Source organism: Ursus maritimus, unplaced genomic scaffold (genome assembly GCF_017311325.1).
Source record: "Ursus maritimus isolate PB19 unplaced genomic scaffold, ASM1731132v1 scaffold_5, whole genome shotgun sequence".
Lineage (NCBI taxonomy): Eukaryota > Metazoa > Chordata > Mammalia > Carnivora > Ursidae > Ursus > Ursus maritimus.
In genome coordinates this window covers 55307663-55449965 of record NW_024426663.1, presented here as the reverse complement: position 1 = coordinate 55449965, position 142303 = coordinate 55307663, and the positions used below count along the sequence as shown (strand labels likewise).

The window sequence follows — 142303 nt, the reverse complement described above, 5'->3', positions numbered from 1 at the left end:
ACAGAAAGCTCTGGATTCAATTTTTTGTCTGTGCAAACATAAAACTATTTCCTGGCTGAGTATTAATCCTCCCCTGCTTTTGCACACTCCTCTGGAAGACATCCCACAGCCTTCTTCTGTAGAAGCCAAGAGCTGAAAGCACTCAGTCAGGAATGGATGGCAGGGTTGGGATGATGACATGTACTGGGTGCCAGGCGGCCCTGCCCCTGGGATCTTTATGCAGGATCTGGAGCTGGGGAGTGATGGATGCTTGACTGCACAACCCAGACCCCCCTTCAGGAATGCATGACTTATCTCCCCTAGCTTCTGGGAATGCTGCCATGACCCTCAGCTGCCAGTCCTCTTTGGAGAATGCTCTGGAGGAAGAAAACCTCCAGGACAGCCTGTCCGCATAAGTGACAACATGGGAGCATGAAAGGCCCAGCTCCCTCACCTCAGCTGGCAACAGTTCTGAAACCTCCTCCCAGCTCTACAGCTCCCCATGGGAGATCAGCTGAGGTCTTCCCTGGGCCTACGCCACAACCCACTTCTTCCTCTGCCCAGTCTTGTTTCCTTCTCCTTCCTTTCACATGTGTTGACCCCAAGAGCATGCGCTCATAAACGCCCTGCCTGCTACTCTCCATCTCAAGAGTTTGCTTCCCGGACAACCCAACCTGAAACTACAACATGCTTTGCTTTGGGTCTTTTTGCATTCATCACGTTGAACAATCAGTTGGCCCCGTATTATTAGCTAATGTTGACCTTTACTGGGAGGATGATGGCAATGTGCCCACCTTAGAGATGCACAAACTCAAGCTGTGGAAGCACAAAAACTTGTCCAACAAGGTCACACAGGTATAAGTAGCAGAAATGGGATCTGAAACCAGGTCAGCCTCAGTGCAAAATCAGTGCAGTGTTGATTTCCGGGGTGGCTGTGGGAGTTGTGACTATGCACACAGGGTCCCAGGCTTTCTGAGGAAGGAAAGAGGAGCAGGCCTCAGACTGAGTAGAAACGCAGGAGTCAAGGACACAGCACGAACACAGTGACCTATCTTCTTTCAGGGCAAGGCATTTTGTTCGTGTGGGAGAACATGGACTCTGCCTGCTACAGTGGATGTTATGCTATCAGGGAGGGTGGCATTCACTCAAATGAAAGCTGAATGCTTCTATGTGAGAAGTGCTGATAAATACTAGACTGGTAAAAAAGAAACATAAAGTGGGGAAACAGAGGTTCCATCTAGTGCTTTTCCCGTCTGACAGAGATTTGATATTTAATTTTACTGCCAGTCAAGTTCATGTGACATGGGAAAGATTCTTTCCGGACCTCAATTTTTCTTTTATGAAAATTAAAAGGTGAAGGGGTGCCTGGGTGGCTCAGTCAGTTAAGTGTCTGCCTTTGGCTCAGGTCATGATCCCAGGGTCCTGGGATCTAGTCCCGTGTTGGGCTCCCTGCTCAGTGGGGAGTTAGCTTCTCCCTCTCCCTCCCGCCTGCCCCTCCCCCTGCTTGTGCACTCTCTCCCTCTCAAATAAATATATAGAATCTTTTTTAAAAATTAAAATTAAAAAAAATTAAAGGTGAAAATAGATAAATCCCATGGGCTGTAAAAACTTCAAGAATAACAACATATTACATTGAACATCTATTCCCAAACCTTAGACCGTCATTCAACAAATATTTACTGAATGCCTGCTATGAGCTGGCAAAGTTCTAGGCACTGGGGATATGTAAGTGAACAAAATAAATGAAAATGCCCATGCTGAAGGGCAAGCAGAGGTCTGAACACTTCAGACATGACAACTTTGGGGTGCCAGGCTGGTTTAGTTCATAGAGCATGTGACTTAATCTCAGGGTCATGAGTTCAAGCCCCATGTTGGGTATGGAGCAATATTTAAAAAAAAATTAATTTTCATGATGTCTCTATGAGGTAGATACTATTAACATCATCCCCATTTTACAGATAAAAACAGAGGTACAGAAACATCAAGCTATACTAATCAGTTACAGAGCTGAGATGTGAACCCAGGAAGGAGGGCTTCAGGGTCTAGGCTCTTATGTTATATGACTACTAACTCTGGAAAAGTCCAGTGGAACAACTTAAAAAATTCACTGGTTTTCAAATTCCTGCCAGAAAATGATGACCTGGTAAAGGGGGCATAAAAGGCCACTTTTGGAACAGTAAGTACTTAAAAGACTTTTAAGAGAAAGAAAAATTTTCTACTTATGTTAATAGAAATTGAGAGACAGAAATCATTATTTTACTAGCCACGTAAAATTCTATATAGTAGGAATACCACACATCATTCCAATACAACTGTATAGGCTATAATTTAATGAATATAGTGCCTGCGGGAAGCTCTGAGAAATTTATTTTTCCTGCTCTATTTCTTCTTTCTGGTTTATATATTCCTTGAAACCATCTGACAACTGGGAATAATCATCCCCACTTATGTTTTGAGGTGACAACTAATAATTACAATATACTGTTGGCTGATACTGACTAACGTCCCTCAGAAGGTTCCATGTGGAGGAAAGGAGGGTCTTTGGAAGAACTGGCCGGATCGCTAGCCCTCTGGTGCGCCCTCTGGTGGTGACATTGGTTCTGCCCAAGCTCAGGGCAAGCTCTGAGAGAAAGTGGGTATCAGGGCAGCTTGGGCAAATTTCCAGATTGTTCCATTAGTGCTGGAAGGGCTCTTTGATATCACCTTGTTCAGGTACCATACTTTACCAAATAAGGGGGAAACTCGGGCTCAAGGGAAGGGAGGTAAAGGCAGATGCAGAGATAGAGCCCAGGCCTCCTAATGGGATGATAAACTATATCAGTTTTCTCAGAATGGAATTTTAGGTGTCAAACTTGGGCAAGTTCAGGGAAAAACAGGATGAGCTGGTCACTCTGCCTCTTGGTTCTGCTTGTCCAGTGCTTTTTATAAATATCTTCAGGAAGCGGCATCATTCCCTGCTGATCCCAAGCTCAAGAAGAAATTTTGTCTGTTTCCTTTGACTTCCTTTTCAAGTTTTACACACAGTTTCTGACTGTATGCTCCTACCTATTGCCTATTTCTCCTCATTTCCTTTCCCTTGCTTTCTCTAGGAAAGTTGAGTCTGCAGGGCAAGCAGGGCGACAATCATTTAGGAATTAGAAGGGAATGATTTCATCTCTAGAAAACCAAGAAGTTCTACATCTGCTTCTGAATGGTCAAAATGACGTCCAGAGAATGAAGCAGTGTCCCACGGAAGGTAAGAGCTGGCCTCTGAGTGGGCAGACAGCTCCTGAAAGGTGGTATTTCAGAGCCAGGAGTGGTTCTGACTGCCCTCTCTCCAACAAATACCTCTTCTTCCTACTGACTCAAGCCAATAATTCCATCATCAGAGTTTAATTCCTGCAATTTAAGCCAAACAAAGGCTTTACTCTTATTAAATGCAAATTTCCCTTGCAAAGGTTAATGAACCAGCCATCAGTCTCTCCAAAGAAAAGACTTTCTCAGAAATTCCAACCACTTCCCTTCCTTTCCAGTGCACCCGTCGTAGTCTATGTGTACACAGTTCAGGTTCACACGCTCCCGTAGACTCTTCACCATCCTGCATTCCCTCTGCCTACACTCCCTTCCATGTCCCCCACAGGCTGGGGACATCCCTCCCCCCAGCTCCCATTATAGGGTCACATGAGAGCAGCAGCTCATAGAATAAAGTCTAAACTCCTCGGCTTGCTTGTGGAGACCTGTCTGATTCACTAACTGGTATGCTCTGAGGTACAGGGCCTCAGTCTCTTGGTTCACAGATACATTCCCAGAACCTAACCTGGTGCACGGTATGCAGGGGTGCTCAAAAAATACACATGTTGATCAGCTAACTGATTCAGCTCTTTCTTTTTTTTTTTTTTTAAAGATTTTATTTATTTATTTGACAGAGATAGAGACAGCCAGCGAGAGAGGGAACACAAGCAGGGGGAGTGGGAGAGGAAGAAGCAGGCTCCCAGCGGGGGAGCCTGATGTGGGGCTCGATCCCATAATGCCGGGATCACGCCCTGAGCTGAAGGCAGACGCCCAACCGCTGTGCCACCCAGGCGCCCCTGATTCAGCTCTTTCTATACACATTTATCACCCAAGATTTCCTGACTAAAGCCTCCTCTCACAAACTCCCAACAACTCCCTGACCTTGCACACACACTTGATGGTCAGAATTTTCTCGTATACCTTGGTTCTTGGGTTTTTTGGTCTGGAAATCCCTGCTTTCATCTCCATCAATCTAGTCTACTTGTCCTTCAAGGTCCATTCAAGTCCTGTTTCTGCCACAAGACTTCCTAGTACTCCAACCTGCCGTAACTCTAGCTTTGCCATATAGTTGCTGTGTTCGCCGCTCTGCTGGCAGACCAGCTTAAACTGTCCAGGGTTTCTGCGCTGCCCTGGTGCTGCCACCTTACACTATTTGTGCCCCTGCTTCCTTTGCTGGTGTTGCCTCGCTGAGGATATGTCTCTGGCCCTCTGCTCTTTTCTCTGAATTACCCCTCTCAGATGCCTCATACAATCTCACAGCTTCAACTATCTCCTCTCCATAGTAGCTCTGAAATCTAGACATTCAAAATTCTGTCCTTTCTCTCCAGCTCCTGAACCAAATTTCCAACTACCCACCAAACATTTATTGGACTTTGCTGCCATCACCTTTCTCACCCCATGAAGCCCTGATTTCTCAGGGAATACCATCACCCTTCTTCCCAGTCACACAGGCTGGAAAAATGCTAGGACTGAGGAGGGATCAGGAATGAGGGAGAAAGGTAAATTAAGTACCAAAACCTGGTCAGTTCTTCTTAAGAGAGATCTGTCAATGTCTTCAGCACTCTCACCCCAACACACACCAATTCACTGTCCACACAGGAGCCAGAGTGATCTTTTAAAAATGTGGGTCAGGTGGGGCACCTGCATGGCTCAGTTGGTTAAACATCCAACACTTAGGGGCGCCTGGGTGGCACAGCGGTTAAGCGTCTGCCTTCGGCTCAGGGCGTGATCCTGGCATTCCGGGATCGAGTCCCACATCAGGCTCCTCCACTGGGAGCCTGCTTCTTCCTCTCCCACTCCCCCTGCTTGTGTTCCCTCTCTCGCTGGCTGTCTCTGTCTCTGTCTAATAAATAAATAAAATCTTTTAAAAAAAAAATCCAACACTTGATTTCTGCTCCAATAGTGATCTCACTTACCAACTGAGCCACCCAGGCACCTCAGAATACCATTTTTTAGAGGATTAGTCAGAGAATAAGAGAAAACTCTAAGATATTAAAGATTTGATACAGAAATAAAAAGAATTTAATCTAAAGGTTCGAAGATAGGGGTTCCCCAGGTGGCTCAGTCAGTTAAACATCCAGCTCTTGATTTTGGCTCAGGTCATGATCTCAGGGTGGAGAGATCGAGTCCCATGTCAGGCTCTACACTGGGCATGGAGCCTGCCTAAGATTCACTCTCTCCCTCTCCCTCTGCTCCTCCCCCCACCTCCACCCCCAGCACACATACACACACTCTNTCTTTCTCTCTCTAAAAATAAATAAATATTCTAAAATAAAAATAAATGAAGGTTGGAAGATAGAATTGAGGAGTTATCCTAGATAATAAAACAATAAAACAAAACCAAAAAAAAGATGGAAAAAAGAGGTAAAATGAGAAAATGAGAGGATTAGTCAAGAAGTTCTGATATCCTCCACACAAATACACACAAATAATTGTAGAAAAAGAGAACACAGAAAATAAAGGGAAAGTATCAGAGAAATAATACAAGAAAGTTTACCAAGACAAAAAGACATGTGTTTACAGACTGAAAGAATCCATGAGTACTAAATACAAGAAATGAAAAAGCTGTAAACCAAATCCACGTCATTGTGGAATTTCAGTATGCTGAGGATAAAGAAAAGCTTCTACAAGCTTCCAAGGGGAGTGGCAGAAAGAACCACAGGTAACCTACAAAAGACTAACATTCAAATGGCATAAATTTCTCAACAGCAATACTAGAAACTGGAAGATATTGGAACAATGACCTCAACATTCTGTGGAAAAATTATTTCCAACCTACAATTCTATACCTGATCAAAAAATTAATCTAATAAAAATTTTAAATATCAACCAAGTGAGAGTAGAATAAAGATTTTCACACATGTGAGGTCTTAAAAAATGTGCTTCCTATCTACCCATTCTCAGGAAGCTACTGAAATATGTTACCCACCAAAATGAGAGGAGTAAACAGAGATAAAAAGATATAATATGTAAGAAACAGGATGTACAACAAAGTGGAGAAGCAAAGTGAACCCTATCCTGATGGTGAAAAAGATACTAAAATGACAGCTGTACAGAATGCAGAGAAATACCTGAGCCAGATAGAATGAGTCTGAGAAGTCAGTGCCCTGAGAGGTATTTTAGATGAGTGGCACAGTTAGGGTTTGAAGTGGTGGTAACTACATAGAAAAGAAGCAAACAACAAAAGAAAGGAAATTATTCATCCCTGGGAAAACAGAAAGACTTATAGGGANAGAAAAGTAAGGCTGGTTTACCACATGTATAATCAGATTGTAAACGCTGAACACCATCCTGAGTAAAACTATAATTTAATTATCTTGGAAGATGGGAAAATGAGAAAGATGGATTTGCGTGTGGTAGGTGGGGAGAGAAAAGAGAGCCAAATTCTCATCCTCCATGGTGGGAAGTAAACAGACAATACCTAAAACTGAAAATTATTACATAGGATTCAAATAGGTTTTTTTTTTTTTTTAGAAATACAGAAGTAGGGGCACCTGGCTGGCTCAGTCGGTGAAGGGTGTGACTCTTGATCTCGGGGCTGTGAGTTCAAGCCCCATGATGGGTGTAGAGATTACTTGAAAACAAATCTTAAAAAGTAAATAAAATAAAATCTTAAAAAAAGAAATATGGTAGTAATCCTAACAGCATCAAATAAAAGAACTGAAAGTTGTTGCTTCTTGAGAGGAAAAAAGGGGCATAGTTGAAGAAGGCTGCAGTTTTTCTTAACAAATCCTATTGAACTTTTAACTTTAAGGAGTATGTTTTTGATTTAATATAAAAATTAAGAAAAAACAAGGTAGATTGTTCTGTAGTATCACAGAAAGGAGTCCCTGAGGTAAAAATTTAAACTGAGTTGAGGAAAAAAAAAAAAATTAAAATAAAATAAAACAAAATAAAATAAAATAAAATCAAGATGAGGAATAATAGCACAGTTCTATTTTTAAAATTACATATGTATAAGGGCACCTGTCTGGCTCAGTTGGTAGAGCATATGACTCTTGGTCTCAGGGTTGAGAGTTCAAGCCCCATGTTGGGAGTGGAGCCTACTTAAATAAATTAAATTAAAATAACATGGATATATGGACATTTGTATATGTAGAGAAAAGAATCCACATTAAACTGTTCATAATGGTTGCCTACAGGGAGTGGATGGGAGAGACTCAATTTTTACATTGTGTATTTCCATTTTATTTAATTTTTTTGGTAATGAGCATGCATCACATATACAAAATTTTTTAAAGCTTTATTTATTTGTTCATGCATGCACATCAAATATTTGGCTGATAATTTGATTATGCTTTATATTCACAAGCACACTACAAGTTTTTCAAAGACAGAGATTATGTTAGAAGCTTTATACGCACCACAGTGCCAACCAATGGGCTGGCTACCCATTAGGCAGGTGCTCGCACAGGCTGAAATTGCAGGGCTTCCATCAGGGCAACAAGGAGCCTGTTGTACCACCTACTGCCACCAGACGGCAGGTCTCTATCAGAAGTCCCATGCTATGGAATTTTTTTTTTCCCCCTCATTATTCTCATTTCCAGCTCCAAAAGAATACTTTATCTCATTGTATTATTATAAATTGTTTACATTTCTCTCTCAAACCAGACTGAGAGCTTGTCCAGGATAAAAATATCAACTAAGGGTAATTCATATTAGACTCGTAAGTGTTGAGTACTGAGTACTCAGTAGATAAATATTTTTTAGAATGAATAAATGGATAGACAGATGAATATTTCTCTGAAAACTAATAAATCCCACAATCATCTCCATACTTTCTTCCCCAACAATCAAGAAACATTAATTGGGAATTTCTGTGTCCTATCCAGGGCCTAGAGATTGGAGTTTAGAACGGTGAGAGAATACAAAACAGAAAAAAGGAGTTTAAACTACCTGAAATCTCTCCTTGGAGGAGCTCCTCCAACTCCAAACATTCCCAGGCTAATAGTGAAGATGTAGCTTCTGCTGTCTGGGCACCTCATTCCAATGGGAGAAAGATGCTGCTATCCTATGAGAGGTCCTCCTGTGGATGGGATTGAGGAGGCCAAGCCCCAAGGAGCTTCCAGAATGATGAAAGAAGCATCTCCAAACATGAAACAGATCTAGTCATGGCTTGCAGATTTATCCCCTCTAATGGACCCCAGCCCTCACAGGCCCATGTGTTCAACAGACAACCAACTGCTCCCATTTTCCAAACAGGAGGGCCTCTTTTTTTTCTCCCCTACGCCTGGAACTCTGGATCTGAAAGGGAGAACTTAAAGTATTCTCCTCTTCCTTCCTTGGACATATTGTTGAGGAGTTTTGCAAGTCACTGAAGCTAAACTGAGGGGCCAAAGGGAGGGCCAGGACCTCAAGCAGCTGTGGCATTTGGACTGGGAGTCAAGGATCCCCAGGGGGCGGGAAGAGACCAGTTTCCAAGGAGAAGGGGTGGAGACCAGAGACTGAAAATCCCTGAGCTCTGCTCAGTGTCACAGTTTAGAAGAATATGCATTGAGCCTCATTCTCCCCCCTGGCCCACCCCCCCTTATCTAATTAGCAGAGGAGTGTAAAAAGTCAGAAATCCTATCTCTTTCTCTTCTGGCATTTTCAGCTACCTCCACCCTCTCTCCACCCTCTCACTCCACTGCCCCCACCCCAACTTGCTCCACAGTCTAAGAAGTGGCTAGTAGGGTCAGAGCGCTGGAAGGAGCCTGGAAAAGAAATGCGAGGGAACCAGGGACAAGGGAGTTCAGTGAAAGTGCACATTTGGAAAGAAACATTGGCCTATGATGCATGCCATCATCACCGTAGGGTGACTAACCACCTGGTTTGCCCAACACTGTCCCACTTTAAGCACTGAAAGTCCCACTCCACGGGAAATCCCTCAATCCAGAGCAAACCAGGATGGTAGGATCCAAGTTTTCTTGGCCTCAACTCACTGTGTGACCCTGAGTTAAGTACCCTGTCTCTGAGCCCCATGTACCTCATAAAATGAGACCCTCTAGTTCAGACAGTCTTGGTTCAATGAATGGCCTCTAGATTTTCTGAAGTTGGGCACAACAAGGGTGACTCTGGCTTGTTCCTCCTTGATTCTAGTCCCCAGAGCTTCCCCTAGGACTCTTGAAACTTCAACATCCCTAAACAGTAAGGGTAGAAGGGGCCTTCAGGATTATATGATCCTACCTCCTTTCTAGCTCTATGAATACCTTTCCAGAGGTACATGCATTTATTCACTGTACTCTTCTTTCTGCCCTACATAATAGTTAAACACACACCTTAGCCTCTATTTACCAGATACTAAGCCCCCTAAGGGCAGGTAGCAAGACTGTGGTTCAGCAAGAGTTAAAGCCTTGCACATAACTGGAACTGACAAACAGTTGGTGTTCAATTCCACATAGAAATCTGTTGCACTGTATCTCCCAGTGGCCTACAGGGAGGACACAGGGCTCCAATGGTATGCTGGGGGGCCGTCTGTCCCAGCTCAGAAAGCTGATTGGTAAATTTTCAACAATTTTGCAAACTGGTTGTTAAACACAGCCATTATTAAAAATTAAATTACATAGGGGCACCTGGCTGGCTCAATTGGTAGAGTGTGTGACTCTTGATCTCGGGGTCATGAGTTCAAACCCCATGTTGGGGGTAGAGATTACATAAAAATAAAATCTTTAAAAAATTTAAATTGCATAACCAATTAAATTATATTAAAAACAAAGGTAACAAGTACTCAAAATTCATCTTTTCCTAATTATTTTCTGACATTTTACTAATATCTACATTCTTAAGGTTATTGACATCTATTATATCTATATGAAAGAATATTATATAATGATGTGGTACTGTTCATTTCTTCCCAAGTCCATTTGGTAGTTTGAAAAAGGCCCTGGTGGGAATATTTGTACCATGATATCAGCAAACACTACCAATCATGGCTCCTGTCACACCACTGGTTGTTAAACACCTATTTACCAGTATACCACTAATTCAGAGACACTATTGCCTTGTGATGGGCCCACTCTATCTCCATCATCATCTGCTCCGGTCTTCAGATCCAGATTTCCCTCCCTGGAAAAGAAAAACCAAGAGTTGGATCACACACTTAATAACTAAAGAGATAGGGCGCATGGCTAACTTAGTCCATAGAGCACACAACTCTTAATCTTAGGGTTGTGAGTTCAAGCTCCATGTTGGGTGTGGAGCCTATTTTTAAAAAAGGAGGGGAGCATCTGAGTGGCTCAGTCGGTTAAGCATTCGATTCTTGGTTTCTGCTTAGGGTTATGAGATCAAGCCCCACATCCGGCTCCTCACTGGGAGCCTGCTTAAGATTCTCCCCCTCTGTTTGCCCCTCCCCCCTTCTAAAAAAAAAAAATTAGTGAGATAATGGAGCTGGTGTTAAGGAAAGGGATGCACAATGACTGTAAATGACTTTTAAACTCCAACGTGGAGTGCCTGTCTCTGGTTCATCTCCCCTTCCAGGGGCCCATCTGTCCACATGAAGGACTTTGGTCAGTCTAGCAGAGGGGTCTTATGTAGACATAGCCCCAAAGCACTCCAAAGAAAGCACTGGTGGTCTATCTTACAGGTCTATCCTTACAGGCAACTGAAGGATTCAAAGACAAAAAGATGATTCCATGCAAACAGCTGGGGAAAACAAGACGTCCCCATTTCTGATCTATAATTACCTCTGGGATTAATAAATTCTGTAAACCTTAAAAGTAGGATTACAGGGGTGCCTGGGTGGCGCAGTCGTTAAGCGTCTGCCTCTGGCTCAGGGCGTGATCCCAGCGTTATGGGATCGAGCCCCACATCAGGCTCCTCCGCTGGGAGCCTGCTTCTTCCTCTCCCACTCCCTCTGCTTGTGTTCCCTCTCTCGCTGTCTCTCTCTCTCTGTCAAATAAATAAATAAAATCTTAAAAAAAAAAAAAAGTAGGATTACAGCATGTAGAAAACTGGGAAGGTCTTTAGAGGTCATTCAATGTTCAACATTTCCCCCATTCCTTCATTTTACAGATGAAAAAACTGAGTCCATGCGATAGTAAATAGCTTACCCAAGGTCACACAACAAATTAGTGGCCAAAGCCCAGGCCTCCTAATACCTGGGAGTAAAGTCATTTCCTCAACATCCTAAATCCTTTTTAGAGAAATTATGAGAACTTTAGAGAATCTGAGCAGAAGCATGCACAAAGTTTCTACCTTTCCCTCTGCTTCCTAGGAGGAAAAAAGAATATTTTTATAAAGTACCAACTTAAATGCCAGGTGTGTGGGGGACATAGAATAGTAAGATCCAGTTGCTCTATCCCACGAAGTGAATGTGGGGTCATTCCTAAAACACTTTCAAGGGGCATGGGGGGACTACCTCAAAGCTAATGCTAACCCTCTGACCTGACAGTGAGTGGCATGGAAGTCAACCCAGCTGTCTTAAGAAGGAAAAGTTGAGTCCACAATAGCCAAACTGTGGAAGGAGCCGAGATGCCCTTCAACAGATGCATGGATAAAGAAAATGTGGTTCATATATACAATGGAATATTACCCAGCCATCAGGAAGCATGATACCCACCATTTGCCTCAACATGGATGGAACTGAAGGGGATTATGCTCAGTGAAATAAGTCCAAGCAGAGAAAGACAATGGTCATATGGTTTCACTCATATGTGGAACATAAGGAATAGAATGGAGGACAACAGGGAAAGGAAGGGAAAACCGAAGGGGAAGAAACCAGAGAGGGAGACAAACCATGAGAGACTATGGACTCCAGGAAACAAACTGAGGGTTTCAGAGGGGAGTGCGGCTGGGGAGATGGGATAGCCCAGTGATGGATGTTAAGGAGGGCACGTGTTGTGATGAGCACTGGGTGTTATATGCAACTGAGATGCTTTGAACACTACATCAAAAACTAATGATGTACTGTATGGTGACTAACTTAACATAATAAAAAATAATTAATTATTTAATTAATTAATTTTTTAAAAAAGAAAGAAAAGTTAAACATTAGATTCTTGACCAGGGAAAATAGGAAGCAAACTCAGTGGGCTTTTCCTAAGTGACTGAAGTCTCAGATACTTCTTTTCCCCAAGGAGAGAACCCCACAAGCAAGCAGAGGAAGACAGCTTTCAGACGGCTGACAGGCAGAGCTTTAGTCCATTAAAGACATTTTGCATTTGTGATGTTCAAACCAATCCTCTTAGAAAAATGAAACAGAAAAAATATATACAAAACAGGAGCCCCCTGGGATGCCTGGGTGGCTCAGTCAGTTAAGCATCTGTCTTCAGCTCAGGTCATGATCCCAGGGTCCTGAAATCGAGCCTCGCATCAGGTTCCCTGCTCAGAGGGAAGCCTGCTTCTCCCTCTCCCTCTGCCTGCCACTCCCTCTGCTTGTGCACTCTCTCTCTCTCTCTCTGACAAATAAATAAATAAATAAAATCTTTAAAACACACACACACACACACACACACATACACACACACACACACAAAAAAAAAAAAAAAACAGGAGCCCAAATGTCTTATTATCAGATCCAACAAAGCTAAAATTACTGCATCAGAGTGCCTGGGTAGCTCAGTCGGTTAAATGTCTGACTCTTGATCTCAGCTCAGGTCTTGATCTCAGGGTCCTGAGTTCAAGCCCTGTGTTGGGCTCCATGGTGTGTATTAAAAAAATAAACAAACAAATAAACAAAACAGCACTTAAAAATTAATAAAATTATTACATCAAATTGCTATAAAAATTTCTAAACACTTTCATTTCTGTACTTAGGTAACAGGTAACAGTTTATAGACTGATACCAATCCTAGCCCAAACTTTGAGTACACTGTCCTTAAAAGTAAAAAAGCCTGAGGACAGGGGCCTGCAACTTCTTCGGTGGGGAGATGTCTGAGCTCGCTTTCTCACCCAAATCAGGCCCTGGGGGGCTGGGATGTGATATGGATATCTGTGGTCACAGGGTAATGAGTCAGGATAGTGATCTTCTGTTTGTAGGTTCCTCTGAGTCTCTCTGGGCTGCCTTCCCCCATCCAAGAAAAGAGCTCCATCAACCAAGGAAGATCTCCACCCCTTCACTGCAGTCCCAAAACCTACCTAAATGGTGTCTCGGGTCCCTACTAGGGGTCACAATTTTTTTATTCATTTGTTTGTTTATCCAGGCATCATCTCAAGCACTTAAGTGAACCTAAAAGAGAGATTCCTGGGATGCTGTCTGGCTCCGTTGATAGAACATGAGACTCTTGATCTCCACTGGGGTCGTGAGTTCGAGCCCCAAGTTGGGTGTAGAGATTACTTAGAAATAATAATAATAACAAAAAAATAAAGGAAAAGAAAGATTCCTGCCTAAGGAGCTGACCTCCTAGCAACAAAGCAGTGTGAGAAAGGCGTTAGTTTTCTCAAATACAGCCCTGGGTGACCCAAAGGTTGATTCTCATATATAAAATGACAGACCTGGGGCGCCTGGGTGGTGCAGTCGTTAAGTGTCTGCCTTCAGCTCAGGGCGTGGTCCCGGCGTCCTGGGATGGAGCCCCACATCAGGCTCCTCCGCTGGGAGCCTGCTTCTTCCTCTCCCACTCCCCCTGCTTGTACTCCCTCTCTCTGTCAAATAAATAAATAAAATCTTTTTAAAAATAAAAATAAATTTTAAAAAAACGACAGATCTACTAGGAATGAAGGAAATTTACCAGAGCTTACTTTGGTGGAATGTTGATAGAAGGCCTCCTATTACAGAGATGGCCTCTGAAGTGTTTCTGTTCCATGGTCCCATGATTCCATGACTTTACAGTCACCAAGGAAGGAGGCAGGAAAGGTGTATTCACTTACTTTCGTAAAATGAGTAGGAGGGTGCCCCAAACAGGGTTCCTCTATTATTAACACCTTGGGGAAGAAGGCAGGACAAAGAGTGAGGTCTCAGGGATAGATGAGGACACTGTAACTCTGAGAAATTGGTAACCTACCTTCAGGGTTGGGAACCTCATCTGCTCCAAGCTACAAGATTCTGAGAAATGAGCCATGAAGCAGGAAGAGATAAGTCTGATTTATAGAGGAAAGAAACCTCAAGGGTAGGGAAAGCCTTCAGCCCCTCTGTCAGCCTGGGAGGGAAGAAGGGCTGGTGGGGCGGGGTGGGGCGGGGCTTTCCTTTGGAGGCTTTGGGCTGCGTCCTTCCTTCCTGGTCCCCCATTGGGTCAGTGGCTCCTGCAGCCCTGCCAGTGAGGGACAAATGAGAAGAGCTGTTGATTTTTCCCCCTTGGCCATTCAGAATTTCCCCACATAAATACTGAGAAAGACCCTGCCCTCTCCTCACTTCTCTGGAGTTGGCCCTGGCCTGGACCTGGTCCCCTGGGGGTGAGCAAGGCCATGGGGGACTTGTTTATGCTCAGGGTAGCTGTGGGCATATGCTATGCCACCTTCAGTGCCTTGGCCTGGTAAGTCCTTCCCCCGCCCTACCTTCCCCACTCTCCACGAAGGAAACCCCATTTCTCATCCCCATTCACCACTGCCTCACTTTTTCTCTTTTCAATAGGTCAGTGAACAATTTCCTGATAACAGGTCCCAAGGTAGGATGGTCCTCTGGCTCTTCTGGGGAAAGAAAAGAGGGGAGGGGAGACAGTGCCAGAAGTCCCTCACCCAGAGGAGCCCATAATTGTTCCTTCCTGGGGAGCTAACCTATTTGAGTCCTGTCTGCTTCCCGCAACCCCAGATGACCCGAGCAGAGCCAGGGCTGAACTTCATAGCCCTTTTCCCTTTGCCAGGCCTATCTGACCTACACGACCAGCGTGGCCCTGGGTGCCCAGAGTGGCATTGAGGAGTGTAAGTTCCAATTTGCTTGGGAACGCTGGAACTGCCCAGAAAATGCTCTCCAGCTTTCCACTCACAACAGGCTGAGAAGTGGTAAGTTTGTGCACCTGCATGAAGGGGTATGTGTGCATGGAGGTGGACTTGCAGTTATGTGTATGTGTTGTATGTATGACATCTCTATGCACAGTGAAATGAAAAAGGGATCAGTGATCTGCTCATCTGCCACTTCCTTGCTGTGAAACCCCGAGTCAGTTACATCCTCTCTCAACCCCAGTTTTGTCATTGGGTCAATAAGGCCAGCTCTGTTTAGCTCCCCATTACTGTAAGGGTTGAATGAGGTGAATACAAAGGTATTTCCATACGACTGTAACCATTTCTCTATTTTTTAAAAGCATGCCTGTATTTGTGTGTTTGTATACACTTACCTTGCACTGAATTGTATGAAATAAAAACAGGGAAATGGCCCTGTGTTTGTAGCCCCTGAGGAGTTTCCCACCTGCCCAGCTGTCATAAAATCCAAAGAGAGAAGTTGAAAAATCGCATTGAGCTGTGTCTTGTGTGTGTGTGTGTGTGTGCGCATGTGTGTATGCACCTGTGCACCTCTTTATAACTGTATGTAGTTTACATAAAGCTTGTTTATATACAAACAATAGAGAGTTGCCTGAGAAGAGGTAGGGGGAAGGGAGTAAAGAAGATGTGCATGAAGAGAAGTATCTTCCCATGGGGTATACAGACAGAATCGGGAGTGTGTGGAAATGAAACAGGACAATGTTTTTTAAAGAGTTTAGTAAGATAAGAGCTCAGTAAATGGTAGCCACAATCATTATGATTATTATGTAGTTCCTGCTTCATGTCAGAAGGAAGAAAAGGCCCTTCTCTCTTTCCTAAGACAGCTCCATGGCCCTAAGTCCCCCATTGCCCAAGGACCAGAAGCAGTGGCTAATGAACAGAAGCCCAGGCTGGATTTCAGAAGAGCAGGGTCTTGGTCCCAATACAAATGGTGAGGAGAGTGGCCTTGGTCACATCACTCTCTGAGTTTTACTGTCCCCAGCCCCGTGGGAATACTCACGTCTGCCTGAAAGAAGTAAGGATGCTGGAAAGACATGCACTGTTCTCTCAAGGAGAAGAGCACCCTCTTAAACCCAAAGGGGCCGGGGCCAGGGGAGAGAAACAATTGCTTTTCCAAAGCCTCTGCTTTGAGTCATCAGAGTCCAAGTTTCCAGTCCCCTCTTTCTCTCCAAAGCCACCAGGGAGACCTCCTTCATTCATGCCATCAGCTCTGCTGGGGTCATGTACACCATCACCAAGAACTGTAGCATGGGCGACTTTGAAAACTGTGGCTGTGATGAGTCGAAAAATGGTAAAACAGGTAAGTTGTGCGCTCTGATGTGGGTGGGAAGAAGTGAGGGAGGCAGAGCTACGTGCAGGCTAAGGTCTTCCAGGGAAAGGCTAGGGGACACAGGTCCTTCAACCCCCTAGATGCTAGCAGCAACTTCTTACCGGGAGCTCCTGGACCCTTCCACAAGTTGAACCTGGGTCCATGATTCTAGGATCACCAAGTAGCACTGAGCTCTAAAACCAACAAGACATCTAGGAATGAGAAGATCAAAGAGAGCTTAAAGCTGACCCTCCAGTTTCAGGCTGAGAACAGCTTGGCCATAATCCAGAGCTACTCAGTTATTTGTAGACCATCTAAGAGACTCAGATTTGTCATTAAAGGTGGAGGAGGTGGCTCTAACAAGACTACTGTAGGGTAATGGTGCAGAATTTGAGAATGTTTGAGCTGCAATGAACCTCTAAGATCATGTAGGCCAGGCTCAGTAGGCCTATCTTTACTGAGGGTATATAGACTAATTGCCTAGAGATGGAAAGTACCCGAATGGTGAGCAGCTGGCTTTGTGAAAAGGACCTCACCCACCCACCCTGCACACCTCCAGTTCCTGGTCTCACCAGCAGCATTATATGCTTCTAGAGCTCTTGGGGGGATGGTTTGGCTATGTTAGCCAAAGTGACCTTGACTCTTCTCCTGAAACTTAGCAGGGAAATGTGTGCAGAACTTATTCTTTCCTTATGTGCAGGAGGTCATGGCTGGATCTGGGGAGGCTGCAGTGACAATGTGGAATTTGGGGAAAGGATCTCCAAACTCTTTGTGGACAGCCTGGAAAAGGGAAAGGATGCCAGAGCCCTGATGAATCTTCACAACAACAGGGCAGGCAGGCTGGTAGGTATAGGAGTCCACAAGTGAACCATCAGGAACAGTACTGGCAAGAGCCTCACATCTGTACAGCCCTTCACAACTTACCAAGAGCTGTCTCATACCCATGTGTCATCCTTACACCACCGATCAGGACTGGGATGGCTACCCCCATTCTTTGGATGACAAAGCCAGTTCAGGGCAAGCCAAGTAGCTTGGCCAACATAATACAACCAATAAGCATCAGAACCAGGCAATAAACTCAGATCTTCTACTTTAATGTTATTACTAATCCTTATGGTCTAGCCCCTTCCACAGGCAGGTTTCTGAGAACACAGAACAATACAGTACCAAAGCCTTGCTTTCATGACTTCAAATTTTAACCATTTCAATGTGTGTGTTCTAGGAAATTAATGGGGGGTTATCATCCAACCTGTATCCTAAGATCTGTCAGGACTTCGAGGAATTGGGACTGATCTAGGCTTCTCTGGAGGGTCTGTTCTCCCCCAAAACTTCTGGAGTGTTCTGAACTCAAATCTGAAAGCAATTTGGATTTAAAGCTAAGAGCATAAAAATTTCCTTTGAACCTATATCTGGATGACCTGGTTGCCCAGAGCAAGGGGAAGAGGTTTCAAGGCATTTACACACACGAGTAATTGACTGCATGAGCTCCCTTGCCTCTGGGAGAGGACAAATCCAAACTCTCACCAATAATCCAGCCCCTACCTTGGAGACAATAATAGTGCCAATGATCCTATTTTCTTCTTTAATTCACACAGTACTCTCTTGATCATTCTTATTCCAATGAGAGAGAAAAACAAGCTCAGCAAGTGATGGAGCTGGGCCTAGAGCCTAGGTTTCCCGATTCCTGCAACTTCCTCAACACTTGCCTGTTTTTCCCAAAGAACACCGAAGGGTGCTTTAAAATCACCCTTACCAAGGCCTTTACACCCCGAACACTCCAGCTGAGAAGATCTGAGGTAGGGCCCAGGAATAGCATTTTTCACGGGCCTCCCCAGTAACTCTGATGCTCCTCCAAAGTTAAGCAGCACAACTCTAAAATAAAATATCCCATTTAATTGCTGGCCTTCGGTCCTCCCTCCCCAGAGTCATTCTCTCTCCCTTTCTCTCTGAAGGCCGTGAGAGCCATCATGAAGAGGACCTGCAAATGTCATGGCATCTCCGGGAGCTGCAGCATCCAGACATGCTGGCTGCAGCTGGCTGACTTCCGGGAGATGGGCGACTACCTGAAGGCCAAGTATGACCGGGCCCTGAAAATTGAGATGGATAAGCGGCAGTTGCGGGCTGGCAACAGCGCTGAGGGCCGCTGGGCACCCACTGAGGCCTTCCTTCCTAGTGCCGAGGCTGAACTGATCTTTTTAGAGGAATCTCCAGATTACTGTACCCGCAATTCCAGCCTGGGCGTCCATGGCACAGAAGGTCGGGAGTGTCTGCAGAACAGCCACAACACATCCAGGTGGGAGCAGCGCAGCTGCGGGCGCTTGTGCACGGAGTGCGGCCTGCAGGTGGAAGAGAGAAGAACTGAGGCTATCAGCAGCTGTAACTGCAAATTCCAGTGGTGCTGTACAGTCCGGTGTGACCAGTGTAGGCAGGTGGTGAACAAGTACTACTGCTCAAGCTCCCCAGGCAGTGCCTGGTCCCGAGGCAAGGCCAGTGCCTGACAGCAGCCCACACAGAGTCGCTGCTTGGTTGTATGACAATGGAGGGGGACACAGTTTCTTTCTCAGAGAGAATGAATTCAAAACAACTGGAAAATCACAGGGTTGATCTGTAGCCCTCTTCATATCTGCAATTCACGGGGAAATGGAGGCCCAAGGTGATCCAGCATATTCTTGACAGTGTTGAAATTGGAGCCTGGCATTCTAATGTGGGCAGACCCCATTTCACCTCTCCTGCAAGTTATTTCCCGGTCTTTGTGCCTGTCCTTTTGCAGCTTGCTAGAGAGTTGTTTGGTTTGGGGCTCTTATCCAGAGGGACTGTCAAAGTACTTGTCACTGTAGTTTCAGAGGGAATGGAAGCAAAAAACAAAGAGTTCCGTCCAGACTTCTGAAGGAGCAACCTTCCCCGATGCTGGCTAGCTCCAGAAAGACCAAGTACATGTTCACGCAGATAAGGGGGGCAGAGACCATAGACCTGCCTAGTGGGAGGTTTTTAGGGTGTTAGAGTTTTCGTCTGAGTATGCACTTTTAAAAAGTTCTCAGGGCGCCTGATTGGCTCAGTTGGTAGAGCATGTGACTCTTGATCTTGGGGTTTTGAGTTAAAGCCCCACATTGGGCACAGAGCTTACTTAAAAAAAAAAAAAAAGTTCTCCCCACAAAACCCTGGGGGAACTAGGACCAAACATAAGCTGAGGACTTTTCCCAGCTCAGAAACCACCTCTGTAGCCATGGAAAAAGAATGGTCATAGGAAGTGGGCAGGTGACCCCAACTTATCTAGATAAGTCTCCCCTCCACCACCCCACCCAAAGAGGGATTTTTTTTTTTCCCCAAAGAGCTGTAAAATGACTGTTTGGTTATTTTCCCAGATTGGGAACTCAACTTCATTTTGCAATAAACACAAGACTATCTATCCACCTGAGACTTTTATTTCTCCCTTTAGAAACCATAGTTTAAGAAAAGGAATGGGAAACCCTGCTTGTATATTCCAATTATGCAAAAGGCTAAGGGAACTGGAAATATCCAACCCCCTAGATATCAGTGTTTGAGAGATAATATAATTGAGAACCAGGAACTGGCCAATAGGAAAACAATCCAGACTCCCAGATTTAGAAGATGTTATTTTAATGCAACCTAAGAAACTTGAGGGACAAGGAAGCCCTTTGAACTTGAACCATATTCAAAGTGTGTTTGCTCTCTTAACTTGGGCTTCCTGGGGTGTCTGTATGCTTTGGGGAGAACCTGGACAAGAGACTAGGAAAGTTGTGGATTCTACCTTCCTCATTTGCACTCCTGCATCTTCCATGGCAATCTTGGGGCAGGGAGCCCCTGGGGGCTCCACAACTGGTCTCCTAAATCTGAGCATCTCAGCCTTGGGAGTCTCCCCTCTGTGCAAAGGCCAAGCTCCCTGCAGGGAGGAGGTATTTCAGATATGTTGAATAAACAAATAAAATGACTGATCACCAAGAGTGGGGAAACACTCTCAGCTGAACGTTTTAAATTAGAAAACAATTTAAATGTTCAACAGTAGGGCAAACTAGTTAAATCATGGCCCCACAATGGAATATGAACCATTAAAATAATATTCTGGAGAAACGCTTAGCAACATGAAAAACATACATGATATATTAAGTGAATAAAATTAATTACAAAACAGCATGTTCAGGATAACCCAATTTTGTTTTTAAAAACAGGAAAATACTGGGGCACCTGGCTGGCTCAGTTAAGTCATGCTACTCTTGATCTCAGGGTGGTGAGCTCAAGCCTTGGGCACAGAGCTTACTTAAGAAAACATGAAAACATTTGCTATCGTGTAATACCAAATAGAGTAATTTGTTTTCCTTTTTGTATTTTTCTGTATTTTTACATTTCTCTACAATAAACAAAATTTTTTTTTTATCAAAAAGAATGAGTTACTGGGGTATCTGGTGGGCTCAGTCAGTAGAGCATGTGATTCTTCATCTCAGAGTTGGGAGTTCAAGCCCCCTTAAAAATAAATAAATAGGGGTGCCTGGGTGGCTCAGTCATTAAGCGTCTGCCTTTGGCTCAGGTCATGATCCCAGGATCCTGGAATTGAGCCCCCGCATCTGATCCCTGCTCAGCGGGGAGCCTGCTTCTCCCTCTCCCTCTGCCCCTCCCCCACCCCATGCTCTTGCTTGCTCTCTGTCTCATGGATAAATAAAATCTTTAAAATAAACAAATAAAGATTTTAAAAAATACTGGTCATAAAACACTTTCAGAAAAAAGAATGAGTTATTTTTAAAAATGCCAACAGGAAATAACCCCTCTTTTTTTTTTAATGAAAAGGAAGGTGAAATATTAAGGAAGATGGCATCTCAAGAGAAACTATAAGCAGGTACCTTGAAAACTCACTGTGGTCTCTATTGCTTCTGCATTTAAAACTCCCATAGATGCCGGAGACAAGGAGAAATCCATTAAAATGCAGCCTATGTTAAGGAAGTGGAAGATTTCCTCCACCTCTCTCCTAAGGAAGTTTACAGCAAGACCCCACAGTTAGTGACAGAGAAAGTGTCTGTGTGTGGTGGTAGTGGAAAGGGGAACGAGGCAGTACCTAAGCACAAAAATTATGGTGAAGAAATACGCAACCAAAAGAAAAGATTATTAACCTGGGGCTCAGAGAAAAACAAAAATCATAAAATTATGCAGTCTTGAGGTCAGTCCTCCAGTACACAAAGGTGCCAAAGTGCCCATCATGAAACCTGACTTGTGACACTGTGCTAGGGAAATGAACAAACTAGATTTTCTCCCTTCATTCCTAAATGAATCTCCATCCAAAGAACCCAGGTACTTGACGCTTTGACATCTCCCCTCTACCACCCCCCCACCTTGCTGACATTCCCAAACAATCCTCGGGGGGATTTTCTGAAACTATTCCCGCTGCCCTGTACAAACATGATCATTCAAGAAAAGCATGCCTTATGTCTTCTGTGGGTTTACATCTGAAGTTTTCAACTAATAAAACCCAGAGCAACTGGGAATTCCGTGAAAAGAATTCCTACTTCCCCAGAAAAGCTCATAGTCCCACTTCTTCCAAGTCTCTTCCATCATCCTTCATTTTACCTTCATGGCAATCAATCACACCAACCAATCTTCTTACGTAGACCCCTAGCCAGAAACTAAAGGAATTTTGATTTCTCTACATCCATCACCTTCCTGTCAGGGATTCATTCCAAGGCATTACACTGTTATTCAAATTCATTAGTTACAACTCTACCCTCCTTCCCTTTTGGCTCATCCTTAACAAACTGGCTATCATTAAGGTGACAAAACAGTAAAACTCCTATATTCAATAGGTTCAAGGCCCAAGACAGGCAGATTGGCCACAATCTATGGTGGATCTTGAAAACCTGTTGGAAAAAAAGATCAACTCAATGAGGGGAAACCTGTCCATGAGCCTATTCACATATTTCAAATGCAGGCACCGCTTCATATGACCTGGAGAATAGAAGCCTGTATTTTCTCAGTCTAGATTAAAAGGAAAATATGCCTCTGCTTGCCAGGTCCCTCCAAAGCTTTTTCTCCTCTCCTTCCCACGTCCTATTCCTCCTTTACCTCCTCCTCCTCTCCCTCCTCCTCCTTCCCATCTGACCTTTGCCATGAGTAGAATTAGGGACTCCCAAGAAAACTGTGAGGTCTGTTCCTGGAGCTCCTATGGCCCCTGCCAATCTCCCCAGGGTTTGCCAGTGGGCAGTTGTAACAGTAACGGTGAAAAGGAGGTAATGGAGCAGGTACTATGTTTCAAGTGCTTAATATATATTATATGCTTCAATCCTGGGAACAATCCAGTTAAAGAGTTACAATTATTCCCCTCTTATTACTGAGGAAACTGTGGCTCAGATAAGTTAAGCACCCAACCTAAAATTAAACACAAGGAGGTGGATTTGAATTCAGAACGCTATCACCCAAATCCATACTCTTTCTTTTCACCACTTAAGCTCTGGGAGCCCTGGGAATCTCTGGTGACATTCTTAACTGTCATGACAGCTTTGCAGGATGACTACCATTCATATGCAGTGAAAGGTGTCCTCTTCCTCTCTCTTCTGCAAGCGGCAGAGTTAAATTTCTCAGCCCTTCTCCAGAATGGAGAAACCTAACTTTTGACTTGCAAAGGCCTTCCTTAGAATGATAAAGCAAGATCGCCTGACTCCTGCTGACTTGGGAGGGCAGAATCCTGGTTCGCTAGGGGGTACTCAAAGAAAAAGGCTAACAATTACGGTCTATATTAAAGGTCAAAGTTTCAAAGGAATGTCAAAGCAGGAGTGTTTATTTTAGAGGGTAGAGGAAGGAAAAGCAGGATCCAGAGAAAGACAAATTTCTAGCCCCAGATCACAAACTACTTATAATAATTGATCACAAAAGACAGAGACTCAGGGCCCAGATACAGATGTTCGGGCTGGGGGGAAGTGAAATGAAAGCAAGAACCAGACCAAAGACTTCAGGAGAAGTTAAAGACCTTTGAGTAGGACTACAGCCCTAAACCAGCTAATCCTGCTACATTCCCTAACAAAAGGGGGGAAAGCTGGTTTTAGAGGAGCAAAGTGTCCTGCCCGATGTCACCAAAGGAGATAACTGAAGAGATAACACTAGACTCCAACGCTAGACTCTCCATGGCTGATGTTCTGCCCACCCTGCCAGACTGCCCTTTTCATCACAAAAGCAATATTGGATGACCCATGCAAGTATTGAGGAAATTAGGCCAAGGCTCCAGGAAGCCTCAAACTGCATTTGGTCAGTGAGGGAGTAGGGAGACTAGGGGTATGGGAACTAGGCATGTGGGTAAGGGAAAAGGCCTGCTGGTGCACCAGGAGCCCAAATTCATTCCCACATCCCCAGATTCTCAAGTACCTGCGCAGACCTATGTTGAGGTACTAAGATCCCTTATCATTTCTTCACCAGGACCTTCTTGCTGTCCATAAGAGATCACTTGATTCAGCCACGTGCTTCTTAATACAAGAGCTCCTAATCAAAAGCCTAAGGAAGAGGTGAAGACTGTACGCTCTGTTTTGAAAGACCATCAAGAGGGGCGCCTGGGTGGCTCAGTCCGTTAAGTATCTGCCTTGGGCTCAGGTCATGATCCCAGAGTCCTGAGATGGAGCCCGGAGTCCAACTCCCTGCTCGGCAGGGAGCCTGCCTCTCCTCCCTCTGCCCCTCCACCCCTGCTCCTGCGCCCTCTCTCTTCCTCTCCCTCTCTCGTTCTGTTCTCTCTCTCAAATAAACTCAAGAAAGAAAGAAAGAAAGAAAGAAAGAAAGAAAGAGGGGCGCCTGGGTGGCACAGCGGTTAAGCGTCTGCCTTCGGCTCAGGGCGTGATCCCGGCGTTCTGGAATCGAGCCCCACATCAGGCTCCTCCGCTAGGAGCCTGCTTCTTCCTCTCCCACTCCCCCTGCTTGTCTTCCCTCTCTCACTGGCTGTCTCTATCTCTGTTGAATAAATAAATAAAATCTTAAAAAAAAACCAAAAAAACAAACCTTCCAGTGGCTTCTCATCTTCTTAAAAAAAAAAAAAAAAAAAAAAAAAAAAAAAGAAAGAAAGAAAGAAAGAAAGAAAGACCATCAAGGGAGGAGTTCCTGGGTGGCTCAGTCAGTTAAGCCTCTGCCTCTGGCTCAGGTCATGATCCTAGAGTCCTGGGACCAAGCCCAGCATAGGGTTCCCTGCTCAGCGGGGAGTCTGCTTCTCCTTCTCCTGCTCCCCCTGCTTGTGCTCTCTCTGTCAAATAAATAAATGAAATCTTTAAAAAACATAAAATAAAAAATAAACAAATCAAATCGTTTAAAAAAAAAAAAGAGGGATGCCTGGGTGGCTCAGTAGGTTAAGCATCCGCCTTCGGCTCAGGTCCTCATCCCAGCGTTCTGGGGTTGAGCCCGGCATCCAGCTCTCTCCTCAGTGGGGAGCCTGCTTCTCCTTCTGCCTGCCGCCCCCCTACTTGTGCTTTCTCTCTCTCTCTGTGTGACAAATAAATAAAATCTCTGGAAGGAAGGAAGGAAGGAAGGAAGGAAGGAAGGAAGGAAGGGAGGGAGGGAGGGAGGAAGGGAAAAAAGGAAAGACCATCAAGGAAGAGGGGGGAGGCAGTCCTTCCTTACTTGTGATAAAGTGCTTATCAGGACATTTGCTGCATGTCTAACCTGAATCACCACAGCTATATTTTAAGCCTACCAAATCCTCTAGGACCTCTCAGTATGGATTCAGGCCTTCAAACTCTCCTTTTCTCCAAGCTAAATAATCCTGATTACTCCAGTTTCTCACTAGTTCTCTCTCACACTCTTTTTTACTATTCTCCACTGTCACAGAGCTTTGATTGCCTCATCAGGCCCTACTTGCATTTCTCCACGGCCTGAGCTCATTTGTTAACTCCCATCATTTCATCAAGGTAGCCTTGATTCCCACCTCCATCAGCTGGAACCACAACTGTCAAAGCTGGCAGTGGTACAAGGGCAAGAACATGAAACTGACAACCAGGACACAGTTGCTTCTCTGCTCTCACCCTTGGAGATATTTTTTCTTTTTTTTAAGATTTTATTTATTTGTCAGAGAGAGAGAGCACAAGCAGGGGGAGCAGCAGAGGCAGAGGGAGAAGCAGACTTCCCGCTGAGCAGAGAGCCCCATTGGGGACTTGATTCCAGGACCCTGAGATCATGGCCTGAGCTGAAGGCAGATGCTTAACTGCCTGAGCCACCCAGGCACCCCATCCTTGGAGATCTTATCTACTTCAAAATTCCAGATTTATTTCTCTGCTGATGACTGCTATATCCCCATCTCTGTGCAAATTCTAGGCACCACAGCTCTAATGCTTCACCAACCATTTCTCCTGGGTGACAACACTGATTTTCTCTTTCAACTTCTGTTTCCAGCAGTGGTCTAATTTTGAGTGACTGAGGCTTACTCCTGAATCTTCCCTGACTCCTCCCTCTGCTCAACTTTTCATATTTAGTCATCTTCCTTTAGATTTGGCCTCCAAATCTATACCCTCCTCTTCATTACCTTTGCCTCCAGTCTTGACTAACGCTGTTATACCTTGTACCTGAATTTTGCACTAAATTTTGCACTCAATAATTGATATTTTGCCTCTTGACTCTCCACTTAACACATTGTTACCATATTTATCTTACTAATATATCACATTCAATTCATCACCATTTGATTTAAAAACAAACAAACAAACAAGGGCACCTGGCTGACTCGGTTGGTAGAACTTGTGACTCTTGACGTTGGGTCGGGAGTTTGAGTCCCACCTTGAGGGGCAGATTGTACTTAAAATTTTAAAAATCCTTAAAACAACAACAACAACAACAACAACCACCCTGCAATGTCCTAGAGAATAAAATCTCAATTCTTTGGCCTGACATTTCAAGTCTTCTAAACTTAACAGTATCCTACAGTAAACATTAAAATATTTTTTCTATAAATATATTTTCATAAAAATTCAAACAATTTAGAAGTCAATAGACCAAAAGTGATTAATCAATTTTATTCCCTTCTTCCTCCAGCCCACTGCCCTTCCCACAGTAACTGCTCCTAACTCGCTTTTCCAAGTTCATCCTTTGTTTCCTCAGCCCCAGCTAGACCAAATTATGATAGTTCCTCACATATAGTATTCCCATGCAACTTCTGTGTCCCAGTGGAGACCATCCTCCCTGAAATACTTTTGCCCTAATTACTGACTATCCAACTCCAAACATTCTGTCCTTAAGGTTTATTACCTGCTCCTTGAAATTGCCTGCCTTTTATTTGATAGAATCTAAATATCACTGCCTATGATATCTAGTCATTATGTATTTTTCTCTGTTTCAACAATAGAGCTGACAAGTCTCCCCTTGAGCGTAGGACCATGTTACCTTTCCGTGCTTCCATAAGCCTCTCACAACACTCTGCATGTGGTGGGTGATGGGTGCTCTTCTGACATTAGACAGCTCATGGATCTCAGAGATGGAGAAGATAGTCATCTCCTACAATCCTCTCACTTTGCAGAAGAGGAAAGCTATTTGCCCAAGGTTATTTGGCTACAGGTAAAGGTCAAAACTGAAGATCTCAGGTCTCCCAATTCCAAGTTCAAGCAACTCCTTGGTCCTTTGCTCTGGAAAGGATCCATACTATTCTCTCGAGCAACCAGCTGGGTAATAACTCAGATAGGTAACTGATAGGGGAGGGCTTGGATGTGTCATGTGAAATTTTTAAAAATTATATATATATAGTTTGTTTGTTTTTTGTTTTTTGTTTTTAAGTAGGCTCCATGCCCAGCATGGAGCCCAGTGTGGGCCTTGAACTCACGAGATCAAGACCTGAGCCAAGCTCAGAGTCAGATGCTTAACCAACTGAGCCACCCAGGTGCCCCCCCACCCAAATTTTTCAAATAAAAAGAAGGAAGGAGGGGCGTCTGGGTGGCTCAGTTAGTTAAGCTTCTGCCTTTGGCTTGGGTGATGATCCCAGGGTCCTGGGATTGAGCCCAGCATCGGGCTCCCTTCCCTGCTCAGTGGGGAGTCTGCTTCTCACTCCCCCCCCAACTCATGCTCTCTCTCTCTCTCAGTCTCTCTATCAAATAAATAAATAAAATCTTAAAAAAAAAAAAAAAAGTAGGAAGGAGAAGAACATATGTGGTTTCCCAAACATACCGTTATCACTTACACCCAAGCGTAAGGAAAAGTTCATCCCGTTCTCCTTCTACACTACTCTTCATTGCATGTCCCTTTCTCTAGTAGTCACCTTAACTTGGCTTCCCTGAATAAACCTGCTATAGGGCACAGGGGTGCCTGGCTGACTCAGTCAGAAGAGCACGCCACTCTTGATCTCAGGGTCATGAGTTTGAGCCCCATGTTGGGTGTAGAGATTATTTAAAAATAAATAAATAAACTTAAAAAAAACTGTTGTAGGGCACAAAGTCAGAGTCACTTTGGATTTCTGGTATTTCTGGAAACCCAGTGCTCTTTCTTTTTTTTTCCTTTTCTTTAAGATTTTATTTATTTATTGGACAGAGAGAGAGGCAGCAAGAGAGGGAACACAAGCAGGGGGAGTGGGAGAGAGAGAAGCAGGCTCCCCTCTGAGCAGGGAGCCTGATGCAGGGTTCGATCCCAGGACCCTGGGATCATGACCTGAGCCGAAGGCAGACACTTAATGACTGAGCCACCCAGGTGCCTCCCCAGTGCTCTTTCTATTATTTCATGGTTTGTGTCTATTGTCCCAAGTATAATTGTGTCTCCTTTCACACCGAAAAGTACCCTGGCTTGATGATAGTTATATGGTGCTCCTATTTATAACCTATTTCATTCATTCATTCACTTAAATAATATTCACAGAATACCCACTCTGTTATAGGCATAGCACAAATGCAGGGGATACAGGAGTTCATGACATTGACAGGTCTCTGCCCTCATGGAACTGGCATTCTAGTGGAGGACACAAACAACGAGCAAATTAAAAAAAATAATTATTATACATTGAGATAACTGTCATGATAGAAATAAGTACAGTTGTCATAATAAGGCAGCAACATCTTTAGAAAAGGTGGCCAGAAGGGCACCTGGGTGGCTCAGTTGGTTAAGCAAGTGATCTCGCTCAGATGATCTTGTTGGATTGAGCCCCATGTTAGGCTTTGCACTCAGCCCCGAGTCGGCTTCAGATTCTCTCTCCCTGCCTCTCTCTCTCTCAAATAAATTAATAAAATCTTAAAAAAAAAAAAAAAAAAACGTGGTCAGAGAAGGCTCTCTGTGAAGTTGACATATAAGCTGATATTGAAAGTATGTACCAAATCCAATTATAAGAACTTCAGGAAACCATAATCCAGAAAGAAGCATCATAAGCAATCAAGCCCAAAGCAGAAAAGAACTTGAAAAATTCCAAGAGCTGATCAAAATTTGATGTGACTGGAGCATGGTTTGCATGTGGTGGCATGAGGAGAAATTAGAGAAGTAGGCAGAGGTCAGATCATCTAAGATCCAGGGGGTCCCAGTAAAAAATCTGAATTTTGCTCAGAGGAACGGGAAGCCACTAAAAGATTTTAAGTGAAGTGGTGATAATATCCTAATTACTTTGCAAGAAAACTCGTACAGGCTGCTATAAGGAAAATGGACTGGAGAGAGGCAAGCATGGAAGCCTGGAGACAAAAAGGCAATTATATCAGGCTAGCAAGAGCTGATGATGGCTGGGACAAAGGTAGGGACCGAGTGAATAGAAAGAACAGGGAAGATGAGAAGTATGTATAAATGAAGCAGAACCAATAAAATTTGCTGATGGACTGAATGTGGTATGTGAGAGAGAGGAAGGATCTAGGATAACTCTGGTTTTCTAGCTTTAGTTAGTGAGTGGCAGATGATGCCACTTACAGACAGAGGCAAAATGAGAGAGAACCAGGTTAGGGGTAATGGGAAGATGGGAATCAAGAGTTCTTTTAAATTTTATTTTATTTTATTTTATTTTATTTTATTTTATTTTTATTTAAAGTAGGCTCCACGGGGCACTGGGTGGCTCAGTCGGTTAAATGTCTGCTTTCGGCTCAGGTCATGATCCCAGGGTTCTGGAATACAGCCCAGTATTGGGCTCCCTGCTCAGTGGGGAGCCTGCTTCTCCCTCTCCCTCTGCTGCTCCCCCTGCCTGCACTCTCTCTCTCTGTGTCAAATAAATAAATAATTAAACAAACACACAAATAAATAAATCTTAAAAAAATAATAATAAAGTAGGCTCCACACCCAATGTGGGGCTTGAACTCACAACCCTGGGATCAAGAGTCTCATGCTATACCAACTGAGCCAGCCAGCCACCCCAAGAGTTCCATTTTAATTCAGTCAATACAGCATGGAACTCTTGATCTCAGAGTTGTGAGTTCAAGCCCCAGTATGGGCGTAGAGCTTACATAAAGAAATAAAAATATTTCAGAGGCAAGGGGGTTGGGGGGAGGGGGTAACAGGGTGATGAGTATTAAGGAGGGCACGTGCTGTGATGAGCACTGGGTGTTTTACGTGTAACTAAAGAATCTTTGAACACTACATCAAAAACTAATGATGTATTATACAGTGGCTAACTGAACATAATAAAAAAATTAAAATAAATAAATAAAAATAAATTGCAAAGAGTTCCATTTTAAGCACGTTAACTTGAAATTTTTCTGAGACATTCAAGTAGAGACATCAAGCAGGCAATTGACTCTTAAATCTGGGAAAGCTAATTAAATAAATTAGAGAAGAAATTTAAGACGGAGATGCAATTTTAGGAGACATGAATATAGAGATGGTTTTTGAAGCCATGGAAGGAAATGAGACTTCCTAAGAAGAGGAGGAGGTGAAGGGAAGAAGGTACAGGTTCAAGTCCAAAGAAACACCACACCTCTCCCACTGATGTCCACAAGCGCCCAGTGAGGAAGGTGAGCAACTGAACCTCTTTTGGAATCTGGGAAGAGATAGGTACAAATTTGCTGGCAGGTAGGGAAATAGATGAGCTGAACTGTGTGGGTGGCCTCTTTCAATCTATTCATTCGAGGAACGCCTTCTGTGGGTCAGGGACATAAAAATGAACGGACATAATCCTTCCCAATTGGGAAGGAAAGCACTCTTATGCTGATAAAAATGTGTTATGGTAAGCATTCTAGAGGAGGTGTGTATGGGGGCAGTGTGAATACAGGGAAGACAGCACACAATGTCTGCCTGGTCCAGAGCTGGAGCAAAGCTCATCCAAGCAGTAAGAGGAGCTGAACATTACAAAGGAGCTCTGAAGTCAGAATGGCTTTTTCTCCACCACCACTTGGTTGTTTGTTTCTGTTTTAAAGCAAATCTTGTGCTTCCTAGAATAAAGGTAAAATCCTGACAGGTTGGTGGGGGTAAAAAAAACAAGGCTTTGGTTCTCTGACCATTGACAATAGAAAACAGTCCTTTCGGGGGAGCCTTAATCAGGTGTGGGGTGGGGGTGGGAGTTAGAGGAAAAAGTGGAAGATGAGAGTGGTTTATTGCTGTTCACAAAAAAAGCAATAAAATACTTTGCCCTGAGCTCCATAAGGGTCATAATCCGTATGATAAGCTATCATTTAACATGAGGAGGAAATTGAAGTTTCATTTCCTTGCTTTTGTGGCACCCCTTGAATTGAGTTGATGACACCATTCAGTCAGTCAGCATGAGGCCTGCCTTACCAATTTTGTTTTGCAAAACAAAGCCAGTCACGGTCAAACTCAGTTGGTCAATTCCATAGATTAACATGAGAGGCCCCAGGAAAGCAAGACAGCTGGGATAGCTCCGGCTGGGAAACGATGGGTTAATCCTAGGCCAGCTTGGCCAGAAACTTCATAAGATCTTTCAGGTCCCTGGCACCCTTCCACTCCTCACCCCTCCAAGAGGTTCCCACACTCACCATTGTCCTGGGGTTGACTCTGAATCATCTCTGGAGTTTGAAGGACAGGGCTGGGTTGAGGGTATGGATGCAGTTCCCCACTGGGTCATAATCCTCCTTCTCAGGTCTGATTTCTTTAGAGGCAGGCAGGGTAGGACAGTAGGACCGAAAAAGTCTGACCTGAATGTATATGAGTGCAAACTGGGAAGAATGGAAATTTCTTGAAAAATGGACAATACAAAATTTCTCCCAAAACCTGGGCTCTAATAGGTGTAGCAACACAACCCACAACCTAAAGAAAACAGTGAAGATAAAGATATTGTTAAAGCCACACTGAACATCCAGATATTTTTGTTGCCTCTATGGCTAAAACGTTAGACAAGAATTGTTGATTATCCTAGAGGATGACCCAAACCCATCCTGATTCCTCTCCATGCCCAGAAGTTGTTAAAAACTGAGGCCACTTCAGAATAGATCACAATCTGGAGCTTTTCAAAGTTCCCATTTAGCTGAGATAATTCCATTTTTCTCTCTTTCTGAATTCTGATGTTTCTGCCAGTAACACATAAGGACTATCAAAAAGCCAGGAAAATCTGTACATGCAGTGAAGTTCCCTGAATAATATGGGGGTTCATGTTCCAAGGGAGATTAAGGTCATATTTGATTTTATTTCCTTGGCTATCTTCTATTTTCCCAAAAGGATTTATTCCTGCTATCTCTGTGACTATCAACACAATTTAGTTTTAATTTTCAAGTAATCAAGGGAGGCAATTTGATATTATGGAAAAAGCACTGCTGATTTTGCCACAGATTTTACTACAACATCATGCAAATCACTTTCTGAGCTTCAAAATCGTTACTATAAAAAGAAGGGGATGGGATTCAAATGCATTAGATATGCGCGAAACTTTTTTGAAATTCTAAAATTCTATTCTGAGCCCCTAAGTTTCTCTATCCTGACAGTTCTGCCTTCATATGAAGTCCCATGCCAATAGCCATACAGAATAAATTAGAACTAGTTTTGGTTTCTAGAAACTTATAGCCTGTAAAACAGCAATGGTAAGATGTTCTTCAGATACATAGTCTTACAATTAGATTTCAATAATCTGAATTTTGTGCTGAAGGAAGCGTATTTGTATATTATATTTTAAAAGGGGTTACTATTAAATTAACACCACAAAAAGGCTGCAGGTGGAAGTTGTTAACAGCTTCTAATAACAATCTTTTCAGGGGCTTCTTCTCAAGGGGCTCCTTGCATAATAAATAGCGCCCTGGATGTGAGCCAGGAGCCTGGATCATCAGTCTTTAGCTAGATTTGTGACCTTGGGCATGTCTCTTAGCTATCCCAAGTCTCATTTGCTTCAACTATAAATGAAGGGGTTATATTAGGTGTTTAATATTCATTGGCAAAGCTGAGTAAGAATGAGTCGTGGTTAAATGTAAATAAAGACATTAATGCCTTTGGTAATATGGAAAATGAAAAGGGATTTGGAGATACTTTTTAAGTAATAAAAGAAAAAAACAGTGTAATTGTAGGCCCCCAAAAGCAGCAGCATAAACGTAGTACAGCTCCAAGTTCCACTTACTGATTTATTCAGAATAAATCCATTAAATGGTTGAACTTGGTCGGTACACAACAGACTGGCCCTATGAGAAAAACAAGGTTTTCCATGTCTGTGAAAAAGCACCAGGAAGTAATGGAAAGGCTTTAGGGCCAAATATAATTAAGTTCAAAACCCTGGCTCTAAAAATTCCTAGACTTTGCCTCTAGATCAAATCATTTTAACCTCAAGATTGTTGTGAGAATTAAATGATAACAAAAGAAAGTGCTTAGCGTACTGATTGGCACATGAGAGGTCACAATAGATAGTTCTTTCATTAATGATGGGAACTTAAGGGCTCCTGGCTGACTCAGTCCATAGAGCATGTGACCCTTTATCTCAGGTTCGTGAGTTCGAGCTCAACCTTAGGGGTAGAGAGTACTTTAAAAAAAATTTTTTTAATTAAAAAAAAATACCTGGGTAAGTAATGATAGTCAACACTGACTGTGCTTACTCTGTGCCTCCAAGGTACTGTTGGGTGCTTTTCCATATCACATGTAATCCTTACAATAAACCTGTGAGGTCAGTACTATCATTATCCCCAGTTTACAGATGAGGAAACAGACTCAGAGGTTAAGCAACTTCTCCCATGGTCACAGAACTAGGAAGTCAAGGAGTTATGTTACAAAACTGCTTTGCTTTTTCCAAAAACCAAATGTTAAACCATTTCACCATATTATCCACTACATTATATCAAAGGAGTACATTACTAAGTGCCAGAAAAGTCAGAAATTAAGCATGAGTATTTCACAGACACAAGAAACAAGCACTTTTTAGAACAAAATCATAGGACACTGCCTCCTAGGCTAGGAACTGTGTAACCATAAAAGGGTAGGAGAGTCATCCGGTATTTGTGAGGTGGGGGAGCAGGAGTAAAGGAAGAGATTGGCTTCAGCAAATGTAGAGAATTAGGAACGAACTAGGTGAGCCAATAGACCACTCTAAATAGAGCAACGTTCATAAAGGCACGTTCTGGAATAAAGTGGGAAAGATAAGCACTGGCCAGACTGTGGGAGCCGTAATACCAGACTAACAAATAAGATTTTTTTTTTTTTACCGTATTAGGTATACACGAGATAATAAATATTTGTTGGTTGTCACAAAATCAAGAGAATGAATTTCAAACCTAGTTCCCCAGTGGAAGTAAGAAACTCATTTTTAGTATGGGCAGTGTCTATTCAACCTGAGTCCCCTGGCCAGCTGCAACAGTAAGAAAGCGTGTGAGCCCACTGTTTTTAACTCCTTCAGTCTGTGACGTCCTTCCAAAATTTCAAACTCTTTGAGTTTTATTGAGATATAATTGACATACCCAAATCTTTATAGCAGCTTATGTTGAGGTCAGGAATACCAAACTCACTGATAAAAATAAAGGGAAATGATGAAGATGAGGGCAAGAAAAAGATAAACAGACTTTGAAAATAATGGAGCTGTGAGAGGAAGGAAAGTCTAAGAAGATGCAAGGGCACAGAGTCCAGTGGGAAGGCCAGCCAGATGGCTTCGGAGAGCCCGAGGCCAAGCCCTCAGAGTCCAGTAGGTAACTCCTGGAGAGTGGAGAGGACAGAGAGCAGGCCTGTGGGAAGCTACACAAAAGGTCTGGCTTTCTACATACAACAGTGGATTCGGGTTGGGACCTACCATATTAGCAATAGAAAGGGGGATGTAACAATGTGAATTTACCCATGATAATATGGTATTTTTACTTCGAGTATACTGGATTTCTGAGCACAAAGATAACAATGGTTTCAAATACTACATTTCTTTACATCCCTGAGAGGCATGAAGGATGCTCATAATGGTTTGCCATTTGTGTACTGAACTTGCATCTCTGGAAGGTGCAAACAAGTTAAACTACACTAGAACTTGGGGGTCCTGTTAAATATAGGATTTTATTTTAATTGAACTTTGAATTGAAAGACCGAAACTTTAAGGCCTAAAAATTTTCAAATGGGATGTTTAGTCTGAGCCAGTCATCGGATGGTTAGAAGTTTGGCATGACTAATTCTTCACAGTCCATTTGCTAAATGACACATTATAAAAGCAAGCACCACTGAAAAGGATGTGATTGTTTCCAAAGCTTCAGTTTCATTGTAGACTGACTGTTTTATATTGGTCCTTGTCTAACCATTTTATGGTGCAAGAGGCTCTAACCACATGTATACGTTAAAGACTCCTCGAAATGTTCTCACATTGACAAGAACCAGAAACACTAGATAAAGTCCAGAGAGGTTGTCATTCAGGCCTCAACATAAAGGCCACCTAGAAGGATCAGGATTTTATAATCCTGACATAAGATAAGTGATTAACCCCTGAGATGCTTATTCTTGTAAAATAGCTTAACCCTCTCTATCCCAGAATTACAAAACTTGTGCTGAAAAGTAACCAGATCCTCGTAGAACAGCTAAGAATGCTAATTGAGTAAGCTCCGCATGGTAGCTTCATAATAAAAAGCTGACCACAGAGAGAGTAATAATAGAAAGTTTAAAGAGGGATCTAGAAATTGTAGTTGAGATCGACACATTATTGGTAATCTGTTTTTTTCAAGGGCCTTGTCTATTTCATCTAGTTTGTAAAATTTATTGGCATGAAATTATTCATTATAGTCTCTCTGTTGCTTTTTTTTTTAAAAAAGATTTTATTTATTTGAGAGAGAGCACGAGAGAGCACAAGCAGAGGGAGAAGCAGAAAGAGAGGGAGAAGCAGAAAGAGAGGGAGAAGCAGACTCCCCGCTGAGCAGGGAGCCTGACATGGGACTTGATCCCAGAACCCAGAGATCATGACCTCAGCCTAAATCAGACACTTAACTGAGCCACCCAGGCGCCCCTGCCCTTTTAATATCTGTAAGGTCTGTAGTGATCTGACAATATTGGGCCAAATAAGCAGAACTGGTTTAAGAAGCAAAAAAAGGTTAAAAAAAAATTTTTTTTAGTCTTATTTGATAGACCATATTGAAGCCATAATTCTTCCAAGGAACATTCCACCCACCTCAGCTAAGAAATGCAGATGAGGCAAGTGGGTGGGAAAAAAAGGAAGTTTTTTATGGTTCTAGTGATGGGGCTGTTGGTCAGATTAGCTGCCCATTTGTCTGCAAACTGCTTTCTCCTCCCATTCCCTGCTCCTTGCCACCACACTGCAGCTGCTCACCAGGAAGCCTGAGGAAGGGGCTCCCTCTGCAGCTGATGGCAGTGGCACTTTGGAAAGTGCTGGCAGGGGGTGGGCTATAAAAAACAATTTGGTTTGGGAACAAAAGGCATCAATCAAAGCAGTGTCATCAACCCTTGATTTGGATGGGAGAGAACTTTTTGGGTCACCTTGGAAGCAGGAAAGGAACAGACAATATCGTTTTATTTAGTCATCTTAGTCCAATGGACTTAAGGGTCTAATTTAATAGGAAAGCTATACATGACTGCTCTACAGAGATCTTTTCCTTTAGTCATGTCCTTTGGTGAGGTGGGAGAAAGCTATCTCACTTGCACTTTCTACCTGAAATTGCCAGAAATCACTGTGTTCTGCCTTTAGAAGTAAACTCTGTTAAAGGCTCTCTTAAGTCCAAGAGTTTGAGATTTTTTTTTTTTAAAGATTTTATTTATTTGACAGAGATAGAGACAGCCAGCAAGAGAGGGAACACAAGCAGGGGAGTGGGAGAGGAAGAAGCAGGCTCCCAGTGGAGGAGCCCGATGCGGGGCTCGATCCCAGAACCCTGAGATCACGCCCTGAACCGAAGGCAGACGCTTAATGACTGAGCCACCCAGGCGCCCCTTGAGATTTTCTTTTAAATTTTATTTATTTATTTGAGAGAGAGAGAGCAGAGTGGGAGGGAGGGGGAGAGGGAGAAGCAGACTCCCCACTAAGCAGGGAGCCTGATGCTGGACAGATCCCAGGAACACCCCCCCACCCCCACCCCGAGATCATGACCTGAGCCCAAGGAAGCCACTTAACTGACTGAGTCACCCAGGTGCCCCAGTCTCTGGGATTTAATTACCTTTTGGAAAGCAATTAGGGATCTAAAATGAAAGGCATCAGGTCAGGATAGGGACTATTGTTAGGCGACTAACAAAAATAATGCAGGAAAAGCATCTGAAGTCAGAGAAAGAGCAACAAAGAATGGAGCCATCTCTGAATCAAAAGTCAAAGCTTAATGTAAAGAGTTCTTATAGTTAACTGCATAAAAGAAGTGGCAGTATTTCTGAGCTAGTTAAGTACTTGTCAAAAGTATCTGCGACACTTTCAAATCAAGCTAATCTGTGGCACCCTTCTGCCACAGCCAATACACGACTGCCCTGAACTCTCTTCTTCAAGCAATATTCTACTCTTCAAAATCCCCCAAACAGAGGCTGAGATCCGTATGCCCAGGTGAGACATAATGTACCATGTTTTCTGGCTAAGTATAAGAAGAATGGTAACTTCTAGATGCCATCCCAGATCTAAACTTGTACAAAAGTAAAGAAACATCTTAACTGTTTAGTTCAAAGTCGTTAACAGAGTTGGGTGCTTGCTTGTTTTCTTCTTTGGTCTCTTTGAGTCCTGGAGAAAGGAAATAAATGAAGTGATACATCTTGGTTAATAAGGATACCACACTATCGTTCAGTGGGAGAGAAATGCATGAAATCACCAGCGCTTAACGATGACAAATGTGTGCATAGTAGTACTTTGGTACTACCTAAAAGGTGACGTCAGAAGGTGGTCTTCTCCCCTCTCCAGTTACCTAGGAAGTAAACAAGAAGGCAGTCTTCCCGTTCTCCTATTCACCCTATGCTACACATTGCAGTTGTGGCCCATGAAATAATTACCTCAAATAGAAAAAGATTCCCCTCCGAGCGGGGAGCCCAATGTGGGGGCCACCCCACCCCTCCATTTTTAAAAAACAAATGGTAGGTTTGGAGACTGGAGCTGACTTCCAGTGTGGAATTTTTCTGCCATAATACAATGCTGCCTCTATCTTGGGCAAGAGTCACCTCTTGTGGTGGAAATGACCTCCTGAAGCTATCACACTGAAATCTCATTGTAAAAACTATTTGCTTTTTCCAATGTGCTCTTGGCCATTGCTCAAAATACAACAATCTATCACTTATCGTTGTTATTAAGATTTTGGTTTGGGGGCGCCTGGGTGGCGCAGTCGCTAAGCGTCTGCCTTCGGCTCAGGGTGTGATCCCGGCGTTATGGGATCGAGCCCCACATCAGGCTCCTCCGCTAGGAGCCTGCTTCTTCCTCTCCCACTCCCCCTGCTTGTGTTCCCTCTCTCGCTGGCTGTCTCTCTCTCTCTCTCTCTCAAATGAATAAATAAAATTAAAAAAAAAAAAAGATTTTGGTTTGTCTTCCCAACACCGATGCCAAAGGTGTTTTGAAATACAGCAGGCATATCAGTCTCAGGAGGAATACGTCCAAAAATTCATATATACGCCAGCACTAAGAACTTATAAAACATCTTGGCGATAGATAGCCTATTAAAGAAATGTTGCCAACCCTTTTAAGTTGACATCCATTAAGATGTTTATCTTTTTAGGGGTGCCTGGGTGGCTCAGTTGGTTAAGCACTCGACTTTTTTGGGGGGAGGGGTTACTTTTAGATTTATTTATCAGAGAGAGAGAGAGTGAACAGGGCAGAGGGAAAGGGAGAGAAATCCTCAAGCAGACTTCCCAGTGAGCAGGGAGCCCAACACCAGGCTTGATCCCAAGAACCTCAGATCATAACCTGAGCTGAAATCAACAGCTTGGATGCTTGGGTGGACCTTTTTAAACCTTAGAAAGAATTACAAAAGCAGTAACATGAACACTGTAGAAAAATTTAAAATACAGCTAAGTAAAAATTTACTTTTTTAAAGGCTTTTTTATTTGAGAAAGAGCGCTAGGAAGAGAGCACAAGCAGGGGGAGCAGCAGAGGGAGAGGGAGAAGCAGACTGCCTGCTTAGCAGGGAGCCCGACAACAAGACGACGACGACCTGGGGCTTTATCCCAGAACCCTGGGATGAGGACCTGAGCCGAAGGCAGCCGCTTAACCAACTGAGCCACCCAGGTGCCCCACTAAGTAAAAATTTAAAAAAAAAATTTTTTAAAAAGAGCATAGTCTCATCTTCCAGAGATTATATAATTATGTATTATATAATACATATATATAAAATATATTATAAGGAAGGTGGGTATCCTTCCACATCATATTCTACATATATACATATACATATTTTTTTTCATCAAAGTGAGATCACACTGTGTATATTGCTTTATAACATGTTTTTTCCAGTTAACGATCTTTACCTTCCAAGACGATATATTTGCATCTCATCTAATACTCAGTCTCGATTCAAATCTTCCCATTTGTCTCAAAAATGTTCTCTGCAGCTTCTCCATTGAAACCAGCATCCAATCTAGAAACAAGTATTGATTCTGATGATGTAGCTTAAGTCTCTTTAAATCTAAAGTAATCCCTTTTTGGGACACCTGGGTGGCTCAGTCAGTTGAGTGTCTACCTGGGGCTCAGGTCGTGATCCCAGGGTCCTGAGATTGAGTCTGGCATCAGGCTCCTTGCTCTGCAGGGAGACAGCTTCTCCCTCTGCCTCTGCCTGCTGCTCCCCCTGCTGTGCTCTCTCTCTCTTTCTCTCTTTGACAAAGAAGTAAATAAAATCTTTTTAAAAATAAATAATAAAAATAAAAAATAATCAAGGCTACATCTTAAAAAAAGAAGTAATCCCCTTTTTTTATGACACCAATGTGTTGAGAAGATGGGGGCATCTGTCCTGGAGATCATCCCATCTTCTAAATTTTTCTAGTTGCTTAAACATTTTTGTTTAAGATTTAAACATTTTTTGTTAAGATTTTATTTTTAAGCACTCTATACACCCAACATGTGGCTCGAGCTCATAACTCCAAGATCAAGAGTCGCATGCTCCACCAACTGAGCCAGCCGGGTGCCTCTCTAGTTGCTTTTTTTATGGTGTCCTTTAGATGACCATTTTGTCTCCTATCTTACTATGTTTGGCTAGATGACTAGCATATTTCATCCTGTACAATCAAGAGGTATATAACATCTGAATGTCTCCCTATCAATCATGTGAAAAATTGACCACTGGATTATGATGAGGACAGTCAGATCTTTTCTCCTTTTTTCTTCAACCTCATTTGTGAGTAGTTTTAAAATACAGAAAAGTTTAAAGAACAGTACAATAAACACTAGGGTGTTTACCACCTAGACTTAATTATTGTTATTTTAGTAATTTTGCTTTATCTATACCTGTATAAAAATATTTCTTTCTTGCCAAACTGTTTGAAAATAAGTTGCAAACATCAAAAACTTTATCCTAAATATTTCAGACTGCGTCATCTAAAAAGAAATACATTCTCCTCTTATGGTCATATCATTTTGACCCTATGATTTAGCACTTATTTCTTAATACCATCTAATATTTAATCCATATCAAAATGTCCTTAATTATCCTCCAAAGATCATACACACACACACACACACACACACACACACACACAGGCATATTTAACCAGGATCAAATGAAGATCTCATTAGATTTGGTTAGGATGTGTTTAGTTACTTTTGGTTGAGATACTTTAGTTTTATTTTTTCTCTTTTTAAAAAATCTTTTTTTTTTAAAAAAAGATTTCACTTATTTAAGATAGAGAGAGAGAGCACAGTGGGAGAGTGAGAGACAGAAGCAGGCTCCCCACTGAGCAAGGAGCCTAACACAAGGCTCAATCCCAGAACGCTGGGATCATGACCTGAGCTAAAAGGCAGACGCTTAACCAACTTAGCCACCTAGGTGCCCCAAGATGCTTTAGTTTTAGATGTCTCTTTAGTCTCTTTTAATCTAGAACCGTTCCTCTGCATTTCTACTTTTTGTTTTACAATGACATTGACTTTTTGAAGAGATCAGGCCGGTTTAAATATCTACTGTTAATAAAAGTGCTTTACAATCTGTTTTTTTTTTTTTTTTTTTTTGAGTACATTAAAATTTAAGAACTGAGGGGTGCCTGGCTGGCTCAGTCAGTAGAGGGGGAGGCTCTTGATCTTGGGATTGTGAGTTCGAGCCCCACATTGGGTGTAGAGATTACTTAAATAAATATTTAAGAACTGAGAATTTCACTTTTTTTTTTTAAACTAGTACTTTATCCCAAAAACATAATTGGGAAATGCTAACCTAAGGACTATTTTGTAGAGTGACCAAGCATTCTATTTTGCTCAGGACTAAAGAAACTCCAGGATGCAGACTTTTAGTTACACAACCAGGAAAGAAGTCGTAGGCAAACCAGGATGAACTGTTACCTTACTGTCTGGTCACACTTGGAGGGCACTTGTTGAGGAAATAGTTATATATAAAGGATTAGTTAAAACCATAACATGGTTCTGACCACTTTATTTATACAAAATAATTATTTATATACTTAAACTTTTTAAACTGAACTGTGTTAATCTATGCATCTAGATATAGAATATACGCTTAGGAAAATATCGTAACTAAAATTCTGTGTTTTGGAGCACCTGGCTGGCTCATTTGGTAGAACACATGACTCGGGGTCATGAGTTCAAGCCCCATGTAGAATTTACTAAAAAAAAAAGTTCCGTGTCTTACTTCCCTAACTTAAAAAAAAATACAGCAACACCTTATATCAGTCTTCTAGTACTTAATGTTACATCATTGTTAAAATCATCCCCTAAGCTGACAGCCATTGCAGTATACTGAGCTCCAAAGAGACAGGGCCAGGGCAAGTGAGAGTCACATGGGCACCGGGTGATTCTGCATCACACTGAAAAAAAATGACTATACACGGGCAAAGAAGATCCTGAGACCAAGAAGCAAAATGTATCATAGGCGCCCTTTGTGCAAACATTCCAGGAGGAGCACAAGAAGCAACCAGATGCTTCAGTCACCTTCTCAGAGTTTTACTAAAAGAGCTCAGAGAGGTAGAAGACAATGTCTGATGAAGAGAAAGGTAACTTTGAAGACGTGGCAAATGCAGACAAGGCAGTTCTAAAAGAAATGGAAACCTACATTCTTCCTAAAGGGGAAACAAAAACACAAAGTTCAAGGATCCTGATGCACCAAAAAGGCTGCCTTGAGTCTTTTTCTTGTTGAGTATTACCCCCGGATCCAAGGAGAACATCCTGGCCTGTGCACTGGTGATGCTACAAAGAGACAGGGAGCCATGTGAAGTTAACACTGCTGCAGACAACAAGCAGCCTTAGGAAAAGAAGGCTGCTAAGCCGAGGAAAAATAGGTAAAATAGATAAATTGCTGAAAAATCAAAATATGAAAATAAGCCTATGTGGCAAAAAAAAAAAAAAAAAAAAAGAAAAGTCCTCAAAGCTGAAAACAAGAAAAAGGAGGATGAGAAGATGGAGAGGTAGTGGAGGACAATGTAGATGAAGATGATGATGATGATAAATAAGTGCATTCTCCTTTTTTTCTCATCTCTAAAGTATTTAACCTCCCTGCACACAACTCACCTCTTTTGAAGAAAAAAAACTAAAATATAATGCTGCGTGAGACTTGTTTTTGAACTGTACACTGTCTTTCTTTGTATAGTTAACATACTATTAACTGTGTCTTCAGCCACCGCATCCTGGTGGCATTTTCAGTGGCCACTACCCTTGCCTGGCACAGTAGGGGAGTGTCAAGACGCACATAAGTCTCAGGGAGCCTGGGTGGCACAGTCGTTAAGCGTCTGCCTTCGGCTCAGGGTGTGATCCCGGTGTTATGGGATCGAGCCCCACATCAGGCTCCTCTGCTATGAGCCTGCTTCTTCCTCTCCCACTCCCCCTGCCTGTGTTCCCTCTCTCGCTGGCTGTCTCGGTCAAATAAATAAATAAAATCTTAAAAGAAAAAAAAAAAAAAGATGCACATAAGTCTTTTCATCTTCAGTTGTTTCTAGCGTGTCTTATATAAATTAATTGTTCTTCTCCTAACTGGATACCACTTTACAATCACAAAATACTTCCATTTGTTTCGTTAACATTCTAAATACTTCTAGATAAAATCAATTTTCTTATTAGAAAAAAAAATCATACCCTAAAGCATATTTTACCTTAGATAATGCTATCTTATGCACAAAACATAGTCATTCTTTTAAAACTTATATTTTTGAAAACAATTTATTTCACACATAGTTACTTAAACCCTTAGGAAGGTTTGTTTGTTTTAAAGTAGAAGCATGTCTTTCACAATAAGATCGTGATTTGTTCTTTGAGGAACTTTATTTTAAGGTTCTTCTGCAGCCGGATTGTGACATAGCTTTGGCTTGTTGGGATTATTTTTCAGTAGCCAATCAGCTAGCCAAATCTATGGAAAAAAGGAAAAAAACTCATAATAGACATTTAAGTATATATACTATAAATTATAAATATATTCTATATATACATATCAATTTAAAACTTAGCTTGCAAATTTACTCTGAGAATGAGAAAATGACCATTAAAAAACTGAAACACTAAGTTTTACATTATGCAAGACTGTCAAGTATAGATCCAAATTGGAAAAGAAGTAAAACTATCCCCTTTTACGGATGACATGATCCTATATATATAGAAAATCCCAAAGAATCCACAAGAAAGCTACTACAACTAATAAATGAATTCGGCAAAGTTGTAGGTTAAAAGACCAACACAAAAATCATTTGTGTTTCTATATATCAGCAATAAACAACCCAAAAAGGAAAATAAGAAATCACTTCCATTTCAGTAGCATTAAAAAAACATCTAGGAGTACATTTAACCAACATATATGCTGAAAACTATAAAGTGTTGCTAAAAGAAATTTAAAGATCTGAGTAAACGTAAAGATAACCTGTGTTCATGGATAGAAAGACTTAATACTATTTTTTTCTTTTTTAAAAAATTTTATTTTTTAAGTAATCTCTACACCCAACATGGGGCTCAAACCCACAACCCTGAGATCAAACATCCCATGCTCCACCAAGCAAGCCAGTCAGGAGCCCTAAAGACTTAATACTGTTAAGATGTCATTACTACCTAAAGTGGGCTACAGATACAATCCAATCCTTATGAAATTCCCAAAAAAGTTTTTGCAGAAATATTGAAGTCGATCCTCATATTCATGTGATTTCAAGAGGCTCTGAATACACAAAACAATCATGAAAAGGAAAAATAAATTTGGAGAATTTTCTAACTTTTTCTTTTTTTTTCTTCAGTTTTTCATTTATTTACGTAATCTCTATACCCAACGTGGGGCTCACACTCGATCCCAAGATCAAGAGCCGCGTGCTCTTCTGACTGAGCCAGCCAGGCACCCATTTTTTTTTTTTTTTTTTTTTAAGTAAACTTTACACCCAATGTAGGGTTTGAAGTTAGGACCCTGAGCTCAAGAGTCACGTGTTCCACAAACTAAGCCATCCAGGAGCCCCCTCTCATCCACTTTCAATCAGAGTATAAAATGGTATAACCACTACAAAACTTGGCCATACTTATCCAAATTAAAATGCACATATCAAACACATCAAAACAACATTCTTTTTTAAAAAATAACATTATTTTTGACTCAGTATTTCCATTTGCAGGAATTTGTTCTATAGATACATGGTACACAGACATATGAATGAAGATCTTCACTGTTGGCAGTTCATAGTAACAAAAGAGTAGAAACAACCTAAACTACTATCTATATGTGACTAATTAATAAACTGTAGAACATCAATTCAAGAAAATGCCATGAGCTCTTCTTTTAAAACAGGGCAATTTTGTTTGTGGTGTTATTTAATAACTTATAATATATATTGAGTAAATAAGGTAAAAAGTATCAAATGGCATAATTAGTGGCTACCATTTGTAAATGCTTCTAAGTAAAAGCATGTTTTTAAGAAAAAATATATATGCTTATAAATGTATAGATTTTCTCTGCTGAAAGGATATATAGAGGCTCCTAAGAGTGAATGACTCCAGGAAGTGTAAATGAATGACTGAAGAACAGAAATGGGAATGAGAGTTACTTTTCATGATATATCCTTTTGTAATTTTTGAATTTTACCATATTAAAACATTGCTTGCTACAAAAAAAACTGTTCTAAATATTACTTATTCAAAAATTTAATTAGAAAAGGGCAAAAATTTTTTAGATCTGCATATGTTTTGAATTATAATTCTACCTTTTACATTTTTTTATTTTTTAAGTGGGCTCCCTACCCAATGTGGGGCTTGAACTCACAACCTTGAGATCAAGAGTCATGTGCTCTAGCCGTGAGCCAGTTAGGCAACCCCTCTACTTTCTGACCTCTTTCCAAATGATATAATCTCAATGTGTAAAAAGCCTTATACTCAAAGATGTTTACTGTTACACTATTTATAATAGCAAACAACTAAAACAGCAAAAGTATGGTAAGGGTAATAAAAGAAATCACTCAACTATTAAAATAACCTCTATAAAATATATATTTAAATATAGTAATATTTATGGGATATATGTTTATAGATAGTAATAGAAATAAAAAATAAAACCTGAGCAAAGAAAAAACAGGACTGGAAAAAACAACAAAAGCAGTTAACATTTGAGCACATATGCACCAGACACTCCAAGAATTTTACATGCATTCATACTTCTTGGTGTTTTTTTTTGTTTTTTTTTTTTAAAGAGGCGTGGGGCCCAATGAGGGGCTTGAACTCACAACCCTGAGATGAAGAGCTGAGCTGATATCAAGAGTCAGAGGCCTAACTGACTAAGTCATCCAGGTACCCTCACATACATTTATACATTTAATCCTAACAATATCCCTACTACGTAGGCAGGTACTAACCTATTTGCATTTTACTGATGAGAAGAGAAAAACTCAGAGGTTAGATGTCTGGAGTCAGTTGAATCTAGGCAAGATGACTTCAAAGACGATGTTTAGGAAATGGAACCAGGGGTATCTTTTTTTTTCTTTACATTTTTCAGTAGTATCAGGGTTCTTACTAAGTAAACATATGTTGTTGTCATAATGAAAAGGAGTTATTAAAGAAATAACCTGCCTAGGGGCACATAGCTGGCTCAGGCAGCATTGTGTGTGACTCTTAATCTCGGGGGTCATGAGTTCAAGCCTCACATTGGGTATAGAGATTACTTAAAAAGAAAAAGAAAAAAAGAGAGAGAGAGGGAGAGAGAAATAACCTGCCTATCTTTTATTTTTGGTAAAAGTGACAGTTAGTAGGAGAGATTAAATCTTTAGTCTTCCAAAGGGGATTCCCTTTCAGAATGGTAACCTCCAACAGAGGCTGGAGACACTATTCTGTCAGGGCTGATATTAAAATAACCTTCCCTGAGGTAACTAATTGGCTCAGTGGGAAGACCATGCCACTCTTGACCTTGGGGTTGTGAGTTCAAGCCCCATGTTGGGCATAAAGCTTACTTAAAATAAATAAATAAATAAATAAATAAATAAAATAAACAAACAAACAAATAAACAAACAAACAAATAAATAAATAAATAAATGAAATAACCTTCCAAATTATCTCTGAGTCTTCAAATGAGTGGGAGTACCTGTAAGGAAGGAACAAGGAAGACATCTGACCCTGGACACTATCCTAGTTTCTCCTATCCAACTATTCTTCCACCTGAGTAAGCAAGTTGAAGTATCTAGGGATGTGAATAAATATGTTTTCTATGAAAAAAAAATTTAGATATCATTAAAAATAAAAATATCAAAAATTCAAATATGTACCTAATTTTATCATTTGATTATATAAATTATACCCAAAAACAATGCTCTGTATTTGAAGGGCACAGTAACTGAAAATGTATTTAGAAATAATATTGTTTTTGTTTTGTAGGAACAGTGTTCTTTAAGAGTTAAAATACAGCAGGGCAACTGTGTGGTTCAGTTGGTTAGGTGTCTGCTTTCAGCTCAGGTCATGATCTCAGGGTCCTGGGATCCAGCTCTGCCTCTGACTCTGCACTCAGCAGAGAGCCTGCCTGGGGATTCTCTCTCTCCCTCTGCTCCTTTCCCAGCTCATGTGTTCTCTCTCTCTTAAATAAAATCTTTTTTTTTTTAATAAGGCGTGTGGGTTTTTTTAGAGTATTTATTTATTTATTTGTCAGAGAGAGAGAGAGAGAGAGAGAGCACAAGCAGGGGGCGTGGCAGGCAGAGGGAGAAGCAGGCTCCCTGCTGAGCAAGAAGCCTGATGCAGGACTTGATCCCAGGACCCCGTGATCATGACCTGAGCCTAAGGCAGTCACTTAACAGACTGAGCCACCCAGGCATCCCCAAACAAAATCTTAAAAAAAAAAAAAAAAAAGAGTTAAAATACAGCAAGAGAATAAGTAATCAAAAGTTATATATAAGTATCTAAAATGAATATGAAATAGTTTTTAAAATGCTCTCGATATTTTCACTGTTTCAAAAAACACGATGTTTTAAATATGAAAACTATAGACAATTTCTTTAGTGTGAATAAAAAGATTTCTTACAAGAGGATCTGCTGGTTTCTCCTTACAAAGTGCTGTGAGTCCTTCAAGCAGAATTGGTGTTACATATAAATTTAAATAATCCTTAGCAGCTTGTCCAACTGGAATGGGCTCAATAATCACTGCAAATACAAATGTATTCCCATTGAAACTAACACAAATGATGAAACATTATATAATCATTACAAAGAAAAAATTTTAGTGGCATGATACTTATAAAGTATTTTTTTTTTATAAAAAGGAAACAGGACTAGATACATAGCATACGTAGTTTGTTCAAAAACACACAAGCACACACAGAGAAATAATAAGACCATGTAAGACTGGCAAAAAAATGTATCAAAGTGCTAAGACTGATCATGTATGAGATTCTGATTATGTTTTCTACTACATCCTTGTCTGCATTTCCATTTCCATATTTTTTACAGTAAATATTACAATGGACAATATTATGAAAAGGAAAAAATATGAAGAACATGTAAAATCTAGGAAATTCATTTCAAAAATTAATGCCTGCCACCAAAATAGCAGGCACTTTACAAAGTGGTATAGATACAACAGTGAAAAATACATAGTTTTCGCTCTCTTATAAACTACTGAATATACACATAAAACCTATTTCTGTGTGCATAGTGTATATTAACATTCCTGCTCTTATTTTTCAGGTTTTTTAATTAAATAAATTATGTAAGATCTAGGAAAATTTTAGTCTTCTTAGTCTTGTTTGAACACTATGTAGGTCAACCAGACTTGCAGTTTAATAAAGAATCTCTAAGAGAAAGAATGTATTTTATAAGTCTTAGTAAGTATTTGAGGTTTACCTCAATCAATGAGCAACTTTTGATAAAGATGAGAATGTGAAGCTACTGATCTCGTGTGTTCAGATTTATCATCACTGGCCCAAGGAAAAACAGGGTGGGAAGACAGATTTCTATATGACTAGTGTATGGGCTCAGCCTCAATGAGACAACTAACAATGGGACAGTCCTTTGCAAGGATGCCAGGAAAAGCTAGGAGATATCTCAAAGGAGTTGAGTAAAAGGTTCCTTCCCTATTAGTCTCATTATAGCACTCTTTTTTGTACTGATCACTGTAATAATTTTGTTTTATTTGGTTACACAAGTATTTGTCATCTGTCTCTTCTACTCTGTAAGTTCCATGAAAGTTAGGACCACATTTATCATGTTCACTGTAACCTGTTGGGTTCCCCACTCAGCAGGGAGTCTGCTTCTCTCTCTCCCTCTGCCCCTCCCCTCACTTGTGCTCTCTCCATCTCTCAAATAAATACAATCTTTAAAAAAATAAAAATAAAAATTGATTATTGCCATTCCCAGCCTTAAAAAGCTTCATTCATTCCTCATTGCATTCACAGTCAAGATAGAACTCCATACCACGGCCCACAGGACTCTATACCATGTATTTTCTACTTACTTCTCCAACTTCATATTTATCTTCCTCTGATATTTGTTTATACAATGTATCATGTTCTTTCTTGCTCATGACTTGAGAGAGACATGCTGTTCCATCTGCTAGATAGAATGTTCTTCCCTGGATCTCATGTCACTTCCTCAGCTGGCCCTTTCTTATCATAGGGTCTTATAATATCCTATAATTGCTTTGTATAGCACTTACCACACAGTAACTACACAGTCATTATAACTGTGCAATTATTTGGGTAATTGTTGTTTAATGGCTGTCTTCTGAACATTAGATATAAACTCAAAGGAAACAGGGACCTCATCTATTTTTTGTAATTTCTAAAAAAATTTATTGAGGTATATTCACACATGATAAAATTCACCCACTGAAGTATACAATAAATTTTTAGTAAACTTATGGTTGTACAATCAGTACCACAATCCAGTTTTAGAACACTTCACTACCCCAAAAATGTTCCCTTGTGCCTGTTTGCAATTTCCCACTCCCACTCCCACCCCGAGCCCTTGGCAATCACTGAGCTTCTATTTCTAAAAATTTGCCTTTCCTGGATATTTCATATAAACAGATCATCTATGTTGTCTTTTGTGCCTGGATTCTCGTAGCATGTATCAGTAGTTTGTTCCTTGAATTACTGAATATTCTATTGTATGGCTATACAAAATTTTGTTTAACCATTTATAATTGAATTTTTTCTAGTTTTTGGCTGTACTAAATAATGCTGCTAGAAACATTCACATGTGTGTTTATGTAGATTTATGTTTTCATTTCTCTTGAATGGGTAAATTCTAAGAGGAGTGGAATTGCAATGGAGTTACATGGTAAGCATATGTTTAACATTTTAAGAAATAACCAAATTGTTTTCCAAAGTGGCTTTACCATTTTACAATAATGAATGAGGATCCCAGTATCTCTTTATCCTTGCCATTGATGATTATCCATTGTAGTGGATATGCAGTGATATCTCATTGTGATTTTAATTTGCATTTTCCCAGTGATTACTAACACTTTTGCACGTGCTTATTAGCTATTCATGTATCTTTTGTGAAATGCTTATTCAAATCTTTTGCCTGGTTTTTAATTGTTTGCCTTCTTTTTACTGAATTAATTATAAGAGTTCTTCATAAATACTAGATAAAAGTCCTTTATTTCATATGATCTGCAAATATTTCCTACCGGTCTGGGGCTAATCTTTTCAATATTTTTAATGATGGCCTTTGAAACATTAAAACTCTTAATTTTGATGTAGCCTAATTTAGCAATTTTTTTTTATGGATCATGCTTTTGATATCATATGCAAAAACCCTTTGTCCAACTCAAGGTCATGAAGATTTTCCATGTTTTCCTCTATAGATATTTTTAGCTCTTATGTTTAGGTCTATGATCCATTGTTGTTACGTTTTGTATGGGGTGTGAAACAAGGATCTGAGTTCTTTCTCTTTTTTTGCATGTGGATATTCAGTTGTCCTAGCACCATCTGTTGAAAAGACCACCTTTCCCTATCAAATTGTCTAGGCACTTTTGTTGAAAGTCAACTGACCATAAATATAAGGATTTATTCCTAGATTCTCAATTCTGTTTCTTTGATATATATGTCTAGTACAATACTGTCTTAATTACTATGGTCTCATAGTAAGTCTTGAAATACGATTAGTGGAAGTTCTCCAACTTATTACTACTTTTTAAAAATTGTTTTATTTTTTAAATTTTTTTAATCTTTTTTTTTTAAGATTTTATTTATTTGAGAGAGAGCACGAGTAGCAGGGAGAGGGAGAAGCAGGCTCCCTGCTCAGCAGGGAGCCCAACACAGGGCTTGATCCCAGACCCTAGGATCACGACCCGAGCCGAAGGCAGACACTTAACCAACAGCCACCCAAGTGCCCCTTAAAAATTGTTTTAGCTTGCCTAGATCTTTTGCAATTCCTGACTAATTTTATAATCAACTTGCCAACTTCTACATAAAAGAATGTATGGATTTTGGGGCTCCTGGGTGGCTCAGTCGTTAAGCGTCTGCCTTCGGCTCAGGTCCTGGGATCAAGCCCCGCATCAGGCTCCCTGCTCCGCTGGGAGCCTGCTTCTTCCTCTCCCACTCCGCCTGCTTGTGTTCCCTCTCTCGCTGGCTGTCTCTCTCTGTCAAATAAATAAATAAAATCTTTAAAAAAAAAAAAGAATGTATGGATTTTGACAGGAAGTGCATTAAATTAATTGATCAATTTGGAGAGAACTGCAATCCTGACAATATTGACTCTTCTGATCCATCAACATGGGACGTCTATTTATTTTAGATAGTCTTTCACTTCTCTCAGTAATGTTTTATGTCTTTCTGTGTATAAGAATTGTGCGTCTTGCTAAATTTATTCCTAAGTATTTTATTTATTTATGTAATTCCAGTATAAGTAACATACAGTGTGTTATATTAGTTTCAGGTATACAACATAGTAATTCAACAATTCTATACATTGCTCAGTGTTCATCAAAATAAGTGTACCCTTATAATCCCCTTTACCTATTTCACCCATCCCCACATAACTACCCTCTGGTAACCAACAGTTCTCAATTTTTTTTTTTTTTAAGATTTTATTTATTTGACACAGAGAGAGAGACAGAGAGGCAACACAAGCAGGGGGAGAGGGAGAGGGAGAACCAAGCTCCCTGCCAAGCAGGGAGCCCGATTCAGGGCTCGATACTACAACCCTGGGATCATGACCTGAGAAGGTAGATGCTTACCGACTGAGCCACCCAGGCGCCCCTCTATTTTTAAGAGTCTGGTTTTTGTCTCGTTTTGTTTATTTTGTTTCGTAAATCCCACCTATGAGTGAAATAGTATTTTATTATTTTTGATGCTATTGTGAATGAAATTATTTTCTTAACTTCATTTTTGGATTGTTTCTACATCATCTTTTTTTTTTTTTTAAGATTATTTGAAAGGTGCCTTGAGTGAATCATCATATAGGGTTTTGCACCTAGTTCTTGACTGACTGCTAAGCAAGAGAGAGCTCATATCCCAAACTCTGAGAATTTACTCCAAAGAACTTCACATTCTCACAAGCAAAGATCTGCAATGTGGTAGGAAACTAATCATTTTTATCTATCCTACAACTGCTGATTCTCAAATGTCTAATTGTGTCTCTTAAACGTATGTCTAGAGGACAAATTAATGGGTAAAATCAAAAGCAATCTAAAATAACAGTTTAGGTATATAACCCTATGAGTAAGAAGAGCTTCTAAAGAAAAGGACTAGAGAAAACAAAACAACAATAGCAGTTAATATTTGAGCACATAAGCACCAAACACTCAAAGAATTTTACACGCATTTATATATTCAACCCTAACAATGTCCCTAACTAGGTAGGCAATACTAATAACATTTCCATTTTATTGATGAGAAAAAAACAAAGAGAGATTAGATGTCTGGAGTCAGAGGAAAAATCTAATTCACTAAGAAGACTAAATCTAAAGTAGTATCACATTAAAAAGACATTTCATGTTTGAGATGTACTTCAAAATAATATGGAAGCACTGAAATAGAAGCAGAGGTTATAGATGATTTAAGACTGATCACAATTATTTAAGTTGGTGATAGGTTCATTGGGGGTTTATCATACTATTCAACTTTGATTATGTTTGAAATTTCCACAATAAACAATTCCAAAGAAACAGATACCCTAATGGAAGGGATATGTGGTAGAAATTAGATCAGCAAGAATAAAACATGTAAGTAGGCAAATTCTTTTGTGTACAAATAGCTATAAAACAGTTTTTGTGTGGCACCTGGTTGGCTCAGTGGGTGGAGAACACAACTCTTGATCTCAGGGTCATGAGTTCAAGCCCCATGTTGAGTGCAGAGATTACTTAAAAAATGAGATGCGTCTGGGTGGCTCAGTTAAGCGACTACCTTTGGTGAGGTTCTGATCCTAGGGTCCTGGGATTGAGCCCTGCATTGGGCTCCCTGCTGGACAGAGGGCCTGCTTCTCCCTCTCCCTCTGTCACTCCCACTGCTTGTGCTCTCCTGCTCTCTCTGTCAAATACATTTTTTTAAAAATTTAAAAATGAAAGTTAAAAAAAAAAACAAAACCCTTAAATCAGTAGCTAAAAAAACAAAACAAAACCCACCAGTTTTTGTTTAAGAATCAAGACTTTTAGGGGCGCCTGGGTGGCTCAGTCCGTTAAGCATCTGCCTTCAGCTCAGGTCATGATCCTGGAGTCTTCAGTTTTCTTTGAATAAATCGTCAGTAGAAAATACTGAGAACAGGCCTAAATGACTTAAGAGAAAATAACAGGCCAAAAAAATATTCAAAGCTTCCCGTGCTTTACATCTTTTTCTTTATAACAGAAATCACCAAATTTTCTTCTAGAGCTAAAAATATTGAAAACAAACTAAAAACCTCAATGCTGTTCCTTACTATGCCCACTTCTAGAAGGTTTACAACTTCCATAACAGGATGGAAACAAAAAATGGGCCAGAGACCTACTAATTTCACAACTGCATAGGCATTCATTAGGCAAACAGTAAAGTGTTAGAGAAAATGGGAAATCTATCATAATTTCCAAGGGAGATCATTTTTTTCATGTGTAACAAACTTTACTGATGCATTAGGGAGAACTTTAGGAATTGCAACAAAGGAGAAGAGAAACCCTAGCCATGGCTAGTCTAAGAGAAAAGAAAGAAAAAAGTTAACTCTTCTCAGAAGATTCCCTCACTGGACACAATTTAGTTCTGAGGGAAACACTGAATTTTCCATTCTTGGCCTCAAGTTTGTAAGTAACTGTAACTTCAAAATATATTGGAGAAAAACCCTTTTATCTTCCCTCCCAGTACATCACCCAAATAAAAGAAAAAGCAAACAATAGGGAGATGCACTTGACTAAATTACTCATCAGTAACTCACCTTCAGGAAACATGAATCGAATTTCTCTTTCTGCTGCAGCAAAATCATTGCTCCCGTGAAGTGCATTCCTTAGATCATCTGTGCCATAAATTGCCCTTAGACTAAAAGTAAGTTAGAGATGATGACCATCCAATGTGATATCCTCTCCTTACTCTTTACATATGCATTCTACTTAGGAATTTTACAGAAGCATTGCCACTTCTCACATATGGAAGTTTTAATCTATTTTGAATTTAAGCTTAAAACTATCTAGATGAGGGTCAAATATGTTTAAATCTGCGGGAGGGATACACTGGGAAATAGGAGCTCCCTGGGTGAAGAAGAGGTGTTTTTTTGTGAGAAGTGAAAAGGCAATGTATATTCAAAAACGCAGGAATTCAATGTCCTCGCACTTCCAAACTTTAATGATAATGCTAAAAATCTGTTTTTCTGGCCTTCTATTACCTATATTATTTTTAAAAGCCATGCCAATTTTCCTATGAAAAATTCTACTTCAGTGGCAGTTTAATTCAAGGATGAGAGAAGAATTAGGCTGGAGTATTTGGTGTTAAGATGGACACTTACAGAGCTAAAATGTACAACTGAACCCACCCCCATCCCAACCATAAAACCAAAAAGTTGACTTAGGAAAACTTTCAAATGAAAAGAAACTCCTATTACAATGAAATCAGTTTAGTGTTCTGTTTTGTTTTGTTTCCATTTTTATACTTGGATTCCATTTTTCCCCATAGGAAAGTTACCTGTCTGGGTGAGTCTCTTTAGCTACTAAGGTATTACTTGGTCCCAAAAGTTCTTTCCAGTAAGAGATGGCTTTATGTCTAGCTAATATCATGGCAACAAGTGGTCCAGAACTCATGTAAGCTGTTAAATTGGGGAAAAACATTTTCCCATACTGTTTCACATAAAAGTTACTACAGTGCTCAGGGCTGAGATGCAGTTTTCTTCTCTATAAGAGAAACAAAGTCAACAAAAGTGTTTAAAATGACAGTTCAATAATAACTCATTAAGTCACTAACAACTTGAAATTAATACAAATTTGATTATAAATTTGAGATTTTTGTATTATAAAGAAAGGGAGAGATAAAGTTATATGTAGGCTATAAATAAATTTCTCAAAGTTATTTAACCAACTCTCATGCACTGTTGATGTGAATGTAAACCCGTGAAACCACTGTGGAAAACAGTATGGAGTTTTATCAAAAAATTAAAAATAGAAATACCATATGATTCAGTAATTCCACTACTGGATATTTACCCAAAGAAAGCAAAACGACTAATTCAAAAAGATATATGCACCCCTACATTTATTGCACCATTATTAACAATAGCTGAGACATGGAAACAACCCAAGGATCAATCTACAGATAAGTAGATAAAGATGTGGTATATATACACAATGAACTATTACCCACCCATAGAAAGGAATAAGATCTTGGGGCGTCTGGGTGGCACAGCGGTTAAGCGTCTGCCTTCGGCTCAGGGCGTGATCCCGGCGTTACGGGATTGAGCCCCACATCAGGCTCCTCTGCTATGAGCCTGCTTCCTCCTCTCCCACTCCCCCTGCTTGTGTTCCTTCTCTCGCTGGCTGTCTCTATCTCTGTCAAATAAATAAATAAAATCTTTAAAAAAAAAAAAAGATCTTGCCACTTGTGACACTATGGATGGACCCAGAGGGTATTATGCTAAATGAAATAAGTCAGACAGAGAAAGACAATTACCATGATTTCACTTATATGGGGAATCTAACAAAATGAATGAACAAATAAACAAAAAACAGACTCTTAAATATAGAAAATAAACTTGTAGTTGTCAGAGGGGATGTTAGTGGGGGCCACAGGTGAAACAGATGAAGGGAATTAAGAGGTAGGAACTTCTAGTTAGAAAATAAGGAAGTCACAGAGATGAAAAGCACAGCATAGAGAAAAGAGTTAATAATATTGTAATAATGTCATATGGTGACAGATGGTGACCACACTTACTGTGGTAAGCACTGACTAAAGTATAGAATTGTCAAATCAGTATATTGTACACCTGAAACTAATACAACATTGCATGTTAATTACACTTGAGTTAAAAACAGCTATTTAACCTACTTAAGAAAAACTATTCCTGTCTGGCAGCCTACTTCAAAATATGGTTTGTTGATGATAAATTCAGCTTAACTCCTTCTTAAAAAAGACTACTATCATCAACATTTTTATACTTTGTATAAAGTAACAAAATTGGACTTTAGAATATTCTAAATTCATCTTTATCTATTTGTGATATTTTCCTATTAATTGTGAAATTTTCCTATATTATTTTAGGGAGCTGGTCTCATTGTGGTACTTGGAAATAATATAATACAGTATAACGATGGAGTAAACAAGTTTTTCTGTGGAATGTGAAAGTTGTGTAATCTTTCTCCTGGTTCTGCCATAAATATGTAGGTTCACTATGATCTTAAAATACTTGCTATTAAGTTTCTCAATTTGAAAGAACATAAAATGTTGATGGCAAACAAACGTTATTTTCTTCACAAATGAGATTATATGAATGAATCAGTAAAAAAATCACAGAGTGAAATCAGCCATTCTTCCGATTGGATATCATCCTTTTCTAAAAGCAGCTATTTGAACGCCTTTTAAAAATCGTCCATTACTACTGTTTGTCAATTCCACTAAAGGTGGGTGGATCATGAAGAAAAAGACCCAAGATATAACAGAGGGATTCAAATTAGTCACCAAGAAAAACTTCTGGCTAGAATAAGGATGATGAGAATGGAGATAAGTTGCTGGGTCAAGGCTAAAAGTCTCCATGATTAAGGCAGAAAGCTATCTTTCTAGAGTGGGTTAGATTTTCCTGACGGTACAGCGTGAAATTTACCAAGTGACCTCTGAAAGCTCCTTCCAAAACAATCATGTGTCCTCAGGCTTCAGAAACTTGGCAAAACTGCTTGGTTTGTAGTGAGAAATCAAAACTGCCCAAAGCAAGAAATGGGAAGATGCTTACCTAGGTGGGTCAGCACTGCTGTAAACAGGTTCTGCTGACAAACATAACATTCTCACCAGTCAAGGACCAGCTACTGCAAAATAGGTGCTTGTATCTATTCTCATATTGAAATTCATGCAGTCAAGAAAAAGCAATCTGAGAAGTTACAAAAGCACCTGATATAGTATAATCCTTGATTCTATTATTTAAAAATAAGATGTGTAAGTATTTGTGATTCTTAGGCATACTGGCATGGGTTTTTTTGTTGCTGCATTAAAAAATAAAAATTTTGGGGTGCCTGGGTGGCTCAGTTGTTGAGCGTCTGCCTTTGGCTCAGGGCGTGATCCCAGTGGTCTGGGATCGAGCCCCACATCAGGCTCCTCTGCTGGGAGCCTGCTTCTTCCTCTCCCACTCCCCCTGCTTGTGTTCCCTCTCTTGCTGGCTGTCTCTCTCTCTGTCAAATAAATAAATAAAATATTAAAAAAATAAAAATTTCATCTGTTATAATGTAAGCCCTTATCACACACCCCTTAACAAGCAAGGGAAGCCACCTTCTGCAGGTGTGCTGCCTAATGTAGCATAATTATAAAAATTAAGAGCTAGGGGCAGCCTGGGTGGCACAGCGGTTAAGCATCTGCCTTCGGCTCAGGGCGTGATCCCGGCGTTCCGGGATCGAGTCCCACATCGGGCTCCTCTGCTGGGAGCCTGCTTCTTCCTCTCCCACTCCCCCTGCTTGTGTTCCCTCTCTCACTGGCTGTCTCTATCTCTGTCAAATAAATAAATAAAAAATCTTTAAAAAAAAAAAAATTAAGAGCTCCTCTTAAACCAAAATTGATGAGGGGCACCTGGGTGGCTCAGTAGGCTAAGTGTTTGACTTGGCTCTGGTCATGATCTCAGAGTCCGGGTATCCAGCCCTCCCCCCAGTCTGGCTGGGTTCAGGGCTGCTCACGCTCAGCAGGGAGTATGCCCCTCCCCCTCTCATTCTGTCTCCATCTCTCTCTCTCTCAAATACATAAATGAAATCTTTTTAAAAATTGATCAAAAACTGTGCTCGCTTCGGCAGCACATATACTAAAATTGGAACGATACAGAGAAGATTAGCATGGCCCCTGCGCAAGGATGACACGCAAATTCGTGAAGCGTTCCATATTTTTGTATGGTGACTAACATAATATAATAAAAAATCATTTAAAAAAAAAATTGATCAAAAACCAGTAATTCCATTGCTTACTTTAAAATTAGGTTGGGGCACGTGGCTGATTCGGTCAGTGGAGCATGTGACTCTTGGTCTTGGGGTTGTGAGTTTGAGCCTCATGCTGGGTCTGAAGATTGATTAAAAATAAAATTTTTTTAAAAATTATTTATTTATTTGTCAGAGAGAGAGAGAGAGAGATTGCGCATAGGCAGGGGGAGCGGCAGGCAGAGGGAGAAGCGGGCTCCCTGCTAAGCAAGGAGCCCAGTGTGGGACTCGATCCCAGGACCCTGGGATTGTGACCTGAGCCAAAGGCAGAGGCTTAACCGACTGAGCCACCCAGGCATCCCTAAAAATAAAATCTTTTTAAAAACTGGATCAGGTAAAAATTTTTGGAATTTGGGTATTTTCACACAGAAAGCAGCATTAATACCAGAGAAGAAACCATTAGTTTGTAACAAAGGAAAGACTGCCACCTACTGAAAGGATGCATCATTTTTCAGAAGGTTTTCCCTAGATGCAACAAGAAAGCCTCAAGTTCAATGGACTTCCAACTACGATAAAGCCTATTTTAAAAGTATGCAACACAAAGAATAAATATTGTACAATTCCACTTACATGAGATATCTGGAATAGTCAAAGTCAGAGAGACAGAAAAAGCAGAGTAGTGGTTACCAGAGGCTGGGAAGAGTAGTAAGTACAGAGTTTCAGTTCCAGATGACGAAAAAGCTCTAGAGATGGATGGTGGTGATGGCTGCACAATAAAGGGAATGTACTTAATACTGCTAAACTGTACACTTAAAAATGGTAAATTTCATGTTGTGTATATTTTATCACAATTAAAACAAAAAAGAAGCATACATTATACCAAATCTTTCTTTGGTATGAAATTTACTGCTGACTAGGGAAAGAAAGTGTTAAATATTAGCATTTATGCTAATTAACATTCTCACCAGTCAAGAACCAGCTACTGCAAAATAGGTGCTTGTATCTGTTCTCATACTGAAATTCATATAGTCAAGAAAAAGAAATTTGAGAAGTTACAAAACCACCTGATTTAGTATAATCCTATTATTCTATTATTTAAGATATATCAATATTTGTGATTCTTAGGCATATTTAAACATGAGCTACTTAAGTTTTTCACTAATTATTTTTAAAATATGGACTTCTAAAAAAACTTAAATAGATATCTTTCTTATTTGTATACTTCATTTAATTGCCCCCCCCCAATTTAATGGGTAATATACCTACAGGGATAAGAAATTCAAAACACATTTGTATGGAACCAGAAAAGGCCCCCAATCGCCAAGGAACTGTTGAAAAGGAAAAACAAATCCATCACAATGCTGGATTTCAAGCTCTACTACAAAGCTGTGATCACAAAGACAGCATGGTACTGGCACAAAAACAGACAAATAGACCAATGGAACAGAATAGAGAGCCCAGAAATGGACCCTCGGCTCTTTGGGCAACTAATCTTTGATAAAGCAGGAAAAAACATCCAGTGGAAAAAAGCCTCTTCAATAAATGGTGCTGGGAAAATTGGACAGCTACATGCAAAAGAATGAAACTTGACCACTCTCTCACACCATACACAAAGATAAAACTCCAAATGGATGAAAGACCTCAATGTGAGACAGGAATCCATCAAAATCCTAGAGGAGAACATAGGCAGCAACCTCTACGACATCGGCCAAAGCAACCTTTTTCATGACACATATCCAAAGGCAAGAGAAACAAAAGATAAAATGAACTTGTGGGACTGCATCAAGATAAAAAGCTTCTGCACAGCCAAGGAAACAGTCAAAAAAAACTAAGAGGCAGCCCACGGAATGGGAGAATATATTTGCAAATGATACTACAGATAAAAGACTGGTATCCAAGATCTACAAAGAACTTCTCAAACTCAATACGCAAGAAACGAATAAACAAATCATAAAATGGGCAGAAGATATGAACAGACACTTTTCCAATGATGACATACAAATGGCTAACAGACACATGAAAAAATGTTCAAAATCATTAGCCATCAGGGAAATTCAAATCAAAACCACACTAAGATACCACCTTATGCCAGTTAGAATGGCAAAAATTGACAAGGCAAGAAACAACAATTGCTGGAGAGGATGGGAATGCAAGTTGGTACAGCCACTCTGGAAAACAGTGTGGAGGTCCCCTAAAAAGTTAAAAATTGAGCTACCCTATGACCCAGCCATTGCACTACTGGGTATTTACCCCAAAGATACAGACGTAGTGAAGTGAAGGGCCATATGCACCCCAATGTTCATAGCGGCATTGTCCACAACAGCTAAATCGTGGAAGGAACCGAGATGCCCTTCAACAGATGACTGGATTAAGAAGTTGTGGTCCAGGGGCGCCTGGGTGGCACAGTGGTTAAGCGTCTGCCTTCGGCTCAGGGCGTGATCCTAGCGTTATGGGATCGAGCCCCGCATCAGGCTCTTCCGCTTATGAGCCTGCTTCTTCCTCTCCCACTCCCCCTGTTTGTGTTCCCTCTCTCGCTGGCTGTCTCTATGTCAAATAAATAAATAAAAATCTTTAAAAAAAAAAAAAAAAAGAAGTTGTGGTCCATATATACAATGGAATATTACTCAGCTATCAGAAAGAACGAGTTCTCAGCATTTGCTGCAACATGGACGGCACTCGAGGAGATAATGCTAAGTGAAATAAGTCAAGCACAGAAAGACAATTATCATATGATTTCTCTCATCTATGGAACATAAGAACTAGGAAGATCAGTAGGGGAAGAAAGGGATAAAGAAAGGGGGGGTAATCAGAAGGGGGAATGAAGCATGAGAGACTATGGACTCTGAGAAACAAACTGAGGGCTTCAGAGGGGAGGGGGGTGGGGGAATGGGATAGACTGGTGATGGGTAGTAAGGACGGCACGTATTGCATGGTGCACTGGGTGTTATACGCAACTAATGAATCATTGAACTTTACATCAGAAACCAGGGATGTACTGTATGGTGACTAACATAATATAATAAAAAAAATTAAAAAAAAAAAAGAAATTCAAAACACTATAAAAAAGTATATACTGAAAACCTGTATTCCCATCCCTTTCGTAATCCACCCTGTTCTTCCTTGCTCTCGAACAGGCAACCATTTTTTAATCTCCTAGTATTTCATTTTGAAAATACTGGGAAACATGAATATATATTACTTTTTCTCTCTCAAAAAAGATTGTTTGTATACACAGTTCTGCCATCTTGCTTTTTTCCATAACAGGAGATGGAGAGGTTCCTCTTTTTTCATTTTACAATTAGTTGCATAGTATTCAATTTGATGGTTTCATCAGACTTTATTTAACCAATCCTTTTTTTTCTTAAGATTTTTTTTTAAAGATTTTATTCATTTGTCAGAGAGCACAAGCAGAAGGAGAGGCAGGCAGAGGGAGAAGCAGGCTCCTTGCTCGGGGGACTTGATCCCAGGACCCCAGGATCATGACCTATGCCGTATAGGCAGACACTTAACTGACTGAGGCACCCAGGCATCTCAAGATTTTTTTTTAAGTAATCTCTACACCCAACAGGGGGCTTTAACTTACAACCCCAAGATCAAGAGTCACGTGGTCTACCAACTGAGCCACCCAGGAGCCCCTCTATTCAACCAAACTTTGAATGCTGGGTTCTTTTCGGTCTTTTGCTCAAAATAAACAATGATCTGGGTGATAGATATTAAGGAGAGCATGTGATGTAATGAGCACTGGGTATTATATAAGACTGATGAATCACTGACCTCTACCTCTAAAACCAATAATACATTATATGTTAATTGAATTTAAATTTTAAAAATGGAAGAAAAAAATAAACAATGCTGCAAAAAAAACCCATATATATGTCACTTCATATTAATACATGGGTCACAAGAGGGATTCCCAGCATTAGAACTGCTGAGTCAAAGGGTAGATGCATCTATAATATTGTTAGATACTTGCAAGTTTCCCTTCCATAGGGGTTGTGCCATTTACCTTTAAATTTTTGCTAGATGGTATTTCAGGGTTGTTTTTTTAAGATTTTATTTTTAAGTAATCTCTACACCCAATGTGAAGCTTGAACTCACGACCCTGAGATCAAGAGTTGCATGCTCTACCAACTGAGCCAGCCAGGCACCCCTCAGTGTTGTTTTAATTTGTGTTTTTCCTTCTTAGAATTTGGTCATCTTTTCGTATGTTTAAGAAGCATCTGTTTTTCTGTGATCATCCACATGTTCTACCCATTTTTTTTTAAGATTTTATTAATTTGACAGAGAAAGAGAGAGAGAGCACAAGCAGGGGGAGCAGCAGGCAGAGGGAAGAGGAGAAGCAGGCCCACCCGGCTGGGCAAGAAGCCCAACAGGGGGCTCCATCCTAGGACCCTGGGATCATTACCTGAGCTGAAGGCAGACAACCAACCAGCTGAGCCACCCAGGAGCCCCTGTTCTACCCATTTTCAATTGATTCTTTATCTTTTTCTAGGAACTCTTTATATCTTTAAAGGAGATTAGCTCTTTGTGTTATGAATTGAGAATCTTTTTTCCATGTTTATCATCTGCTTTCAAGTTTTGACTTCATGATGTTTACTTGGCTATGTATAAGTTTTTTATGTTTACAGTCTGGTCAATCTTTTCTTTTATGGCTCCCAGATGATAAGTCATAGTAAAAAAGGATGTCCGACTCTAAAAATAAAAGAAATTCATGCATCTTTTCTTCTAGAATTTATATCATTTAATTTTAATGGCTACCCAATTTTCCTAACAAAATTTATTAAAAAGTTCTTTACCTGAGTCTCTCAAATATATTAAATATTTCATTATACATTCCTGCACTACTTCCTTACACTTTCTTGTACCATTCTTACCCTGAGCCTTTACCTATCCTTCTAAGCTCAGCTGAAATCCCTTATCTTTCCTGGTTTTCTTTTTTCTTTTTTTTCATTTTACTTTTATTTTTATTTATTTGAGAGAGAGAGAGCAAGAGAGCAAGAGAGAGAGAGCACAAGCAGGGGGAGGGGCAGAGGGAGAGGGAGAAGAAGACTCCCTGCTGAGCAGGGAGCCTGATGTGGGAGTAGATCCCAGGAGCCTGAGACCATGATGGGAACAGAAGGCAGATGTTTAACCAACTGAGCCACCCAAGTGTCCCTCTGTTTTCTTTTTTAAAACACTGACAAAATAGACAATATGACACTATACAAATATAAGAGAATTAAAAAACTTGGAATTTCAAATAGGGATGGTACAAAAAAGGAATATTCAAAATATTCCATTCTATTTGATAATCTTTTAACAACACTCTTTTTACATACACTTTCAAACCTCTACCAACTGCAGAATAAGGCTTTAAAGCACTAAATGTTTTTAATAATTGAAAAAAAATACCAACAGTCTAAAGTCCATCAATTGAGGAACAAGTATTCAGAGAGGACTGTTACATAGAAGCGTGGAAGAATGAGATAGATTCAGATGTAATAACACGGAATGCTATCTGAGCAACTTTGTAACAGGAGTCAAGGGAAGAGGACTGTTCTTTTGNTGGACTTTTGTAAATGCTTAGAAAAAACCTGCAAGGACAGAAAGCATTAAGTAGATGCCTTTCCTTGGAGACTGAGACTTGGGTGGGAGAGCAGAGGAGGAGGAAAATGGAATTTTAATTTTCATTTTATATCCTTATGAAGTATGAAAAAAAATTAAAACACATATAACTTTTATACTTAAAAGTTAAATAAACCTAAGTTCAATACTAAGTACTAAGGCACTAAATAGGTTAACATATTTAAGCATTTTTTTTAAAGAGCAAAGATGGGGAAAAAACATGATCATCATGCCCAGAAGTTACCTGAACAATGGTGAATCCAGACCTGAGAATAATGTCTTGTATCTCCTCCTCTTTGTCAGCAATATCCGGTTTGATAATAGCCAGAGTTTTTTCTACATATATCTGAGGTGGGGGCATTGATATCTCCATTCTGCCTTTTCAGAGTACAACTTAGGAGATTCTCCACAGGTACCAACTGCAATGACATGCATCATCCCCACCCCAAATTTAATGTAACTGTGATTAAGAACAGCATTATTAGACGCTTGATGTTATTAACTTATAGTTAGAAACTGCCGAATCTTTTTCTATAAGCAGTGTGTCAATAATAAGATGTCAGGGAGCCTGGCTGGCTCAGTCCGAGGAGCATGTGATTCCTGATCTCTGGTCTCGTGGGTCTGAGCCCCAGGTTAGGTGTAGAGATTACATACATAAATAAACTTAAAAAAATACAGTTTCTATTCTACATCTAATTCATGCCCTTGGTTTTCCTAAGCCTTTCGTTGACGTACAGAGGCCAAGGGGCAGTCTGAGGGACTAGCCCTGGCGGAGACTCTCAGGACTGCAGGTGAAGACTGGGTCCGCCACTCTGCAGCCACTCTCTACCCAGCGGCCGGTAAGCTGCCCCCCTGCCCCGCCCCTCCTGGAAGACCACACATAGGATCTGGTTAGAAAGCAGGATCCCCAGGTCCCGGTGCCTTTCCGAGGTGCACTCCCAGATTCCGAGTACAGCCCTCATCTACGCACTCACCCTGGCGCCGGCTCCTGCCGTACTACCGCAGCTTGTTGCTAGGAGACGCAAAGCACAGTTCAGGGACGGTGGCGGCAGAGGGCCAATCCCAGCACAGCGCGTCACAGACTCTGGGTGGTTCCTTTCAATCAAGAGGAGGAGCCAGCCTACAGCCATCTTTATTCCCCCCTGCCAACCTTAGAGCACTAGACATTTTCCAACATTTTCCTCATCTTATTTCACCCTCTTAGCCATTTAAAGGACGCTTCAATTAAATCAACTTTATAAATAATGAGCAAATCATAGACACTCTCCCCTCATCCCACACCATCCCATTTCAGACAGTATATATAAGAAGCCCACGTCAAATACTTTATAGTCATTCCACTAGATGTTGTTCCCTTTATTCCCAGATTCTGTAATCATTAAAAAAGCAATCTTCAACTTGTGAAATAACATTTATTTATAGAGCAGTTATAAGAGGCTTAATTTAGTTACATCTAAATCAAGCCTATGGAACAAAGAAGTGAGCAACATTTATGGCATAACCCCAAATCTCAGCTTTCCCCATTTTATATTATGTCTACAGATACCTTTGACTCCTTGGTTGTGAGTTAACACATTTTTCTTACTAGAAAAGACAACAGAAAACTGGTAAACAAATACTGGGATCTTCTGAGTATCAATAAAAGGTCCCAAATCCAGAAAAGGTCAGGACAGCAGCTCCTGGTTAACAAAAGAGGTTTTCCATCATCCACAGGGTTGGCTGGTTCTCATTCCAAACTATTTAAGTCTCTTCTTTTGTCTAACCAAATACTCAGCACCTATAGAGTCAAGGCAGATAGCAAGCTATAAATCTTAAAAACTATAGAGATTTGAATGCAATTTTCTTTTTCTGCAATAAGGTCTGACTATGCTTTTTTTCCTTTTAAGTATGGTCCTGCCCAGAAAAGAAACCCCCAAATGTCATCTTCTGGCTACCATGTCTTACCCCTATAGATGGGACAATGTGAACATACATTAATATCAACAGGCATAGCAACCAAAAAATGGATAGTGATTCCAGCCTTTGGTCTGCATGTTTAGCCCTCTTGACTTGAGGCACTGGAAGCAGGAGCTCCAGTTACTTAACTATCCCCAGCTCCCTTGAGACTTCTTCACTGCTGCCTGTCTTCCTATACTACTTTACTTCACTATCTGTGAAAGCTGGTCCTACAGACTTAGAGTTTTCCAAAGCAGTAGGTACAATGTCAATACCTCAGGGCCTTTAACCATATCTAAACATAAACTCTGAGAACACAAGGTCACTTGAACATCACTCTTATTCTCAGAGACTTTCTGAAATCAGATTCCAGAGGCTGTACTCCTTTTTCTTTTTTTTTTTTTAAAGATTTTATTTATTTATTCGACAGGATAGAGACAGCCAGCTAGAGAGGGAACACAAGCAGGGGGAGTGGGAGAGGAAGAAGCAGGCCCATAGCGGAGGAGCCTGATGTGGGGCTCGATCCCATAACGCCAGGATCACGCCCTGAGCCAAAGGCAGACACCAAACCACTGTGCCACCCAGGCGCCCCTGTACTCCTTTTTCTTATAGCCTACATACAGTACCTGAATCTGCTCCAAGACTTCTCGCTGCATCTCCACAGCCATATGGTACACATGATGATCAGAGTCATTGTACATCACAGCATTCTGGAACATCAGCATCAGGTCCCGCTGGAACTGAGCCATGGTGCGAATCCGTCCCTTAGACAGATTCCTTTTCAGGCTAGTTAAGTCCATGGGTCTGCAGGTGGCCAAGAAAAACCACAGGAAACCAAACCTTGATGTGGGACCTAATATGCTCTCCTGGAGAACCAGCTCTTAATTCCCATCAGGTAATAAAATGGCAACAGCAGCTAATATATGACTTTTTACAATAAGCCAAGTGCTTACCTTGCCAAGTACCAGGTACTGTCTATATTAATTCACTTGGTCCTCTCAGTAAACCTATAAGCTAGGTACCTTATTATCACCAACTGGCAGTGGGGAACCAATGCTAAAAAGGTTAAGTACTTGCTCAAAGTCACACAGGTTGGATTCCAACTTAAGGCAGTCTGACTCTGGAGCCCACAAGCCCAGCCACCATACTCTACCACTGTAGGAGGGGTGCTGGCCCCACATACCAAAGTTGTAAAGAGCTCCAATGATTAGTCTGTCACAGAAGAGTTACTGACTGACCGTTCACAATGTGTAGTCATATACTAGTTGTTTCATCTGCTTCTCTTACTATATAGGAGAATTTTTTTCTCCTTTTGTGAAGATGAAGAGTGTGAATGAAGTGAATGTTTAGATAAATAACTATTTAAGGAGACACAGAGAGTGGGTACATAAGGGAAAACACAGCAGTGTAGAAAGAGGACTGAACTAGGAGGTTAAGAATCTGGGGTTTAGTTCTAGCTCTGCTCTTCACTGTTGATCACCCCAAGTCATGAGCACCTCTAAGCCTTACTTTCCTCATGTATAGACTGAAGGAGTTGGTCTCCAAAGGTCCTTTCCTGATCTTTTATACTCTATTAGCACACTGATTTATGACAGCATTTTAGATGAATTATGCTATAAAAATCCAAAGTAGTGCTATCAACCAATGTTTGTAACAACCATTTGGATTACCATCTTTGCCTTAGCATACCTACAACAGCTTGATGAATATAATGCTCTTTTTAAAGTTTTGCTCCAAAAGAACAGTATCAAAAACTATCAAAGGCTATGTAAGATTATAATGAATGGATATTACTTAAAAATCAATATAAAAAAGAAAAAAGCCTATTATTATCCTTTTGTTCTCTGCATTCCTTCTCAAATGAAGACCAATCCTACCATAACTTTACAAACTTGTTCAGGTGTAAAATATATCTTGAGTTTTTAAGTAATGTAAACGACATAAAGAAATGATGAGGGTGCCTGGCTGACTCAGTTGGTGGAACATGTGACTCTTGATCTCGGGGTTGGGAGTTTGAGCCCCATGCTGGGTGTACAGATTACTTAAAAATAAATAGAAAGAAAGAAAGAGAAGAAAGAAAAGATCTAATAGATCAGAAATAAAGTATGAAAAGACAGATATAAAAGCAACCAACCTTTTCTGACCCCCTTTCCACTGACCTTTTCACCACATCCTTGTATCCTGGGGCCTGCCTTTCTGACACAGGCTTCAGAAAAGGACTGCTGAACCTGTTAAGGGACACACTCTGAGAGGATGAAGAAACTCTGGAAAGTCATTCTAAATGAGAAGAGTGGCTGTGAAGGCCAAGAGTGGCTTGAAGACCTACCTGTGACTGGCAATCATCTTCCAGACTGGCAGGAGAGTTTTCTTAAATAACAAGTGATCCTGAACAGGGTCACTCTGGCCTAGATCAGACCTATGGGATAAAACAGGACAGAAAGGAAAAAGTAACTTCACATATGGTATTCTGTCTCTCTCAGGTAGGTAAAGAGATTTTCTCAATATATAGTGCCCCTACTTAATACGGGAAGGAACTAACACCAGAAGTTAAAACATATTTAATTCTTCCATAAGAGACCCCAAACTCTACAAATATTCTCTTACCGGTCACTATTACCTAATGAAGTAGTTACTTTGTACTACCAATCTACAAATGCTTCTGTCTTTTGGACTCTCACTGATTTGCTCTTCAGCACTTGTGACTCAAAAAAACTTGTGTATGAAAGTAGTCTTTGTTCACTGATGCTTCCCAAGTGCCTGGCACATAGTAAGTGCTCAAATATTTCATAGTATTAAGTATTTCAGAAATGAATCTGGTCCTATGTTTATGCAGAAATATGCCACATTAATAAGCATTTCTCCTACGTTTCCTGAGAAAGAAATACTTGGTTTCACATCTTAGGGAATTCTCTTATGTTTCATCTGAGTGCTATACAATTTACATATTTCTCCTTTTCACTAAGAAAATACCTAAGAAAATTTCATTTTTCTTCATGGCCCTTCCTTCTCTGGGCCAATAAATTGTCTAGTTTATTTTTTCTTCCAGGTGCTACTGTCCATTGTTTTATTTCATCTAATAATCTTCCCAGTTGACAAGTTTTCTGTTTACTCCAAAGCTTAACATTATGTGATACTTCCTACTACTGCATTAATCTCTCAAAATGGGTTCTTCTCACACCTAATGTTTTATACCCTCTTTGTGCTTTATGAACCATACTGTGTGTGTCTACTTGAGCACAACTCACATCTCATTTTATCTTTCTCCAAGTTGAGCAATTTCAAACAACTACTCAGTTTCTGGATATAGTATCTCATCTGCATCTAAATTATGTACACAAAAATCAACTTGTCCTTAAATCCAGAACCCTATCAGAACAAGGCATTTAAAGACCAAAACAAACCTCTTCCTTTGTTTTTGGTCAGTCACCCAGAATGAATAATAGTTCTTTGGTACCAGGGCATTTTTTGTTCATACATCCACACAACTGGTATTAAGTTTCCATTATATGAAAGGTACTGCCTTAGGTTTTGTAACCTCATAAATTTTAAAAATATTTTGCAATATTTTAAGAAATAATCCCTAGCTTATCTTTATTTCCACCTATTTGGAAATGCATGCCAAGAAACTACAAGTAAAAATATGGGAATGGAAAGGACCTGCAGGAAAGGAGTAACGCTCCACAGTCTCTATTTCTGTTTTTCCTGAGAGTTAGTACCAACTAAGAGAGAACCGAGAAAAGAGGAGCCTGGAGAATATCTAGCTTTCAAAGTAGTTTTAAGCTTGCCTGATTATAACATAAGAACTCAGCTTTCTATCTCCCCTAAAGGCATCTGGTCAAGGAGAGTCAATTACTATTATCTACTGCTTTCTAATAAATATTCCATGTTTATCCTAAATCCTAAAATAAGAGTGTGGATTTTGCCATTCAAGGTACTAAAATGTCATGAAATAAAATGTCCCAGATTTGAGATTTCCTCTTTTTTGGATAGTAATCATATGTCCTCTGCTCATACTTACACAGGGAGTTACAGAAAAGCAAAGGAAGCAATTCTTCAACAACCTGGGTATTAAGCTGTGTTCTACTTGCATAATAAAATTTTGAAATCTGCTACTTAAGAAACAACACTTCATGCTATCTTCCCTCAGTAGATAGATACAAGACCAGGCCCAGAAAAGGAACTATTTATTACCATAACAAAAACATTTTTTCCCCTGATTTTAAAAGAAATTCCCTTTACTAAAAAAAAAATTAAGATTCCAAAGTGTGCCCTTTAGCTTCATAATTATTTATAAGAAGACAATTATATAAACAATTTCCTAGGATCTGTGAAAAAGAAACAAAGGAGATCAAAACTTCAAAATAATTTTTAATTTCAAGTTACAAGGAGCTGTTTTAATATTTTTGAAAGAAGTACAGTTTCAGTAAGAGACTTGAGGGACAATCTGAATAACCAATGTTTCCTGAATAAATATAGTAATTAAAGAGAAAGGTTATCGAGGCGCCTGGATGGCGCAGTCGGTTAAGCATCCGACTCTTGGTTTTGGCTCCGGTCGTGATCTCAGAGTTGTGAGACCAAGCCCTCACACATCAGGCTCTGTGCTGAATGCAGTCTGCTAAGGTTTCTCTCTCCCTCTCCCTTTGCCCCTCCCTGCCTCATGCGTGCTCTCTCTCTCTCAAATAAATCTTTTTAAAAAAATAGAAAAAGGTTATTTATGAAAGAGATTCTCAATGTTGATGAAACAGATTTTTTTTAAAGTAGGCTCTATGCCTAACATGGGGCTCAACCTTACAACCCTTAGATCAAGAGTCACACACTCTACTGACTGAGCCAGCCAGATACCTGAAACAGATTTGTTTTATAAGTGGAAAACATAGACTTTTATTTATACAATAAAATTATATTTAATTCTATTTCTAGTGTTTTCTAATTTTAATTTCCTTTTATTATTTTACAAAAGTAATTCATGTTCATGGTTTCAATTCAAATAGGCATAAACGGAAGTAACAGTCTGAATCTTAGCAACCTTGGATAAAAATCCATACTTACAATTTTGAAGAAGTAGCACGGCTGAAAAGGATGTCCACCAGAGGAGTCTCCTGAATGCTGCAACCATCATCACACTCACCTGAAGAGGGCTGGTCTTCCATCTCTGACACATACCCTTCACCCTGGTCCTCCTCTTTGGATTCTTGATGAACCTCCCCCTGGGAATGTAAGGAAACAAGGAGAATTTTAGAAAGAGATTTACTATCTGCAAGATAGTAAATTTACCCTGCATGGGGTAAATGAGGGCTGACTTTAAGGTGGAAAGGGTCAATTACGTAAAGCTATAAAAGAGATTAGAGAAAGGTGACTTAACCAGACCTTAGTCAATGAATTCTTGGTAATAATTTGGCTGGAGAACTGTGATTCTGTATCCCAAGAAAAAAAAATAAAAGAGCAATATACTAATTTCTAGAAAGATGCTGTATTCTTTTAAAACTGTATGACTTGTGGCCCTGGAGTTGCTGGTCTAATACTCATCATAATGGCATTCTAAATTTTACTGATTGCTCACTGTGAGCTAGGCACTAAACGAAGTATTTTACAAGAAATGTCTCACTTAAACCTCACAGCAAACCTAAGGTAGAGAGAGCACTATTCCATTTACATCAGAAAAACTGAGGTTTTAAGATGTTCACTGACACATCTAAGGTCACACAGCTAAGTGGTGCTGAAACCCAAATTTGCAACCAGGTTGCTGAACTCTCTGGGGTTAACCTATGTGCAGTAACTTCTGTGTTCTGCCTCCCTGGGCAGAGGACCAATCAGCCATCTGGTTTAAGTTACTCACTCACCTCTTCACTCTCCATGGATAGTCGGTGAATTGCACAAATCTCTGAGGGAGCTGGAGTCACCTCTGGCCTTCCATTTTCTTCCAGTGACTTCTTAGCTACCAAGGGGTCTACCCTAGCTGAAGGCTGTTCAGGCTTTCTGCATGACTCTTCTCCTTCAGTAGCTTCCATTTCCCTTCCCTTTTGTTGTCTGGTACCAGATGAAAGACAGCAACCTTCACTTGATTCTTTACTGCTAATGCACAATGGCTCCATTAAATAAGCAACCTGCAATCATAGTGTGCAAAGGAACACCAGTGGAAACCATTATCTACTATCAATAATGTTACATGATTACACAGCCACTATGACTCAGTTTGAGATGCAAAGAGATTAACTCATTCATTCCATCATTTAAAATGTGTATAATACATGAAAAAATGTTCAAAATCATTAGCCATCAGGGAAATTCAAATCAAAACCACACTAAGATACCACCTTACGCCAGTTAGAATGGCAAAAATTGACAAGGCAAGAAACAACAATTGCTGGAGAGGATGTGGAGAAAGGGGATCCCTCCTACATTGTTGGTGGGAATGCAAGTTGGTACAGCCACTCTGGAAAACAGTGTGGAGGTCCCCTAAAAAGTTAAAAATTGAGCTACCCTATGACCCAGCCATTGCACTACTGGGTATTTACCCCAAAGATACAGACATAGTGAAGTGAAGGGCCATATGCACCCCAATGTTCATAGCGGCATTGTCCACAACAGCTAAATCGTGGAAGGAACCGAGATGCCCTTCAACAGATGACTGGATTAAGAAGTTTTGGTCCATATATACAATGGAATATTACTCAGCTATCAGAAAGAACGAGTTCTCAGCATTTGTTGCAACATGGACGGCACTCGAGGAGATAATGCTAAGTGAAATAAGTCAAGCAGAGAAAGACAATTATCATATGATTTCTCTCATCTATGGAACATAAGAACTAGGAAGATCGGTAGAAGAAAGGGATAAAGAAAGGGGGGGTAATCAGAAGGGGAAATGAAGCATGAGAGACTATGGACTCTGAGAAACAAACTGAGGGCTTCAGAGGGAAGGGGGGTGGGGGAATGGGATAGACTGGTGATGGGTAGTAAGGACGGCACGTATTGCATGGTGCACTGGGTGTTATACGCAACTAATGAATCATTGAACTTTACATCAGAAACCAGGGATGTACTGTATGGTGACTAACATAATAAAAAAACATTAAAAGTAAAATAAAATAAAATGTGTATAATAGGGGTGTCTGGGTGGCTCAGTCAGTTAAGCATCTGCCTTTGGCTCAGGTCATGATCCCGGGGTCCTGGGATCGAGCCCCACAAGGGGCTCCCCGCTCAATGGGGAGCCAGCTTCTCCCTCTCCCTCTGCCTGCCACGCCCCCTGCTTGTGCTCTCTATCAAATAAATAAATAAGATCTTTTAAAACAATAAACAAAATGTATAAAACAACCCAGATACCCAGACACTGGACTAGTTGTTAGGAACCTAACAGTAAACAAGATAGATATGGTTCTTGCCTCTTCAAAGAGCGTATGCTCTAATTTTTCATGTCAAGTGTCAACTCTGATCAATTGGGAGTGGCAGATTAGAAAACTGCTGAAAATTTTGTTCGCCACAGATGATGCAGAAAGAAGTAGCAACACATAAAATGGATTCTCACTGATCTTCACCTAGGTTCTCCTGAATGTGTGAAGTTGCCACATAAATATAAACTGTCCAATTTGGTTTGTTTCTGGCCCTCAACCTGAAACCAGGGTAATAAGGACAATGTAAAATATTGCCTTGAAGTCATAATGTTATGACCTTCAAAGGCTTCGGGTGTCATCTCCCATGACTCTGAAAAATGAATTGCAACAGATATTCATAAGGCAGTTCTGCACACGGAAATTCCACTTCCTATGATCTTGGGCTCCTAATGAATGGGATCTTACAACATTTGGTCAAAAAGTACATATTCAGCACATATTTTGTATTAGCACCAAGTGCTAGAGACATAATAATTAACTTAGTTCCTGCCACTGTGGAGTTTGCATTTTAGTAAACAATATTAAGAGTGGTAGAAATATGTATGAGTAAGCATTCTCTTAGAAGGTTGGGACTCTTTCAACTTTGGATATAATGGCTCCCCATTACCTCAGAAAGAAAGTGGAGGAGATTCTGACGGCTGACTTGCTCTGCCTCTTCCTGAGATTCCTCACTGCCTCCGTCCCCCACAAGCAGCTCACTAGGTTCTCTCCCTGGGCTGCTTTCCTCTAGTTCCTCAGCCCCTGGATCCTCAGTTTCTCTCCAGCTGCCCACATCAAGATCCAGACTGGAATCCCATGAGCTGAAGAGGGACCTGCAGTCGTTGCTCAGCTCAGAGTCATTGGGATAGTCTTGCTCCGAATCGAACCAAACCCACTCACGCCCCATCTGTAAATACACAGAAAAATGCGTTAAATTCACTCATACAGCTATTTCTAAGGCATTTTCATCTCCAATATCCAGCAGAAAGATAAGGGATCAGAAACTTCTTTCTACTCACCATTACAAAGAATAAAAGCTAGCTGAAGGGAAATATCAGGAGATGAAACATTTGTCATTAAGAATAAAATGAAAAAGCCCCATGTCAAAGTGTAACAGAAGTATTACCCAGTGATTTTTTCTTGGGTTTCCTCGCATTCCAAAAGAAAGGAACAGAAGCATAGATAGCTGAACAGAATTCCTCTATCGCAAATCACCCTTAAACTCAACTGGAAGACAATACATTTGAGGGACAAGAGATGTTTTGCTCAGTGTATAGACATTTTAAATCTATCAACCACTGAATCCTCAAAACATACTTTAAAATTATCTGTGGCATTCTTCTGGTCATATCCAACTCACTTCTCAGAATGAGTACAGTATCAAGTTTTAAAAGTATCTTCCCTTCCTCTCATTACACTACACTATCCTGGTTTTCTTACCCCTTTCTCCTCTTCCCCGCTTATTTTTTAAGTAGGGCCCAGCATGGAGCCCAACGAGGGACTTGAACTCATGACCCTGAGATCAAGACCTGAGCTGAAATCAAGAATCAGACTCTTAACTGACTGAGCCACCCAGGCACTCCTCTCCTCTCTCTTTTACAAGTTGCAGGAAATCCTTCTTCTATGTGCTTGCTTGGCCTCTGCTTCCTCATTAATACTTCAAATAATGTCTATATTTTGAGGTTTCAACTTTGATCTCTACTCAAATAGCTCCCGTATCTCCACCTTTACTTCTTATGTGCTTTCTGGTCTCATTTTTCCATGTACCCAAAGGTCAATTCCCTTTAGGTGCCCTACCATCTGCTCAACTCAACATTTCTAACTAAAATCACTTCTTTCCTGAATATCTCCAAAATCATTTGCTTCCCAAATTCCCTTTCCCCCCTTATCAACACTATTTTCCTAATCTTCTTTACTTCTCCTATATTCAGTACGCAAGCCCACTTTTCAATTTTCAACCACAGTAATTTTTCTCAATGCCCATCCTCTGTTCCTGAATAAATGCCATAGCCTCCTGGTAAGTTTCTTGACCTTTAATCCAATCTACTATTAAGCACATCTGTCACCTTCTCTACCAACCCAAAATCTATATCCTTAAATGGATCTCCTCTACAATCTTCTCCCATATTTAGGGCTTCACTGTTTGTATCACATGCAAGTTTGTAGATTGCTTTGGGATTTTTTTTTTTTTAAAGTAGGCTCTACGCCCAACGTTGTGCCCAATGAGGGACTTGAACCTGAGATCAAGGCCTAAGCTGAGACCAAGAGTAAGATGCTTAACCGACTGAGCTACCTAGGTGACCCTATACTATAGTTACTAATCTTCTAATTCCTGGAGTGACTGAATTTCTATCACCCCCGCAAGACTGTATCTTCTACTTCCTTAGAATCTTAATAAGCTTTATAGTTTAAGTCAGAAAGATCTGTGACTTCTAATATCTTTCTAAAACACATCTTTTTCAAGAAAACTCAATGTACTAGACAATACCCTATTAATGTCCATTTCTGTATAACAAAAGGCTCATAACTGGTTCATTTCACGGAGTTAATTTTTATTTAGTAACAAAAGTTGGAATAAACTCAGATGATAAATTTCCTAACTCTTAAACTGATTTTAGGCTTCAAATAGCAATTAATTCTAAAATATACAAGAGCCCTACATATAGAATCAGGAAGGAAACAGTGCTATGCTATTCTAGAAATACCATCTGCAAATACTACATAGTACACTGAGTAGGACAAATGACTGAAATAAAGGTCAGTGCTACCTCTGTCCATGCTCTAATCTTCAATTAAAAGCAATACCATCAACAGAACTCTGAAACCTTAAGTTTTCCCAGTCAAGAAAAGCTGAATAGGATCATCAATACACAATGCAACATTTTAAAACATTAATTATAAATTCAATCTTACCTTCTCCGGGCTGTTGAACAGTTCACATTATAACACCACTCCCCCCCCAATCATCTCATTTCCACAGGTGATAAAACAATTATCATGCAAAAAAAAATCTCAAGCTTCTCACACACACATACACACACAGAACACACCAAAGGCTAGAGTTTTCTTTATTTTCAGTTTATTGTGTACACACACACTTCACAGGTGTTTTGGTTTGTTTTTTTTTTTTTAAAAAGTCTGTACACTTCACCAGACAGTACAAACTAGCTACAATCTGCTAGCTACACATTAGGACATTAACACAGCCCATGATTTTTGCCCTACAACAGGCAATTGTGCTACTCCAACTCTCTGAGTTTCCCCAGCTCATGTCACATGGCCCAGGTGCCTCCTCTTCTGTAACTTCCACTTCTGGAACTGGGCCGACAAGCCCAAGCTCCATCTTGTTTACTTCTACTTCAGGTTCAGCTCAATGAGGATACTCTGAAGCTTCACTTTTTCATCTTCATATCTGCTTCAATGGCACAGCGGCGCCCCCTGGTGCCCCCATCCTAGATGACAGGCAGACAAAGAAAAGGAGCATGAGTGAGTTGATTAGGAGGTAAGAGAAAAGTTGCAACAATGCTGGGGTTATGGTTTCTTGGGGAAGAGGGAAGAGAATCAGCAGAAAAATCCAGGAAATGAGAGGTACAGATTTGTCTTCCCACAGAGTAGGCTAAAAAACTCCTGGTAGTCTGTGAGAGGAAATGCAGGACATTTTGCTCCTGCCCACCAGAGGTCATTGGGGTTCACCTGGGGTCCCAAAGAATGACTATTAGTCATCCCACCCAGGCCCCAAACTGTGTTCAAAGGAACAGGCAGAGTAAAAGAAAGGTGGGAGGGTCAGAAAGGGCAGTGAATAGTGAGATTCTTGGCTAACATACCTGTCCAGCTGCTGGTCCCTATAAGAAAGGCCTTTCCTGCAGACTGACCCTGGCACTAGTTCCCTAGCACCTCCTGACAGTTGTTTTCCATGAGATCAGGACAATCAGAAGGCTTCTTTCCATCTGCTGCTCTCTCCCTGCAGCCCAGCTCCTTCCTCTTGTGCAATACTTTGCTGTCTTCAATAGATAAAAGATCCTATTAACCAGCTTTGCAACAGCCAGCCAATTGCTTGGGGATCCAGAGTCACTGTTGCAGGCCAGTAAGAAAGAAGGGAGATTACAGTGTTCCGTCCGTGGTACAGGCTGACGCCTGTAGGCAAAATGAATTAGTGAACACTTCCGCTGGGCTCGGCCATTTTTACATTTCTAACATGCAAGGACTCTAAAATTTTCAGAGCTCATGAACATAAGTTGCCTTTGAGGCGACATTAAAGATAAAAATAACACCTTGCACTTATTTAACACTTTAATTTTTTTCAAGCCAGTTCCATACCTTGATCTCATTTTATCCTCACAACATCCCTGTGAGGTAGGCTGGACAGGTACCTCATTATACAGATGAGGAAAACAAGGTTCAAAGAGATAATCCAGTGAGTTTAAGATCATGCATTTTTCGAGCTGATGCTCTTCCATTACATCATGCTCAGTGCCCCATAATGAACACAGATCCAGAGGGTAGTTCAATTCACAGAGGAAAATAGTAAGTCTTCAGGGCTAGCTTTACTAAGTTTAGCTCTAATTTTACCAGCCACCACTGTATGCAGTACTCATTGTTACTAAGATTCTTATTTAAATTTTACTAAGTATTTGTGTATCAGGCATCAGTTTTGCAACTTAATGTTAGGCGAAGAGAAAAAAATTATGTGCTAGGTATCTGTTGGTATGAGGAACACTTATAAAAAGCCAGCTAGCAGCTGCTGCTCTGAGCAATCTTATTTACAGGAAAAGAATTGGCAAAAGGTGGAGTCAAAAATGAGGAGCAGGTGCATCCTAGATCCTTACCAAGAATACCTCATTTCAGTCCAGTGAACTCATAAATAGTCCCTACCCAGCCCACACACACACACATGCAGAAAGACAGGAATGCAGAAAATGAGACAGATTCTTATTCAATGACCTGAATAAAGAGAAGTCCAAGACATTGCCACAGTCTGCATGTTGGATTTCCCTCTGCCACCCACCCCCAGCAGGAGCTGAGAATCTTTGTGGCAACACCACCCCTTGCAGCCATTCAATACTTACAAAGAGAGAGAGAAGGAAGGCAGGAGAGCCCATGGGGACACTGTCCTGTTAGAGGACAAACAAACACTGATCAGGTTCCACAGAAACTCTCAGCCGCAAGCACCCCAAACCTCAGGACAGAGACACAAGCACCACACACACAAAGACAAAATTTAAAAACTCAAGAACAAGAGGAAAGAGATCCAAAAGCAGTTTGGCCATTATGCTTTCTGGAACAGGAACTGACGGTCCCCAACTGCTGCAAAAGTCATTTCCCCCACCTTGCAAGCACTCATTCAGAGAAATTAATAATGCACTCATTCAGCTCACAATTTCTCATGTGAGTGACTGGGCCTTTCAGTCACAGCAAGTGTCTTCAACGTTTGGATGAGTACATCCAAAGATTTATATGTCTGTACACCATTGAAATATAGAAGCCCAGCAGTCACCAAGTACCAAGTAGTAACCTAAGGCTCCTTGGATGCTTCGGACTCCTAGTTTGGAACACTGATATACAGGCTCTTTCTTGTCCCCTCACCTTCTCTGAAGAATCCTGTTTGCGGGTAGAATCTCTCCCTCGAAGACTTTTAGCACTGATTCCAGATTCAGATGTCTGCATTATCAACTGTGTGGCCAGGAATTGCTATAGGGAAAAGAAAGACAGTTGGCCCTTCAGACCTGACCCAGTAGGGAAGAATTAAGACACCTTTGGCTTTGTAAATGGGACTTCATTTAATATCCATCTGTAAACAGCATTCAAATACTTCTCGACTGATTGAAAGTTTAGCATATTAGGTTTTAATTCTAGTTGTGCATGCTAAAGGATCTAAGTGCCAAATATCTCTTAACTTTTTCACTGTAATACAGAATAACTATCTCTTAAGAATGAGGAAGAGAAAAAAAACCTAGATGAACCAAAGGCCATTAGGTAATTTAATTTAGCAGACTATGCAGATATAGACATCATCCCTTGAAGTTCAATATCCCAAACGGTCCCTGGTAATGCAACTACAGAAGTAGATTATCTGTGATAAAAAAGGAAGAAGAAACCATTTGACGGTCGACTATATACATACTTAATGTAATTTAAAAATATGCATTCACCATTTTATAAAAAAAATTACTCCCCCCCAAATATTTAAAAACTTCAGTAAACTCACGTATTTGCCCAAGGCAGAATATTCTCATAATTCTTTTACCAAACCAACATGAGAAAACCAACATGAATCCAACATCAAGAACAAAATTTTATGTTCCTGTGTCCCTGAAAGACTATTCCAATTAAAAGCCACCAGCACCCTTTCCTGACATCAGTATGAATTCTTCCCCTGAGCATTTTCATTTCATCCTTGCTAAAACACTAAAGATCTTCAAAGTACCTGAATCTGCTCTAAGACATCTCGCTGCATTTCTACTGCCATATGATAGACATCGTGGTCCGAGCTATTATACATTACAGCATTCTGGAACATCAGCATAATATCACGCTGAAATTCAGCTGTGCTGCGGATCAGTCCATTTTCTATGTTTTTCTTAATAGTTGACAAATCCATAGGCCTAAAAACAAAACAGCAGCAACAGGTAAATGGAGGGGAAGAGGACTCAACTGGATCCAAATATATTAATACCATACATATCTTCTCATGCATACCCTTAGTCTTAGCTGCCAGGACTGAAATGACAATCCCTCCTCACCCTACAACATGCACTTAATCCAAAAACCAAAGTCAACCTTTGTAATAAGTACTGGCTAAGAAAGGTAATAAAGAGGGTTAATTCTTTTGGACTGTCTTTGGTGATCCAGCCACTGAAATGATCAATTTACCACTTGGTCACCTTTACTCACATCAAAAACACTTGCTTTAAACATACCATCTAAAGTAAAAATCCACTAAGACTGAACAACTTACAAATTCAGGCAAGTCAGCATGCTGAAAGGATAATGGCTTACCTCTGTACAATGCTATGGTAGCCAGGTGCTATATCATCTGTAACAGGCTGCAGGAAGACATTGGCATATCTGTCCAAAAAGAGTAAGGTGCAATTACTGACTTATCCTTCAGAAGCACAGGTGAGGGAACCTGATTTAAGTAGCTGAAGATTGTAAAAGTCAAAGCCACCAATCCCACATAAAACCACCCAGGCTTTTTTCTAGTCACTAAAACGGAGGAGGAGCAGGAGAAAATGTTCCTACTGATTGGTAAAACTCACCTATGATTAGCTGCAGCTCTCCATACAAGCATGATAGCTTTCTTCCAAATTTTCTGTGCCTGAATAGCTTCCTGATCTTCACTACAGACAGAGCTGAAATAAAAGAAGCAAAGGAGTCCCACTACGCATAAGTCCAAAAAATAAAAAAAACAAAAAAAAATCCTAATCATTTCTTGTCAGCTATTAGTTCAGGCCAAGAAAGGGAAGATGAAAAAGTAAGACTGAAGAAAATGTCGTCTCCTACTTCTCACCTTCACTGTCTTGAGCTCAAAGAAGAATCTCAGATACTCACAACTGTGAAGACGCAGGGCTGCTGGGGATGGAGTCTGCCAGCGTATGGGACTGCAGAGTAGCATTGTGAATGCTAAAGCCATCATCACTCTCGCTCACTGGGGGTTCATTATCCATTTCTGACAAATAGCCTTCTCCTTGATCTTCTTCCTTAGCCTCCTCTAGGCTGGCCGCTTCACTGACTCCATCTTCTTCCTCATCCTCACCTGGGGCATCCTTAGACACAGTGTGCTCCGGTCAACAAATGCAAGCAAAGCTATCCAGCAAAGCGTCATTAAACATGATCTTTTGGGTTAGATCAGTTCTAGAAAATGGCCTCACGCTGCTTCCTGACTGAGCCCCCTATCACTTACACTACCATCTACGTACACTCACTGATCAAGTAATATAGAACCTGGACAAAGAATAAGACCCAGGATCTTTTTTAAAAGGAAGAAAAAAAAAAGCTACTTACTTAAGACTAAGCTAAGAGGCGTTCCTTCTTTCCCCTTGCTCTTGAGAGGAACTCTGACCCTGGATACAAAGTTATCAAAAATAGTTTTTATTTTGCGTCTCCTCTGATGGAGCAAGCTCACATCGCATTACTTTAAATCTGTTAATTTCTACTACTTTAGTAATTCTAAAAAGAAAATTCTGGATAATTTTCTTTGGATAGTGTAACTAATAATCTGATTTCTTATATGTTCTCCCTGACTCTGGCATCCCTATTTACTCCAAATCACTCTGGAGGTATCAAAGCTTTATTACGCATTATGTGCAAAAGAAAGCTCTGTGTGATGTTCACAAACTCTTTCAGATGGGAAGCACATGTGGCCACAGTACTGCCAGTATGCCTAAATGTCCACTGCAATTTTTCCCCATGGAACTCCTTAATCAGTCTCATCTCAGAGAGTAAGATGCACGTTTACTATAATTCATTAAAAAGGTAGTGCTATCAGGAAATCTAGTCACACAGCAAGAGGAATAAAGAAAAGTCTGAAATACCTTTATCTGGCTTCCAAAAATAGTCCCTGATTCTTCTTTCAATGAGTCTGCAGAGGAGAGAAAGACTACCTGAAGATTTTTCCACCTTAGCCTCCCCCTTCCTATGGACAATAATCCCCTGCAGCTCTCCTTTCCATGCTGACCTATTCTACCTCCTCTACTTGCCCACAACCCACAATCCCTCAGAAGCCAAAGCAAAGGATTTCAAGTTAGTTACAGAGTACAGATTTCCTGGCCTTATTATTTACCTGACATTTCAAACTTGTGCTGAGCCTCTGCCTCTAAAGGATCTTCAATGGGATTGGAGCCATGTGATGGAGACAACATGCTTTCAGGGGATGCCTGAAGACCAAAAAGAATAAATACCCTAAATACTGATATATCACTTCTGCTGATACAAGTTTATTTTTCAGTGACAAGACTACAGAAGAAGTTCTAAGTCCTACCCATGTAACAGGAATCTAATGGTCACCTTACAAGTAACAGGATAAGCATATACAGCAATAATCACACCTGTGGGCTTTGGACACATCAACCATGTGAGAATTCAGGAACGCAAGAGGAAAACCAAAGGCCTGAACAGTCCCTTCTTATCTAAGGTATAACCCTTCATCCTCCCAGCCCCTGATTTTAAATACCTCTGTCTTCACAGTTGTAAGTGCAGTCTCATCGCCTTTCCCACTGGAAACATCTGCTTCAGTCATCTCTCCAGTGGCAATACTTCTGGGTTCCTCCTCTAAGTCCTGACTCCTGAGTTCTGGTGGCTCCATACTTGTGGCTGGAACAACTCCAGCTACTATTTCAGGACCCGAGAGGCCTTGTTCTGGTTCTGCAGGCTCCATTTTAATCTCAACACTGGGCTCCCTGATGTCTACCAGTTCATGGATTCCTTTGTTTTCTGTTTCCTCAAAGTCCAGCCTTTCTTGCTTGACTGTCATCTCTGGTGCAGGGAGAGATACTGGCTTGTCCCGCTCCTGCTGGATAGGGTGCTCCCAGGGGCCAGGCAGGGACTGGGGATCATCATTCTCTTCACAGAATGACAGTGCCGCTTCTACTGCTGCCACATCCAGCACTTCAGGATGATCATCTACCTGTCCCATAATACATACACCGTTGAAGTCACAGAAATAAGCCCAAGTCCCTCAGTTCTGTTATACCAAATGAGATGGCCTCAATCTGCAGCTTCTCTCTCCATCTTCTCCATATAGAAGCAACCAATGGACAGGCACCTGTCCTGAGCAAACCAGTAACACAGGGATGGCTGGGGAGATGACCAATGTGTGCACCAAAGGGCTTTGGGACTAAGGAGATGGGAGATGGGAAGAAGTAGAACTGTTTGTTTATGTAATTTCTACTACAAGAAACAAGGAGAGGCTGAGGAGAGACGCCTATGTAAGACTCATGAGAGATTCTTTTGGCCTTTGCTGAATAGTTACCTTGTCCTCAATGATGGCAATGATGTCTCCAACAGTCTCAAAGTCCAGCTCTTCACCTGTGTAGGACACAGCAATATCCATCTTCTCAGCCAGATCTAAATCTTCCTTCCCATCTATACTGGGAGCCTTTGATCCCCCAGGGGCCTCTGCTACCCCTGATCGGAAACACTCTTCTTTGATAGAATTGATGATCATGGAAATTTCGCTGCTATCCATGGAAACAGTCACAGTATGTGGGTCCCCCACAGCCTCCATGGGGACACAAGTGTCAGGCTGACTCACTGAATAATAGGAAGAGAAATGCATTTCAAAACCTCATTTGATACCAAGTGACCACCTGGAGATCAACCAAGGCTATAGACAGATGTCAAGTACCCACACATTCAAGCTCAAAAAAGTTATCTTAGATCTACATCTCTGTATGTTTTCTTGTCCCCAGTTTTATCTAGCAAGTAGGGTGAGAACACATTCTCAAGCCCACTCATATTTGTACACTTAGCCCTTTTCCCCCAAAACATAAATGCCCACCCACATCTTCTCAAATTCTTAATTTTCTAAGGATAAAGATGGCACATGTCCACGGAGAACAGAACAGAAGCATTTGAATTGGAGTTGATGCTCTTAGGTCAGTTTTCTCTAACTGAAGCTCAAGATGAAATTTTGGACCTAGTGGCTGCTCAGGGCGTGGGTCAGGGACGCACCTGGAGCTACACTCTCAGGAGTGGAGACAGCCGGAGCAGAGGATGGTGCTGGCAGCGCAGGCATCATGACAATGGTAGCCTGGGACACAGATTCTACAGGGGGTGGCACAAGTTTAACTGGAGGTTCACTGGCAACAGTAGTGAAGGAAGCAAGAGGAGTGGTGAACTGTGTAGGACCAGCTTCTAAAAGCCGGGAAAGAGTGGGAGCACCTAACACACAAAGAGGTACACAAAATGAGGTAAGAGGAAAGCATGTGAACAAGAAGCAATAGCCACTTTAAGACTCAACCAAGAAAATTTCTAGTCTCAAAGAATGAAAGAAATTCCTCTATTGAATAAGCTCATTACCTATATCCTCACTTTTTCCAAACTTACTAATAAAGATCTTCTTCTAAGTTAGGAATGACCCAAAGCACTAGAACACACAATGTGTGTGAAAAATTTTGGTGGTAATTTTTCCCCAGAAGAAAATTAAACAGTGACAACAAAACCACAAAAAACTGGTATGAATAATCTGTCACTTCTGCAGTTAAGCATGCTTTAAACCACCCAAATTCAACACCATTCAAATATCCATATCTAAGGTTTGAGATTTTGTAAAGCTTTTTTTTCTTGCTTTACTTTCTCTATCTCACTTAATTCTCATGACATCCTTGTGAAAAAAAAATTCCTCTTTTATTAATTAACACTGCAATTAATAAAAGAGGAAATTGAGGTTCACGAGTTAAATCATCTATCCAAGGCCACAAAATCAGTATGTGGCACGCCTGACACTTAAATCAAGTTCTCTGGCTCCGAATCTCAATCCCCTGTACTGTAACCTCAGGTATCTCTAGCACCTTTCCATAATTACGCAAGCCCCAGGGAAGCAGCTTCACTACTAACTTCACTCTTCTTCTCATCAATAGCTATGCTGTGGTCATCTAGAGCTATCAGTACTTTGAAGACAAGAATGGATTTACAATCTGGGGCACTATGTGGTTTAACAGGTGAAGTAGCACCAAAGAAAGGTGAACTTCACATCTATGATTGACAGTTGCTTACTACTGAAGGCCGGAAACCAAAGACAGTCAATACTATGATCAACACCTGTGAAGTAAAGTAGGTAACGGAAAAGTGTTGACTTACCTGAGGCAGCAGGGGAGGCCGCAACAGTGTTGGGTGTTTGCTGCATTTCCCCACCATGTATCATGGGAAGAACCCCGCCTACCTCCAGGAGGACACCTGTACTGTTCAAGTGGCCAGAAGCCACAGCCATTTCACTCTCATTGACCTACCAGGGAAGAATAGAGGTGAAGGCTACACTCAAGCTTTCTTTTACTACCACTTCCCAAAAAAAAGACTCCAGCAGTTGACCAAACTTCATGAAGTTAATATCCAAAGAGAATAATTTCAGACCAAAGGGAAGCTCTAATTTTTAAAACTTATTTGACAAGAGTTCTCTGGAGAAGAGAACTGAAATAATTGTGGTTTCAGGTAACTCAGGACCCAAGGATACTATCAACTTACTGGTTTTTTGTTTCTGTTTTTGTTTTTTAAATTAACATTTAAAATTAGGAGATCTCTTTCTCTTTTGAACTTTTTTTTTTTTCCATGTCATATTTTAGGTCCCAGGCACTCCCTTCCAAAGTACTAAATCACCACAGCTCTCAAACACCCACAGAAGTCTCCATACCAGTCTGGGGCTAGTAGGCAGGAGGCTGCCCTTCTTCAAGAGCTCTGACAGCAGAGGGGAGGGGGGTGGAGTTGCTTTCTGTCCAAGCATCTTTTTCTGGGGTGAATCATCTGTTACTGGGGTCATGGGGGCTTCTAAGGGTGCAGAGCCTGGAGGAAGGGTGTCAGGAATCCCAGGAAACGAGGTGACTGGGGTACTCGGCAAAGTCCCAGGGGTTACCTAAGAGACAACAGAGAACCTTTATCTGACTTCTCAAACTCTGGAAGGTTCCCTACTAATCTGGATGGGTTAGTGTGTCTAACTATTACTTTATTAGTCCTGAGTGAAATTGCCCAGAAACCCTCTACCCCTCCTGCTCTCAGCCACTCCTTTCTTCCCCCAGTTTTTTCTCTTCCACCCACTCAAACCCACAATGACCCAAACATTCCACCCAACCTGCCTTTTACAATCTGCTTAATCACTACCAATATTCTGTTTACAAGAAAACTATCACTTACTTCTGCAGGAATTTTATAAGACTAGTTTACTTACAAACAACTCCTTAACGTAATATTTTACCTATCTCCCAAAAGGTCAAAAGGCTCAACATTTTTAGGTCCATCCTTATCTTAGAGCACAGAACATGGTAAATTAAGTCTTTAGCATTCAGACCAAGAGAGGAAAATGTCTCTAGGCCAAAAGTGGTTTCCTCATCACTCAGCTCTCTGCTGGCTTATTGCCCCTTTGCTGATCAATTCCTGCAGATGAAAATATACTCACTCCAGAGGTGGCCTCTTCCATAGTGGTTGCAGTCAAGTCTCCAAGTGGATAATCACCTCCTGGGGAGGCAGAATCTATAGGAGAGCGGACCATCACAGTGGGTAATCTCCGAGGTGGTGTTTTTACTGCTTGACGAGCTAGAACATAAAAGACAACAATTACTAAGTCTTCAGGATTAAATAAATGAAAGTAGACGCTACTCTGTTATAACAAAGGACAAATGGGGATGCTGCATAATTAAAGCAGCATTATGAGTCTGGATTAGAAATCTTTAACACTTCTGGAAGACAGGTAACTTTTTAAACTCGTTTTTCCTAAGTGTAATTCTCACACTAAGCAAACTCACTGAACTATCTCAAAGGGACTTGAAGTAGGAAAGTGGTTTAAACAGTCCTCAATGTCCTCTTCAACAAGTTATTAAGTTTCTGCTTTTAACAAGAGGGAAAGACCTCACTGGGTGGCTCAGACCATGTATTCCTAGGCTTACAAACACTTAAGTTCTTACCCAATGAGTGGGCTATTCTTAATTCTTTTTACAGAGCTTTGAATTCTAAAAACTTAATGATGTTCAACATCTATATTATAAAGCCTTTGTATCCTAAAAGGACTCAAAGTCTAGTGAGAATTGAGCAGAACTCATTTTCCAACAGTTTCTTCCTGGATATAAAAGGATGTTTTTATACTGGTAAAGAGGACACAGAAAAGTGCACAAGTAAATCGGCATCAATGGATTCTATCTTACAACGTAGTCTTCAACTGTTACTAGCATGCAGTACTGTATAGTTAAATTGTTAAACAGAGTCACAAGGTTCGGCTTACCCTGATATGCAGCATCCGTAGCCTTCCTCTTTACTTCAGCCTCCTCTTCCTCCAATTTCTTTTTCCTAAAGAGGGAAGTAAGAGTAAGATCCTAGCCAGCTCTAGTTCCTCCGTAGGTCACAGTGCCCTCACAAGGAAATTTTTTGCCAGGCTAGCACTTTCTGGAGGAAAGGCCTAAAAAGAATCCTTACCAGAAGAATAGGAAATGTTTTTTTAATTTTTTTTAAGATTTCACTTTTAGGTAATCTCTACACCCAATGTGGGGCTCGAACCCACAACCCCAAGATCAAGAGTTGCAACCTCTACTGATTGGCCAGCCAGGCACCCCCAAAATGGGAAAATTTTTAGTGTACTGCCTAACTACCAGTTCTTCATAGGCAAACCCACCTTTCAAGCTATAACTAAGTTATGTCTTCACATGGAAATATTCCATCACATTACCTTCTACAACTCACTCCCCCCTCCCAGCTACTAGGCCACTCTGCAGCTTTTCCCTTCCAGAATCACTCAAGTCTAAAGAGATGGCAGATGGAGGAGATAAGCCAGATTACTTAAGGTGAAAAGGCGGTAAAACAAGAGAAAGGTGTACAAAAGGAAGAACAATATAACCCACATCACAATGTCATTGCAAAGCTCATCCAGTCTGCTGTCCATGTGCCCAGCTTGAATTAGTTCTGCATCTCTTTTCAGCCGTCTAGAAAGAGAAATAAGTTAACTGGGTTTTTTGGTCAAAAAATTCTGACCAGTTTAAGAAGTCAGCCCTTTTGGTCTCTCCCAACCACTTAGTATTCTCTCTGATAAGTACCTGTATTTTTCTTGGGTTTCCTTTATCACTTTCTTTAGTTCCTCAACTCGTTCAGCAGTCAATTTCCGAACAATGACATCTTCAACGGTTTCGACCACTTCTCCCTTTTCACCCCGTTTCCGTCTGTAGAACATTTAAAAACAAACACATACATTTGAATAAGAGAACATCTGTTCTCACTCCCAATTGCTTTCTTTGAGCCTCTCCACCATTTAACCATAGACAGCTTCTGCTCTATTTTTAATCACCCAGTAATATTAATAGATATAAACCAGATATATAAAACAGTAATATTAATAGATATAAACCAAGTGAACATTTTCCACTAAAGAGATGAGGCTTGAATGCCTGGCTTTGTACTCACTTTGGGGTCTCAGTGGTCTCTAGAAGCTCTGAGTACTGGGAAGCACAATGCTATGGGAAAAAAAGTAAAAAAATGATGAGCAAGACTGGAAAGGAGCAACCTTTCAAAGTTTTACCATATCAGACTAAGGCTTAGCGAAAAAACTACATGTAAGATATGAGTGGTTTCTAGGAGGGCAAATTACTCTGCAGTCATTCAGTTAAAAATACTCAATACCAGGGGGCACCTGGGTGGCTCAGTTGGTTAAGCATCTGTCTTCAGCTCAGGTTATGATCCCAGCTCAGGTCCTGGGATCAAGTCCCACATCAGGCTCCCTGCTCAGCAGAGTCTGCTTCTCCCTCTACCCCTCCCCACTGCTCGTGATGTCTCTCTCAAATAAATAAAATCTTAAAAAAAAAAAAAAAAACCAAAAAACTCAATACCAGGACAGAGAAAAGGAGTCTTCTGACCTAGAATTCGTATATTTGGGGAAAAACAACCCAAAAGCCAATATTTATAGTTAATATGTACTGAGTAATTACCATATGCAAGGCACTGTGCTAAGTGCTTTATAAGTATTACCTTGACTAAAACTTTAAAACAATCATGAAGCAACTTTTATCTCTACTTTACGAATGAGAAAACAGAATCCCGGTCCAAAGATGCTAAGTGAAGTCATATTAAACCCAGGTCTTCTAACTCCCAAGCTTAGACTCTTACATGTTATGTTATACAGATAATAAAAGTTTATAACATGAACACACATGGCAATAGTGTGTTGATTGGCAAACAGTGGGAAAAATGAAAAGGTATTCTCAACTATGCTTCCTCTTCAAGGTATAAAAGCCTTGTGATTAAATGGCAGGGCCTGGAAGAGAACCCACTTCACATCTCTAAGACTGCTCTAAAAGAGCACTTGCTTGGGAACTTACTTTTTGAGAGAACCAGTCTGGAGGGCGGCCAGGTTCTGCAAACGGCTTGATTGCTCTACTAACTGATACCCTAAACAAAATGAGAAAAGCCTATTACACACTAAATAGGAAGAAAAAAAAGGGCGGTGGGGGGAGGTATGCTAAGAGTTCAAGGTTTGGAGTACAAAATTTAGAATGATAAACTGCCACCAGGAAGTATTCTGAAATATGTGACAATGGAAAATGACACAACCACTTAAAATTCATTTAGAGGGGAGACCCCTGGGTGGCTCATTTGATTAAGTGTCTGCCTTTGGCTCCCGAGTTATGATCCCAGGGTCCTGGGATCCAGCCCAGCATCAGGCTCCTTGCTTAGTGAGGAGCCTTGCTTCTCCCCCTAAACCTCCTGTGCTTGTGCTCTCTGACAATTAAAAAAAAAAAAAAAATTCATTCAGAGGGAAAGAATCATTGTGAAACAATTTTCTTTTTCTTTTTTTTTAAAGATTTTATTTATTCATTTGAGACAGAGAGAGAGGCAGAGAGAGCACGTGGGGCTTGATCCCAGGACCTGGAGATCATGACCTGAGCTGAAGGCAGACACCCAACCATCTGAGCCACCCAGGGGCCCTGTGAAACAGTTTTCCTAGGTGATGTATTTCCTGGGTGAAGTGAAGGTATTAGAACCTAGTACATTATTATTCCTGTTCATTTGGGCAAGTATTTTTATGTTGATTTTGGTTCTTTTACAAGAGATATGTCTTTTGAAAAGCAATCTCTACTATATTCCAGAGTAAAAAGCTATCTTTTGATCCACTAATACAGCTCCTAGGAATATATTATTAAAAAATAATCTAACAAAGAAGGAAGTACCAAGAAGAAAGCACCATGCAGACTTGACCAGACTGACGAACAGTTAGGTTTTTCCTAAATGCCTGCAAGGGATGTTTAACCTATGGTATTTCACCTCTACAAAATGTTAAATAGACCATAAAAATAATTTAAAAATGTATGTAGTTAAAAGGAAAACATGTACCACATAATATTAACAGAAAAAAAGACACAATTTTTTACTATGATGTAATCATACAACTGTTTAAAAGGTTGTAAAGACAAAAAAAAAAAAAAACAGGCAAAAATAAGAAAAGGACTAGAATGGGATCAAGGAAGAGTATGTGGCTTTAATTTTATCTATATTTATTTCTTTAAAAAGATCCAAAGATGGGCGTCTGGGTGGCTCAGTCAGTTGAGCGTCCAACTCTTGATTTCATCTCAGGTCTTGGTCTGAGGGATCTGAGATTGAGCCCCCCGCTGAGTTCAGAGCCTGCCTGAGATTCTCTTTCTCCCTCTGCTCCTTTCCCTGCTCACATGTGCTCACTCGATCTCTCTCAAATAAATAAAATTTTTAAATCTTGAAAAAGATCCAAAAAAAGCATGACGAAATATTAAGATTTATTAAATCCAGGCTGGGTACATGGATACTCTATATATTATTCTCCACACTTCTCTATGTGATTGAAAAACTACGTAACTTTATTTTTTTAATGACTTTATTTATTTATTTATTGGGGGGGTGGGGAGAGAAAGAGCATAAGTTGGGGGAAGGGACAGAGGGACAGGAAGAAGCAGGCTCCTTGCTGAGCAGGGAGCCCGATGCGGGGCTCGATCCCAGGACTCCGAGACCATGACCCAAGCTAAAGGCAGACACTTAACCAACTGAGCCACCCAGGAGTCCCAAAAAGCTACGTAACTTTAGAAAGAAAAATGTTTTTTTGTTGTTGTTGTTGTTTTTATTTATTTGACAGAGAGAGAGATAGTCAGCGAGAGAGGGAACACAGGCGGGGGGAGTAGGAGAGGAAGAAGCAGGCTCCCAGCGGAGGAGCTTGATGTGGGGCTCGATCCCAGGACTCTGGGATCACGCCCTGAGCCAAAGGCAGACGCTTAACGACTGAGCCACCCAGGCGCCCCAGAAAAATGTTTTTAAATTTCGTTTTGAGATAATGGTATTACACAGCTCTTTTCCTTTATAAATTAAATAATTATATGGTTAGCTATCAGCAAAAAATAAAGTTTGATCCATAATTTACACCTTAGACCAAGAAAAGCCCCAAATGAATCAACAATTTAAATATTAAAAAAAAAAATTTAACCATGAAAGTACTAGAAGAAATCACAGAATTATTTTATAATCTCAGACTAGGGTAGAACTTCCTAAATAGGTCACAAAATCTAGGAACTGTTAAAAAAATTAATAAGTAAACTACATTTTAAAAGTCTTTATGTGGGGCGCCTGGGTGGCACAGTTGTTAAGCGTCTGCCTTCGGCTCAGGGCATGATCCCAGCGTTCTGAGATCAAGTCCCACATCAGGATCCTCTGCTGGGAGCCTGCTTCTTCCTCTCCCACTCCCCTGCCTGTGTTCCCTCTCTTGCTGGCTCTCTCTTTCTGTCAAATAAATAAATAAAGTCTTTAAAATAAATAAATAAATAAAAGTCTTAATGTAAAAATGTTGCCATAAGCAAAGACAAATGGCACACTGGTTTAAAAAAAAATAAATGCATCTCATAGTTCAAACAAATGGCTAATTTCCCTGATGTATAATGAGTCCTCCCCCAATTAAAGAGAAAGACTAATAAGCAGAAAAATGGGAAAAAGCAGTTCACACAAAAAAATAAATACAAGTGGCTCTTTAACACAAGAAGATATTTAACTTCACTCACCATAAGATAAATGTAAATGAAAAGGATGAGAACTATTTCTCACCTTTTACAATACTGTCAAAGATCAAAAATATCTAACAACCAGGACACAGAAAAAGAGGCATTCTGATATATTAACTGATGGGATTATAAATCGAAACAACCTCTGCGTAGGGCAATTTGAAATATTTATCAAACACTAAGAACACATATATTCTTTGACCCAATAATTCTGCTTTCAGTTAGTATGTAACTATGCAAGGTTATATCTGTATTAGCAAATGTCCATCAATAGAGTACCAGTTTGGGTTTTTTTTTAAGATTTTGTTTATTTGACAGAGAAAGAGAGCGCACACAAGCAGGGGTAGTGGGAGAGGAAGAAGCAGGCTCCCAGCACAGAAGGGAGCCCCATGCAGGGCTCGATCCCAGGACCCTGGGATCAGGCCCTGAGCCAAAGGCAGACGCTTAACGACTGAGCCACCCAGGCGCCCCTAAAATTTCAAAGTTTTGGGGCACCTGGGTGGCTCAGTCAGTTAAGTGTCCAACTCTTGATTTCCACTCAGGTCATGATCTCAGGGTTGTGAGACTCAGCACTGTGTGGGGCTCCATGCTCTGTGCAGAGTCTGCATGTCCCTCTCCCTCTCCCTCTCCCCTTCCCCCCACTCACTCCCTCTCTAAATATTTTTAAAAAAATAAATAAAACTCCATTTTTACTTAAGTGTTCTTATACTATTTTTAACCTGATATTTATCAAATTAGTGTGATTCATTTTGTCCTGGGGTTTACCATTTAATTTGGTTCAAGAACAGCTATTACCTAGGATATCTGGATTTCACCTTTAAAAAGTTATTTGAGGGGGTGCCTGGGTGGCTCAGTTGGTTAAGCAGCTGCCTTCCTTAGGGTCATGATCTTGAGGTCCTGGGATGGAGGCCCACTGCTGAGCAGGGAGCCTGCCTCTCCAGGGACCCTGCTTGTTCGTTATCTTTCTCTCTCAAATGAATAAAAAAAAATCTTAAAAAAAAAAAAGTTATTTGAAAAATATGTAAGGCTGCAGAAATGCTAAGTGTGACCAACAATGGTGTCTCGGTAAACTCATTTGAATGATTAAAGTAGTAGAGATGTACCACATAGACACAAATTTGAATATTAAGTAATTATAAGGCTTAGGACAATTAAAAGATGCCTTAGGGGTGCCTGGCTGGCTTAATAGAGCATGGAACTCTTGATCTCGGAGTCAGGAGTTCAAGCCCCACCCTGGGTGTAGATATTACTTTAAAAAAAAAAAAAGGCATCATTAGATCCTGAGGAAAAATAGACAAATGTTAGAAATAAAAGAAGGGGGGGGCGCCTGGGTGGCACAGCGGTTAAGCGTCTGCCTTCGGCTCAGGGCGTGATCCCGGCGATCCCGGATCGAGCCCCACCTCAGGCTCTTCCACTATGAGCCTGCTTCTTCCTCTCCCACTCCCCCTGCTTGTGTTCCCTCTCTCGCTGGCTGTCTCTATCTCTGTCGAATAAATAAATAAAATCTTTAAAAATAAATAAATAAAAAATAAAAGAGGGGCGCCTGGGTGGTGCAGTCAGCTAAGTGTCTGACTCTTGGTTTTTCAGCTCAGGTTGTGATCTCGGGCCTGATGAGATGGAGCCCCACGAGGGGCTCCACTCAGCACAGAGTAGTAGGCTTAAGGGTCTCCCTGACCCTCCCCTTCCCAGTGGGCGCTTTCTTTCTTTCTCTCTAAAATAAATCTTGTCAAACAGAGAAAGACAATTATCATATGATCTCACTCATATGTGGAATTTAAGAAACAAAACAGAGGATCATAGGGGAAGAGAGGAAAAAATAAAAACAAGATGAAATCAGAGAGGGAGACAAACCATAAGAGACTCTTAATCACAGGAAACAAACTGAGATTACTGGAGGGGATGCGGGTGGGGGGATAGGGAACTGGGTGATGGACATTAAGGAGGGCTCCTGATGTAATGAGCACTGGGTATTACAGACCACTGATGAATCAATGACCTCTACCTCTGAAACCAAGAACACATTGTATGTTAATTAATTGAATTTAAATAAAAAATTTAAAAAACAAAGGGAGAAAAAATAAAAATTTTTTAAATAAATAAATAAAAGGGTATGCACTAGAAGTAAAAAAAAGACTGGAAACCATAGTTCTACTTTATGGTCCATAGAAAGAAATACTAAGTGCCAAGACAATATTAATAGAGGAAGAATAGTGTTGTTAACAAATACTGGATACTGGGACATATTTATGTGCAAAAGAGACCTCTGCCTTACAACATACACAAAAATTAACTCAAAATGGGGTGCCTGGCTGGCTCAGTCAGCACAGCATGCAACCCCAGATATCAGGGTTGTGAGTTCTAGCCCCCAGTTGGGAGTCAAACCTACTTAAAAAATAAATAAATAAATAACTAAAAAGGATCATAGACCTAAATGTGTAGAACTAAAACTATAAAGCTTTGAAAAGAAAACGCAGAAGTAAATGGTTTCTTAGCTATGACACCAAAAGCATAAGCAACAGAAGAAAAAAAATAAACTAGACATATCAAAATTGAAATTTTTGTGTTGTAAATGATATGTCAAGTAAGTAAAAAAGACAACACACAAAATAGAAATATTTGCAAATTATCTGTCAAGCAATTTGTGTCCAGAATATACAAAGAATGCTTAAAACTCAGTAATAGTAATAATATAAAGAATCCAGAGGATAGGGGCACCTGTGTGGCTCAGTCAGCTAAGCGTTTACCTTCTACTCAGGTGCGGAACCTGGGTCCTGGGAATCGCTGCTCAGCAGGGACTCGGCTTCTCCATCTGCCTCTCCCTTTTCCTCCTCTCCCCTACTCATGCTCTCTCTCTCTCTCTCTGTCTTTCTCTCAATAAATAAATAAAATCTTAAAAAAAAAAAAAGAATCCAAATGATCGGAGCAGAGATTTTTCTAAAGAGATACAAGTGACCAACAAGCACATGAAAAGATGCTCAACATTAGTAATCAGGAATATGCAAATCAAAACCACAACGAGATACCATCTCATAACCACTAGCAAGACACACAGTAAGTGCTGTCAGGCATACAAAGAAATTAGGGCCTTCACTCATTGCCTGTGGGGATATAAAAAATATGAGGCCATTTAAAAAAAATAGTTCAGTTGGAGGCGCCTGGGTGGCTCAGTCCATTGAGCCTCTGACTCTGGATTACAGCTCAGAGGGTGATCTCAGGGTCCTGGAATCAACCCCGGAGTCAGGCTCCATGCTCAGGAGGAAGTCTGCTTAAGGATTGTCTCCGTTCCCCTGTTTGCATGCTCTCTCACTCTCTCTCTAAAATAAATAAATAAATATTTTTTAAAAAATTAAAAAAAAAATAGTTCAGCTGTTCCTCAAATTATAGGATTCCATTTATATGAAATGTTCAGAATAGGCAATCAACAGAGAAAGAAAGTAGACTGAGTATCTACCTGCCTGAGGGTGGGGGTGGATATTAGCGAGGTGGAGAGATTGTAAAGTGACAGTTAAGGAAGGGGTAAGAGATTTATTTTAGGAGTAACGAAAATGTTCTAAAATTAGACTGTGATAATGATCACACAACTCTGAATATACTAAATTATGTGTATATACTACGTTAATTTTATGTTACTGGAATCAAACCTCAATAACGCTGTTAAAAAACAAATACTGCTTAAATGCTAGTATGATTAACTACAGGAATCCACCAGTGTAAATAAAAAAATACCCAACAGTTTCTAAGACCCAACAATGCAGCTATCTTAGATACCTTACCAATTTTGATCTCCACTCCTCATAACTGAAGAGGCTAAACAGAGCTTCTCTCGGATGGACCATGGCTCTGTAGGGCCAGTACTCAGCAGCTTGTGTTCTAAAAGGAGAAAAGTCTTAGAGAACAACCACTGAGGTACCAGTTCCAAGACCCAAAGGGAGGACTAAAAGCCTAATGCAAAACATCCCACCTTGTAGGAACAAAGTGAGTTACTATAACGGAATCTCGATTTTCACCTCTCTACTAAAATACCATCACTATTCATTCCCCTCAAATTGCTCTCAATATCTGACAAAACTTACTTCTTCAAATGACATGGCTACCTTGTCTTATTTTAAAAAGGCAGGGGAGAACGTCAGAGTAAGATAAGGCAGTTCTCCCGATAGGCCCACTTTTAAGACTACTTGATTCGGATCAGAACGCGAGGGCTTATTTCCCAGGATTCCGAGCAGCCACTCCCCTCCCCCACCCCGCGCCTACGGCCCTGCCTCCTTCTTAGCATAAACTTGTTTACTTCTCTCAGTACTTCCACCCCTATGCAGCTGTCGGACCTAAAGGATCTTTTCAATGTACGAAACAGGAAAATGGCTGAGATGCACAAAACGCAATTTCCCTAGCGTCCGAAAAAGCTAAGAGTTAAAGCACCCCATTTCTCTTGAGAGATAGACCACGGGCCTCACAAACGCTGGCCAGAAAACGAACGGCTCTTTGAGACATTACTCCTATGGCTTACAGCATCTCCTCGTCTGCACACACAAGCCTCTTGAGCCCCTTTATCTCTCACCCCGCAGAGTTCCCAAACACGCAAGGATTCGCTGAGCTGTTTCTCTCAAATCTCCGCAGCCTCCCTGAGACACAACACCCTACACTTCTTCTGGGCCTCTAATCGTTAGTCTTCACGATACGGTCGAGAGCAGGTTTCTCAAGACCCTGGCATCTTAGGCAATCATTGGTCCTAATCCCCAAGCAAGTGACAGAAAGCTGGTACCTAGCCTCTGGTCTAAAAGACCTTCCACGCAATAACAGCAGACATACTTACTACCCGTTCCTGCCGCCATCTTGGCCCTGAAGTCTCCAACCCCCTCAGGGAAGACAGTCTGGTACGGCCGATACCCGGGAACTCTGGGAAATAGAGTCCGAGCGTTTGTTCGCGATGCCTCCTGGGAAACGTAGTCCCAACCACCGGGATGAGCAAACCCTAAATCAGGCTTCTTGAGTGCTCCTGGGAAGGAATATGCTAAAGAAGATGGCTCTGAAGCCTCAGAATTTCCTTTAGGTTTCTTAGAAAAGAAGTTCCTAGGGTCCAAGGAAAAGTGTTAAGCGCGAAGAATTGTACGCGGCCTTACTCCAAACTTGTCAGTTGGTAACCCGGACCCACATGAGAAGGAAGAGGTCAAGCCAGAGCAAACGGTCTACCAGTATTATCCACCCCCCTTCCTTGCGCTGATTGGTAGCCGCAGGCTTCGCTCTCTGATTGGCCGAACGAACGCAGCGCGTAATTTAAAACATTGTATCTGTAACAAAGGTGCGCCTCGTGGGTGGAGCTGTGCTCTCAGACGGCGAAAGTCCAGGTTCGGCAGCAGGGTGTGTGAGCCGGTACCAGAGCAAGAGTGAGTGTCGCGTCTTCGGTGAGTTTGCGGCTGTGCCGGAGCCCAGCTGCGGTACCAGTTCTTGCCCTCGCGGGATAGGCTTTTAGAAAGCGAAGGTGCCGCCATCCTTTTTTTTCTTTTTTTAATACCTCTGTCCTCCCTTGGGGGCTGAGTGAGGTTGGAGAAGGACCCCAAGGGAACTATACCACCTCCTCGATACCGGTGGGCGAGGCACCCTAATGAGAGTGTGGCCTGCTGCTTTTAGAGCGAGGTATCTGTTCATTCCTTTTGGCGGTCGGAAATGCCTAAGACTGGATTACGTGATTAACTCCTTCTCTTATCCCCTACCCCTGTACTGGCGTTTGAAGAGATAAGGGAGTAGGAATTCAGGCAGCGAGAGGAAGGTGTCCTGGGGCAAGGAAATTATTTCTTACCTAGAATTTGCAGCCCCTTCTGTCCCTTAAGGTTCTCCTCCCTACCCACTCTTGTCTCTTTGTAGACCTAAGCTGCCCCTGCTGTCATGTCGCAAGGGATCCTTTCTCCGCCAGCCGGCTTGCTGTCAGATGAGGAGGTTGTAGTCTCCCCCATGTTTGAGTCCACAGCTGCAGATTTAGGGTCTGTGGTACGCAAGGACCTGATATCAGACTGCTCGGTCATCTCCACCTCCCTGGAGGATAAGCAGCAGGTAAAAGAGTTGGACAGTGGCTTGGCAGCAGAAAGTGATATCCTCAGCCTACCATTCCATGCAGAATTAGTATGAGGTCAAAGACAACAGTCCCAGGGGTCTGAGAGATCAGTTCAAAATTAAGAGCACGAAAGGTTAAAAAAATGTAAATTTGTGTGTCCATAAGAACTATTATTTGCATTCCATTAATGAACCACTCTCACGTGCATACTCTTAGTCCTATAAGGGAAGGCTAATAGTTCTATCTTCTTCCCCATGAGGCCTAGTTGTGTAAATAATTTGCACAAGACCATACTGCCATTAAGTATGTTTTCAATATCAACTGTAGCTTCCATTTATGGAGACTTTATGCTAAGCTGGGGCTTCTCAGCTGCAGCATTATGAACATTTGGGGCCAGATAATTGTTTGTTTTAGGGGACTGTCTTGTACTTTAAGAGGTTTAGCAGCATACCTGGCCTCTACCCACTAGATGTCACTAGCTCCTTCCCACTGTGACAACCAAGAAACTGCCCCTGACAGCGAAATGTCCCTTGGCAGGGAAATGGCATTGGTTGAGAACAACTCTGCTAGAAAGTCTCCTCTTTTATAGAGAAAATTTCATGAGAACAGGAGCCTTGATAATGTCCCTGACTGTGGACAACCAGAGCCTTAGATTTCCCAGGCCATAGTAGACAGATCTCTAAACATCTGTTGAGTGAATGAAGTGGGTTCTATTATTAACCCAATTCTACAGATATGGAAACAGAGGCAGAGAATCTAAACTTGTTCAAGATGTCATACTTCTAAATGATGGAATTGGAACTCAAATTTAGGTGTTTTTTTTTTTCTTTTTCTTAAGATTTTATTTATTTATGTGACAGAGATAGAGACAGCCAGCGAGAGAGGGAACACAAGCAGGGGGAGTGGGAGAGGAAGAAGCAGGCTCCTAGCGGAGGAGCCTGATATGGGGCTCGATCCCATAACGCTGGGATCACGCCCTGAGCCGAAGGCAGACGCTTAACGACTGCGCCACCCAGGCGCCCCTCAAATTTAGGTTTGTCTGCCTCCAAGGTGCTTATGTTTTGCTGTAATACCACATGCTGATTTGCATACTACTTAACCAGTTCTGATTCAGAAAGTCAGTGTGGCAGGCCATGTTTCCAGGATACTGAAGACAGTGAAGGGTGATAAAGCAATGAAAAACCCCTGTGGGTTGGAGTGATTATGGAACTGTAGAGCAGCTAGCTATACAGACATTTGAGGTGAAGTGGGGATAATGTTAGCAGGAATCTCTGGAAATATGCTGTTTGCTCATCTCCTTGGAAGTAACTGCTGATTCCGGCCTGGAATTCTGTCACAGGTTCCATCTGAGGATAGTACAGAGAAGGTGAAAGTATACCTGAGAGTTAGGCCCTTGTTACCTTCAGAGTTGGAACGACAGGAAGATCAGGTGAGTGTCTGAGGAGGGAGGATTTAAGATGGAATGATGCAATACAGGAAACGTTCCCAGGATTGTTTCCTTCTGTGATTTTTTTTTTTTTTACCCCTTCTCAGGATTGTGTCCGTATTGAGAATGTGGAGACCCTTGTTCTACAGGCACCCAAGGATTCCTTTGCCCAGAAGAGCAATGAGCGGGGAATTGGACAAGCTGCCCATAGATTCACCTTTTCCCAGGTATGGAGGTACTGGTTTATGAACAAGGACCAACATATTAGGGGTAACTTTATTCTCTATTTAGAGGGGAAGCTTTTTACTTGACTGTGAGTTCCTTATATATGCATGTCCATAATTTGGGGGACTCATGTGCGAGTCAGTGCATCTAGTACTTTATGTGCATTAATTCCCAACATCTCCATTATTATTATCATTCTTGTTCCTGTCTTCCTGGTAAGGATACTGTGACTCAGTGAAGGTATGTTGCTGAATCCATGTAGCTAGTCGGTGGTAGAGTTAGGCCTTGCATCTAGAACTATCCATCTCCAAAGCCCACACTTGTGATTACTGTGTTGTCCCATCGTGTGTGTAGTCTGCTGCTACACACACAATGGCCTTGGAGGCTATTGAAGATCAGAGCCAAGGACCGGGGTAGAATCCCTCCATCCTTGATGGTACCTGGAAGTATTTGTTGATTTGGATGAAAGATGCACTGGCAGAGAGTGGTTTAGTCTTCAGTGTTTGGAGAGCAGCTGGCAGCACTGCAGGAAGAGGTTGCCTGAGTAAGCTTCAGAGCCAGTCACCCAGAAAGGGACACATCTGCTGGCTCTGTACAGGAGGCAAGTGGGAGATGAGGGATGGGCCTCTGAGAAATTGGGTCTGTCTCTAGATCTTTGGGCCAGAAGTGGGACAGGCATCCTTCTTCAACCTGACCGTGAAGGAGATGGTAAAGGATGTACTCAAAGGGCAGAACTGGCTCATTTACACATATGGAGTCACCAACTCAGGGAAAACCCACACAATTCAAGGTGAGTGAGTAGTAGGCCTCACAGAATTGCTGATTGGCCTGTAATGATGGATAATGATGCTTTTTGTTTTGTTTAAGTTTTTTTTATTTATTCATTTGAGAGAGAAAGATAGGGAGAGAGAGTGAGAGCAAGAGCAGGGGGAGAGGGGAGAGGGAGAAGCAGACTCCCCACTGATCAGGAGCCCAACACAGGACTCTATCCCAGGACCTTGGGATCATGACCTAAGCTAAAGGCAGATGCTTAACCAACTGAGCCATCCAGGTGCCCCTGTGATGATGTTTTCTTTGCCTTTTGATGCTTTCAATTTGGGAAGAGCGCTCAGCTGTCCATCTTTCACATGCTTCCAGGTACCATCAAGGATGGAGGGATCCTACCCCGGTCCTTGGCTCTGATCTTCAATAGCCTCCAAGGCCAACTTCATCCAACGCCTGATCTGAAGCCTGTACTCTTCAATGAGGTAATCTGGCTAGACAGCAAGCAGATCCGACAGGAGGAAATGAAGAAACTGGCCCTGCTAAATGGAGGCCTCCAAGAGGTGAAGTGCTGGTGTTCACAGAGGTGGGGCTAAGAGGACAAATCTGTGGAAAGTTTTGTGCTTATTTTCTCCCTGGGCCCCTCCAGGAGGAGCTGTCCACCTCCTTGAAGAGGAGTGTCTACATTGAAGGTCGGATGGGTACCAGCACCAGCTTTGACAGTGGCATCGCTGGGCTCTCCTCCAGTCATATGACCAGCAGTAGCCAGCTGGATGGTATGTACCATGACTGGGCTTTGTACCAAGTAACAGTAGAAACCCACTCCCTTGCTCCCAACGGCTGCCAGGGGTATAGACCAGAGGTTTCAGCCTAAGCTGCTCCTTCCAAGGCCACCGCAGGCCAAAGGGGAGATGGACTACTCTAGAGCTGTTGCCCTATACACTGGCTTCTTCCCCAGAAACGAGTCACCGATGGGCACAGCCAGACACTGCCCCTGTGAGTGTCCCTGCAAACATTCGCTTCTCTGTCTGGATCTCCTTCTTTGAGATCTACAATGAACTGCTTTATGACCTGTTGGAACCACCTAGCCAACAGCGCAAGAGGCAGACTCTGCGGCTCTGTGAAGATCAGAATGGCAATCCCTATGTAAAAGGTATGGGAAGGTGGGGAGCCTGCCAACAACCCTGAAACGGGATTTGGGAGAAACCTGGACAAGTTAGGTGCTCCCATCTTCTATATGCCTTTCTCTTTGCCTCAGATCTCAACTGGATTCACGTTCAGGATGCTGAGGAGGCCTGGAAACTGCTCAAAGTGGGTCGTAAAAACCAGAGCTTTGCCAGCACCCATCTGAACCAGAACTCTAGCCGCAGGTGAGTGGGCTATGGGAGTCAACTTTTTACTGTGTTCTAGGAAACAAGAGTCCTCCACCTGGTCATGGAAGATACACAGTGACTTTTCTTTTTTTCTTCATTTCCAGTCACAGCATCTTCTCAATACGAATCCTGCACCTTCAGGGGGAAGGGGATATCATCCCCAAAATCAGCGAGTAAGTTTTTCCATTTAGAAATGTGGGCTTCTGGGGCGCCTGGGTAGCGCAGTCGTTAAAGCGTCTGCCTTCGGCTCAGGGCGTGATCCCGGCGTTCCGGGATCGAGTCCCACATCGGGCTCCTCTGCTGGGAGCCTGCTTCTTCCTCTCTCACTTGCCTGCTGTGTTCCCTCTCTCGCTGGCTGTCTCTCTGTCACATAAATAAATAAAATCTTTAAAAAAAAAAAAAAATGTGGGCTTCTTGGTCATAAATGGTACTGGAAGCAGGGGTTAAGGGAGGTCCTCAGGGGAATTACTTCTGTTAGAGTCTTGCTCTGCTTCCTTGGGTACAGAGATCCTTGGTGGGTCCTCCCCTCCCCAGAGCTATATGAAGGGCTGGAAAGCTCATAACATGTGGGGTCCTTATGTCAGATCCTGTCCATCATTCAAGGTTGTCCCTCTGTGATCTGGCTGGCTCAGAGCGCTGCAAAGATCAGAAAAGTGGCGAGCGGCTGAAGGAAGCAGGAAACATTAATACTTCTCTGCACACCTTGGGCCGTTGTATTGCTGCCCTGCGCCAAAACCAGCAGAATCGGTGAGCTTCTGACTGTAAGCCGTGGGCTGGGATGGTCTGGAGCACTGCAGTTTGCTAAGAGACTTCCTGATTCTCACTGGGGATGGTGCTGGGATACTCCAAGGGCTGGAATTGTGCTCACAGCTCTGTTCTCTGATCCGCTGCTAGGTCAAAACAGAACCTGGTTCCCTTCCGTGACAGCAAGTTGACTCGAGTATTCCAAGGCTTCTTCACAGGTCGAGGCCGCTCCTGCATGATTGTCAATGTGAATCCCTGTGCATCTACCTATGATGAGACCCTTCATGTGGCCAAGTTCTCAGCCATTGCCAGCCAGGTAAGAAGCTGTAGGTGTAATGGTTGTGCTCAATTTGGGCTGGTACCTTTATTTAAGGAATCTACTAGGGACTAGTTATGAATTCAATTGATTTCCCACCTCCTCCCCACCTAGCTTGTGCATGCTCCACCTGTGCACCTGGGATTCCCATTGCTACAGTCATTCATCAAGGAACACAGTCTACGGGCATCTCCCAGCTTAGAGATGGGAGCTAAGACAGATCCAGGCCTTGATGATGACATCGAAAATGAAGTTGACATCTCCATGTATGGCAAGGAGGTGAGAATGCAAGAAAGCTCTGGGGTAGCAACTTGATGGCTATATATTTTCCACGCTGTCTTCCAGGTGGGCCTTTACCTTTGTAGGACATGGACCTTCAGATCACTTCTGAACTGTGTGTCCCTCCAGGAGCTCCTGCAGGTGGTGGAAGCCATGAAAGCATTGCTTTGTAAAGAACGGCAGGAAAAGCTGCAGCTGGAGATGCAGCTCCGTGACGAGATTTGCAATGAGATGGTGGAACAGATGCAACAACGGGAACAGTGGTGCAGGTATCAGCTGGAGTGAGCGCTCTGGGTCTGTCAACTAGACCAGAGGGTGGGGAATAGGGACTAGGATAGAGTTGTGCCTCAAGCCCTGTCCTCCCAACTCCTCAGAATCTTCACTCCCTTACCTCTTCTCTTTTTTAAAAAAAGTTTATTATGGGGGCACGTGAGTGACTCAGGTGGCTAAGCATCTGACTCTTGATTTTGGCTCAGGTCACGATCTCAGGATCGTGAGATGAAGCTCCCACATTGAGCTCTGCACTGGGCGTGCACCCCGCTTTAGACTCTCTGTCTCCCTCTCCTGTTGCCCCTCCCGCCACTCAGTCTATCTTTAAAAAAAACTTATTATTGAAGTATAATTGACACACATTAGTTCCACAAGTACAACCTAGAGATATGACAATTCTATACATTATTCAATGTTCACCACAGTAAGTGTAGTCACCATCTGTCAACCATACATTATTACAGTGTTACTGACTATATTCCTAATATTCTACTTTTCATCTCTGTGACTTATTTATTTTATAAATGGAAGTTTCTACCTTTTAATTCCTTTTAGCTATTTCACCCATTCCTCCCACCCCCTGCCCTCTGGCAACCACCAGTTTGTTCTCTGTATTTAAGTCTGTTTTTTAAAAAAGTCTGTGTTTTGGTTCGTTTTTTAGATTCCACATAAAAGTGAAATCATATGGTATTTTGTCTTTATCTGATTTCACTTAACATACTTTCTCAGTCCGTCCATGTCATTGCAAAGAGCAAGATTTCATTCTTTATGGCTGAGTAACATTCCATTGTGTGTGTGTGTGTGTGTGTGTGTGTGTGCACGCGCGCACATATATAAACCCCATCTTCTTTATCCATTTTTCTCCTCTGACAGTGAACATTTGGACACCCAGAAGGAACTATTAGAGGAAATGTATGAAGAGAAACTAAAGATCCTCAAGGAGTCACTTACAAGTTTTTATCAAGAAGAGCTTCAGGTGAGTTGCCCTGAAGCAGCCCCAACTAGCCACTGATTCCCATCACTAGCTTGTCTGATGGAAATAGATTTTATAAACTCTGGTAGGGCAAGAATATGTAACTCAGTTTTTTTCTAGTCTTTTTAGTACTGTATAGGTGTCATTCTTTGAATTAAGAGTTGGTTGACCTGGAAATGGCTTAAGTGCTAACAGGCTTATTTTTAAGATTTTATTTACTTATTTATTTATTTGAAAGAGAGAGAGTGAGCATGAGCAAGGGGGAGAGGCAGAGGGAGAAGCAGCCTCCCTGCTGAGGGCAGAGCCTGACATGGGGCTCGATTCCAGGACCCGGAGATTATGACCTGAGCTGAAGTCAGATGCTTAACCGACTAAGCCACCCAGGCACCCTGCTAACAGGCTTTTGAGGCATAACTGTCAGGGAAGGTTTTGTTCACTGTTCAGTCATCCGTTCCTGCAGGATTTGTCTGACTCTGGATGGAACTGTGCTCTCTGCTTCCCTCTTAGGAACGGGATGAAAAAATTGAAGAACTAGAAGCTCTTTTGCACGAAGCCAGACAGCAGCCAGTAGCCCCTCAACAATCAGGGTCTGAACTGTCCCTTCGGCGGTCACAAAGGTTGGCAGCTTCTGCCTCCAATCAGCAGCTCCATGAGGTTAAAGCTAAACTGGAACAGTGCAGAGCAGAGCTAAACTCCACCTCTGAAGGTAAGGAAGGAGAGAGGGCACAAAGCATTGGAGTGGTTCAGAGAACTGTTCTTCAAATTTTGGCCTCCAGACTCCCAACTCCATAATTTCCTCAACTCTGAGGTACATCCCCTGACCTTTCACTCTAGGATGCACATGGCCTCACTTTTTATATTTGCTGCAAGCTACTATTAATTTAGGTAAGAGGTATGTCCAAGGCTAGAAAGCCTACATACTGAAGTTTCTTGTTTCCTTCCCTCAGAACTACGAAAGTATCAGAAAATGTTGGAACCACCACCCTCAGCCAAGCCCTTTACCACTGATGTGGACAAAAAATTAGAGGAGGGCCAAAAGGTAATTTACACCTTTCTCTGTTACCAGGCTCTTACCTAAGGCAACTTCCAACCCTGTACCTGTGGTTTAGGAGGGCCAAAAGGTAATTTACACCTTTCTCTGTTACCAGGCTCTTACCTAAGGCAACTTCCAACCCTGTACCTGTGGTTTATGAGGACCAGGGTTTTTGTTTTTGTTTTTTTGTGCACAGTCCTGCAGAGTGTCTACTTCATTTAGCTGACTAGCCTTTCTAATTTTACTTTTCTTCAAACGGCTATCCAATTCCTTCAGTTCATTCTCCTGGTCGATCTTGGCCACAATGTGGTTCCTACTTTTCAGAATATAAGGCTGCTACGGACAGAGCTTCAGAAACTGGGTGAGTCTCTCCAGTCAGCAGAAAGAGCCTGTTGCCACAGCACTGGGGCAGGAAAACTTCGCCAAGCCTTGACCACTTGTGATGACATCTTAATCAAACAGGTTAGGGCTATATATCTCCTTCTCTCTCATCAGCCCACTCCAGAAAGAAGAATGAGAAGCAGAAAAAGGCAGAGATTTTTGGGCTAGTCCTGAGGGAGGGTAGTTTATCTTCTTTGCAAAATAAAATTATTTACTAAGTACAAGGTATTATGCTAAGTAATTTATAAGCAATTTCTATTATAACAACCCTATGGAAGTAGATATTATCATATTTCATCCAAAATGTAGATTTTAAGGGGTACCTGGCTGGCTCAGTCAGTAAAGCATGTGACTCTTATCTCGGGGTCATGAGTTTGAGCCCCACATTGGTTGTGGAGCCTACTTAAAAAAATAAAACTATATTTAAAAAACAAAAAAAGCCAAAATGCATAGAGTTTAAGAAACCGTTATATTACCACTACGACAAAACACTAACAAGTTAGCTATGACAACTGTCAGTAAATGCACCCTGATTTGAGTGAAAAAAAAAAAAAACTTAGAGTAAACAGCTTTTTTTTTTTTTTTTTTTTAAGTTTATTTCTTTCTGGTAATCTCTGCACTCAGTGTGGGGCTCAAATCTCTGCGCTCAGTCGCATGCTCTACTGACTGAGCCAACCAGGTGCCCCTAAACACAGCTCTTAATACATAGGCACTAGGGCTCTTGGAGGTCTAAGTAAACTTATTCAAGCTCATGCCATATATTAGAAATTGTCCTTCTATTCAGTGCTATTCGTTTGGGGCTTAGAGAAAATACCCGCTATTCAATAAGCTCTAACTTTAAAGAATTAAACTTTGTAAAAACAGTTGTTAGTAACTAAGTAGGAGATGGCATGTATTACCTTGCCCTTTAGTTTCTCTAATACACCAGACCAAACTGTTTTAACTTTATTCACCTTCCTTAGGATCAGACCCTGGCTGAGCTGCAGAATAACATGATGCTAGTAAAACTGGACCTTCGGAAGAAGGCAGCATGTATCGCAGAGCAGTATCATACTGTACTAAAACTCCAAGGCCAGGCTTCTACCAAAAAGCGCCTTGGTGCCAACCAGGAAAACCAGCAACCAAACCAACAGCCCCCAGGGAAGAAACCGTTTCTTCGAAATTTACTTCCTAGAACACCCACCTGCCAAAGCTCAACAGACTGCAGCCCTTATGCCCGGATCCTGCGCTCACGGCGCTCCCCTTTACTCAAATCTGGGCCTTTTGGCAAAAAATACTAAGGCTATGGGGAAGGAGAGAGCAGTCATTGCCCTGAGGCAGGTCACTGCTTGAGAAATAAGTCTCTTTTAAAAAGCTTTACCAATACCTGGAACTGTATCCAGAATGCAATATACAGACACTAGTTATTTTCCTCCCTTTTGTAATATAATCACCTATGTAATCTCATGCTTTTTTACTTATATGGTTTCTATGCACACAAAAAGTTATATTAAATAAACATATCGTTCACAGCTTTTGTGTTTTTTTCATGTTTTTTGTTTGAATTCCAATTTTAACAAATTCATTAAAACAGGACTTAAAAAACAGGGAAAAAATTGAAAATTAAACATCACTTGGGCCCCTTGGAACCTTGCACAGGAGTGGCAGTGGAGATGTGTAACTACTGTACAGCTAAGCCAAGAAAAGCTTTGTAAGAAATGAATTCAAGGGACATTAGATACTTTAAACCTTCCTTAATATAAAATGAAGTGTCATTCCTTAAGAGGTGAATGGGTAACAAACTTGTTCTGGAAACAGTAAAGGAAGGCTGGGCCCTGAGCTCAGAATAATCCATGGCATCTACAGTTCAAATTTATTACAGCGGACGCTATAGTCATAACATATTACCTCCTACTGAATACACATGCACAGGCCTAAAACCGTCCAAGAACACAGCAAGAATGCTTCCTTTTACCTTATCTAAACAAGTGATGGCTGAAAAGAACCATTTTGTCAGAGATGAGAAAAATAACTACAACAAAAATATTTATTACAACAGACCAGCTTGAGGTGAGTTTATTCTTGTCTATATAGTCACAAAACAACACTCCTGAATGTCCATGAAATTATCCATTAATCCTGCCTCTTTAGCAAAGAGGCTTTAGTAAGGGGATAGCTAACTCCATAGGCTCTTTTGCCATCAACAGTTCCCTGCAAAGTAAGATTCTTTTTGTCCCTTCTTTGATTCAACTCTAGTAAGTTCCTTTCTATTTGAAAGCTTCCAGGAAGAGTCCTTAAAATGTTTTAGAAGACTGTCTCCACAAAGCAAGAACAAATGTACAGCTTCACTCTGTTCAAATCTTACCTCTGAGAGCATAGTCATGCTTGTAAATCCAAGAATGATGAGATCATGTCTATCCAGTGCCCTGACCTTCCTGGGGTACACAGTGCCCTACTGCCTGCAGAGGGTAGAATGGCAAACTTTTCTCCCTTCCATGCCTCTCTAAGAAATCTCTCACTCCCAGCAGCATTAAAACTTTGCTCCTGTAAGCCTTGCCTGTGCTAAAGTGCTGTTAAAGGGTGGTTTTCTAGAGGGGGCGGAAAGAAGGCCAAGATCCGTAGCCCCTCTCTGAACAGAAGGGAAATAGAAGTGCTTCTAACTGGCAAAAGACAATTTCTGTTGCTGCCAGGATTCTTCTATTAGTCTACACCAAAGGTAATTCTATAAACTGTCCCCAAGGAGCTGTACAAACAAAAAAACCACGGTCCTTGGAAGAACAGACCGTGACCGTTCCTTACACAGAGGTAAGGCTTAACATGGGTCTAGTAATGTGATAGCTTGAAAGTAGCCAACTATGGTGTGACTGAAGATAGGTTGAGTGGAGAAACTCTGCGTGTGGGAGTGTTGTTAGCAGACAGTGAGGCAGGGAGGAAAAAGGGAGTGGGCATCTCAGTAGAGGGAGTCTCGCCTTGGTTTCGCAGTTGTAAAATTTGCCGGAGCAAGGCCTTCCCTTCTTCCCGGGTCTGAAACAAAGTCAGGCAACTGTTTCAAAATATGTCCAAGGCTATTCTCAAAAACAAGTTCTAAAACGCTGATATGAAAGTTTCACAGGTCAAGGTAGCCTTTCCACTTAGCTTCCTCACCTGACATCTTCTACCCTCCGATCACAGTAAAGATCGTAAGTTTGAGCCTAAAATCCAAACCCTTGAATAAAGAACTGCTACTCACATCGTTGAATGCACAACACTTTTGGGCACAAGTTGAAGCTTCATCCCACAGCTTGCACTTAAAATAGTACTGGGCCAAATAGCGGAAAGCAGTGCTCTCCTCCAGGTGCTCCACTATTTCCTAGACAGGGAAAGCAGGAGTGACTGAAGTGGTCAGGACGAGATCAGCAACCCAATTCTCATGTTCATGACACATACCCCACAGGAATAGATATCTTGGATATATTTGATGTAACACTGGGCAGCTTGTTCTGACTCAGTCAACTGTTCATGAAGCCTACAAAATAAATTGGTCTGTAAGTACAAATCGGATCTCAAAGCAAGCTAGTGATAAAAAAAAAAAAAAAGCACGTGATGCACCATACCAGAGAAGCCAACAGAAATAACAACAACATTTCACTCCTTTCACTCACTTTGCCAGTTTCACCAGAGCCATTTTCTCCACATCTCCCACGGCATAAGCTCTCCAATAACACTGTCAAAAAAATAAACTGGTCACTTTGACCATGGTTCCATATGCCATGACCTACCACATAAAGGCTCAAGTGCTACAAGCCACCCAGAAGTGTGGACTTAGACAATGCATAGCATTTTTACTAGACCGATATTCTCACTGATGATGTCAGCCCCACTTTGCTTTTTAGCCTATGAGCCTATAAATACTTAAGACTTTCGTATGCAGATAGATCAGAATGAAGGACAATTAGAGCACAGAGAGTCCAACCCTTTATCCAAACTGCTGATTTCCACTCAAATTCTCCAGGACCCAATTGCAGGTACCTTTTTCGCTTCCACTAGTTGATTGAGTTTCTCATAACATTCCCCTAAAGCAACCAGCATACGAGAATCATTGGGCCTAAGAAAAAAGAGGAACGGGCAGTCGGAGCAAAGACTTTAAAAAAAAACTAAAGTCCTCCCTTCAGGAAACACCATCATTGACCACTATTTCAAATCTATACAGTAATTAATCTTTAATCCAATACTTCATATAATTATATTGCTTTGTGTTCACAATTACACTATTATCCCATTAGAATACACTACAAAAAAAATGACCAAAAAACATACAGCATGTTTAAACCCAGGTCTCTAAGAGTCAAAACCATTCACTCACTGTGATTCTTCAGTAGCTATCAAAGGTAAAAGATAAAGAAAAGTATGAGCTCTTCTCATAACAAACACATCATTCACTGGTCAGACTTACCGAAGCTGATGGGCCCGTCTATAATAATAAAGGCAATAAAATGGCATCTTGAGGATTTCATAGGTCTGTCCAAGCCCATACCAGGCTCTGTAGTCCCGTTTATTGACCTCGATGGCATGTCTAAGAAATGGAAGAGAGACTGGTAAGAGGGCAGAATCGAGGTTAGCGACTTGTAGGCTCAAGAGAGGCTCCTAACATCAGAGTAATCCCCTCCACCTCACCCCTCAACTAGAAACTCACCTGTAAGCCTGAATAGCAGCAGATGTGTTCTTCATTTCCATGTACTCATGTCCCATCAGTGTCCAGGCCCCAAGATACCGAGGATTCAGTTTCAGAGCTCTCTGGAAATATAAGGCTGCTTTCTCATGCTGAGAACGCAAACTATAATAATTGCCTGATTGAAAAATAAAAAAGATTTATGAATAACCAGACAGGTAAAAATATAAGTCGATTAAAATAGCATTCCACAGAGCAGGCATGAACCATAACCCATTCCCCCAAAGAGTTTGCAGAAAAACCAAATTGTACATAAAGGGAACATCATCATTCCCTTGGGAAATATAGTGCATCTATCACACGTTCTGGTTTAAAAAAAAAAAAAAGGCGTTTCCTGGGGCGCCTGGGTGGCTTAGTCACTAAGCGTCTGCCTTCGGCTCAGGGCGTGATCCCAGCGTTCTGGGATCGAGCCCCGCATCAGGCTCCTCCGCTGGGAGCCTGCTTCTCCCTCTCCCACTCCCCCTGCTTGTGTTTCCTCTCTTGCTGGCTGTCTCTATCTCTGTCGAATAAATAAATAAAATCTTTAAAAAAAAAAAAAGGCGTCTCCTAACACTTCAAGTTTTTCTTCAGTTAATTTCATCTGGATAGAGCATTTATCCATATTTTCTTTTTCTTCTCCTTTTTTTAAATTTAAATTCAATTGGCCAACATATAATACATCATTAGTTTTTGATGTAATGTTCAATGATTCTTTAGTTGCATGTAACACCAGTGCTCATCACATCACATGCCCTCCTTAATTATCCACATTTTCTTAACAAAGGGTAAGAAGGGATGCCTGGGTGGCTCAGTAGGTTAAGCGTCTGCCTTCAGCTCAGGTCATGATCCAGAATCCTGGGATCAAGTCCCGTATCGGGCTTCTTGCTCAGTGGGGAGCCCACTTCTCCCTCTGCCTGCTGCTCCCCCTGCTTGTGCTCTCTCTCTCTGACAAATAAATAAAATATTAAAACAACAACAACCAAAAAAAAGGTAGGAAATTTCTACAGTATGCTTTAGATTGGCAGTGTTCCAACTATATTCCTAGGTTTCTAAAGAGGTACCTCAAGGGATAAAAAGGTAGAGCTCTGAGCTCCTCTCTCCCACAAGAATCAAAACAGGTCTATTAGCATTGTTCTTGAAAAGAACAAGTGAAAGCTTTGGGGATTCAGTTGAAGATTTTATTTGCAAAAAGGGTACAGAAGCCGTTTGTCTTATGTCAATTGGTAAATGGATAAACAAAATGTATATATCCAAACAATGGAATACTAGTCAACATTAAAAAGGAAAGAACTACGATACATGATACAACATGGGTAACTTCAGAAACAGCTAAGTGAAAGAAGCCAGACAATAAGACTAAATATTCCAAGATTCCACTTACATGAAAATTTCAAGAAAAGGCAAAATATAGAATTAGAAGGCAAATCTGTAGCTGCTGGGGGACGCAAGGGGGACTGACCACAAACACACTCAAGAGAACTTCCAAGGGTGCCAGAATATTCTAAACTGGATTTATGGCTATGGTTACACAACTGTATAAATTTACAAAAACTCATTGAACTGTAAACTTAGGGTTGGTAAATTTTATAGTATGTAAATTATACCACAATAAAGCTGTTTTTTTCAATAAAGCTATTTTTAGAAAAAGAATGAGTTGTTTTTTTACAAAAAAGAACAACTGAAAGGGGATTAAAAGGTACAAAATTCCAGTTATAAAATAAATAAGTCAAAGAATGCAAAGTACAGCATAGGGAAATACAGTCAATAATACTGTAATAACTGTATGGTGACTACGCTTATCCTGGTGAGTGTTCAGTAATATACAGAACTGTCAAATCTCTGTGTTGTACACCTGAAACTAATACATTATACTTAAATAATTTAAAAATCCCACAAATCCTGTTTCTAATGTAGCTATGAAGCAGAATATGTCTCATGGTAAAAATGAAAAAATAACCTAAACTGTTATTAGCTGGGGAATAGGGAAAAGGAAGGAATGAAAGCTATATGTATCAACATGGTATATTTCTAGGTCAAAATATTGATTCCCCACCCAGAAAAAGGGATATAGGCCTATATAAGCCCTAGGTACTAAAGGAGTGAGGATGATGAAGATATTAAAGAAGTCAGAACAAGCCAAGTTTTGAGCAAAGATCAGTAAATGAGATTTTTTTAAATCTCATTTGGAAGAGCTAAAATATAATGAATGGATACAACATCCTGGGCAATCTACATTGTTGTAAGTGCTTTCTAGGCATTAATTTATCTAATCCTCATGACAACTACCTGAGAGAAAAATTTACTGTTATCCCTTTATTAATGAGAAAACTATAGCATAGACAGGTTAGGTCCAAGGTCACACAGCTAGTTAGTAATAAGTAGAACCAAGATTTAAACTTGAGTAGTCTGGTTCCAGAGTCCAAACTTAACTATGCCACACTATAGTATATGCTGTTTTATATATACATAAAGTGCTGTCTCTCAGAGATTGGGACTCCAGAAAAGACACAGAAGGAAACAATCAATTCATATCACGACATAAGAGCAGAAGCAAGGACTAAACAAACAGGAGATCCCTGCCACCACTGAATTCATATGAGGGTTCATTCTCTCTCAGGTCCTTAGTTTCTTTTCTTCTCTCCATCCTTCTTTCTCTTTTTTAATTCCTCTGAATTGGCTACAATGTAAAAGCTGAAGTGTATTTTTTGTCATAAACTAATATTCCTTATTTTTTTATTTTTAAGGTAGGTGGGCTGAATTCAACAAACATTTATTGGCTATGTCATGCACTGTGCTAGGCATTTACAGATATGCGGAGAAAAAAAAACAGTTCATTAAGGAGTTCACCTCAAGGGGCACTTGGGTGGCTCAGGTGGTTAAGCATCTGCCCTCACCTCAGGTCATATCCCTGGAGCCTGGGATCCAGCCCCCCTGTCAGGATCCCTGCTCAGCGGGGAGTCTGCTTCTCCCTTCCTCCCCCTAAACCCCCTGCTTGTGCTTTCTCTTGCTCTCTCTCTCTCAAATAAATAAAATCTAAAAAAAAAAAGCGTTCACCTCAAGATTATTAAAACAACAAGAAACTCCTAAATCATTACTCTTCATATATGCCTCCTTTGATTTTAATTGGCTCTAAGAGGTGAAAAAAAAGATTGTTCCTTATCTCCCCAACCTCTGTTCCCTTTTTTCACAGACAGGGCACTGTTACCCAGTTGCCAATTCCTGTTTGTTCTATTTCCTAAATATCTTCTAAATCCAACAGCCTCTCTCCATCCCTTGTGCCAATACCTCAGTGTAGGCTCTCAGCATCATCCCTAGACTGGATTATTGCAAAAGTCTCCTAGCTGGTCTCCCTGCTTCTAGTCTTGCCCTTTTTCTAATCTTCCCAGCATGTTGTCTCCAGTCATCATTTGAAAATGAAAATCTGAGAACTTTCATCACTCTCTGATTCAAAATCCTTCAGAAGACTCCTATCACCTTCAAAATAAAATCCGAATGTTCAGCAAGGCATAGAAGACTCTTCAATATTTGGCCCCTTTGTGAACATTCCCACCACCCACACCATGCTTCCAGACACGGAGCTACTTCAGGCACAATGCCTGTTTCATACTTCAGTCCCTCTGCAGTGCAATGCCCTTCCCAAGTCAATCCTTCTCCTCCCTTACTGAACTCTTTCACTTCTGCCCAGCCTTCAAGCACCACCTTCTCAAGAAGACTTACTTAATCACAGGCCAGAGCAGGTATCTTTCATATGTACTCTCTTAGTATCTTCAGTTTACCTCAATCCTAACACTTGACCCATTGCATTATAGTTATTTTATTAGACTTCCTCAATAGGCAATGAGGGTAGGTACTACAAAACCAAATTTGGCACAGTGCATGGCACTCAGAAGATGCTCAAAAGATGTTGTCTGAATAAAAGAGAGTTCTGCCCTCATCTTAATAGACTTTATCTTTTCTTCATAATGCTGACACTGAAAAGATCATTTATTCCTACTTTCACCTATGTCCAATAGGTCCTATTATATATATATATATATTTTAATGCTTTTTTCCCATAATGAACACAACTTCCTCAAGGGCTAAAAATAGTGAATTGATGGACTGAAATTCTATCAGTTTATTAAGAACTTCCTGACCTAGAAAGATATGAATGTATGATCTCAACGTAGTGTCATCAAACACCCAGCAACAGACATCTCCCTTTCGTTTCCAGGGAAGCTAGACTTTCAATTACAAACAACCAAGCTTACTTTTATCCAAAAGTGGCCACTGATGTGTTGATGCCAACTGATCAGGTCACACTAGTGTGGTGGAGTACATAGGGCCATGGTTCTCAACCACGGATGATTCTAACCCCAAGAGTTGGCAGTATCTGTGTGCATCTTTGGTTGTCACAACTGGGGGGAGAGGGGGTGCTGGCATCTAGTGGGTAGAAGAGGGGGATACTGCTAACACCCTACAATGCACAGGACAGCACCCACTACAAAAAAAATTATCAGCCCAAAATGTCGATAGTGCAAAGATTGAAATACCCGTATACAGAGAAACAGGGACTCTCATCTCTTTTCAGAGGTTTAGAAATTCTTATCAACTTTCAGTAATATTAAGGTTAAACTATACACACCTTTGAACCACCCTTCACTGTTAAGAAGATTTTATACAGAAATAGTTGCATAAACATGCAAAAATAAATGTACACAAACAAAGATGGTTCCTGATCAGATGATGCACCCGGGGATGCCCTTATCTCTTGACAAGTCTTCTCCCACTTGCCAGTGATTCCTTGTAATTAGAATATTGTCAAGGCTAGACCTCAAACAAACAGGGCTTCTTGATGGTTTCATCCCTCATAGTCATATTTATCCTAGAAGCCACCTCTACTGAGATACAATTGCAAACAAAGGCTTTAGCCAAGTGTGTAACAGCCTTCCTGGTAAAAGGAGCCTTAAAGCTCACTATGGGACAGTCCCTGACTGTAATGACTTCACATCAGGTCCAGAGTGTCTTAGAGACCAAAAGCCACCAATGGATGATGGGAAAATGACTTATTAAACACCAGGCAATGCTTACAGATATGCCTGAAGTAATACCTAAAACCTGTCAAACTTTAAACCCGGCTAACCTTATGCCTGGACCTAACCATCATAGCTTCTATAGAGCATAACTGTTCAGAGATCATTGATCTTGCTTATTCTAGTCAACCAGATTTAAAAGATTCCCCTAATAAAAATGCAGACGACAATTGGTTTACCAATGGCAGTCGTGTCATGAAAAAGGGGTAAGAAAAGGTGGGTATGCTATAGTCAGTCTAACTCAGACTGTTGAGGCCAAAGCCCTGTCAGCAAACACGTCTGCCCCCAAAACAGAATTAATAGCACCCACTTGTGCTTTGCATTTGACAAAAGCCTTAAAAATATTTATACTGACTCCAAATATGCCTTCCTAGTCCTATATGCCCATGGAGCAATTTAAAGAAAAGGAGATTATTATCAAGCCGTAACTCCCCAATCCAATATGGGCCTGAAATTATTTCACATTCAAAGAATGGCCCTCCAAAACCAAGTAGCCCTTGAAATCCTGACTGCAGTTCAAGGAGGCCCAGTATTAGATGGTTGCCTCCTGGCTGGGACCCAATGGCTATGCAACTCTAACTTGTGGCCATGGCTTCCCCCAGGCTGGATAGGCCACTGTACTCTGGGTTCTGCCTGGATGCACAGATGCATTATTAAAATCATTACCAACCGAGGTAAACTTCCCGATTTAAAACAGTGGTGGACATGTTCTGTATCTCCTTGTATGACCACCTGGCATCCATCTTTGTTCCCTCTTTAAGACTGGAGGTTGCTGTTTGACACACAGAAGCTCTTAATAAGTACATGGTCAAATCCCTAAATGACACTCAAAATAACATTTCTCTATTAAATACTAAAGTAATACAAATGTGTAAAGCAGCTTTACAAAACAGAATGGCAGTAGGTGTTTTAATTTTTTCAAAGGTAGAACTCGCGTTATCATAAAAACAGAATGCTGAGTATACATTCCAGATTACAACAAAAATATTTCTGGGTTTTTAACTGACATGGACACTCAAATTGGTGCTTTAAATGATCTCTCTTTCCTTTAGTGATTGCTTTAAACTCCTGGACTGGAGGAAAATTATGGTCAACTATTAAGCATCTCCTTATTGGACTTCTCATTCTTTTTTTTTTAAAGATTTTATTTTTTTTTTATTTATTCGACAGAGATAGAGACAGCCAGCGAGAGAGGGAACACAAGCAGGGGGAGTGGGAGAGGAAGAAGCAGGCTCACAGCAGAGGAGCCTGATGTGGGGCTCGATCCCACAATGCCGGGATCACGCCCTGAGCCGAAGGCAGACGCTTAACCGCTGTGCCACCCAGGCGCCCCTGGACTTCTCATTCTTATAGCCATACTAATCTTAATGCATTGTCTTCTTCAGTATCTCTCTGCTTGGTCCTGAGACTCCATCCCTACATGACTTCGACAGATGATCCCTTCTACTCAAAGAGATTCATGTATGTTGACCACATACATTGAATTCAGCTGCCTCCCCTTTCATAACTCCCCTCTGTGTTCCCCAACGGACCAATGTTGACCCTAGGTAGGTACATTTCTATGCCCCTAATCAGNNNNAAGAAGTTAAAGAAGATGATACCTACCACCTTCAACAACCTTAAAGATTTAAGGGTCAAAATTGTTTGGGGGGGGGAAATGATGAGGGAGCAGAAGGCAAGCTGAAGACAAAGCATAAGCTGACACCCTGCAACCTCCCCCAACGCCCCCACTCCTGGGTGGGACAGGTGTGACTTTCTTTCAAGAATCTCCCAGCTATCTTAATGCCAATACCTTGCCAGAGGGGAAAACAACCTTAACTTGACAATGGCAAGGCCTCCAGTGTCTTGCAGGTATCTTGTAGGTAGTCCTCTTTAGCATATGAAAGGTCTTTTGAAGTATATAATCACCACTCCTCAAGACCCCAGTGCAGCAACTCTTTCTGCCTACAGGTCCTGTCCCTGTGCATTAATAAAACCACCATTTTGTGTGTGTGTGTGCGCGCGCACGCACACACACACACAGAGATGGTTCCTGAAACTATTTTTATATTAACAAACAGTGGCCACAACTTGCATAACAGAAAATGATTACATAAAAATGATGGCACATCTGTGTAATAAAATACTAAATAGCCATCAAAAATAACACAAATCTGGATGTACTAAATAAAAAGATAGAAAACATATATTGTTAAGTTAAAAAAAAAAGAGCAAGTTACAAATCAGTGTGTATACTGATACAGTTTTTGCAAGCAAGTTATACACACACATGCACCCACACACACATTTTTAGCATTCACACAGAAAAATATTCTGGAGTCATGTTCACTGAACAATCTTGGGGGTGGGATTATACCCACCTTTTACATTCTATAATATATAATTTTATAATCCTTGATGCTTTTATACTGTTATTTTTAATTAATATTACTTACAATAAAAATAAATCTTAAAAGAAAAAAAAGTAGTGACTCTTACCAATTACACAACATGTTTCTACACGATATTTATCTATCTCACAGAGGTTGTGAGCCAGATAACTCAACTCAGATTTCATGCTCTGGAAGAAAAGAGAAAGACAATCTAAGCATCAGTGAGGAACCCCCTGAACTATTTTTCTCATAGCTAATGCCCCTCAGTGACAATCCAACCCAGGAGATTAAAGCACAGAAGAGCTTGATCAAGTCTAAGCAAAGCAGCTCACCCTGACATAAAGAAGGTTGGAGAATGTGTCCATATTTTCAATCCTGTAAGGGTCTTGTTTCCTTAGTTCATTAAAAATAGAGAGAGCTTTGTCAATATCTGTAGAAAGAAGATAAGAAAGATTAGAAAACAACACAGTGCCACCTTCAGGATTTGATGGTATTTCATTGTCCTTATTCACTCACCTCTGATATTGTGATAGGCAACTGCAATTTGGGAAACAATATATGAGCTCTTAGAGAAGCCCACATCAATGAGATTCTGATACTTTTGCAGGGCCTCCTCTATCAACTGCAACTCTGTGTATATATGAGCCAGAAAAAACTCTTTCATCCAGGTGTCTGGCAAAGACAGGAACTTCAGCTGGCAGCAGGAGAGAGAGGGACACACTTAATATACTTTGACCTCTCTCCCAAATGAACATCAAGGAACTATCTTTATTGTCTAAAGAAATTTATCACCAAAACTTTATGAGAGCACCTAACAATGAATAAGGGCAATTCAATCAAGTGAAGAGGACTCACAAGCACAACAGGGAGGAATGACCTAGTTGAGGAAGACTTCAAAGAAAAGATAGGATTTGGGGTGAATCTTAGAGGATGGATGGAACTTGAAAAGAAAAAGAGAGGAAGAGAAAAAGACATAAAGACAGGCAAAACAATCCTGATGAGTGTGTGTGAATAGGATGAAGAAACTAGCTTGGTTTAAGGGGAGGCTATGTGCTCAAAAATAGTGAAAAAAATAAGACTGAACTGGTAGGGCAGGTCCTATGGTGCAAAAGGAAGTGGGATGCAATAGGAAACCACTACAATTTTTGGAAAGAGAATGACACAATGACATGGGTGTTTTAAGACTAAGTGTGAAAACGGTATATACAATAGTTTGGGAATGGGAGTGTATAAATGGAAAAGCTAGATAGGAAAGTAGCTATTAATTTTAAGTAATAAATCTAAGTTGAAAACCAAGATGGCAAAGAAAACTAAGAGAAAGAGATGCATACAAGAAGGAAACCATGGCGAGGTCTGGCAACTGACTAGATGAAAGGAGATTAAGAGAAAGAACAAATATGACTGTGCGGCATCAAGACTGAGTGTCTTGAGAAATAGTGATGCTATCAAGGGAGTCTCTCAAGCTGGAAGGAAGAAAGAATTTGGCAGGCAAGATCAGAAACTTGGTTTTGCATATTTTGAGTTCAAAGATAAAACAAACTTTCAATGAAACTCTAGTAGGCAGTTAGAAATATTGAATATGAGTAAACCAAGATAAGATTTCAGACACGGATTTAGCAGCACATGTCATTATTGGGGGAAATCAACCAGTCTTTGGCTCTTTAAAGTCAGCAAAATGAAGTATATTATCAATTCCATTAACTACTGAAGAATGGCAAAATAAACTCTATAGAAAATGTCCTCTAACAATGACTAATAAAATGACTGCAGTTTATAAAGCAGTTTCATATACATTATTTCATTAATTAACAAATCTGTAAATCTTTATAGAGTCCTAGGACAGCCCAGAAGAGACCTTAAAAATGTTTTTAATACAATCCTTGGTATCAGAGAAACCTTTCCTGTGGCATCTTTGGAATGAGGAAACAAAGTATACTAACATTTAGTCTATACAACAAGTTACAGTAAAACTTGAATGTGAAAACATGAAATAAAGAGAAGATACTCTAATATATCTACACACAAATCCAACAGCAACTACCAGCCAAGAGCCAGACATCAGACTTTCAAAGGAAGACTGAAATTCCAACAGTGAAAGAGATTAGAGAAGGAGCAAGGACTTAGCTACAAGTAAAGGTTTAGCAAACCTCTCTCTTCCCATCCCATTACAGAATTACACAAGACTTGGAGAAGAGAGTCTTTCACATAAATTTCTCAATTTACCATCTCTTTGTCTGTAATCAAGTTACAGAGTTCTAGCCAGGCTCCCCAATGCAAAGGCAAAACATGAGTAGCCTCCACAAACACATCAATAGCCTCTTTCACTAGGTCCAGTTTTCGAAGCACCACACCGTATCTAGGAAGGCAAGAAACAATTACAGGAGAGGTTAATGTTTCATAACACCTCCCTTCTACTCAGGAGAAAATGATATAGAAAAATCCAAATTACTCTAACACTTACAGATAAAGGCCAAATCCATCAAGTTCCCGAGCCTGGTGTTTTTTGCTGAGCTCCACTCTCAATTCTCTAAGTGCCTCATTTTTTACTTGTCCTTTCTCCAGGGGACCTGGGAAACAAAATCTCAGATATAAGGAAAGACCGCCAACGTTCATTTCATAGACCTAGACATTCCCTTTGACATCAACCAAAGTTACAACTAGAACTTACAGCAAATGCTGAGAAGTGGCCAACAACATCTTACACAATCCATTTACTTTGTTCCTGAAATTACAACTGATAACTGGTCTGCAGCCATATTTTGTTAGGCCTACAGAGGTTGTTTTTTGGGTTTTGGGGTTTTTTTTAATTAATTTATTTATTTTAGACAGAGAGAGAGCATGCGCGCACATAAGTGGGGGGACGTGAGGGAGGGAGAGAGAGAGAATCTCAAGCAGACTCCTAGCTGAGCGTGGAGCTTGTAGTGGGGGGGCTCAACCTCAGTACCCTGAGATCATGAACTGAGCCGAAATCAACCAACTGAGCCACCCAGGCACCCCAGGACCGCAGAGGTTTTTAAAAATTTGAAATAGTTACCAATGTTTAAAAATCACAAGCCTCAAATAAAAACCTGTATTTCCAGCTTCAATTTCCAAAGAATGGGGTAGGGCCAAGGGAAGAAAGCCTTGACAACACTAGGCCCACATTTCCCCAAGGCAGCCCTCAGCCAGAGGTATGTAACAAGCAGGAAGTTGTGTTCCCCCATTTGTAACAGACCTCCTAGGTCCACTTCACACATTTGTATTACCTGCCTGGCTCATGTAGGCATTTGAGTGTGCAACCCCTGCTTTAGCCCAAAAGATAAGAGAAAGAAATTCATACCTAGGCTATCAACTGTTTCATCATCCTTCTTCTTTTCTCCAGACTGTAAGAGAAAAATCAATGAAAAGGTCTTTTCTCAGTTTATTTTGAAACTCATTCTAAAAACTAGCAACCTGATTCCAGCTAAAGGGCCCAAGTCCAAACAAAATGGCAAATACTACTAGTCACTACTCTTTTTCATTTTGTAAAGATTTATTTATTTATTTATTTATTTATTTATTTATTTATTTATTTTAGAGTGAGACAGAGACAGAGAAACAGAAAGAGAGCAGAGCAGAGAAGAGGAGCAGAGGGAGAGTCCTAAGCAGACTCTGCACTGCGTGTGGAGTCCAACATAGAGCTGGATCCAACAACCATGAGATCAAACCAGAGCGGACACCAAGAGTCAGAGGCTCAACCAGCTGCGCCACCCCGGCACCCCATGGTCACTACTCTTAAACAACTCAAGGGCTCCCAATGGTCAAATCTGGAATAACTTGAGCACCAAGATAATTAAGTACAGTACTAAATTATAAACAAAAATATAGGAATCTTTGAGTTCACACTGATATTAAACAAATAAATGGAGATGGGGAGGGAAAGCTCATGTACAGTAGAATGCCAAGTGGCAAGCAGTAAACGTGGAGAGAACAAAGGTGTGGAAAATCATCATTTGGCAAAATCATAGTAAGGAATACTTCAGGCAAGAATTAACAATGATTATTTAGGTTATTGACATTTTATGGCTATCACAAAAAATACTTTAATAAATATCCCTATTCATATATCCTTGTACATATATTGAAGTATTTCTACTGGACAAGTTTCTTAAAATAGAATCATCTGGTCATAGTATTTCAAATGGACATAATCTGCCAAAATTGACTTTCAAAATGTCTTTATGAAATTTTACTACTAAAATAGGGAGTCTACTACCTCACACCTTTGTCAATAATGAACATTATCAGGGCACATGGCTGGCTCAGTCAGAAGAGCATTCGACTTGTGATCCTGGGGTCGTGAGTTATAAATAAATCTTTAAAAAATACACTAATAAAGATTTCATTTTTTAAAGTAATCTCTATACCCAATGTGGGGCTCAAACTCATAACCCCAAGAGATCAAAAGTCACATGCTCCACCAACTGAGCCAGCCAGGCACCCTTATCAATAGTTTTAATATTTTAGGGCACCTAGTAGCTCAGTCGGTTAAGCGTCTGCCTTCGGCTCAGGTCATGATCCCAGGGTTCTGGAATCAAGCCCTACATGGGGCTCCATACTCAGTGGGCAGTTTGCTTCTCCCTCTCCCTCTGCCCCTCCCCTTGCGTGTGCTCTCTCTCTGTCAAATGAATAAATACAATGTTAAAAATACATAGTTTAAATATTTTCTTTTATACCATCACTTTTCAACTTTATGACACCTTCTTTATTACTGTTAAGTATTTATAAAGTACATTTAACAAGTAAACTGCTAAACTATTTAAAATATTACAATTTTCCCCCTTGGTATTAAATATGGATGCTTCGCTGAAGGCAGAATGACATCTTAAAATGGCCCTCACCAGATATCTGGAATACATGTATAGGAAATAGGCTTTCTTGCTATTGCAGCCATGCAGGAAATGTGCTGCCCGATCATACTCTTTAACATCAAAGTAGGCTTTGGCCAGGGTGTAAGCATCCATATCCTGGGCATCCTCCTAGAAGAGAGACAAGTTTATGTAAGTGTTAGAGAAGAAGACAACAAAAATTCAAATTTAAGAAGCATATTCATTAAAAAAAAGAAGCATATTCATTTATTTTAAGATGTAAGAAAAATATTTTTTTCCTCCCAAAAACCTAGCATACATATGTGTGCACATATATTTATTTACATATACATATATATGTAAATTACTTTTGTATATTATTTTATTATAACCTAAGGTTATGTAACTTTTTAAAAAAAGATTTTTTTGACAGACAGAGAAAGGAGGAGAGAGAGAGAGAGAGAGAGAGAACACAAGCAGGGGGAGGGGCAGAGGGAGAGAAAGAAGCAGGGTCCCGCCCTGAGCAGAGAGCCCGATGTGGGGCTCCATCCCAGGACCCTGAGATCATGACCCAAGTCGAAGGTAGACGTTTAACCGCCCCCTAAGGTTATGGAACTTTTTTTCAAAATAAAAAGTTGGGGGAAAAAATTAAAAATTTAAAAAGTAAACCAAGACATTCAGAAATGCGTATTGTTTCTTTAAATGCAGTGTAAAGTTGCATAGGTTTAGTGTTAGGGACCTGGATTCAAATTGCCATTCCTTGATTTCCTGGTTTCATGATATTAATAGGGAAGTTACTTAGTTTCTCTGAAAATTCCTTTCTTCATCAGTAAAATGGAGCAAGTAGCATAGATTTGATGAAGAAAAAGTGGAAAAGTCATGGAAATGTCTAGCATTAATATGACATTTGCTGCTGCTTCTAGGCTTTCAAATATGTACAAAAATGCAATCTACTGTGCAATTACTTGTATTTTTTATACTTCAAAAGGTTTTGACATGTTAGTATTGCAAAAAGAATAGAACACAGACATAATTCTGTATGTAAATAAAATAGATGATGCATATATGTTTAAAAAAGCATACAATCCCCCCAAATTCTAGGAGTAAGTTGATTAAAACTTTAATAACTTCATTCTCTTCATCCTTCTTGCTGCAAATACTACCAGAACAAAACTGGAACCAACACATATTCAGTGTTTTCTTCATTGGAACAAGTCCTAAATGTGTCCATTCGGCTTAGGAGTCTAGTGGCCTTTTTCACATCCACTCACCATTTTCTTTTTTCCTTCCCCACCCTCTCTCATCTCCATTATACCTTTTGGAGTAGGAAATATCCACTGTATTTAAGTGTGTGCGTGCATGTGGGGGGTGTCAAAAAATGGCATCTTCAGGAAAACAAGTGGATTATGATGAAATCATTCAGACTACTACACAGACTATGTAAAAATACCTGTTATATAGATCATACATAAAATATATTCATAGCTCGTTTAATTTTCTGAATAGCTCCTTAAAGTAGATACTATTATTATCTGCATTTCACAGATGAAAAACGTATGGCTCAGGATATTATGTAAGTTGCCAAAAGTCACTGGTGTAGCTGAGATTTGAACCCAGAACTATCTGAATCCAAAGCCAGTTTCATACTGTTGTTAAAACCTTTGATTCTTCTCGGGGTTCCTGGGCGGCTCAGTCGGTTAAACGGCCGCCTTCGGCTCAGGTCAAGATCTCAGGGCCCTGGGATCGAGACCCATATCGGGCTTCCTGCTCAGTGGGGTGTCTGCTTCTCCCTCTGCCCTCCCCCTGCTTGTGCTCTCTCTCTGACAAATAAATAAATAAAATCTTAAAAAAAAACCAAAGCCACCTTTGATTCTTCTCATCGTTAAGAACAGCGGGCTGGGGTACAAAACCTTAAAAGGCTGAAAATCTTAAAACAAGGACTGTTTACTAATTCTCTCCAGCTTAAGTAAAGCACCACCAGATCTTTACAAAGATCGACAAACCCACACCGATAAGATCGCTTAGAACATCCAGCTCTTTAAATGCTTGAATTCCCTTGACAATCGTTCCTGATAAGCAGTAAGCTTCCATCCAACGACAGAGCACTCGGTGTAACTCTTCGGGTTGATAAGGAGCGTCGGCAGTGATGATGTCCTTACCTCTGTAATAGGCGGCGGCGGCTGCAGCTCCGCCAGAGGCAAGGCGGGGAGGGAGAAGGCCAACTCCGCGGACCTGGAACACCCAAACTGAATTAGATCCACAGCCCCAAAGGCCAAGGATCCAAGTCCAGTCCCTTCCGACCCCGACATCTCACCATTTGCTACTATGCAGTAGGCCCCGCTCCCGGGTAAGACCTGCGATGAGTAGCAGCTGCTTCTTAATTTCTCGCAAATTTGAGAAATCGCTGCTCGCTGACAGGACCGGCCCCACCGCAGCAGTCACAACCACCGGGACTACAGAGGGACTCGCAGCCATTTTCCTGTCTTGCCACTCCAACCAATCACCAGCGATAATACTAGCGGTCCGTCTGCACCAAAAAAGTCTGCCAGTTACTGGTAGGCTTCTGCTCCAGAATATCCAATCAGAGGTGTTACTTCTCTAACGTCACCAAGAGGCCGGGAAAGAAGAGACAAGCCCATCTCCGATTGGTCAAGACCTACTGGGGCGGGAAAGTTAGAACTAGAGAGGGTGCAGGGAGGAGAAGAAAAAAAAAAAAAGGCATTGTCTCTGGGCGGGGCAAAGAGGGACCAGCAACTAGAATAGGTGGATTGGGAAACTGGGGCTGGGAGTAGGGACAAGAAACGTTGCAGAAGGGAAAATACCCTGCACCTTAGTGGTGATGTAGTTGGACGAGAGAGTGTGTTCTGTGGGCAGATTCCGTGCTACTGAATGGCGAAATGATACACGTGTCTAGCAAGGTTGCCCGCTATCCTCTGGATTATTCCTTGAGTAGGAGGCTGTATGGCCACAGGTGGAGAATCCTTCCTCTTTATCCACCCCAGGGGGGTAAGGATAATTAACATTTATTGAGGGTTTACCATATAACAGGTTTTGCGCTTTTTACAAGTATAGTCTGGTTTAACCTTTTAAAACAGCTCTATGATATTCGTATCATCCCAATTTTACAGATAAAATGGAACCTCAAGGAGTTTCTATCACTTTTCAAGGAGAGAGTCTAGACTATATGCCAGATATACCCCTAGCGTTCTTAAACACTACGTGAACATTTTCAACCTTTTTTTTTCTTTAAACCTTTCATAGTAATATATGACTTTACCAGCTCTCTTGAGAATTTCTCAAATCATTTGTCATTCCTTAGGTGTTATATAGAAGTGCTTTTAGGTTAAAGCCTGTTGTTTTAGACTAGTATATTTTATTAAAATACATCTATATGTATTATTAAAGATTGTATTATAAAGTCAACTTTATTGCACTGTAATATACAGTATGTGAGGCAGAAATCTATTTTTTTCTTGTTACACAAATTATGTACACTTTATACTTGTTTTAAATTTATAGTTTAAGAAAAAAAGCATGATTTGTTAGCAAATACAAAAATTACGTTATATCATACCCATGTGTATATCTCTTTCCTTTTCTTTTTTTTTTTTTTAAGATTTTATTTATTTATTCGACAGAGATAGAGACAGCCAGTGAGAGAGGGAACACAAGCAGGGGGAGTGGGAGAGGAAGAAGCAGGCTCCTAGCGGAGAAGCCTGATGTGGGGCTCGATCCCATAACGCCGGGATCACGCCCTGAGCCGAAGGTAGACGCCCAACCGCTGTGCCACCCAGGCGCCCCTTTCCTTTTCTTTTTGTCAGAGAGAGCACGCATGCAGAAGCAGGGAGAGCAGCAGGCCCTGGGAGAAGCAGACGCCCCACTGAGCAAGGAGCCGGCTATGGGACTTGAGCCCAAGACCCTGAAATCATGACCTGAGCCGAAGGCAGACGCTTAACCAACTGAGCCACCCAGGAGTCCCACACGTGTGTATAAATACTGAATACAAACTGTATATATATGACATGTAGGATGAAATGTAATTGTTTATGGCTTTATAGGTAGTCAAATAATTTCATGGCTTGTTTAGAATTCTTACATTTTTCCCTTTAAAATATCACATTTTTTACAATTGTATATGATTTTCTAATTTTCTATATCTTTTTTTTTTTTTTTTCTGCAGATTACTGGACTTTATTAAGAGGAATCACTGCTAATTACACAGAAGGTACTTGCCTAAGCCAAAATCCATGAGGTTCACATGAATGTACAGTTAACACAGATAAGAAACAAATGGCATGGTCAAAACCACAAAATATCCTGATGCCCGGGTGATTAAGGCTGGGGTGAAGTACGCACATTTATTTCAAGCTGTTAAAGAGTTTGTGGGCCACGCAGTGGTCCCTTGCATGCAGGAAGTCAAAGAGCTCCTCCGTGCAATCCTCCTCTGTCTGTGACCTGGAGGATACACGCTGGTCACAGAGCTCTAGCCGCTCCCGAGCCTTTACACATTTCTCCAGCTGCTCGCATTGCTCTCTCACTGTTGTTAGGGGATCCGTGCAGAAGGCCAGCTGGCAGAGCCACACTGCCGCCAGAAACGGCAGAATGGGGTCTCCCATTCAATTCTGATGCTAAGTGGTAGGGGCAAGTTTCACATTCCTGCCTTCCAAGGTTGCCAGTATGCACTGAAAGCCTCAGTCCTATCACTAATTCCTCCTCCTCCTCTTCCTCCTCCTTGGGATCTCCAGACCCGGTCAGCATCTTTCGCTCGTCCTCCAGCCCCATGTCCCGCTACGGTTCTGAATTCAACACCAGCAGCAACAGCGGCACCTACTCCCTCTATATCTTTTTTTAAAATAATAAAATAGAGAAGATTCCAAAATGCTTTTGGCAAGTACTTATCTACAAACAACACATAGTGGGTGCAACCAGTCTTTTGTCCCAATGAATGAAAACCTAAATTGCATAGAATTGTCATATATTTTTTAAACAACATTTAAAACCATAGTCGTTCTAGTAGTATTATTTTGTATTATGTTTTTTAATGTAACATTATATAATATTTATTCTTATACCATCCGTCCTCCCGCAGTCCCTCCTATTACATGGATTTTGTAGCTTTCTATTTTTTTAAAGATTTTATTTATTTGAGAGAGAGAGTGTGAGAGGACAAGTTGGGGGATGGGGCACAGAGGGAGAGGGAGAAGCAGACCCTGTGTGGCTCTATCTCAGCACCCTGGGATTATGACCTGAGTCGAAGGAAGATGCTTAACCGACTGAGCCACCCAGGCACCCCGTAGCTTTCTATTTTATGACATTTTTTCTGTTGCAAAAATAATGTATGGTCAATGTGGAAAACTTGCATACAGTAACCATAAGGAATAATAAATATACCATTACACACCTATATTAGAATGGCCAAAATCCAGAACACTGACAACACCAAATGCTGGTAATGATGCGGAGCAGTAAGAACTCTCATTCATTGCCACCGGAATGCAAAATGTAAAACCACTTTGGAAGATAATCTGGCAGTATCTTAGAAAATTTAACATATTCTTACTATACAATCCAGTCATCATGCAACCAAGGGAGTGGAAAACATATCCACACAAAAACTTGTTTATAGCAGCTTTATTCATAATTACCAAAACTTGAAAACAATCAACATTCCTTCGGTAGGTGAATGGATGAATAAACTGGTACATACAGAAAACAGAATATTTTTTCAGCACTAAAAAGAAATGAGCTATCAAGCCATGAAAAGACACAGAAGAAACTTCAATGCATTTGACTAAGTGTAGGAAGCCAGTCTGAAAAGGCTACCTATTGCATGATTCCAACTATATGACATTCAGAAAAAGGCAAAACTATGGAGACAGTAAAAAGGTTAGTGGTTTCTAAGGGATGGGGGGAGAGTGGGATGAATAGGCATAACACAGAGGATTTTTAGGACAGAGAAACAGTCTGTATGATACTGTAATGCTGAACACCTGTCATTATATACTTGTCTAAACCCGTGTACAACACCAAGAGTGAATCCTAATATAAACCATACACTTTGGGTGATAATGATGTATCATTGTAGGTTCACCAATTGTGCACCACTCCGGTGGGGAATATTGGTAATAGGGAAGCTGTGCGTGTGTGAGGCAGGGAGTACATAGGAAAGTTCTGTAACTTCCACTCAATTTTGCTGTAAAGCTAAAACCGTTCTGAAAACATGAAATCTATTAAATAAATAAATGAATACATAGAATATTACCATATAACTCCTGCACAAAAGAAAGCAATGGCTTCTGCATGTTGTCATCCATCTGTGTACACAGCTTCATAATGTCTTGTTGCCCACGTTTGTCACCTAGTTCACTATTAGCATTTTCCCACATCAATAAATATTCTTCCCAGGATGTCTGACTGGCTTAGTCAGTAGAGCACGCAATTCTTGATCTTGGGGTTGTAATATTAAGCCCCATGTTGGGTGTAGAGATTATTTAAAAATAAAACCTTTGGGGCATCTGTTTGCTCAGTTGTTTGAGCGTCTGCCTTCGGCTTGAGTCATGGTCTCAGAGCCTTGGGAGTCCCTGCTCAGGGGGGGTCTGCTTCTCCCCTCCGCCCCGCTCCTCCTCCTGCTTGTGCACATGCCCTCTCTCTCTCTTTCTCTGTCTCAAATAAATCAATAAAATCTTCAAAAATTTTTTTAGTAAAAATAAAACCTTTAAAAAAAATTCTTTCCTATAATGTCCTTAAAAGTTGCATGGTAGGGGCGCCTGGGTGGCACAGTGGTTAAGCGTCTGCCTTCGGCTCAGGGCATGATCCCGGCGTTATGGGATCGAGCCCCACATCGGGCTCCTTCACTGTGAGCCTGCTTCTTCCTCTCCCACTCCCCCTGCTTGTGTTCCCTCTCTCGCTGGCTGTCTCTATCTCTGTCAAATAAATAAATAAAATCTTTATAAAAAAATTAAGTTGCATGGTAATCCATAAACATACACAACCAGTCCCTGTGTTGGACCTGTATCTTATAATTATAGCCATAATTTTTAAGCTATATAATACTCAACTGCATAGAAATCACATCTTTTAATTTTTAATTTTCTCATTGTCACATATTTATATAATTACTGATTTCTTATTGTTTTAAACTATGATACATTGAACACCGTTGTGCACAAAGAGTTTTCTCTTTAGTATTTAGGGTTCTTTCCACAGGATAGATTCCTTGAAATAATGGTGTGTTTTTTTTTTTCATTTTTAAGTGTCACTTTTATTCAATGATTCAGAAAAAGTACTTAGATATGAAGGTAAACGTATATTCTTGATTAGAAAGCAAAATTCAAATGACCTTTAAAAAAACAGCTCTATTGAGATAAAATTCATATACCACATAGTTTACCTATTTAATGTGGACAGTTCAGTGATTTTTAGTATATTTACATAGTTGTGCAACTGTCACCACTATCTAATTCCAGAACATTTTCATCACCCCAACAGGAAACCCCATGCATTAGCGGCCACTTCCCATTATTCCTACCCTCCCCCCCCACCACTGTATTTTCTCTTTGTAATGTTGCTTTTGGAAGACCCAGAGATTGCTTGAGTGCTAGATAAGATTTTTTATTAGATGACTGTAATTCGCAGATATGTTGAAGAGTACCTTAAGGGCAAATTTGCAGAGCTATCATTTGTAAACTCATAATTAGTATTTCAACATCAAGGTGGCTTATGCTTTGCAGTCTTTAATTATTATTCATTGTGGGTACCTTTTTAATGTACATATGACTCAGAATAAAACACTACAATAGTCAAAACCACCTCAGAGGCTTCCAGTATTCTACTAAGGAACTGCTTCATGTTCATCTGGCCGCCAGGAACCACCTCACAACCTTTCATTCAGCCAAGACTCAAAACTGTTCCTTTTTTCTTTTAAAGATTTGTATGTATGTATGTATGTATGTATGTATGTATGTATTTTAGACAGAGAGTGGGGGAGCAAGTGAGAGAGAAAGAGAGTGCGAGCAGGGGGAGGGGCACAGGGAAAGGGACAAGCAGACTCTGCGCTGAGCACAGAGCCCATCTTGGGGTTGATCCCACAACCCTAAGGTCATGACCTGAGCGAAAACCAAGAGTTGGATGCTCAACCAACTGAGCCAACCAAGAGCCCCCCCAACCTTTTAAAAAAGATTTTGTTTGTTTGTTTGTTTGTTTTAGACAGAGTGGAGGGGAAGGCAGAAGGAGAGAGACTCTGAAGCATACTCTACATTGAGAACCTGACGTAGGGCTTGATGTTATGATCCTGAGATCATGCCCTGAGCAGAAACCAAGAGTTGGATGCTTACCCACCTGAGCCACCCAGGTGCCCCAAAACTGTTCCCTTTTTCAAAAGGAAAATTTAAATAATTATTTTATTTGTGAAATGTTTAAAAGATGAAAGCTATAATCATTACCTTTAATGATATGGACCCTGAACACCTTTGTGACCCCCTGAACTCCACTCCCTTGCCCTTCCAACACCACCAATCTCAGCCTAATTCAAAGGTATTTCATTTCCAAACTGACATTACGCATCTTTTTACCTTTCTTCTCCCCTCTCCAGAGGTAGAATGGTGGAGATCTATTCTATGTCCTTTAGCTCAATAATTGATAAAATGAGGTACGTAACAATAATTTCTGCTATTCAGTTGGAGTGAGAAATGAAAGAGATAGTGTCATCTCACAACCCTGAGATCGTGACCTGAGCCGAAATCAAGAGTCAAGATGCTTAACCTGCACCCCCAAAATTAATTCATCTTATTTGTATGGTTTACCATTTACAAATCATTTCCAAATGCTATTTTATTGAATCCTGTGAAGTAGACCTCTTTTTTTAGATGATAACAAGACCTATTTTATAGACTTGTTATGACAATTAGAGATATGTACACTTAGTAGTCACTGCCATTTCTATGAGCGGACAAACAGTATAGGTTAGGGGTCCCAGCCATTTGAGGGTAAAGAAACCAGGACTCCATGTTGCTAGTTCAAACCTCTTCCCCCTTATATGGCTGCCATCCAGAAGCAGCCTAGATTTGGGATCCAGAAGAGCTGAAATCCTCCATGATCTAAACATATCTGGGAAAATCTCCCCTTTCCGACTCTTTCTCCCCAATGGGCTTCAGTTTTCCCCCTTGTAAAATGATAGCACTGGACAAGATGACTTCCAAGATTCCTTCTGCAACTGATAATTTTTTTTAAGATTTTATTTATATTTATCAGAAAGAGAGCACAAGCAGGGGGAGTGGCAAGCAGAGGGAGAAGCAGGCTCCTGAGCAGAGAGCCCAATATGGGGCTCAATCCCAGGACCTATGATCATGACCTGAGCCGAAGACAGACACTTAACTGACTGAGCCACCCAGGCGTCCCTGCCTCTGATAATTTCTAATTGGAAATTGGAACTCAGACTGCCTCCGTGCAAATCAGAGGAAAGAAAACCTCCTTGTTTTTAAACAGTACATGAATGAAAAGGTACCGATGTAATGAGGAATTAAAAAGTCACAATTATGGTTTGGATGCACAGCTCCTCCCCCATGAGCCTATGAGCCTCTTCCAGAAACCAGGCTCCAGCCAAAGTCAAGAGACCTCTGTTTCTCATTATCTCACCTACTTTAGAACAAGGACTCTCCCCTCTGCATAATATTCAACAGATACCTTGAAGGGGAGAAGAGGTGAGAGGAGCCCAGAGTTTGATCCTACACTGCAGTCAGAGATTGTATTGTCATTTTATGAGCCCCATTGTGTCTACCTACTGGTCAGGATGACTTTCCTAAGCGCGCACAAGGACACACCGCCAAGCCAGCCCAGCAGGCAGCCTCCAAGCTCACGGGATGGGTCTCCAAGAGAAGAGCTGCCCTCGCACCCTGATGCCCAGGGGCCTCACCCAGGGGCTCAGACCTAGGAAGGGAGATGACCCTAGAACTTCATTTCCTCCAAGGAGATTAGTATCCTGGGCTTATCAACACATAGCCAGGAAGGTGCTTGTAGCTACCTAGCGGGTACTTGATAAACTCTTGATGAACTGGATCTAGAGTTTAGGAGAAACTGTACAGGTACACAGCTGCTTTTAATACCCCTGCTGGGAAGAAAATTACCCTGTCAGTGACGAAGAAAAGGAGGCGGGAGCGAAAGATTTTAACATGTCTCTTAACTGATTATTGGGTAGTTTACATGTCTTTTCTTCTGATTCTCATAGCAGCCCCGTGTGATGGCTTACTGACCATTAGTATCATTGCCCTCCATTTGATAGCTGGAGAGGTTTAGTGACTACTGCTGGTATATAATGGAACCACTATTTGAACCCACGTCTCTCTGATTCTCAAGTTCATGTGCATTTCCATTATACCACAGAGTTCTTCTGTCAGAGAAGAAATGATTTTAAAATAATAATAAAAATATAAATAGCTTCTGTTTATGGACTTCCAACTATGCCAAAGTCTGTTAAGGTTTTACACAGATTATCTTGTTTGATGCCTACACAAACATTACCTTATTAAATCTCACAACAAGCCAGTAAAGTAGGTATTGTTCTTATTATTTCCATTTTATAGATGATATGCTAAAGTCCACAGAATTAAGTATCTTACTCTAGGTTTCATAGTGCTAAAATGTCAGAGGGCAAAAAGAAAAAAAATTCTTTTTTTAAAAAAATATTTTATTTATTTATTTGTCAGAGAGAGGGAGAGAAGGAGAGAGAGCACAAGCAGGGGGAGCAGCAGGCAGAGGGAGAAGCAGGCTCCACGCTGAGCAAGGAGCCCGATGCGGGACTCAATCCCAGGACACTGGGATCACGACCTGAGCCAAAGGCAGACATTCAACTGAATGAGCCACCCAGGCGTCCCGAAAAAAAATTCTTTAAAAGGAACAGAATGGAAGAAAAGAAGGTACAAAAGAAGCAAAGGAAAGGAGCAAAATCAAAGGGAAAGGATGAAGGGGGAGAAGGAAAGAAAGCTGATTGACTGTGTAATTGTGTCCATGGGAGGGCTTCTACAGAACCAATAGGTAATGTTTTCTCTTAATCCGAGCCGTGGGTCATGGGTGTTTCTTTTAATATTATTCTTTAAACTGGGGACGCCTGGGTGGCTCAGATAGGTTAGGCGTCTGCCTTTGGCTGAGGTCATGATCTCCAGGTCCTGGGATGAAGCCCCTCTTCCGGGTCCCTGCTCAGCGGGGAGCCTGCTTCTCCCTCTGCTTCTCCCCCTCCTTGTGTTCTCTCTGTTTCTCTCTGCCTCTCAAATGAATAAATAAAATCTTTAAAAAATACATTATTCTTCAAACTGCACTTATATACTGGATGCTGTGTATAACCACACTTAAGTACTATATGTGATATAAATATATGTTTCACAATTAAGAATAAGAAGGGAAGTGGGGCGCCTGGGTGGCACAGCGGTTAAGCGTCTGCCTTCAGCTCAGGGCGTGATCCTGGTGTTATGGGATCGAGCCCCACATCAAGCTCCTCCGCTATGAGACTGCTTCTTCCTCTCCCACTCCCCCTGCTTGTGTCCCCTCTCTCGCTGGCTGTCTCTCTCTCTGTCAAATAAATAAAAAAAAAAAAAAAAAAAAAAAGAATAAGAAGGGAAGTATTCCAAAAAAAATAAGAAGCTGCTAAATACAACGAAACCCTAAATACAATAGTCTAGGCCCTAATCCCAGTCTTGCCACATAAGACAGCTTCAGTAACAACTTCATCCAGTCACGTGCTGTCCCACTTACTACTTTCTGGCTGCCCTTGGAGTGTGTAATACAGTGAGGGATGATGACACACCTGAGGCCTCTCCTGGAAAAATCCACTGCCTTCCCTGCTGTGATGCGGGCTCTGGCCAACAGATGGAGCCATTTCCTCCCTACCCTCTCTTCAAACTGCTTATGCGGAAAAGCTGTTGTTCAAAGCTGTGTGGTCCCACGATAGGACTGTGGCCATCACTGGACACCAGAGGCTAAAGAAGGGTGAGGGCTCACTACTGCCAAGAAGAATTTATTACATCTAAACCTAGCGAGGACTGAAAGAACAGTCAGTTCCCGCAGAGTTTTGGCCGTATCAACATTATGGGCCAGATAATTCTTTGCTGGGGAGCACTGTCCTGTGCATTGTAAGATGTTTAGTGTCTCTGGTTTCCACCCCCAGATGCTAGTAGCATGGCCTTACCCCCAGCTGTGACAACCAAAACTGTCTCAAACATTGCCAAATGGCCTGGGGGAGGAGAGCCCAAATCACCCCTAGCTGAGAACCATTGGTTCACACCCAATAGTGGTGTTGGGACAGTGGTCTATATAGAATGGAGTCCTGGTGAACTTTGGGGAAGGTACTCTGCCCCAAAAACCCAGGTGAAAAAAAAAAGATTTAAAAAAAAATAAGAAAAGAAAAGAAAATCTGAGGCTCGGAGAGATTAAGCAACTTGCCCAAGGTCAAACAGCTAAGAAGGGATAGAATAGGGATTCAATACTAGGACTATCTCCAAAGACTTATGCAGTAACTTTGGAACTCCAAGAATCTTATCTTTCATGTATTCATTTTTTCATTCATTCGTCCATCCATGTGTTCACTTACAACAATTTAATTAGCTCTCACTGTGTACCAAGCTCTGGGAATAGAGTGATGAATGAGACAGTCAATCCCCAGATTCATGGAAGTTGTCTAGCAGGGGAATAAAAATGATAAATAAACAATCATATGAAGAATTATATAAGTTATGATAAAAGCAGTGAAAGAAAAGCTTGCAGAGCTAAATCTGTGCTAGCTATCCCTGGATATGTGCCCTTTTGGAAAGAGAGTTGCACAAGCAGGGGAGCAGCAGACTCCATGCTGAGCAAGGAGCCTGATGCTGAACAAGGAGCCCAATGCAAGACTCGATCCTAGGACCTTAGGATCATGACCCAAGCCAAAGGCAGACACTTAACCAACTGAGCCACCCAGGCATCCCACAATATGACTTTGCATCAAGAAGTTACACTACTTCCCTGCCTTTAAATTTGTGCTGGCCTTATGACTTTCCTTAACCAATAGAATGCAGTAAAGAGACTCTGTTATGTGACTTCTGAGCCTTGACCTCAAGGGGCCTTGTAGCTTCTACTGTCACCCTCTTATTGCCTGAAAACCACCATGTAGGGAAGCCCCAGGCTAGCTTCCTCGCTGTCCCAGACATTCCAGCTGTCCCAGCTGTTCCCATCACTCTGGCTGAGGCTATCCAGGAAGAGCCAGCACCCAGTCAACCCAACAACTGATGGTGCCTGCAGAGGTCACCCGGTCAAGACAGAGCCCAGGCAAAATCACAGAAGCAAGAGCATATACATGGTTGAGGGTGGTTTGTTACCCAGACAGAGAAAACCAATTCAAAGCCCTACCCTGGTCCGGAGCTGGGGGGTGGGTTGGGGGTGGCTTCCTTGAAAACATCAGATTCAAGCTGAGACCTGGAGAGTAAGTGGGTGTCAGCCTGGGAGAGTGGAAGAAGGGTATCCAAGCAGCACAGACACCAGTTTGAAGGCCTTCAGCTAAAAATGAACTGTGGATATGTGAGGACCTAAGCAAGGAATGGGCAGCATAAGATGGTGTGAAGAGAGAGGTGAGCCCAACACTATAAGCAATGACCAACGAGTAGAGTGCTTTACTGACTACGCACTGCCCATCTCCAAGCCCAGATCTACTTTTTATAACATTCTGGATACACCCACAGGCTGTTTCAAGAATGTAAATTTCATATACTCTGTATGCTGAAGAATTAAAAAGTTGAAAATATAGATGGACATTAATCCGCCTCCCAAAAGCTGGGGAAAGGTTGAGTCACAGTCTCCTGGGGATGAACAATATGAAGATGACAAGGCAGCCTGAGTACAGGGGGAAAAATGTATTTTTAATAACTGTGATGACCATCTAAACTATTATGGCCGCACCTTCACTGATCTAAGCTCATCCTTAAATGGAAATTTACTTGAAAAGCCCTTTCTTTGCATAATGGAAAGGCAGGCTTGTCTAATTCCATTTCCCCAAGGTAATAGCCCCAGGGTGTAATGGGATGCCTTGCCACCAGCCCTGCTCATCAGGGGCTCCCTGGGTAACCCCCTTCTCAGTGTCCTTTAACCCTGACTCAGGAAAGTCCCCCTAAGGATGCCTCACCTCCAAGGTCACTGCTGAGAACTGTAGGGAGGAGGGAGAATTGATGGGACTGACATCACTGTGTTGCTCATTCTCCTGGGGAAGATGATCCAGCAGGAGCTCCCTCAGCAGGGGCACCAGGCTGAGCCTGATGGCAGCAGATTTCCCATTAGGCAGGCTTTCCCAAGGACAACTACAAGACCCCACATCCAGGCCACCCATTGGTTCCAGCTGGCTGAGGAGGAGGGCATGCTGGGTGTGGCTCCACCCATACCCAACCTGGCAACTCCTGCCTTTACTCCTGTTGGGAAAAGGGTCCCACCAGTAGGTCCTACCAAAGAGGATGGGGTTTACATTTTTTTAACTATAAACGTGAATATTCACTCAGAATAACACAAAAAGTCGTAAAAAATTATACATTTAAGAAAACTGACAAATCCCAAAAGCATGACGAAATCCAGGAAGGAAAAACCACATGCATTTACTAATTAACTGCCTGACATACCTCCAAAATACATTTTCCCCTACATTTTAGGCTGCAAAGTTTAAAAAAAAAATTTTAAAGATTTTATTTATTTATTTATTTAAAGATTTGATTGATTGATTGATTGATTTGCCAGAGAGAGAGAGCAAAGCAAGGGGAGCGGTAGGCAGAGGGAGAAGTGGGCTACTTGCTTTGCGGAACTCGATCCCAGGACTCCAGGAGCATGACCTGAGCCAAAGGCAGAAGCTTAACCGACTGAGCCACCCAGGTGTCACTTAAAAATTTTTTTTCAATCCTTTCACTTCATCAGTCCTGACTCACAAGAGCTTCCTTTTGTCTTTCTTGTTTTTGTTTTGTTGTTGTTGTTGTTGAGGTATATGATACATACAAAAGTACATATTTTCACATGTGGGAAGTGCAGCACTATGAACAATGTTGCAGATAGAGCCATTTTTAAAATTAAGCCAGAGCAGCCATTTTGAGGAACTGTCTTGCATATCCTATTTTCTAAACTTTTGAACTGGACCAAACCACCAACATTCCCAGAAGTCAGCAAGAACGAGAAAATCCTGTTTGAAAAGATAGATAAAAGTGGACTTTTGCCTAGTGACTACTTTGCCTGACCAATCAATGAAGTACAAACCCAGTCCTCCTTGTCAGCACCAATGAACTCTTCTTAAAAACAACTTACCTCATCTTTCTTTTCTCCCCCTTAAAAACCCGAGTCAGCCTTCTATAATCAGGACACCCTTTGGGTTTCTACACAAATCTGTGTGTTCTGAATTGCAATTCTTTGAAAACGCTTTGCCTTTTGAACTGGTTTTTTGATTTTAGGTTGACATTCGAGTTCAATGATTTTTTTACATATGTGCACATTCATACAACCATCACCCAGATCAAGATATAGAACCTTTCTGAAAGGTGTCTACGCTTAACTCAACTTTATTACTAATAATACCATTTTTTTCACATTGACTGAGGTCCAAGTATTAGGCTAAGTGCTTTTATGTGCATATCATTTGATCCTGTCATCATCTCCATTTTACAGATGAAGAAACTGAGGCTTTGAGAATTTAAATACCTTGCCTAAGGTCAGCCACAGAAGCAGTGTGGCACTTGAACCCAGGTCTGGCAGACTCCAAGGCCCGTGTGCTAACCACTGTTAGCAGGGTGCACTTACTGGCACCACTTCAAAGTAACCTCCGCCTCCCCCATTTTTGTTTGATATTGCTTATGTTCTCCAGGAAACTCCGGGTTCCCTTTATTTTTTTAAGGATTATTTATTTATTTATTCATGAGAGACAGAGACAGAGAGGAAGAGGCAGAGAGAGAAGCAGGCTCCCCGTGGAGCAGGGAGCCTGATGCAGACTCCATCCCAGGAGTCTGGGATCATGATCCGGGTTCCCTTTAAAAGTTGGATGGAACAATCTCCACTCTCAGCATCCCTCCTCCTGCAAGCTCAGGGCCTGATTTCTGTCCCCTGAGGTAGACATCAAAGGACCCTCTACTGTCCCATTGTTTCTGAAGGCCACAGGGGCCACTCTGGTGGGCTTTTAGCCCTCCCTGAGAAAACAGCACAGCTCTCTCACTTCCCCAGGGTCCATGAGGGTAGAAGGTGCAGCTCCGAACTGGGAATGCTCTTTATCTGGAGTTGGAGTGGAAACGTCACAGGCTTTGGAGTCACGTGTCTTTGGACAAGTCCTGCTTCAGCCACTTCCTAGCCAAGCGACCGTGAGCAATTTGCTTTACCTCTTAGAATAAGAGTTTCCTCATCTTGGGGGCGCCTGGGTAGCGCAGTCGTTAAAGCGTCTGCCTTCGGCTCAGGGCGTGATCCTGGCGATCCGGGATCGAGTCCCACATCAGGCTCCTCCGCTATGAGCCTGCTTCTTCCTCTCCCACTCCCCCTGCTGTGTTCCCTCTCTCGCTGGCTGTCTCTCTGTCACATAAATAAATAAAAAATCTTTAAAAAAAAAAAAAAAGAGTTTCCTCATCTTGAATAGGAGGATATTAAGAGAGGCTTGCTTCTAGGGTTGTTGTGAGAATGAGATGAGATCATGTCAGGCATACAGTAGGTACACAAAGACTGTTGCATTTCCAACAGGCCACAGGGTCTGGGGTCCTTTCACACATGCCAGATTACCAAGTGGGTCCAGGATGGGAAACAATCAACCACAATAAATTTAGAAGTGGTGGCAAATAAAAACAAGAGGTAAGGGAGAAAAAGGGAGCCAGGAAGGTGAAAGACCCAGGCAGAGAGAACAAAGTACAAGCTGGGAGTCCTGAGTTGGCACCCCAGGCTCTGGACTGAGCCTTTGCTGGGCAGCCTGGCTCCGAACATTTAGACTTTGCTTGTCTTTGGATGGGCTTCCAGATAGCTCATAGCTTACACATGCCTACTCCAAGACCCACCTGATTGTTGAAGGCTAATGAAATCCTTCTTTCTCCCTTTCTCCTTGATCTGCCCCTGAAGCTGAGGCTAGTCCCAAGATGACCCAAGTTTGGTGAACACATCTCCACACTGGTGACCTAACTTAGAGGTAGCATCTGGTTCAGCCAGCCTCGGCCACGGCACACACAGAGAGACATGCGCAAAAGGCCTTAGCAAGAGAAATGCAATTTCTCTCCTGTCTCTCTAATTTGGGAAGACAGACAAGAAGGCTAAACCCACTCCCCTCCATACTGCCCTAAGAAGAAGAAAAATCGTGAGGGCCTATCGACTGATCAGCACTGGCAGTGGGGTGGGGAGGGACAAGCATGCAGGCCCACTTGCCCAAGTCAAAGCTAATTGCTATGCCTAGTTTTCCCTAACCCTCACAACTTTGGGAGAGAAGTGTGTTGTTTCCTCCTTTCTGTCCAGGAGGAAATTGGGGCTCTAAGAAGTTAACAGCAATGGCACAAGGCCAGTGGGGGACCAAGCCAGGATCCAAACCCAGACTTATCTCTAAAATCTTGTCCTTTTAACTAGTACATGTAGGTTTACCTTTGTAGTAAATGCTAGTGTTCCAAGAGAGTTGAAGACTCAGAAATTTAGCAACTTGCCTGCAACCACAGAATTATTGCTTTGACTCATTACTCCCATTGCTAATTTCCCACATCTCTGTCGACTGCTCCCAAGGAGCCTGTCATCTGTTGCCTGGGATTGGAGCTAGCTGGATAAGTGTCCAGTCTCTGATTTGCTCCTCCGTGGTGCCTAGGGGTGCCTGGTTGTGGCCCCCATGCTTAGTCAGTGCTTGCTAATTGAAACTAATCCCAAACGGCTGCCAGAGCCTCTCCTCAGCTCCTGCCTCTGAGGGTCCCTTGGGTCCATAGCTGTGTGATGACCTCAGATTGGGCCAAAGGCAATAACCAGGAGCTGCCGGCATCCAGCCTGGTGTAGCAGCCAGAAGGCCTCAGAGCAAGTCTGATTTAATCCCATAATGGAATGTGACTCAGATAAGGTTTTTATCAATCATTGCTGGGCTATGGGGAAAAAAGGACCATCCAAGAGGCATGAAGGCATGCTTTTTCCTATCCTGGGGCTGGCCCAGGGTATCCAAAGACCTGGCCCCACTGGAAGGCCGAGGGATAAGTAGGGGTATCAAAGGGCACTTGGAAATACTTGGCTCAAATATTCAGTACTGAGGGAACAGGAGGGAGAGGAGGATACTAGTGAATCCATATATTCAGGCAGAGAGGGCATCAAATCTTAACACTTAAAATAATAATAACAACAATTACTTATTAGGTATTGTACTAAGCATTTAAATGCCTGTACAGTAGATACCATTTCATCCTTATTACAGAGAGGAAATTAGGCTCAGGCAGGTGAATTACCTGCCCACGGTCACACAGTTGCTGCAATGGGAGAGCTGGGATTTATACTGAAATCCTCCTGGTGTCCAGGCCTCCTGCCTCACCCTGGCACTGACTGCCCAGACACAATCACTCTTGTTCACACATTCCTACGCCCCCAGAATTTGCTAGCGCCTCATGAGTTTGTCCTCTTCCTGGAAGAATTCCAGGAAGCTTTATGTAACCACAAGCTGCAGCCTCCCCCATCACCCCAAAAGGGAGGAAGTAAAGGATAAAGCAAGGTAAACTGACCAATCAGGAGAAGAGGGGCTACACACTCCCCACCTCCCAACCCCCAGGGGCAGCCTCAGCAAAGGCAAAGTGGAGTCTGGCCTTCTGCCAACTGCTTTCTATGTCCCTCACTCCCTTCCTCAGCCCCAACCTCCCCACCCTCACCTCTCATTTTCTCCTAGATCAACTTTACTTTCCAGGTCCCTATCCCACTGGCCTTGTTCATTCAAGAACACTTCTAAGTACCCACTATTAGCAATAGACTAGGGATTCACCATCCTCACTAGACAGGAACATGTATAATGCAATATTAATAGTAATAATAGCTAATACTTACTGAGCACTTACTATGTGCCCGTCACTTTACTTTCATTCTGAGCTTGAAGCAGGCAAACAAGCAGTAGCTTTTATGTCAGTTACAACAAGACTAAGTCAGACAAGGGAAGAGAACAAATATTCTACAAGCGCTTGCTATGTCCTAGGCTGGGAGACAGAGAAGCATGGTAACAAAGAACTTGGACCCCGGGCTCAGGCCAACTTGGGTCAGAGGTCAGTGCCATTACTGACTAGCTGTGCATTTATAGACAAGCTAATTCTCTGGGTCTCAGTGTCTCCATCTATAACATGTAAATAATAACAGTTATCTCCTAAGGTTGTTGAGAGGATTAAAGAAATGATATGTATGAAGTGCTTAGCAAATTCTCTGACACATAATAATCAAAGACGTAAAGCAATTACCATTACTTTTTCAAATAACAGTAGGATAAAAATAGCTAAATAATTCCAAACTTTTTGGGGAAAAAATTTTATTTATTTATTTATTTATTTATTTATTTATTTATTGGGGGTGGTTAGGGGGAGAGTGGGAGAGGGAGAGAGAGAATCCCAAGCGGACTCCTCACTAAGCCCTGAGCCCGAAGCGGGGCTCGATCTCACGACCCTGAGATGGCGACCTGAGCTGAACCCAAGAGTCAGATGCTTAACTGACTGCATCACCCAGGCGTCCCCAAACTTTTTTAAAGCTCTCCAGACCTAAGCAGGAATTTCTTTGTGTTGTCATTTAATTGCATGGTTGTAGGTGATTGGACTTAAAATGATTGAGCTCTTAGGACTAACAGGTCAGGGGCTTTCCGATAGTTCTGCCTGCTGTTTGGAAGCAGGCCTGACAGGTGCTGTTATAACAGAAATGATTCGAGGAGAGCACGCACAGATCTAAATATCTGGGCTAGGGTATGAATTACCGCTGGCGAGACAGAAGGGAGGCATTTTCGGCTTGGTCTGCTTCATATACTAGACTGCTAGTGTTGCCGTAACAAAGTAGCACACACTGGGGGGGCTTAAACAACAGAAATGCATTGTCTCACAGTTCTGGAGGCTACAAGTCCAAGATCAAGGTGTCAGAAGCTTCGGTTCCTACTGGAGACTGTGAGAGAGACTCTGTTGCAGGCCTCTCCCCTGGCTGGTGGTTTGCTGGAGATCTGTGGTGTTCGTGGCTTTAGAAGCACCACCTTGATCTCTGCCTTCATTTTCACGTGACATCCTCCCTCTGTGCTTGTCAAAGTCCCCCTTTTTCTAAGGGTACCAGATGTATTGGATTAGAAGCACACTC

At 41.3% G+C, this 142303-nt stretch overlaps 7 protein-coding genes and 1 non-coding gene across 17 annotated transcripts; 3 read left to right on the top strand and 5 right to left on the bottom strand.

Moving 5' to 3' along the window:
- The first annotated feature begins 14368 nt into the window (after window positions 1–14368).
- Window positions 14369–19319, top strand: WNT8A (Wnt family member 8A). Its single transcript, XM_008691571.2, has 6 exons — window positions 14369–14633; window positions 14732–14765; window positions 14961–15099; window positions 16250–16375; window positions 17085–17227; window positions 18337–19319. The coding sequence occupies exons 1-6, from the start codon at window positions 14566–14568 to the stop codon at window positions 18880–18882; spliced, it is 1056 nt and encodes a 351-aa protein (XP_008689793.2). The 5' UTR covers window positions 14369–14565; the 3' UTR covers window positions 18883–19319.
- A 23563-nt stretch (window positions 19320–42882) lies between these two features.
- Window positions 42883–64476, bottom strand: NME5 (NME/NM23 family member 5). Its single transcript, XM_040622402.1, has 5 exons — window positions 63513–64476; window positions 54255–54460; window positions 53515–53615; window positions 47192–47310; window positions 42883–43077 (listed from the first exon to the last, which is right to left on the bottom strand). Exons 1-5 carry the CDS (start codon window positions 63639–63641, stop codon window positions 42997–42999), a joined length of 636 nt encoding a protein of 211 aa, XP_040478336.1. The 5' UTR covers window positions 63642–64476; the 3' UTR covers window positions 42883–42996.
- LOC121100869 lies at window positions 57532–57638 on the top strand. Its single transcript, XR_005832651.1, has one exon. It is a non-coding gene; the product is annotated as a U6 spliceosomal RNA (small nuclear RNA).
- Window positions 64477–64660: 184 nt separating the features above from the next.
- Window positions 64661–74485, bottom strand: LOC121100742 (bromodomain-containing protein 8-like). Its single transcript, XM_040622401.1, has 7 exons — window positions 73199–74485; window positions 71044–71307; window positions 70253–70410; window positions 67530–67619; window positions 67363–67431; window positions 65830–66007; window positions 64661–65045 (listed from the first exon to the last, which is right to left on the bottom strand). The coding sequence occupies exons 1-7, from the start codon at window positions 73475–73477 to the stop codon at window positions 64995–64997; spliced, it is 1089 nt and encodes a 362-aa protein (XP_040478335.1). The 5' UTR covers window positions 73478–74485; the 3' UTR covers window positions 64661–64994.
- Window positions 74486–75632: 1147 nt separating this feature from the next.
- Window positions 75633–96239, bottom strand: BRD8 (bromodomain containing 8). 9 transcript variants are annotated; one of them, XM_040622393.1, is made up of 22 exons: window positions 96076–96239; window positions 95039–95135; window positions 88572–88641; window positions 87661–87710; window positions 87297–87419; window positions 87105–87185; window positions 86492–86556; window positions 85673–85809; window positions 84914–85132; window positions 84367–84511; window positions 83239–83448; window positions 82538–82818; window positions 81740–82192; window positions 81350–81443; window positions 81102–81148; window positions 80119–80333; window positions 79827–79919; window positions 79567–79635; window positions 78995–79172; window positions 78154–78258; window positions 77637–77681; window positions 75633–76022 (listed from the first exon to the last, which is right to left on the bottom strand). In XM_040622393.1, exons 1-22 carry the CDS (start codon window positions 96092–96094, stop codon window positions 75963–75965), a joined length of 2856 nt encoding a protein of 951 aa, XP_040478327.1. In that variant the 5' UTR covers window positions 96095–96239; the 3' UTR covers window positions 75633–75962. The 9 variants fall into 9 exon arrangements, with proteins under 9 accessions (XP_040478327.1, XP_008689781.1, XP_040478331.1 ...); XM_008691559.2 differs by having other exon boundaries at window positions 83239–83331; XM_040622397.1 differs by having other exon boundaries at window positions 96072–96090.
- Window positions 96240–96525: 286 nt separating this feature from the next.
- KIF20A (kinesin family member 20A) lies at window positions 96526–106604 on the top strand. The gene is made up of 19 exons (XM_008691557.2): window positions 96526–96664; window positions 97125–97310; window positions 98651–98740; window positions 98845–98964; window positions 99614–99752; window positions 100100–100287; window positions 100374–100500; window positions 100683–100877; window positions 100983–101094; window positions 101202–101270; window positions 101701–101844; window positions 101992–102157; window positions 102272–102436; window positions 102566–102705; window positions 103580–103682; window positions 104187–104385; window positions 104627–104718; window positions 105037–105174; window positions 106056–106604. Exons 2-19 carry the CDS (start codon window positions 97146–97148, stop codon window positions 106371–106373), a joined length of 2670 nt encoding a protein of 889 aa, XP_008689779.1. The 5' UTR covers window positions 96526–96664; window positions 97125–97145; the 3' UTR covers window positions 106374–106604.
- Window positions 106605–107132: 528 nt separating this feature from the next.
- CDC23 (cell division cycle 23) lies at window positions 107133–124725 on the bottom strand. 2 transcript variants are annotated; one of them, XM_008691555.2, is made up of 16 exons: window positions 124344–124723; window positions 124189–124261; window positions 122063–122200; window positions 120523–120565; window positions 119665–119770; window positions 119427–119559; window positions 117720–117897; window positions 117536–117633; window positions 117310–117391; window positions 109745–109898; window positions 109505–109624; window positions 109081–109156; window positions 108714–108775; window positions 108499–108577; window positions 108302–108421; window positions 107133–108096 (listed from the first exon to the last, which is right to left on the bottom strand). In XM_008691555.2, exons 1-16 carry the CDS (start codon window positions 124502–124504, stop codon window positions 107926–107928), a joined length of 1794 nt encoding a protein of 597 aa, XP_008689777.1. In that variant the 5' UTR covers window positions 124505–124723; the 3' UTR covers window positions 107133–107925. The 2 variants fall into 2 exon arrangements, with proteins under 2 accessions (XP_008689777.1, XP_008689778.1); XM_008691556.2 differs by lacking the exons at window positions 108714–108775; window positions 109081–109156 and having other exon boundaries at window positions 124344–124725.
- A 1479-nt stretch (window positions 124726–126204) lies between these two features.
- On the bottom strand, window positions 126205–126872 carry LOC103663786 (cytochrome b-c1 complex subunit 6, mitochondrial). The gene is made up of 2 exons (XM_008691554.2): window positions 126732–126872; window positions 126205–126583 (listed from the first exon to the last, which is right to left on the bottom strand). The coding sequence occupies exons 1-2, from the start codon at window positions 126809–126811 to the stop codon at window positions 126388–126390; spliced, it is 276 nt and encodes a 91-aa protein (XP_008689776.1). The 5' UTR covers window positions 126812–126872; the 3' UTR covers window positions 126205–126387.
- Window positions 126873–142303: the final 15431 nt, after the last annotated feature.

What these genes read in the sequence shown, in the direction of transcription:
- CDC23 (XM_008691555.2), bottom strand. Translation starts at nt 124,504, where the DNA reads ATGGCTGCGAGTCCCTCTGTAGTCCCGGTGGTTGTGACTGCTGCGGTG. An exon ending in GATGGATTTGGCCTTTATCT is followed by an intron (nt 119,560 to 119,664) that starts GTAAGTGTTAGA and finishes TTGCCTTCCTAG; the next exon opens with ATACGGTGTGGTGCTTCGAA. An exon ending in AGTGTTGTGCATTCAACGAT is followed by an intron (nt 108,097 to 108,301) that starts GTGAGTAGCAGT and finishes ACTTTGTTTCAG; the next exon opens with ACCCGGGAAGAAGGGAAGGC.
- KIF20A (XM_008691557.2), top strand. Translation starts at nt 97,146, where the DNA reads ATGTCGCAAGGGATCCTTTCTCCGCCAGCCGGCTTGCTGTCAGATGAG. An exon ending in TGGAACGACAGGAAGATCAG is followed by an intron (nt 98,741 to 98,844) that starts GTGAGTGTCTGA and finishes ACCCCTTCTCAG; the next exon opens with GATTGTGTCCGTATTGAGAA. An exon ending in AATTAGAGGAGGGCCAAAAG is followed by an intron (nt 104,719 to 105,036) that starts GTAATTTACACC and finishes CCTACTTTTCAG; the next exon opens with AATATAAGGCTGCTACGGAC.
- BRD8 (XM_040622393.1), bottom strand. An exon ending in GAGACCACTGAGACCCCAAA is followed by an intron (nt 87,420 to 87,660) that starts GTGAGTACAAAG and finishes AATGTTCTACAG; the next exon opens with ACGGAAACGGGGTGAAAAGG. An exon ending in AACAGGATTCTTCAGAGAAG is followed by an intron (nt 77,682 to 78,153) that starts GTGAGGGGACAA and finishes GTCCTCTAACAG; the next exon opens with GACAGTGTCCCCATGGGCTC.
- WNT8A (XM_008691571.2), top strand. Translation starts at nt 14,566, where the DNA reads ATGGGGGACTTGTTTATGCTCAGGGTAGCTGTGGGCATATGCTATGCC. An exon ending in TCCTGATAACAGGTCCCAAG is followed by an intron (nt 14,766 to 14,960) that starts GTAGGATGGTCC and finishes TCCCTTTGCCAG; the next exon opens with GCCTATCTGACCTACACGAC. An exon ending in GTCGAAAAATGGTAAAACAG is followed by an intron (nt 16,376 to 17,084) that starts GTAAGTTGTGCG and finishes CCTTATGTGCAG; the next exon opens with GAGGTCATGGCTGGATCTGG.
- LOC103663786 (XM_008691554.2), bottom strand. Translation starts at nt 126,811, where the DNA reads ATGGGGCTGGAGGACGAGCGAAAGATGCTGACCGGGTCTGGAGATCCC. An exon ending in GAGGAGGAGGAGGAATTAGT is followed by an intron (nt 126,584 to 126,731) that starts GATAGGACTGAG and finishes GGCCTTCTGCAC; the next exon opens with GGATCCCCTAACAACAGTGA.
- NME5 (XM_040622402.1), bottom strand. Translation starts at nt 63,641, where the DNA reads ATGGAGATATCAATGCCCCCACCTCAGATATATGTAGAAAAAACTCTG. An exon ending in AAAGAGACTCACCCAGACAG is followed by an intron (nt 53,616 to 54,254) that starts GTAACTTTCCTA and finishes ACTTACTTTTAG; the next exon opens with TCTAAGGGCAATTTATGGCA. An exon ending in AGAAACCAGCAGATCCTCTT is followed by an intron (nt 43,078 to 47,191) that starts GTAAGAAATCTT and finishes TTTTTTCCATAG; the next exon opens with ATTTGGCTAGCTGATTGGCT.
- LOC121100742 (XM_040622401.1), bottom strand. Translation starts at nt 73,477, where the DNA reads ATGGGGCGTGAGTGGGTTTGGTTCGATTCGGAGCAAGACTATCCCAAT. An exon ending in TCCTCCACTTTCTTTCTGAG is followed by an intron (nt 71,308 to 73,198) that starts GTAATGGGGAGC and finishes CTATGATTGCAG; the next exon opens with GTTGCTTATTTAATGGAGCC. An exon ending in CGTGCTACTTCTTCAAAATT is followed by an intron (nt 67,620 to 70,252) that starts GTAAGTATGGAT and finishes TTTATCCCATAG; the next exon opens with GTCTGATCTAGGCCAGAGTG.